Source organism: Plectropomus leopardus, chromosome 20 (genome assembly GCF_026936395.1).
Source record: "Plectropomus leopardus strain MGB_pleo_1.0 chromosome 20, ASM2693639v1, whole genome shotgun sequence".
NCBI lineage: Eukaryota > Metazoa > Chordata > Actinopteri > Perciformes > Serranidae > Plectropomus > Plectropomus leopardus.
This window is the reverse complement of record NC_142195.1, coordinates 3,062,178-3,205,273: the sequence shown is the minus strand read 5'-3', so window position 1 is coordinate 3,205,273 and position 143,096 is coordinate 3,062,178. Positions and strand designations below refer to the sequence as shown.

At 38.7% G+C, this 143,096-nt stretch overlaps 9 protein-coding genes across 16 annotated transcripts; 7 read left to right on the top strand and 2 right to left on the bottom strand.

Annotated features, from left to right (window-relative positions):
* The first annotated feature begins 10,745 nt into the window (after positions 1-10,745).
* On the top strand, positions 10,746-20,310 carry LOC121959723 (lysozyme C II-like). Of its 2 annotated transcripts, XM_088071002.1 has the most exons (6): positions 10,746-10,963; positions 17,172-17,201; positions 17,241-17,437; positions 19,222-19,383; positions 19,760-19,838; positions 19,925-20,310. In XM_088071002.1, the coding sequence occupies exons 3-6, from the start codon at positions 17,311-17,313 to the stop codon at positions 19,989-19,991; spliced, it is 435 nt and encodes a 144-aa protein (XP_087927128.1). In that variant the 5' UTR covers positions 10,746-10,963; positions 17,172-17,201; positions 17,241-17,310; the 3' UTR covers positions 19,992-20,310. The 2 variants fall into 2 exon arrangements, with proteins under 2 accessions (XP_087927128.1, XP_042365126.1); XM_042509192.2 differs by having other exon boundaries at positions 17,172-17,437.
* Positions 20,311-22,518: 2,208 nt separating this feature from the next.
* On the top strand, positions 22,519-25,519 carry LOC121959740 (lysozyme C-like). The gene is made up of 4 exons (XM_042509211.2): positions 22,519-22,687; positions 23,238-23,396; positions 24,968-25,046; positions 25,135-25,519. The coding sequence occupies exons 1-4, from the start codon at positions 22,561-22,563 to the stop codon at positions 25,199-25,201; spliced, it is 432 nt and encodes a 143-aa protein (XP_042365145.2). The 5' UTR covers positions 22,519-22,560; the 3' UTR covers positions 25,202-25,519.
* Positions 25,520-30,004: 4,485 nt separating this feature from the next.
* LOC148186132 (lysozyme C II-like) lies at positions 30,005-32,712 on the top strand. The gene is made up of 2 exons (XM_088071265.1): positions 30,005-30,162; positions 30,278-32,712. Exons 1-2 carry the CDS (start codon positions 30,036-30,038, stop codon positions 30,448-30,450), a joined length of 300 nt encoding a protein of 99 aa, XP_087927391.1. The 5' UTR covers positions 30,005-30,035; the 3' UTR covers positions 30,451-32,712.
* Positions 32,713-36,946: 4,234 nt separating this feature from the next.
* mbd2 (methyl-CpG binding domain protein 2) lies at positions 36,947-74,581 on the bottom strand. Its single transcript, XM_042509522.2, has 7 exons — positions 74,102-74,581; positions 68,802-68,961; positions 60,641-60,781; positions 59,613-59,703; positions 59,339-59,516; positions 50,264-50,391; positions 36,947-37,726 (listed from the first exon to the last, which is right to left on the bottom strand). The coding sequence occupies exons 1-6, from the start codon at positions 74,209-74,211 to the stop codon at positions 50,274-50,276; spliced, it is 798 nt and encodes a 265-aa protein (XP_042365456.1). The 5' UTR covers positions 74,212-74,581; the 3' UTR covers positions 36,947-37,726; positions 50,264-50,273.
* Positions 74,582-77,693: 3,112 nt separating this feature from the next.
* c20h18orf54 (chromosome 20 C18orf54 homolog) lies at positions 77,694-88,994 on the top strand. 6 transcript variants are annotated; one of them, XM_042509853.2, is made up of 15 exons: positions 77,695-78,030; positions 78,857-78,986; positions 79,904-80,060; positions 80,149-80,316; positions 80,883-81,030; positions 81,130-81,199; positions 81,642-81,843; positions 83,079-83,149; positions 83,965-84,073; positions 84,154-84,246; positions 84,458-84,563; positions 84,653-84,716; positions 86,445-86,615; positions 86,875-86,930; positions 87,584-88,994. In XM_042509853.2, exons 2-15 carry the CDS (start codon positions 78,858-78,860, stop codon positions 87,732-87,734), a joined length of 1,695 nt encoding a protein of 564 aa, XP_042365787.2. In that variant the 5' UTR covers positions 77,695-78,030; position 78,857; the 3' UTR covers positions 87,735-88,994. The 6 variants fall into 6 exon arrangements, with proteins under 6 accessions (XP_042365785.2, XP_042365784.2, XP_042365787.2 ...); XM_042509854.2 differs by having other exon boundaries at positions 81,639-81,843; positions 84,461-84,563; XM_042509852.2 differs by having other exon boundaries at positions 77,696-78,030; positions 81,639-81,843.
* A 1,184-nt stretch (positions 88,995-90,178) lies between these two features.
* On the bottom strand, positions 90,179-94,053 carry spag16 (sperm associated antigen 16). The gene is made up of 3 exons (XM_042508718.2): positions 93,079-94,053; positions 91,827-91,931; positions 90,179-91,717 (listed from the first exon to the last, which is right to left on the bottom strand). The coding sequence occupies exons 1-3, from the start codon at positions 94,039-94,041 to the stop codon at positions 91,070-91,072; spliced, it is 1,716 nt and encodes a 571-aa protein (XP_042364652.2). The 5' UTR covers positions 94,042-94,053; the 3' UTR covers positions 90,179-91,069.
* A 2,158-nt stretch (positions 94,054-96,211) lies between these two features.
* On the top strand, positions 96,212-117,060 carry wdr91 (WD repeat domain 91). The gene is made up of 18 exons (XM_042509567.2): positions 96,212-96,484; positions 100,769-100,905; positions 101,008-101,187; positions 101,284-101,491; positions 101,678-101,760; positions 103,550-103,659; positions 107,736-107,907; positions 108,807-109,007; positions 109,782-109,978; positions 110,079-110,133; positions 110,252-110,347; positions 111,417-111,511; positions 112,168-112,321; positions 113,298-113,406; positions 114,224-114,336; positions 114,491-114,598; positions 116,168-116,257; positions 116,734-117,060. Exons 2-18 carry the CDS (start codon positions 100,783-100,785, stop codon positions 116,896-116,898), a joined length of 2,259 nt encoding a protein of 752 aa, XP_042365501.2. The 5' UTR covers positions 96,212-96,484; positions 100,769-100,782; the 3' UTR covers positions 116,899-117,060.
* Positions 117,061-117,665: 605 nt separating this feature from the next.
* On the top strand, positions 117,666-125,355 carry LOC121959948 (uncharacterized). Its single transcript, XM_042509503.2, has 2 exons — positions 117,666-118,534; positions 120,269-125,355. The coding sequence occupies exons 1-2, from the start codon at positions 117,980-117,982 to the stop codon at positions 120,455-120,457; spliced, it is 744 nt and encodes a 247-aa protein (XP_042365437.1). The 5' UTR covers positions 117,666-117,979; the 3' UTR covers positions 120,458-125,355.
* Positions 125,356-126,784: 1,429 nt separating this feature from the next.
* Positions 126,785-133,233, top strand: thap1 (THAP domain containing, apoptosis associated protein 1). Of its 2 annotated transcripts, none has more exons than XM_042509580.2 (3): positions 126,785-126,956; positions 128,059-128,251; positions 131,168-133,233. In XM_042509580.2, the coding sequence occupies exons 1-3, from the start codon at positions 126,886-126,888 to the stop codon at positions 131,678-131,680; spliced, it is 777 nt and encodes a 258-aa protein (XP_042365514.1). In that variant the 5' UTR covers positions 126,785-126,885; the 3' UTR covers positions 131,681-133,233. The 2 variants fall into 2 exon arrangements, with proteins under 2 accessions (XP_042365514.1, XP_087927449.1); XM_088071323.1 differs by lacking the exon at positions 126,785-126,956 and adding an exon at positions 127,607-127,738.
* Positions 133,234-143,096: the final 9,863 nt, after the last annotated feature.

The following is a 143,096-nucleotide window of genomic DNA, read 5'->3' as shown; positions in this document are numbered from 1 at the left end:
AAATGTACTGGTTTTTTTTTTTTAAACTATTCTCCCTCACATGTTATTGCTGTGTGCTGTGGAACCTGTGCAAGCCGCATTGCACTGACCCCAGACCCTTAAGCTCCAGCCTGAACTTCGACCCCCATTTACTGTGGATTCCTGTGATATCAGCAAAGATTTACTCATGGGTAACCAGATCTCCACAGAGAAAGGTCTAAAATCACCGATTATCTTTCTGTACACCCCGTTCTCACTCCGAACTCATCAAATACGTCTGCTCTGTCATTGCTTTCAGTGTATAAGCTTAACGCCAAAAGCTGCCAAAAGCCACCTTCCGCCTCCGACCGGAATGCGGCTGGATGGCGTCAGATGAGAAAGTGCTCGGAGAGAACTGATGGTATTGTATTTGTACGCTGGTGGACGGATTAATGGCACCAGTCGCATAAACATGCAACTTGCACAGGCGGCATGAAACACAGAAGGACAGCGCCACCTAATAATGCTGCCAATAACAGCGTGATATAAGGTGCATAAGTGCACTCAGTTTACCATGTGCCTGTTTTACCCAAACCATCAGTGACTTTGCTGCCTAATCCTAACCATAATGATGGTCTGCTTGGTTGTGTGTGTACCGTTGTGTAAACATAAAGACCATGCTGCTTCATCCCAACATGTGCATTTGTTGACATTACGGTAACAGCGCCCAAAAGGATACCTTAAACGTTATGAGTGGACACAGAAGGTTACTGACAGAACGGCACATGTGACGAGTTGGGATGAAAACATGTTGTTCTGTTAAAGGAGCAAACCTTTCTGGCTTGTTTGAGTTTCTTTAAACCAATCACAATTGTCTTGGGCAGCACTAAACACAGGACGCAGTGACCAGGCTCTTGCAAAAATAGTGACAGGGTTTGGTTTCGCAAAACATTTGCACTTTGAGAAGCAAGCGATGTCATTAACATGGCTCTGCAAAAGAAAGAACACCACAAGAAAACATTTAAGGTCACATGTCACTTTTAGAGATTCAACTTTTAGTGAAAAAAAAAACATGATTTGATAATTGGCGCCGTAAAGGTAAAGCCTGACTTTACTCAAGTTCTGGAGCAGCTCACTGGACCCATCAAAACCAGACATTTTTTTATGGATTTGTGGAGTCAAGACTTGTGATTGGAAACTCACCCTTCATCTTTGAAACTCTATGCATGATAAAATAATCTCAATTTAAGATCCATGTGCTAGTTTTTTTTCTGGTTTTTCTGTAACATCTCATGGTCCTCATCTGTATATTAGGATGCTCAGCTTCTCCTTTCTCCTTTTGTTCAGGAGTTTCAGTGGGGAAAGAAATCTTTATAAAAAAACACTTTCCACATTTTTTCACGCATTAACAGCATTTCCAGATTAAGCCAGCTTAGTCTCAAACGAATGCAAGAAAATTGGCTTCTCCAGGTTTTAACTGAAGTGTTTAATTTTCTTGCCAATTTCAGTCATCTGAACACTTGATGCAGTTATCGTATAAAAATGTGACTTAGAATGGCTTTAAATTTGAAGAACACACTCCATTAAAGACTTTTAAAATTATTCTGTTAATGTCAGCACCATTTTACTCCCAGAATACACCCCGAATAACAGTAACCATAACAAAAAGTGTGTCAGAGATCAGCAGTTTGATCACAGTGGCACTAACAACATGATAATTATTTGTGAACGATGTTGATGTTATTATTAAATAGCTCTGCACCCTCCTGTTTCTCTCTTCTCTCTCGCTGTCATCTTTATTTATTGTTTGCTGTTTTGTGTGCTTCTGGTTTTTGATGTTGTTTTTCTCGTTATTTTCCTCTGGTTTGAGGCTGGGGGTGTTTTTAGAAAGATTCCTTCAGGCTTCGTCTATCGCCTGCAGGGTTTGTATTTATTCTCTCAGAGCTCTCATCTTCCTTTAACCTGAACCAAACGAAGGTTAATAATAACATGATGCTCACTGACTGTCTGATTCATATTTCAGCTTGTTTGTTTCTGTATGAAACTCCTGCATGGCGCACATCATTATTAACCCTTCAACACCTGGATCGATTTTTTTCGGTTTTGCTGCGCTGCATTCCTCTCACAAGTATTCAAACTTGAGAAAATTAGTTTGATTTCTTGTAAAAACATGAAGAAAAAAGGAATGAGTACCTTTGCAATAAATGTCCCAAAAAGTGCAAAAAAGTATGACTATACTATATAAAAATAAATTGGCATTGGATAGGGTTTGGGATTATTAGGGAAAATGACCATAAATATATAGGCCCTACATATGTCTTTCTTAACATAATTTTATTCTGTTTTATTTTAGCTTATTTTTAGGTAATTTTATTTTTCCTTTTTACTAATTTCTTGCTATATTTGGGCCATTTCTTGTTAAGCTGCTTGTTACCATTTTCCCATGTATATACTCAGATTTCAAGGGGTTAAATGTATTATATTTTGTAGAAGAAGCAGCATATTATCTTGTTATGTCACATTTTGGCATGTTGTTACCACTGTTCCATGTAATTTTTCAGTTAAGTTAAATGTTTGGTTACTCTTTTGTTACGTTACATTGTTTTGTCAAATTATGTCAGTCAGTTCCCGGCACTTTGCAATTTTTTACGAGACATCACATGACGTTACAAGTTACAAAAAGTAACTGTGGGTAAGTAATTGTTTTGTTAAGGCTCTGACACACCAAGTAGATGGTTGGTCATCAGTTAGTAGGCAGGATTCCATTACAGACTTGCGCAAAACTTGAGCCATGTTTTCAAAATGTTGATAAAACACAATTGCGATGCAACATTATTTGTGATAATTTTATGTTTTTATATATTGCATGACATCATCTAATTACATTAGTATGTGGTGTTTTGGACAAGACAGTGTTGTAATGCCATAGCACACATCATCATCTGGATAAAATGCAAAGATGCTGTAAAATTCTGGCAAAAGCTGAGAAAGCAGAGATTTAATTGGTTGAAGACAACAGCTTAAACAGCCACCACCCCCAGCCCTCCCTCCACCAGCCTGTGTCCCAGGGTCAGTCTGTCTATTTCAGTATGAAAGTCCTGCAGGCAGCCCTGTGACCCTGGAGGTTCTGCTGCCTCTGAGATACCAGCCCTGAAATTAACAACCTACCCTCCTCCTCTACTCCTCTCCTCCTCCTCCTCCTCCTCCCCTCCTTTCCCCTTGCCCTGCCCCCTTTTATCTTTTATCATGCCTTCTTTCTGTCTTCTGTTGATATTCCTCGTCATTTCTTCCACCCATCATTATTCATTCTCTTCCTCCCTCTCCTCCTCTTCCTCTTCCCCTCTTCATTTTGTTTTTAACTTAAACTTGCCTGGCCTTCTGCTCATTTTTTTCCTTCTCTTGTTTTCTTCTTCATCACTTTTTGTCATCAACCTTTTGGCCTTCCTGCTCTCCTCTCTCCTCCTCCCTCAGATGATTTATCTTCAACTATAAACAGGGAGTGTTCTCTCCTGCTGTAAACACCTTGTTTTGCTGGGAGCTCCACATTGTACGCACTGTAGGATAACTTTTATCACTATACATGAGAGCCAATGTTACAACAATCAGCTGAAATCTGACCTTTTTACTTGCGTTCCAGGGTTCCCATGGTCATGGAAAACCTGGAAAAGTCATTTAATTCCACAATCTCATTTCCCAAGACTAATAAGGAATTTGTTTTGCACTGGACCTACACAGAACAGTCAAAATTGGTAAAGTGAAATAATTTTTTTTTTCTTTTTTTAATTCTGAAAAATAAAATACTGAAAAATGTTGGGTGCATATCTATTCATGCCCTTTTGTTAAGACCTCAATAGTCACATAATTTGTTAAATAAAGTGCAATCTAAGTGTTACATGACCTTAGTGTGTGTATATGTACATATATATATATGTGTGTGTGTGTGTGTGTGTGTGTGTGTATATATATATATATATATATGCTGAGGTGCTGAAAATCAAAACCTATGGTGGCTTAGGACATCTGCACAGTACTGCACAGAAACAGTACTGTTTCTTTTCTTAAAACCCCCAAAAAGAACAGATAAGTGCACTGTTAAAGTACCAGATTGCTAAGCAGTAGTAAGAGTATTAGCATCCCTAGTTGTTGTGTGTCACATAGAGATGCTAAAGTGTGCCTTGTGCTTCCCCATGAGATGCAGAGGGGTACAGAAAATTTTTTAATGTCAAGTTGTTGTGTTTCTAGCCAGACTAATGGTTTATAGTTTTATTACCAGCAAAGGCGACTCAACAAAGTTTCTAATGAAGAACTGGTTTGGACTGAACACACACACACACACACAGATGAGCTGTGGGGGTTGAATTGCACTTCACTTTTCTCAGCTCAGCCCTCTGGAACAAAACTCATCATCCCAGACATCATTTGTGTCTCGCCTCGCTCTCTCCTTCTCTTCATCCTGCTACTCTAACCAATCAGTGACACGGAGAGGGAGGTCAGTGTGTGTCTCTGCTGAATACTGGAGTCATTATTTAAACGTTTCTATCTCAGTATAAGTCTGAGGCATCCTCACATATTGAAGTATAAATAAAAACCCCCAGGGTTTGTATTCACAGCAGTGACGTGTCTGTGAGTGATCAATTATATTTACAGCGTCAAACATTGTTCTTGCAAACCTGAGCGAATCAGTCACTCATTACATGAGTCAGACCGTATATAATTGGCTGTAATGTGTTTCCTGCTTATGTAATGCATGGATACATGTGGGTTGCCGTCTGATGATTGCCTCATTGTCTGTCTATTTAGTTAGATATTGATGTTAGGTTAACCCTTTTTAACCTGGAGTGACATCACTTTTCTAGTGTTGCTTTCAGAGGCCTATCACAAGTATTTAAACCTTTGAACTTTGAGCCAATTAGTGCAAGTTCTTTCCAAAATATGTGAAAAAAGGCCATGAGCAACTTGCTAAGAATGTTTCACAAATTGCAAGAAATTGAAAAAAAAAAAACAGCTAGGGAAAAATGTCCAGAGGAAAAGAGGAAAATGTTAGAGAAAACTATATTTATAATTATCATTTGAAATTAGGTCAAAAAATTATTGGATTTTCTAAGCCCTTTCCCCAGGTCATATCCTTTTTTAAAATTTCTTTATCTTATTATTTTTTTATTATTTTATTTTATTTATTCATTTTTAATTAATTTAGTCAATGTTAACACTTTTTTTGTTGGATTTTCTAAGTGGCATTATGATCCACAAGTTTTGAAGCCACTGTGAAATCGTGGACTATCACCTCCCAGAAATATGTCATACGTGGCTGCTCCCACGTATAAGGGGCTTGCCTTTCCATTATTGTTCCATAACACGCCTACGTGTCCTTGGATTGAAAATAATGATGGCTGCAATAGAAATAAAGATGCTAATGTTTTGAACGTCCATCAACATGCTTTTTGGTATATTATCAACAGAGGAAAGGTTGCACCAGAGGAAACATCACTTAATGGAAACACAGTTATCTAGCAATTTCTTTTATCAACATATAAAAAATATCCCTCAAGTTTCATGCAGATCTGTAATGGAAACCAGCCTTACGACAATCAAGTTACCACTCTAGTGTTAATTTAGCCATGTCTATTCCTGCTCATTACATGTTATGGTTTTGAAAAAAGTCCCATTTATATATTTTTAAGATAGTTTTTATACTCAAAAAAAGTGGTATTTCAGGCGATTCCAAAACAACCATATTTTGCAAAACTGCAATGGAAACCCTTTTTTTGTCATGATGCTATAGCTATGTGCTTGTCAGTAGGAACTGGCTCCCTCAGGCATTATGCAGCAGGCGCCATATGAGTTATTACTACATTGCATAACTCTTCAAAAGTTGAGCAGATCATTTGGAATTTTTGATTCCACAATTCCTCTGTGAACTCGTGGACTATCACCTCCCATAAATCCCTCATACATGGCCACTCCCAGGTATAACGGACTTACATTTCCGTTAACACTTGCATAACACACCTACATTACCTTGGATTGGTAATAACACAGTTATCTCGCAATTGTGTTTTATCAGCTTTTCAAAAATATCACTTAAGTTTTGTGCAAATCTGTGATGGAAACCCGCCTACTGACTTTATTGTTTCCAATTTAAATTTAGCGTTTTGTGTAGGAACTATTTTCTGTCAACTGAACTATGCCTGCCAACCGTATTACTCAGTACATTTACATGCAGCTGCAGCTGTAACTTACTGGACTACTGTCCTTGGCCCAGTAGACAAGTCGTGGGGAAGAATCATTTATTGACGGAAGTATTTCAGCCTCCGCCATGGTATATGCCCACTTTCTATTCATTAATATTGGACCTTAATCTTTATACCTTTTACATCATATATTAAACAAGTTAGCAAGCCACAAACAGGTTGCATGTGGAACAATGAAAACATAGATAACTTATTGGCGCTGTACATGTCATCAGTATTTCCCACCGCGCACCGGACGTTATTTAGATGTCTTTTTTTTTTTGGTCATAGCCTTGATTGAAACTGGTCTATGTTTAGACCATCTGACTTGGTCCTAATTTAGCCAAAAAAATCGTAACTGAAAATTGGTCCATGTTAAGCCTGTCTGACTTGGTCCTAATTTAGCCCAAATGTTGAAAATATGTTGACTATTTCTCTGTGTTTAGCCCATCAGCTCTGGTCCTAAATTAGCCCAACAATAGAAGTTGAAAAGTAAGGCTATGTTTGGCCTGTCTGATTTGATACCTACCGTTGTCTTTTTTTGTTTTCTTCCCAGCTTTTGTTTCTGGCTTTTATCTAAGAATTTATGCTGCTTGACTTCTGGGTCAAAGCTATGGAGCATGTGCAGAATGCATAGAACAGTTCAGGTCTGGTTGACGCATATACACGAAAGAGTTAATCAACTCACAACCGCATTACCAAGGTGTGGTACTCTGAATTTGACACATTTAGTTTAACACAAAAATGTGACTTTTTCTAAGATTATGTTAATGTACTGACTTTGCAGAAGCAAAGGTTTATTTAGCGGTAGCTCATCCACCTGCAGTAGAAAGAAAATAGTTCCTACATGAAACTTCTTACAACAAGGTCTGTGGATTATCTTGAGTAACCAGGTGATCATATCTGGAAAGAGACATTGCTGTTGAGTTCACCACAAGCTGAGTGCAATCTAGTTCCATGATATTGGTGAGAGGACGGACATCTCTACTACTGATATCTCCAACAGTCGGCAACTCACACCAAAACAATCTAGATTGATATAAAGCACTGCAAGTTAGAGGAAAAATGTTGTTTTTTGACTTGGGGTGAACAGTCCTTTGAAGGTTTGACAGCGTACACCTTTGTCAATTTTATTGGAGACACAGGTGGTCTGTGAGTCCAGCAACTCTCAGGTGTGCTGAAGCTAAAACACCATCTGACAGAACAATCAGTCTGTTTAAAGAATGACTCAGACGTTCAGCAGGGACTCTCACACATAAACAAAATCTCTCTCCACTGATCAAGAGTGAGAATAAACACATGGACAGAGATGGTGGTGTATTGTTTGTCTAAAAAAATATCAGTGTTTGCTTCATAATCTGTGATTAGCAGGACTGTTGGCTCAAAATTAACAAATTAGAAATTGAAGACTTTTTTCTTGCATGTCTTTCAGCTGCTGCAGTAAGAAACCTTAAAACAACCATTAGTTAGTTCAGCTTTCATCACATTTCTACATTCCTGGTCACCTGATTTTTTCTTTTGCATGACCAAACACCCAGCTCTCCTCCTGTGTCTGCTGTTTCAGGGATGCTGCTACCATTATGTCAACAAATGCACATGGTTTGGTTTAGGCAACCCAAGCACATGGCAGCCAATGCTGGAACATCAACCAGTGCACATGCTGGCACAGATGGTTAGGATTAGGGGAAAGGAGGCACATGGTAAGGGTTGCCTCAGAGGGCTTTACAGCATACATCCTTTATCCTTGGACCCTCACTGCACTCCTTCTATTACATTATCAGTAGCATTCACACTATTCTGTGACATATCATACAAACTGAGCAGGTTCCGTACAGACGGATTCTCAAGTCATATCACCTTTCCGCATATCTGGCCAACATGTACATGTATGGACAAAATTAGTCCTATTATTATATGCCAGAGGATGGCTGGACAGCACCTGCAGCACGCATGCATGAAACATGACAGAATGCTGCAGGTAATATAAGGAGTGTAAGGGTGCCTATAGGGTGGGTGGCAGAGGGCCCACAAACCCGGACTTTCACGCGGGAGTCGAGTGTTCACTTCCCATCTAAATGTGATGGGGTTTTTTTGTACACCTTACCATGTGCCCCTTCCCCTAATCCTAACCATGAATGGCAGCATGTGCCTTAGTTGATGTCCCGGTGTCATGTGCTGTCTCATCTCATCATGTGCTTGTGTTGTCACAGTATGGGCATCCTGGAATGTAAACAGCAGGTGCAGAAGAATACCTAATATGTAGATGCAGAAGTCCACTGCAAAGCGGCAACATATGAAGAGTTGGGTTGAGAATGTGTTGGTGGGTCCAGTATAGAGGGAGGTAATGTTAAGAATAGCTTAGTATAAAGACTGGAATTAAGGGAGACTTCTAGCCTAGCTTCATCAGAAGAGAAAATAGAGCCCAGCATGCAACTTGGGCAGGAAGCATGGCTATCGAATATTCAAAGAGTCAAATCCAAGGAAATTAATCCAAGATGCATTCTAGATAGACTGAAATATGATTGCTCAAACCACCCGAGACACTATTCTGCAAGATGTTGAAAAGGTGTAAATACATCCCTTTCTTTAAAACACATACATTATCTGTACTGCTCCCAAATGTAACCATGGCATTAAGCACTCATTGGAAATAACTACTTCCCTATTTTTCCCCTGTGAAAATGTCAGCTGAAGTGATGCTGAAATATGTTGTTCCCCCTGTCTCATTACAGCAACAAAAAAAGGGTTGTTCCAGTGATTTCAACAGATACAATCATATTGTAGGTGCACTGAGTTCATCTACTGAATGATCATTAAGTGGTTTCTATCTAAGATTTGGAGATATTTCAGTGACAATTCAGAGGATTATGAAGTTTATTTCTTCTTAATGAATAAACCACCTTAAAAATGGAGCAGACATTACACTTGTAATTGACCACAAAAATGATGTCTACTTCACAACTTATAGAATTCATAGAAAACCTCTGACCTCCAGGGCTGACAAACTGCAGTCACAGTGCAGTTACATGTCACAAATTTCCATCTCCTATTGAAGGAGGTAAAAAGAGAGGTATATGAACTTTTGGCTCTTACATCCTCTAGTCACCTCAGCTTGTTCCTAAAATTGCTTGTTGAATTTGTGTGAGAGAACAAAATCGATAAAGTCAGTATTTCGAAGTTTTATTTTTTCATATTTTACAATTTTTAATTTCATATTATCCTCATGTCCAAACATGCTCTCATCCCCAGTCATCACATTTTGCCACTTTGCAGTGGACTTCTGCGTCTACATATTACACCTTAGTTATCCTTCTGCATCTTGTCTTTACGTTCTGGGATGCTGCTACTGTGATGTCAACACAAGCACATGGTGGGATGATGCTGCACATGGTAATGTTTAGGCAAAAAAGGCACATGGCACCCAACAAATTGGTATGCTGCCACTGATGGTTAGGATTAGGGGAAGGAGGCCCATGGTACGGTGTAAGAAAAAAAAAATCACATTTAGACAGAAAGCGAACAATGCACTCCAAGGCTGAACACATCCACCACCACTCCCGCCCTTGTGATCCTCAAATCAAGTCATTACTTGTAGCGTTTCAACCTACACCCCTCCTGCCACCTATCATGGAAACACAAGTTCCATCCAGCCACATTCTCAGGTCATGCTGCTCATTAGCGTATCCAGCTGTCCAGTGGCATATGGTAATATAGCGACCAAGTCTTTCCCGGCATATTTGCATATCATGACACCGTCCCGTGCCATATTATGCAGTGGCAATAAAGGTGCCAAAAGCACTGTCTAAGCGGAGGTATTCAATGACTTTGCCTCGGTTTGTGCTCATATAAATATGATGCTCCCAAGCTGTGGGGGGCATCAGCTATGCTCTTAACCCAAGCTAAATCAAGTTTTAATTTGTTTCCTTCACTCTGTTTAGCACATCCTTTTGATTCATACATATAATCATTTTTGTTGCACTCATCCTCATGTATCGAATTTACATTGATTTACTCTGTCATACTGTACACAAAATGAATCCTTTTGCACCTCAACTTTGTATCTGTGCTGGAAAGTTAAGTGAAAAGTGAAGGGAGAAAAAGGGGAACTTGCAGCATAGGAAATGTGAAGGGAAGGTGCAAAAACAGGAAATGTACAACACAGACATGGTGACAGGGTGCGGTCTTGTAATTGTTCTGCTAGAATCTTGATTCTTATGTGAACTTAAATTGATGTACTATGCTGCTCACCTATAATCTCATGTAAACGTTCATTTTTACAGGTATACATTTAATCAAATCATTCCTTTTGTGGCCACACAAGTATTTTTCTTTATACTCCATATATAGTGTATAATCTCATGTACCCACTCTTAAATGCCCTTTTCTGTATCCTCTATAATCATCTTTTCTGCATTGTTTTTTGAAGTTGTCATAAATATTTGAAACCTATATTTCTGTTTCTGTCTGAGCAAGTGAGACTTTCACCAAGTGAAAATGAAACCACCTACTCATCAAATCGGGAAGTCCCAGTACAGAACAAATATAAGGGTGGACAGACTCAAAGCTCTGGACTTCTTTCAGGGGTTTTCACAGTTGTAGCCACTCTTCAGGGTGTTTTTTAATCTTTTTGGGCGTTTGCTGTACTGGGCTTCAGAATTTTTAGCTGACTTTGTTTTAAATGAAAAAGATCACAACTTGTTTAACGAGAAGAGTCATTTTTCTTTCTGGGTCTTTCTCACTGGCTGACCAGGCTTGGTCCTCCTCCGTATCTTAAGGTAAGACCCCCTTCCTGTGGTGGTTAGCGGTTAATCTCCTAAATAGGTCTAGATGTGGAATCCTAGGTGCTAGAGACCATTAAGCCTCCTACAGACTCTGAGATTTTAGCAATCTTATCAGTTTAGTGCAAGCTTCACTGTATGACATGGGTCTAAACTTGGGCACGACATGAAGTTTGATGAACGCATGGACTGAATTGCAGAATACCACAATCCATCAATATTAATAAACAATTTATTTTAGGTTGTCTTCACTTGCACAACAGTAACAATACCTGAGCCTCTTTTAATATGTGACATGGGAACGCACTTGGTGCCCTCCGACCGTCCACCAGCGTGTCATAACAATACCAACATTTCTGTCCAAACACATTCTCACCTGATGCCATCCAGTCACATTCTGGTTGGATGCTAAAGGTGGCATTTGGTGTTATGCTTGTACTCAAAAAGCACTGACAGAGCAGGGGTATGTCCTCTGTATAGTGAGGTAGAAAGTGAAGGTGTGGACAACAAAAGTTGTTGCCATAACCACGGTTTTAATAACCATAATTGTACTGTAGTTTCCATGTGCAATTACTGTAACGAAAAAATATTTAAAATACAATTTAAAATGTTTTATATATTCTATAACAGGTTAAACCACTGTCACAGATCCTGCCCATTCTGCCTCTCTGTCCCTTTATTCAGCCAAACTCTCACTTCCCCAGCCCCCTGCATCCATCCACTAGATCCGCTTAGACTTTTCAAACCATAAAAATATTGTTGTTTGTAACTTCCTTTTCGAAAGGCACACAGGCTTTTCCTGGTCTGAAGCTCCTATCAGCAGTACAAAAAAAGTGTCTGTACCTTTCAAAACTGTTACTGCTGGAAAATAAAACTAGTTTCTACTTTCACAGAGCTGCAGTACAGTTAATGTTGGTAAGGGTTAGGCACAAAAATAACTAAAAGAATTTAAGAAAAAATTGTGGTTTGAGTTAAATAACAATTTTGTTACTGCATCATCGTCCTGTTTGAAATAATGATTTGCTTAAGTTGTGAGGAAAGGGAAATGAACAGCTGTCATTTAGAATACAATTCAACATTTTGTTGTCTCAGCCTTACAGCGATATGTGTGCAACGCCAAAAGGCACCCTTCGTGAGAACGCCACCAGATAAAACCGGTCATGGATGGCTAGAAGACACCTGCTGTATCAGTCTGATTTGTGCATGGGTGGCATGACTTGAGAATGTGGACGAACAAAACCTTTCATGTTTACATGAACGGCGTCAGATTGTTGTGCTGCGGGTGATGACGTAATATAATATAAGGAGTGCAAGGGCACATATAAGGCTGGCAGGAGTGGAGGTGGATGGTTCCCACAAACCTGGACTTTGAGTCCAGTGTATGCTTCCTATTCGGAAGTTTGTTTTTTTCTACACCTTACCATGTGTCTCCTAGCCCTAAACCGAACTTTCCATGACTTTATTGCTTGTGCTTGTGTTGCCTAAACACAACCAGGTGCCACATCATTCCACCATGTGCATTGATGACATTGCGGTAGTGGCATATTGGAGCATAATGAACAGACAGAAGGATGTCTTACTCATAATATGTAGACATGGAAATCTACAGACAAAGCTGCAACATTTGACCAGTTGCAATGAGAATGTGTTGGTCAACATCCTCTTTGTGCATTTGAGGGGACTGTCTTAGAAATAGCATTATTATATTGTTATATATATTATATGACAACCATGAGCATAGCTATGTGCCAAACAGCTGAAACTCACTATAATACGTGTATTGTTGTAAAACAATAGCAGTCATGTTTAGGCAACAAAACTACTTACTTCGGTTTACCAAAAAAATCATACTTGTAATTAAATGTAACATCAGTGCACATGGACTGTACATAAATTACTTAACGTTATGTCAAAACAGTGGTGAATTATGGTTTTACACAACGCATAGGTACACAACTGACATAGCATTACAATAAAAAACAAAACTGACTATTGGTTTAACATGGGACAAAATTATCTAAGTTATGTCATAACAGTACATAAAAACAGCATTTGCATCTGCTCTTCATGTTCCAGGATGCAGCTACTGTGATGTCAACAAAATCACATGGTGGAATTACGCTGCATGTGGTTATGATTAGGCAACAAAAGCACATGGCAACCAACACTGCGACATCAACAAATGTACATGCTGGCACAGATGGTTAGGTGTAGAAAAAACATCACACTCCGACAGGAAGTAAACAAAGTAAACATCGGACTCATCATGAAAGTTCGGGATTTGTTGGATCCATCCATGGCCCCTTCCAACCACCCCATAGGGACCTTCATGCTCCTTATTTTACATCAATACCAGCAGTGTTTCAGCCAGACACAATGCAGTGGCATATTACGTGGACGTGACAGGTTCCGTCCGGCTGCATTCTCATCTGATGCCGCCTGTCCATGCATCATGTGCACACGAAAGGTGGCTTTTGGCATCCCAATCTAACATTGAAAGCACTGCAAAAGCTGCAGTATTGATGACTTCAGAATAAGAACAGGCCAGTGGCTCAGGATGTGGAGCTGGTCATCCACTAATTGGAAGATCAGGAGTTCAATCCCTTGTTCTTCTAGTCTGCCTATCAAAGTAAGCAAGAGCAAGATACTGAAACCAAAAATGAGTGCGTTTGAAAATAGTGTAGCAGATAACACCTTGCACGGTAGCCTTGGTCAGCAATGTATGAATGTGTGTGTGAATGGGTGAATGTGACAAGTAGTGTGAAAGCATGTTGAGTGGTCAAAAGACTAAAAAAGGGCTATACAAGTACAAATCCATCCATTTACCAAAGGGTTTTTACTTATCTGAACAAAGGATCTCAAACTGACCTGAGTTGCTATATTTATACAGGAAACTTAAGAAGATGAGATGAATTAAATAACAGAGGCAAGTAAAAAATCAACAACAGCTGTTTAGAAATGTACAGCTGTATCTCCAAGCTGCATCATTGTTTACACAGTTTTCAACATCTCCTCAGGCTCCCTCTCTTCCCTCAGATGGATCCATTCTAGTCTCCCCACTCAGTGTGCAGCTTAATTGATCCGACTGCCTTCGCTGATTAATTGCGCTCTGCGCCAGTGTTTCAGGTTTGAGATGAGACAGAGAGGGAGGAGAGACTGAAAACACAGCGCAGTGAGAAAATAGAGAAAGTTAGTGCAGTAAATGGAGTTCAGGAACTCCATTATGAGTGTGATTACAGCTCCCTATGATAAAATGTCTCAGAATGGAAGCGGCGGTGACAGACAGCTCCTCTGCTTTTCTAACTTTTGTATAAAGTGTTGGTGTCATTAGCAGTGCAAGTCCCAAATAACAAAATAATAAATTCAGTCTTCAGTCTAAGGTTGATTGGTAAAGACAAGTTTTTTGTTTTTTTTTTACTTTTTGGAGCAAACTTCTAAATCTAAATTCTGAAATGTCTATTCCTCCACATTATGCTCATCCAAAAAAATGTTTAAAAAAAATGACCTCACTTCCAACTTAGGCAGTCTTGGCCACTAGTGTATGTGTGTGTGAATACGGAAATGTGATTCATAGTGTGAAGGTGCTTTGAGTGGTCAAAAATGACTAGAAAAGCCATGTAAGGGTGAAGGTCAATTCTTCATTTTCTAAAAATTCATTTAATTTAAAAAATACTTTCATCAGCAAAAAACACGTCATCACATTTTATAAAATGCCATCACATCCTCATTTTAAAAAAAACTCCTTTTTTGAAAATGTACCAGTCTTCACTTACCAAAAAAATTTCAATTTCTAAAGATCACCTTGCTTTTAATAAAGGTCCTGCCTTTCAAAAACATGCTCATTTGTCAAAATGTCATTTTAAAAGAAGTCCTCACTCATTAAAAATTAAAAAAAATAAAATAATAATAATTGCTTTAGAGGGCTTTATGGCATACAACATCTCTCCATCCTTGGACCCTCACAGCGGATAAGAAAAACGCCCTAAAAAAGCTTTTAATAAGTGAGCGGGGGAAAAGGTAAAAAAAAAAAAAAACCACAAAGGTCAGATGTGCAGTAGATGTCCTCACATTCCAAAGACATTTTCTCAAATTCAAACATTTTTACAATTTCAAATTCTATACTCCTCTTTGTCAAAAAATGGCAACAATTTTTTACAAAATATTTTTAACTTTTGAGGTTCAAAACTGGTCCCCACAAATCTGCAGTTCCTCTAATGCCCACTGGATGCTGGCCTAATAAACTCTCTGTATTCAAAGGAATGGGAAACTCCCAACTTCTCTCCACAAATACAAATCAGTACAGTTACCATGACCATTTCAGCTCTCAGGAGATCAACTATATTTTTTCCAATGTGAGCCTGAGGGGAGATTTTCAGATTTTCAATGCCATAGTACTGATTGGCAACGTGAAGAGACATCTGAGAAGAGTTGAGGTCAAAACAGAATCAGTTTCCTGTTCTGCAGAGTTTACGAGAAATGTCTCTTTTTATCAGTATGTTGTTTGTTTTGACTGTCGGCCAGTCTGAACAAACATTATGAAACAGGGAAGCCTTCACTTTTGTCTCAGTCTCAATCACTGCGGTGATATGACTTACCCTAACAATCTGTCAAAACAAGTTTAAAGGATCATATTAGTGTTTTGTCCATGCTTTAACCCATGTACTGTAAATCCTGTAAACATCTGTTTTTGGCCCGGCAGCCATTGGTTTCTCATCATTTCTATGAAAATTAACCTGCAGTGCTGAGGCATGTTAGTAAGCATTGGCAAATACCCAGCTAGCAGGAAGAGTTCCCACATTTCCTAACGTTAATTACAAGTTGCAATAACGTTTTGAGGAAAACATTTCACCCTAATGTAATGTAATGTATTGTGATATATTAACAATAAAATGAAACATTAAAAAAAAATGTATAGAGAATGTGGCCTAAACTTTAAAGAGAAGATTCTAGGAACATAAAGTAAACCCGCCACTGAAAATGTTACGAAAACATTCAGTGGTTGCATTGTACCATTCTCAGAATGCTTATAGAACCAAAAGTTAACATAAAGTGCAGCTGAGGCTGTTGGGATCGTCATAAATTTTGTAGATATTTGGCCATAAACCAAAGTATTCGATACATGTAATGATGGCCCTATGAAAGATAAGGGATCACTCACTAGAATATATTAAAACTGTGAATGTCTGCACAGAGTTCCACCAATTTAACCCAATAATTAGATATTTCTGTCTGGACAAAAGTAATGGACCAAACCTCAAACAGACAGCACTGTCGGATTGCAGGATTTCTGAGGACGGTTGCTTTATTATTCCAAGAAAGAAGCTATAAACTCTGTGTGACTCTGTGTGTAACCAGTCCAGGAAATAAAAAGTACCAAAGGCAATTAGATTCTCAGATTCTCAAATAAATATAGCAAAGCAAAAAAGGCAAAACTCAACAGGTGTGTGCACCTTTGAAGAAACAGGACTTTGGGGCAAGGGGTGTTTGTTTGTGGTATAATGGGCTGTCTGAGAAACAGGCTTTCCGTCCAGTGGCTCATTTATTGGAGAGATGGAGCCATCGGAACAATGGCATGGCATTTATAATGTTAGCAGGCCAAATATGAACAGACAGCATTCAAACTTTGGAGTCACTGGTGTTTGCACTTCTTTTTTAGAGGCTAATCACCTCACTACATCATCAGTCCCTGCCAGAAGGGTACAGATCAATGTTTTTCTGTAGGTCGATGCTGAAATTAGCGTTCTGTCGTCACAAAGCCTATGGGATTTTTCCATTGGATTTCTGATCATTGCAGAAAATAAGCTCTGGGGTAAACAAACATTTATGATACTTACAGGTTTTGTTCAGCAAAATAATTGTCACAAATCAACACCAACCTGGTGTTTGAAGCCTAAATGCGATACCCAGAAGTAAAAAGCTAATGCTAGGCTCTAAACAAACTTTTGGGTCCAAACCTGGATTGGCCATGTACAGCTTTTTTTTTAAGTCAGTTTGGACACTGATTCACAGCCACACCATTGCTTAATTTTCATTTAGAGAGAAATTTGTGCAAATTGCCTGGACTTCACCTTGTCCTTGTCCTTCACATTGGTCTTTCTTATCACACTGATAACACACTGCCTGAAAACAAACACCTGCTCAAAGCTCAAACCTAAAAACATTGATTCAAACTGAGTAAAAAGTGACATTTCACTTCTTTTAACAGATTTGTTGAAGTTGGACAAAATTCAAACAAAACATCAAGGAAAACAAGAAGTTTGTGTTAAATTAAGCAGCCACAGTGGTTTCAGCTGATCTTCTCAACTATCAAAGGACATTTAGCAGCAGCTGTGGAAACGTTCATCATGAGGAGTCTAGCGTTTCTGCTCTTGGTGGCTTTGGCCAGCGCCAAAGAGTATGAGCGCTGTGAATTGGCCAGAGTGCTGAAGGCTCATGGAATGCATGGCTACTACGGCACCAGCCTGGCCGACTGTGAGTATGAGCCTGTCCGTCTGCAGATACTATGCACCACACCAGCCTATTCACTACCTTTTACTATTGTTGCATGTTAATATTAACTCCAGGGCCGTCAGTCGATTAAAATATTTACTCGTGATCAATCACACGATTGTCCATAGTTAACTCACGATTAATGCAAATTAACTGATTATTTTTTATCCGTTCTAAATGTTTTTAGTATTCTTATCAATATGGGAGTGTACAAATATGCTTGCTTTGTGCAAATGGATGTACGTATATTGCAACAATCCAGAACAATGACAGTTACTCCAGAATAACCTAAAAGGTACTGCATGCTCAAAAATATGCTGAAAGAGAAACATCAGCATATTTCTGTAGAGAAACTGTGATGGCTAGTTGGAGGCTGTGTGCGACGCAGGGCATATACATGAACAGGAGCTGCCTGGCTACTGCAGTCATGTTGCATCAGTGGTAAGTTTGCTGACTTTATGTTCAATGCCCTAAAGGACAGGTCAGCTGCAAACTATCCACTGTTGTCTGCCTGTGGCAAGGGGGAGGGCCTTGTGCATCAGCTGGCCGGGTTTTATAGCAGAACTTTCCATTCAGTAGACCATTTTCTTTATCCATTTCTGTGCCAGGAGGTATGTTTCTGCTGCCATCCACAACGTTGCTGCTGCATCGCTTTCTGATTTCCCAAACTACTTGGTGGGCTGAGGGTTATTATTACAGAACATGTGAGCATTAATTGCATGCCAAAAAAAATGGTGGCATTAAAATGAATTTCTGTCAACAAGTTATTTTATGCGTTAGCTTTGACATCCCTAATTATCTAATATAAATTTTCCATGAGGGAAAGAGCTCTTAACTCATTGAGTGCCAGCCCTATTATATAATGGAAAGTGGCTTGTGCCAGCTTTCTGGTCCTTATGAGTCATCTTTCAAGACCCACAGAATGTTTTGTACAAATTTGTACAAAATTGTAAAATGAATATGCAAAGTGACCGAAAGAACAAGATCGCGGGTGTAAGCGGCCGAAATGAGCCTCCTCCGTAGAGTGGCTGGGCTCTCCCTTAGAGATAGGGTGAGAAGCTCGGTCATCTGGGAGGAGCTCGGAGTAGAGCTGCTGCTCCTCTGCGTTGAGAAAAGCCAGATCAGTCAAGAGCATGGGGGGCATGAGAGTTTCTTCCAGTGTTTGCTGGTGGCCACTTGACCCTCTCTGTTTTTTGGGGGGCATTTTATACCGATATTGACTTGGTGTAGCTTTGTTGCTATAGTTTCAAATCACCTCTGTACAGATCACTCTGCTCTCTGATCCCGGCTACTCCACTTCATGTTTTGATCTACTGTCTTTTGTAGTACATCTACGAATCCCAGCAGCCCCAAAATTACACACAGGGAGTGTGAAAGTGTCCCCTTGTGCCAGCCGAAAACACACTTTGATATATATATACGTCAATGGCACTCAAGCGTTGGCTTTTGAATGACGTATATAAACGTCAATGGCACTCAGTGAGTTAAAGAAAAAGGTAATCATTTTGGGAAATATGTTTGGTGAGAGTAAGAGAAGATGATTGTTGCCTCACTCTTGGGCCCAGCATGAAACAGCTAGCCTTTCTTTGAACCATTTCCAGGCCCCCAGTTGAGACCGAAGGAAATTACCGTTTACAACCAAGGAAGATAACTCCCCATAAAACTGTGATTTAATGCATGATAGACCTTTCAGACAAGGGTCGCTTGTGGGTCTAAATGCTCAACGCTGATCTTTCAAGGGGTCTTAACTGTTGTTTCCACTGCAGGGGTTTGTCTGAGCTACTATGAGTCACGTTACAAAACCACAGCCATCAACCACAACCGCGGCGGATCCACTGACTATGGCATCTTCCAGATCAACAGCTATTGGTGGTGTGATGACGGCCAAACCCCCGGCTCAAAGAACGGATGCCACATCAGCTGCAGTGGTCAGTGATGAGCCACCACACCATAAACTTTAACAATGCAGGGAGGGGGGCGGCAGAGAAGAGACAACTGAGAGATCTCTTTTCTATGAGTCTTAATTTCTCTGCCACCCCCCACCCCCCCAAAAAAGCATTACTGTAGGAACAGTAAAGCACAGAGCTCTTTGTAGTGAAGATTCAAATATAATACTAGAATGTGGATGAGTGAATGAGAGGCAAATTTTAAAGTGCTTGGCATAAAAGTTATTTTTAAGTTATTATAATAGATGATTCATCACTTACTTATTATGTAGCACATTGTGTTGTACTTTCAGTTATATTAATGTCCATTTTTTAAATGATCATTCACATCCAGATTTTATTTTCTTTTTTTCCGCAGAGGTTCTGACAGATGATATCAGCGTGGCGATCACATGCGCCAAACGTGTCGTTAGGGATCCCCAGGGCATTGAAGCCTGGTAAGATCTGATCATGTGATTGTGATGTCTTAACTTCACGAATCTGCACATGAAGAGATGGGTGATGTCTTTCTGTCTGGTTTCAGGGTGGCCTGGAAAAATAACTGCAAAAACCATGACATTAGCTCCTTTGTGGAAGGATGTGGTGTTTAGTCAAAGCGTGGAACCAGGACGCTGTCATCGACATAATCTTTCATTTGTCAGTTGCAGGAAATTAAAGCATTTGCACTGTTTGTATGTTTGATCTAACAAAAGTAAGTCAGATGGCTATAGATGACTCCTGTTAAAACAGAGTTCAAATCTTTACTTTCAGTCTATTTAGTTTATATGTACATGATGTGATCTGATTGGTTAAGAGATATGTAGTGATTTCAGCTTGTATCAGTTGTGCTTGTTTTAAAACCAGATCAAAATGCTTGCGTTTTCAATATTGACTGTTGCTTCATTAACATGAATGGCAAATCAACAACAAGGTGTCTGGGGTCATTTCTTCATGTCATCTTTTTTGGAGGCGTAATGATTGAACAGATCCAATACACTGGACCTTTATAATGCAGAATATACATTCTGTTCACCAGATCATTAATTTTTGCCAATTTACAAAGGGGTTCAATGAAGGTATAACTTTTTTTTTTTTTTTTTTAAGTTTAGGATTTAATTTTCATATTTTGATATGGCAACGCTAGATTTTAGGACAAGTTTCACTCAAACAGATGCCTCAGGGTCTGCTGTCAGGAAGGAAACATTCTCCTTTATACCTGACAGTATAATATCCCCTCTGCTGTGTAATTTTCTCTCATCACTCCCCTGGCCGCAATAATGTACAGTCTGGTAGTCCCTATCAGTATCTAATGAGTAATGAATTGTCCCAAGCAATAACTTTATTTTAGCAGCTCTGGAAAGTTACATCACATGCAGTGCAATGACCTTGAGAGGGGTCATTCCAAGCCAAAGTCTGATCTTTGAGTAAAAATTACCAGAATATTTTCACTGTCTAATTCTGTTGACAACCACGCACGCAACACAGAAGAAATTGGCAAGCCGCAGTTTCCAGGATAAATTAGCCTCACTTAAGCATAGAAGGGGTAAGTGGGGGTGCGTCTTCCATCTTTATACACAGTCTATGGTCACATGATGCTCAACAAAGAGTCACATGACATTGTAAAAAACATGGCGCTGTATGTGCGGACAGAAGAAGAGACTGTTATATTCTGCTATGCGCTTGACGGTAGGAACTGGCTCCCTTGGGCATGACGCAGCAAGCACTGCAAGAAGTGTTATTACATCACATAACTCTTCAAAAGTTAAGCAGATCATCTGGAAGTTTTGAATCTACAATTCCTCTGTGAAATCATGGACTATCACCTCATACATGGCCACTCCCACATTTAAGGGGCTTCTCTTTCCGTTATTTTATTTCATTTTATTTTATTTTATTTTATTTTATTTAACCTTTTATTGAAAAAGTAAAAAAAAAAAAAAAAGTGTTTTGTCTGTTTTAAAAACATTGACAATGCTATCGAGTTCTTTGGTTCTAAGAAGTTCAACGAAGATGTCAAGTGGGATCAGACCTGACAATTTTAGTTCAGCTTGCAGGGAGTTCCATGCAAAGGGTGCAGCATAACGAAATGCCTCTTTTCCAAGCTCTGTGAGGGCACAAGGGACAGTCAGAAGAAGGCAGTCATTGGGTCATAAACTATAATGTCCTTGATTCCTAACGAGGTGAAATTCAAGATAGGATGGGACCAGACCAAGTAGAGCCTTATAAATAAAAATCAACCAATGAGTGGAGCTTCTGACAGACAGGGATGACCATTCAACTTTTTTGTATAAAGTGCAATGATGAGTCTGATACTTGCATTCAGTGACAAACCTCAAAGCATAATAATACACAGTATCCAGTGAACGTAAACATGTGACTGGTGCATGCATCTACAGTACATCACCATAATCAAGCAAAGGAAGAAAAGTTGCTGACACAAGGCTTATGGTTATGGCTCCATAACACGCCTAAGTCGCCTTCAATTGTCAAAAATGACAGGTAGTGCAGTAGCTGTATTAGATATAAAGCTGCTAATGTCTTGAACATCCATCGGCATGCTTCTTGGAATGTTATTACGAGAGGAGAAGTTGCAGAACATCACTTAATGGAAACGCAGTCATCTTGCAACTGTGCTTTATCGACATTTATCGACATTTTAGCAAAAATTATTGCTAAAGTTTTGCACAACGCTGTAATGGAAACCTGCTAATAGTCTTATGTGCTCTTCTCAAAGTTTTTCAAAAACCTGCCTGTACCGTGCCTTATCTTCAGAATCCTGCTTTCTTGCTAAACTTGCTAAAGTTTTGACACTTAGACCAACAATATTTTGCCATGGCTACCACTCCACTGTAATTTTCATTGGTAGATATATATGTGCCAGAGCTCCGCCTGGACTTCACCTTGTCCTTGTCCTTCATATCAGTCTTTTTTATCACACTGATAACACACTCCACCTGAAACAAGTCTCCTCAAAGATCAAACACCAAATCCCGCATTCAAATTCAGTAAAAATGTAAATTCAGCCTCTTTCATAAGCTTTGTCAAAGTTGGATGAAATTCAAAGAAAACAAGGTGTTCGTGTGAAATAAAGCAACCACAGCAGTTTCAGCTGAGCTTCTCGACTATAAAAGAACATTTGGCGGCAGCTGCGGAGACATTCGGTCCAGCGGAGAATCCATCATGAAGAGTCTCGTGTTCCTGCTCTTGGTGGCTTTGGCCAATGCTACAGTCTACGATCGCTGTGAATGGGCCCGAATTCTCCAGGCTTATGGGATGGATGGCTACTATGGCTACAGCTTGGCCAACTGTGAGTATTAGCCTGTCACTCTGCCGTTACTGTGTCCCGACCAAAAAGTGTTACTTATTTACATGCATTTTTATTATAACAGTGTAACATAACTTCAGTTTTAAGGGCCATGCTGAACATTGCATATATACTTTTCACCCCCCAAAAAATGCTACAAATTTGAAGAGCTTGATGTACCAAATAATGTTTCGTTACATTAGAAATTTCAGGGTATTTACTTTTTAGACCTTTATGGCTAGCCTAAAGACAAAGTTCACCATTTTGGGGAAAAAAATTCAAATAGTAAGATGAAATGATTGATGCCATTCCTTTCTGTATGTATGGTAACTTCGCATAGCACAAACACTGGATACAGGGGGAAACAGCTACCCTGGCTGGGAACCATTTCCTGGTGACCAGTGGAGACTCAAATAAAATTACTGGTCCCAATCAACTAACATCTCATAAAACAGTGACTTGATGCCTGATATTGACCTTCAAACAGGAATTTAATGCCCAATGATGATCTTTCAGGGTGTCTACATGTGAGTCTGTTCTGTTTCCACTGCAGGGGTTTGTCTGACCCAGTGGGAGTCGGATTTTAACACTGATGCCATCGACTATGACAGTGATGGATCCGCTGACTACGGCATCTTCCAGATCAACAGCCGCTGGTGGTGTTATGATGGCCGCACTCCCTCATCGAATGCATGCCACATCAGTTGCAGCGGTCAGTGCACCACCACAGCCAAAACTTTAACTACTTTAATCCTATTTTAATACACGCCATGTTGTAATGTTTTTTTAGGAATATTTCATAGGGGTGGATGGGGCCACACCTAAACCAAAAGTCATAACTGTATTTCAAGATGCTGAACCTCTCCTAAAACTCCCAACAGTAAGCCAGTGCCCTGCATGGCCACTATTTATGTTTGAGTGTATGCAAGGGCAAAATTTACACTGGGATTGGGAGGGACTTTAGGGTTTTTTTGTTTCTTATTTTCACGAAAATCTCTCTGGATGTTCTCTTAATGACCAGCCACCATTGTCTGACATCTGAGTCGATAAAAATGTTAATTATACAGCTCACTTGCCATAAGAAAATGTTGCCATTGTACATTTCTGCAAACCACAAATACATTATCTTTGTGTACTTCATATGGTATCATATCAACATTTCCAAAGTAACTCAACATATTCTCATACCAAGTCGTCACATATTGTAGCTTTGTTAGTGGACTCCTGTGACTAAATATTATGTTTTAGGTATCCTTTTCCATTTGCTCTTTACATTCTTTCAGATACAGATTTCAATACAAGCACTCAATGGGATGTGGCTGCACAAGGTCATATTTAGGCAACAACAGTACATGGCGCGGGGACCCTTCTGTGCAGAGTTTGCATGTTCTCCCCGTGTCTGCGTGGGTTCTCTCCGGGGTTTCTGGCTTCCTCCCACAGTCCAAAGACATGCAGCTCAGGTTGATTGGTGACTCTAAATTGCCCTTAGGTGTGACTGTAAGCGTGTATGGTTGTCTGTCTATGTGTGTCGGCAATGCAATAGTCTGGTGAAATGTCCGGGGTGTACCCCGCTTTCCGCCCGATGACAGCTGGGATTGGCTCCAGCCCCCCCGCGACCCTTACGAGGACAAGCGGTTACAGAAAATGACTGACTGACTGACTGACAGTACATGGCAACCAAGGCTGGGATGTCGACAAATACACATGCCGGTTAGGATTAAGCAACAAAGTCTAAAGGTTTGAGAAGGAGGCACATGGGTATGTGTAAAAACAGACAATGCCTACATTTTTTTCTGGCCATTTGATTAAATTATACTCATTTGACTCACCTTCAGTTATTACAATACTGAGATTTCTTTGGTATGACCCTATAGATTTTTTTCTTTTCCTTTTTTGGGAAAATCCTGCACAGTATACTTTGAAAGAGCATCAGCGAGGACTTTGTGCACTTCGATGCCCTAGTTTGACTTCTCAGGCTACACTGCTGCCTACTCATTTGGGTGGAGATTTTCTGGCAATTCTGTAGTCCAGAGGAAGATCTCCTAGGTCTTAGATGCTATAATTGCACAAATCAAGCATATGACAATAAAGGGTAGAGCTTTTTATAGTAAAGATGCAAAAGGTTCAGAAAGAAAAAAAGGACTTTTGAGGATGAATGAATGAGCAGATTTTAAAGTGCTTTGCATGAAAGCACTAAATAAACGTAGCACATATACTGAGTTACAGTTACATTACTGTCACTGTTTAAATTAACATTTAAATCTGGATTTTATTTTTTTGCAGAGCTTCTGACTGATGATGTTGGTGTGGCGATCAATTGTGCCAAACGTATCGTGCAGGATCCCAATGGCATCGCAGCCTGGTAAGACCTGATCATGTGACAATGATGAGCTATCTGCACAAACATTCACATGTGGAGAGATGGCTGATGTCTCTCTGTCTGGTTTCAGGGTGGCCTGGCGCGTTCACTGCCAGGGCCGTGACCTGAGTGGCTATGTGGCAGGATGTGGTGTTTAATCAACGAACCAGGACACTGTCATCGATGTAATGAAAGACACCAATCTGAAGCAGCAGTAGATTAAAGCTTCTCTACTGTTTGTATGTTTGATCTGACAGAAGTAAAACAGAGAGTTACTGGAGCTACAGACGACCCTTATCGAATCAAGACAATTCGAATCTTTACTTCCACAGTATTGAGTTCATATTTACATGATGTGACAGATCTGATCAGTGACGAAAAATATGGCAATTTCAATTTGTTCTCATTTGAAAACCAGATTAAAATGTTGATTTTCATCAATGACAGTGGCTGAATAAACAGCAATGGTAAATCAATGATGAGGTACTTGAGGTCATTTCTTCATGTCTTCTTCTTTGGAGGTGTACAGACATTAAAGATTAAACTGCTCTGGTCTTTGAAAAGTCATTGACATGTCTTAGTAAAATAAAAAGACATTGGGTCTCATGCAGACACTGCCCAGTGAACAGATTTCTTTTTTTTAAAAAAGAAGTTTCGGCATTTACTGGTTTTCTTTTAGGTACAAATGAAAAAAAAAAATCTTGATTGGATTAGACCTGTTATACGAGTGTTGAACTGTCTGTCTCTCTCTATGTGGAAAAAACACTTGTTTGTGCCTTAGGCTGACTGAATTTTGAGTTGAATTATGTTACCAAAATCAACTCATGAATAAATATATAGCAAAAATAAATGTAAAGGAATATTGTACCCACAAAATGACCATTTGTATAACAATAAGTCTTTCCGTGTTACCTTGAATTTGTGAAAAAAATACCTTTTACTTGCATACCTTCACAGAAAAGGCAAATGTGTTAATTTATTGATTGATTCCCAATCACATTTAACCTCAGCAAAATAAAAACTCTCACATGATCCAGAAGTGTGGAATCAAGTGACACGACTTGGACTTGAGTCAGACTCTGATGATTTCAGACTCACTTGACAAAATCAAGAAAGACAGAAAATGGACTTCAACACCAATGCATCCTGACTCCAATTGGACTTGAACTTTTAACTTGAAAATACTGTATTTGAGACCTTCCTCCAAGCTCACAGAATAAAAATACAGCTATTTTAAAAAGTCAACACTAATTCCCAAGATCCACTTTGTTTGGACCAATCCAAATGCATCCAATCAAGTTGCAGAGGAGAACCAAGAACTAACATTATTACTTTGTTACTGAGCAACAGTTTGAAAAATAATAGTAAATATAATTTTGTTTGTGTACAGAAACTACAAGAAGGCCAACAAAAAAAATGAACTGCAGAATGCAAAATGTGTGGGTCAAAAATTACAGATGGAGATGCAATAACTTTTGTTCAATGATTATTATTATATTACTCTGGTGGTTATAATGGTATTACTATTGGTGAAAAGAAAACTATGACTTTTCGAGAACTTGAAACTCAAAAGATGGACTTGATTGCCTCAGTATTGCAGCCGCACGTTTTTCCAGCATAGTTACTCACGTATACAATTGTGTCATTGTAACTCTTTTCTCTATGCGTTAACTGATTTGTAGTTTGTCATTGCAGCGTGCATTTTTGATGCCTAGTGTCATTTCTTATTTGTTGTAGAGTGCCTGCATGTGTAATGTTAGGCAAAGTTTTGTGCACACGTGTGTTGAATACAATTGATTTTGGTTGCGCTGTTTGTCTAAGTCACTGACCCTTTTTGGGGCTGTGTTTTAAATGACGCTGTAAAAGGCCTGTTTTTCTTTTTGTGGTCAGAATTTGTAAAATACTTCTCAATATATCTCCATAATTAAGTTTAATCTTGAACAGCCAATGAGCCATTTGAGCACATAATTGTGGACTGTGTTGGTCCTTGACCTTGTACACAAGCAGGCAACGAGTTACTCTTGACTATTATGTGCTCTGCAACTCAGTTTCAACACCATTTTGGTTGAACCATCAAAAGCTCAAATCCACAAGAGAGATATATAATAAGGTAGTTTTCCAATTGCACGATGACTGTGATTCCCATAAGAGATGTTCTGTGACTTCCTCTCTGGTGATAACATTCCAAGAAGCATGGTGATGGATGTTCAAAACATTAGCAGCTTCATTTCTATCGCAGCCACCACACTAGCCGTCATTATTTCCAATCATAGGCCACATAGGCATGTTATGGAGCCATAATGGAAAGGCAAGCCCCTTATACGTGAGCCGCCACATATGAGGGATTTCTGGGAGATGATAGTCTATGATTTTTACAGAGGAATTGTGGATTCAAAACTTGGTCCAGGTGCAGCTCAGCCAGCGCATAAGACCACTCCAGCAAGATGTGCAGACCCGCTTGAATAGCACGTATTACAGGGTGCAGTCTCTCATCGAGCAGAAATGGGCTCTGGGAATATATGGGTCCGAGTATGAGCTCCCCAACAATCTCACCGCTCACCAGTGGACACTTATGGAAAAGACTTTATCTGTTCTGGCAAGGAGTTAACCCAGAAAGTGAGCTCTTGTCATGCTTTGGCATCAGATGTGATTCCTGCTGTGACTGTGTTTCAGAGACTCTTGACCAAAGAAACAGAGGAGGACCAAGGTATAAAAACAATGAAGGGAATGTTGGCTGCAGCCATTAAGAGATGCTTCACAGACACGGAAAAAAAAACCCTTTCTACAGCACTGCAACTGTACTTGATCCAAGGTAAAGTATGTGTGCATATCTGTATGCATTTGTGTGTTTGCTAAGCATATGAGAAAGAGAGGTAGCCTATGATGAAAAAAAACAATGTTTACAATTTAAATATTTCAGGATTTATTTACTTTATGTGATATAAAGGCAATAAAATGGCATTCATTTTGACAATTTCAGATGAGCATGTCTGTTGCCAGATAAGATAATTTTTTTCCTGTTTTAGGTATAAAGATCACTTTTTCCTCAAACATCAACATTGCTACAGAGGCCAAGGAGATGGTGATGGTGGAGCTACAGAAGGTGTCTGAAGGAGAGGCTGACAAGCAGGAGGATTTGGGGTGTCCACCTGCCAGAAAGCTACAAAAGGTCCAGGCCAGAAGTAGTTTGGACAGTGTGTTTGATGAGATAGCAGAAGAGCAAGCATCAGCATCACTGAGCAGTAAACCAGTGGGTGCTACCATTCAGTTAGAGACGTTCCTTGGAGAGGCCAAAATTTCACGGGAAGACAAACTGCTGCAGTACTGGGGGGTTAACAAAGTGCAGTTTCCCACTCTGGCCCAAATGTCACACAGATACCTCTCAGCACCGTGCAGTAGTGTGGACTGTAAAAGGCTCTTTAGCTCAGTGTTACATTGTAGATGAAAACAGAAACAGGCTCCTGGCTGATAATGCAGAGAAGCTTCTCTTCATCAAAAAGAACCTGCCTCTTACTTTTCAGAAAAAGGCTTAGACCTCACAAACACTACATTACAACACAACATTTAAATTGGAAAGTGAAATGTGTGGCTGTGCCATGTTTGTTCAGGAAAACACAGTTTAATGTTAAAATGTTCCTGTAACTTTTTCATAAAAGGGCATAGCCCCCACACTAGCGTATAATAACATAATTAAGTTGTTTTGCTAAAGTTAGTGGTATCTTGTGTGGTGCTGATATCTACTGATGGTGTAACATTTTACACTGAAGTAAAATGTGTGCCACTGTCATGTTTGTTCATGAAAACACAATACTGAATGCTAAAATGTCAGCAACAGTATCATGCTGCATATTTAATGTGTTACATATCTGAAGAAAATAAATAATGTTTTCAAAGCTACTGTCAGACTATAATGGTATCATTAAGTACTCATGTCGGTACTCAGTATCGGCAAGTACACAAATGTGAGTACTGGTACTCGTACTCAGTCCCAAAAAAGTGGTATTGGTGCATCGCTACTGTTTTGTCAGCAAGACACTGGATCCTAAGGGAAGAGCCCAGTTTGAAAGTATTAAGATCATAAGTTCCTTAGGTCTGGTCTGCCTGGAATTTTTGTCTTCAGAGGGAGTGTGGATGTTATGGTGGCGACAGACCATTTCACTAAGATGGCTCATCCCCTCAAATGCTCTGACCAGTCAGCAAAACAAGTAGCACATCAGCTGTGGAGGAGATATTTTTGCATCTTCAGATGCAGATTGCTGGCATGTCAAAGTCAAGAACAACACCTTATCATCCCATGGGGAATGGCAACACCAAGAGGTTAAACAGAACCGTAGAGAACATGAGCAGGGCTTTAGTTTAATGCAGTTCGACTGATGGACAGTTAGTGAATGTAACTGATAAGAAACAGTAATTTGTCCACGAGATGATTTCAGACTTTCTTGCCAATCCTGATGTCCCCTCCAACCAACTCATATGTTCCCACTGTCCTCAACAGCCCTGCAGGTATATACCAGTATATTTTCACCTGTTCATGGCCAGATCGTCTTATGTACTCTTCACTAAGCTTTTCAGCCACTTTAATCATACCTGCTTGTACAGTGACATTACTTTGAACTCCTGCCTTCATGGACAAAAGATCTTGGATCAAAGAATTTGAAGAAGAAAAGTTCTCATGGCTGCCACTTGATTGTAATTTTCATTTGCAGATATATATGTGCCAGAGCTGCACCTAAGTTTTCACCTTGTCCTTATCCTTTACGTCAGTCTTTCTTATCACACTGATAATGCACTCCCCGAAAAATAAACAGTGTCTTTGAAGTTTCCATATGAGCGAAAGTGAAATTCCACCTTTGTAAGCTACTTTGTTAAAGTTGGATGAAATTCAAAGACAACAAGGACTTTGTTGTAAAGCAGCCACAGCATTTTCAGTGGAGCTTCTCAACTATAAAAGGACATTTACCAGCAGCTGCTGGGTCCAGCAGAGAGTCCATCATGAAAAGTCTAGTGTTCCTGCTCTTGGTGGCTTTGGCCAGTGCTAAAATCTACAGTCGCTGTGAATGGGCACGGGTGCTGAAGGCTTATGGGATGGACGGCTATTATGGCCACAGCCTGGCTAACTGTGAGTATGAGCCTGTCAGTCTGCAGCAATTTTTTCTTTATCTACATGCATTTTATTATTATTGTGCAACACCACGTATGGCGTAACACATGGGTCTGTTCTTTTTCCTCTGCAGGGGTTTGTCTGAGCAAGTGGGAGTCGGATTACAACACTAAAGCCACCTACCACAACTACGATGGATCCACTGACTACGGCATCTTCCAGATCAACAGTCGCTACTGGTGTAATGACGACCGCACCCCAAACGCAGTGAACGAATGCCACATCAGGTGGCAAAGGCAAATTTAAACATTGGGCCTCATACAAAAAACAACATTACCAACAAGTTTTCCTCTTAAGTGGCATGAACGCTCTAACCCTTTGGCTCCCTTTAATATTACATGCACTTATATCATTCTGCACACACAATGCACCTCTCAAAATCAAGCTTTAAAAAATATTGTACATTAATATGATTTTCTACTTTTATTGATTAATTTTTTTTACCAACATCAGTCCTAAATGTCAAATATTCATTTATTTTCAGAATTTTAACCCTTAAAGTGCCAGGTTTTTGTCATAATGTCACTATGTTTTTAGATTAAAAAAACACACAACGAACTTAACAATTTTCAATATACTGCACGCAAAGTAGATTTATTATTATTATTATTATTATTATTACTATCATCATCATCACAGCCTAGGATGTCACAATGACTGCCAGCAACATTTATTTTTAAATATTATTATTTTTTGTGTAGTGTCAAATACTCACACTCAGACCACTCTGCACAAAAAAAATTAAAAATATTATACATTAACATAATTTTCAACTTTCAATGAGTTTTTCTTAAACCAACATCAGTCGTAGTTATAAATATCGAATAGTGATACATCTCAGAATTTTTACCCTTTAAATGCCAGGGTTATTTTTTTTTTCATGATGCCACTATGTTTTTAGATGTGAAAAAACACAAAAAAATATTTTCAGTATACTACACGTAAAGGTTATTATTATCATAGCCAACATTATCAAAAAATGACAAATGAAAAGCACATATAATGTATCAAATAGTCCCTAACAGTTGTTTCTCTTAGGTACAAATGTGCCTTAATTTGAAAGAATTTAGAGTTGCACAATGTTTTCCCATATCAACTAATATTAAAAAACAAAAATAAACTTAATGCTTAATTTTTATGCTGTTGCCAATTTACTAAGAGGCTCAATAAGGGTTCAGCCATGTTTGTTGTTTTTATTTACTACTCTATTATTAATTATGTTCATATTTCACCATGGCAACTCTCACTCTTACAGATGCCTCAGATGTCTCATTCTCCTTTGCAACTGACACAACTTATAGTTTAACAGCATAGACTGTATAAAATAATGGATATAGATATAATGACATCAGCCAATGGTTAAGCTTTGAGTTTCACCCGTTGCCATCTTGGGGGTTTCTAGCCAGAAGGGACTGATGCTGTGGAGGAGCAAGGGGTGGATCTGACTCGCAGATGGCGGCACTGTTACAAGGGTACAAGACAAACTGGCACAGAGGGAAGAGAACAAAGACACTAAATACTCGGAGGGGAGACAACGGCACAGAGGTGCAATTCTTTAAGGGGAGGCAGGTCATCACTCAGGAGGGAAACACAGGAGGGCAGGAAGTGGAGGACCTGATATGAGACAAGAGGTGAGCATCAAAATTTTCACCATCTTTGAGTGCCTTTTAAAAGTACTTTATAAATAAATTGTATTATTATTATTATTAGTAGTAGTATTATTAGTAGTAGTATTATTAAAATTAAACAGGAAAACAAGACAATCAGTACATTTATATGCACAATTTAGGACTACTGTCCTTGTCCCGGTATACAAGCACTGGGGGAGAATACAATTATAAATGAGAAATTCGATTTCAGTCGGACTAACATGTTTACATGTTATTTAAAAGTCCAGTTTTAGCCACACTAAGACAATAACACTATTTGACTTTTTCTAACATCATGTGAAATGTAATGAGTGAGACAGTCCCTAAGGGTTACATTAATATTCTCTCCCTAAAACTTCAGAGTTTAACACTTTGTACACTTTTTTCTCTCAGTAGGGTTCCTCTTTCTGACCTAAAAATGACATATTCCTTGATTATATCTGTTAAATTCATGCAAAGCAGAGAGGGTCATGTGCATATGTGCACATGATTTATTTGTGCTGTTTTTTTAGTCTGGGCATTATGACAAATTTTCACTTTCAGTTGTCCTTGTCTTGTTCAGACTGATCACATGACACAGTTTCTCAGCTAAACTCAGGTAAGAGAGATCTAACATGTCAGTAAACATATGCAGCATTCATTTAAAAATGTCCATCTGTAAAGACTTGGAAGGAAAACAATATTGTAAGTCTGTCAGCTAACTGATAACAAATCAGATGTTTACACTGATTGAAGTCACATGATTTGTTGAGATGTTTGCTCTAAAAGAACAACAGGTGTTTCTGAGGATAAATGCCATGTTGGCTGTTTTTTTTTTTTTTATCCCTTTTTAAAAAAAAATAAAAAAAATACAGCAAAAGCCAGAACTCCATTTAGTTTAATGGCATGTCATTGTGTCACAGGCAGAAACAAACAGGAAGTGGTGTAAAGCAGCAGAGGGAACAAAAGCTGCTGCTTCTGCATATTTGTTTTCCCATAAAAGTACATTTCAGGCTGCTTGTTCTGATGGAACCAATCAGATGTGACATCCAAAATTAACCAAACTGTGATTATACAAACACACACACACACACACACACACACACACACACACACAGTGTGTTGATATAATCTAACCACTAGCCTTATCCTTAAAGCTGCTCTGATTAATATTTGTATACTGACAATGGATGAAATGGCATGTGAAAGGGGTTGCTCATAGTGAAATAATTACACTCTGCACTACCTCTCAGTTTGTATGTGTAGTGTATGTATTTCAGCACATTGCTTTGGCACATTGCTTTGGCTTTATGGCCCACAGTTTGAGTGTTTTGGCTCATTTTTACCTCTCTCATGACATAACTTGATATAAGGTGGTGATAAAGTGGCTGGACATTGAGCAGCAAAGATTAGACACAGTTAGAGACTAGCTGGTAAACACAGTGGTGCATTTAGCAGCTAAAGAAAGGATATTTTAAGTTAAGCAATCACTTTTTAAAAAAGAAAAAAAAAAGTATAGCTATGGGCCTAATAAATGAAATAACCGGAGGCCTTTACTGTCAGTATGAGGCTATGGTAGGCATATATTTATATATAAACGTCTCTCTCTCTCTCTCTCTCTCTCACACACACACACACACACACACACACACACATATATATATATATATATATATATATATCTTATTTTCATAGATCATATTTTGTAATGATCTAATCATGTTCAAGTAATCTTCTTGTCACCTTTAACTATTTTTGCAGTAGTGAGATATTGAAGAATGTATTTGGAGGATGGCAATGAGCACCTTAACATGAAATGGTTAAAAAATTAAAAAGAAATTAATTATGTAGAAGTGTCCTGCAAAAGTAATAAAAGAAATGTATTAGATTATTACATATATATATATATATATATATATATATATATATATATATATATATATATATATATATATATATATATATATATATATATATATATGTAGTTGAGACTTTTTACCCCTGACCACCCCAACACATCTGTATGTATTAAGCTTGCAGTAGTTTTGCAGAATCCTTGTTGCTGCTCGGACTGTGAGAGCACCCTCAGAGCGGAGCCTTTTAACTAAATCTAACTATGACCATTTGCTATAAATTGTCCGTTTCCTTAATGCAACTTTCTCCAGCTGAAGTGTATTGAATGGGAGCAAATCCCTGCAGCCAGGTTCCAAAATGTGGTGGAAAAGCCTGAAACCAGAGGAGTGAAGGCTGATATAGCAGCAGATTGTGCCCATGGTTTTGGAATACCATGTTCATCACTGTAATGTTTGGCTGTAAATATATAAGCTTTATCACGACCAGCAGCACCTTCGTGTCTCTGCTTTAACCTTAGCTAGTGTTTTCTGATGCAGAGCACGAACAGAGCTGCTGTTACAGGATGGAAACAGAAATCCCTGGACGAGAGAGAGAGAGAGAAAGAGAGAGAGAGAGAGACAGAGAGAGAGTGTGTAAGAGAAAGAGAGAGGGGAGCATCTGGCAGTGAAGCAGGAATTTAAATGTGTAGTTGCAGTGATCAGAAACTGGCATCATAGAGCCATTAGCAGATGCAAATGAGGGCAGAGCTGGCAGGCTGGTTTGTCTCACTCTGTCTTTAACACACACAAAGCGCCACACACAACACGTCGTCACACATACAGATAAAGTCCAACATCTGGACTGGGAACACTTTGTGCCAAGTAGCTGACAGAACAAACAACTCGCAGATGATTTAGCCATTCTTAGAGTCTAATCACCACTGGAGCTCAAAATGAAACATAAAGGTGGTGCTAAAGGACAGGCGGTGGGATCATTGAGTCTAAAGGGTTCATCCTCTGGGGAGAAGGAATGCGATCAGGAAATTTCAAGACAATCTAGACAGTAGATGGTGAGACTTCATGGCCAGAAGTACGCTCAATCATCCCAGCTATATATGACTGTTGAACATCATCTCAAAACCATGGGCATTAACCCTTTGAAACATGGGTCAATATGGATCGACGCCTTTCACAGCTATTCAAACTTTTGAACCCTAAACAAATTGGACTGATTTTCTATCCAAATGTCAGATTTTTTGGGGGAGGGGTGCCAATTTTCACAAAATTTTCTGGTCATTTCTTCTTAAATTGCTCATTGCCTTTTTCAGTGTTCTTGAAAGAAATTAAGCCAATTTGCTCAGGTTCCAAAGGGTTAATCTGATGCCATTAGCGAACAAGCAAACTCATACAGCACTTTTCAAAATACAAATGAAAAAGAAAAAAGAATAGGAGGTAGAAGAGAGAGAAAACAACATGAAGACATGGAAAAAAAAGTGCGTATAGAGTAGGCTTGGGCAGTATCATGGCATTACAATATACCAGGGTATTTTACAGTCCCGAAGGTATGTTTTTCAATACTTTTTATTAGACTCATTGTGCGTAGTGCACAGCACGCACCACCAGTCTGTGGTCTCTACTGGTGGAGCAGGCACCTGTGGTGAAAGACACAGTGACACCTAGTGTTAGAGGGAGAAACTACAGGACTGTAAACAGCCAGCAGCCAGCAGGTAGAGATCACAGGGTTAAAACAGTATATTTACACATCTATCTCAGGATAACCCTAACCCCAAAACTGGAGCTGGTGAGTGTTGAAACAGTAAACTTACAGATTAGATTAGGCTACCAGCAAGAGTAACCAAGATGGTTTGGGTCAGTTTTAATTTGTTTCTGTCAAGTTTGAATATAGTTTGATTTATGATGAGTTAACAAGACAATAAAAAAGCTGAAAAGCTCACTGGTACTGTCATAAACCATATGCCCCGGTGTTACTTTTATCAAGGTATAAAGATATGAAATATTACATACCCTTAAGCCCAAGCCTAGTATTAAGTTTCAACATCCAAACAATGGACAACCCCAAAGGTAAAACTCTGTTTTATTGCTATATTGTGTTGATCCATGGTCTCAGCCAGGTCAGTGTCTCCTTCATTCTCAGAAATAATGCCACACACTAGCCCTGAGCGTTCCAAGTGCTTATGTCCCCACCAGTGGCAGAGAGACTTCCAAGCTTGGATTCAAGGCAGTTCTTTGCTTGAACCCTACTTTTTCAGAATCTAAGGGAATGTCCTGATGGAGGAACTCAGCAACATGTTGCCACACAAAAAATAAACCTTTAGTTTGTAACACGACTGCTGAGGTTACCAAACGTATTTTCCACCTCACCCACAGTCATCTCTAATATTATTTGTCTTCTGCCTGGATGATGCTATTATTGTCTCTGAAGAATACAATCCATACTCTAGAACTGTGGTTCCCAAGTGCTGGGTCACGATCCAAAACAGGGTGACAGGTCCATTCTGACTGAACCACAAGTGACTCTTGATTTTGATAAGATTGTAAAAAAACAAACAAACAAAAAAAAAAACAACACACTTTTATGTTAAAAGTACAGACCTACATGTTGTTGAATAGGAGTAAAAAAGAAAAAAGGAAACAAGGAAATGGCCTTAAAAAATTGTCAAAAAGAAAATAAATTGTTTTAAATAGTAATAAAAAGTTTCCCAAAGCCTCCTTTATTTCTTGCAATTTGTGGAACAGATCTTGCCAAGTTGCTCATTACTTATTTTTCCCCATGTTTACAAAAGAAAGCAAGCCAGTTTGCCCATTTCAGAGCTTTAAATACTTGCGAAGGCGTCTGAATGCAGCACAATAAAAGCGATGACGATCTCGGTTTCAAAAGGTTAAACCCTGTACTTGATTAACAAAATAAAAGACAAAACAGGAGCAGCATTGGTGGACTCATCATTGCAGCTCAAAATCGTTTTGTCTTGATTCTCTTGTTTTGAAAATAAATAGAAACCAAAATTGTAGCTGAGAATAAAATCAGATTAATCCCCATCCCTAATGTAAAGAATATGGTCTAACGTCATCCTGACTCCAACACAAACATGAGGCTAATATTAATAATCTCATCTCACTGTCAGAAAGAAAGCTTTGATTGGTTGTACAGTATTTCCCTAAATGTTTTACTATTCATTAAAAGGCTGAGCTGTCTGCAGTGTATACAATTCTGATTGTAATCTATTGGCACATTTCCAAAAAAAAAAGCTCCAACAAAAGAAATTGTGAATATAATCATTTATTTACTCCAGTCCAAGAAATGTACACACATGTTCTCTGAAGGTATAAAATTTGTCTTAAATAAGCAATTGTTCTATGTCATATTCATGTAAATTCTTATCATTTCATTAAAACCCCTGAAGACTTCTTTAAAAACTGACGACGCTTCTGACACCACAAACAGCCAAAAATCATCAAAGAGCACAACGAGAGTTAGTAGAGTTAGCAAAAGCCGTCCAGCAGTTTGCAGTCTGACTTTGGATTCCATGAGGGCGTTGCTCTTCAGTATATATAGTTTTTTATTTTATATCTTTAGCGGCTTCATATCAAAAAGAAAGAAATATCTGGATTTGAAAAGTGTGAGAAGATAAGCGCTGGCTGTAAAGTGTGTGCAGATGATGAATCACTGAGAGGATTAAAGGCTTCGGTCGCTGCTTTGAGCTGGAGGATTCTCAACGTATTGCTGCTGCTGGTGTTCTTCTGTTGCAGTTTTTTGTTGTTGCAGTTGTTTGTTGCTGGTGTTTTTGTCATGGCTGATTTTTTTTTTTTTTTTGCTCCCATTATTGCTGCTGTTGCTCTGGAAAATCTCCAGATGCTGACAGAAGTCCGGTGTGATGTCATCCTGAAAACGGTTTCCTTAACGGGTGAAGGTTGAAGTAATCGCCCACTGAGACAAAAGGATCAGTGCGGGTGAGTGTCGGTCTGTGGGCGGTCGGTTTTTGGTTTGCTGTCTGGATTAAGAGGGAAAAACGATAGTAAACCTGAGGCTGGTGAAGGGAGGAACTGTGGAGAGAAACAGAGAAAGACAAACAGTTATTGTAGCTGCTAACAGTTTAATTTGCAGATTGTAGTTTGTTGCCGCAGAAAACACACGAGACACTTTTTCCAACCTGATGTTCACTCTCAGCTGTCTGAAGTGGTCTTCAACAGCTTTCTGTTTCAGTTCAACAAAACAAAAACCCTCAAGGTCCACTTACTAGCTTGTTCCAGAGCTTTCAGAACATCACATGTAGTTTTCTTAGTTGTGTTTCCATTAACCCTCAAATTGCACAAATTAAAATTGCGAATGTAAAATATGCTGAATGGATAAAATACGCCAACCGGAATACGGCTGGACGGCATTAGATGAGAACATGCTCGGACAGCATGGCGCACAGCTACTATATGTGGGTACAGCCATATGCGAACAGAGTTAATAGCTGATGCAGAATGATACCTATAACATTTTAAGCAGAGGCAGAAGGTCACTGACAGAACAGCACTGTGTGACGAGCTGGAAGACGTGTCAGGAGCGTTAAAGACATAAGAGAGGACAGATTTTTTTTTGTATTTATTTATTTGCACGGTAAAAAATAAACAGCAAAACATCAACAAAATAGAAGTAGATTGTGCAGGTGAGATACAGAAAACCCCTAAAGGTTTATAAGAGAATGTCAAATGTCCCCAAAATAAATTACAAAAGCAAATGAAGAATCCTACAATCTTAAGAAATAAGATCAAGCAGGCATAGGATGAATTAAGTACAATAAGAATATCTACATGATATAAATGGTTTATGCTATGATGGCAAGTCACCTTCTATTTGCTGAATCTGCACTAAAAAGTAATGGATGGAAACACCTGATGTGAGACAGTTGAAAGCTCCACATAAAGTGAGACAGTTGTCCTTGTAAGACTCAGTGTCAGGAAATATGTGATCACAGACTACTGAAAGAAATATGGAACATAAAGTTCTAACATTTGACAAAAAACATCTTTTGGCAAAGATGGGATAAAAAAAGGAAGGACATTTTTGATAAGTGCAGGACAATTTTGGAAGATGGGTACATTTTTGTAGGCAGAGGTTAGAGATTGAGATCTTTTGTATAAATGTGAGGACATTTTGGAAAATGAGGTAATGTTTGGAGTGTGGGAACATGTTTATAGTGTTGACTTTTTTTTTTGATTGAGCTGTGATCTCATCAAGAGAATCCAGCTAACCTGCCCCAAGTGCAGCTCTATTTTAGCTTCCAATATTTATGTTTTGTTGTATTTGGTATGTCTTAGTGTAATTCCCCTTTTAATTATGTAAAATTTTTACTTTCACCTCATGTAGCCGTCTTACCTTTTTTTGTCCAACCTTAAGCTGTATTGTGACATTCATAGAAAAAAGAGGACGTTTTTCAGGTTTAGAATAAGTAGAATAAGGTGAATAGATTATTTGAGAAAGGGCCCTCACTTGTAGTGTGTGTGTGTGTGTGTGTGTGTGTGTGTGTGTGTGTGTGCGTGCGTGTGCTAATGAGCACTCAGGTCTATAGTAATGTCTTCTCCTAACAGATAAAGTGTGAATATAATTGCGGGGCTTTCTGCAGACACCTCTGAACAAAACTCCGCCCCCCCGCCTCCGTCCTCTATTAAACCCAAATCGACTCGTTAAGCTTGTCTTAATAAAACCCACTTAATAAAAACAATCTACGGAACAAACCATCTCTGTGCCGCCTTTCTTCCACCTCCTGCTGAAATAACAAACATCAACCCCCTGCACACACAAAAAAAACATGTCCAATTAATGTGGAGAGCCTCCGTGCTAATCATTAGCTTCTCCATTAACCCCTCGACACCTCCTCCCTCCTGCCGCATTAACGAGGGGGGCGGGGCCACAGTAAGGGCCGCTGCTCGTCTGCCAAGGCCTTTTGCCTGCACAGAAAACATTTTAATTATACATAAAACACCAGAGTGAAGTGCTCACACAGCAGGGGGGCAGGAGTGATATCAAATATTACCATGTACTCCTCCTCCTGCTGCGCCTCCCCGTACAGCACATTCTGACTCCCATTTTTAGAGCAAATGCCACCATTAACAAAATGTCAAAATTTCCAGAGAAATAACAAGTGAGGTTTCCTCCAAACTAATACAGACCGACTCCTGGTTTTACAGCCGTCCACTGTGATTTTATGAACTTGTCTCACCATTTTCATTGTGCCATTTTGATTCCCTCCTTTTCATTTTGATTTTTACATTGGGCCATATATATTCCCCCTTTCCATTTTGATCCCCCAAAAAACAATTTTTGAATAAATTATTGCGCCATTTGAACCCCCCTTCTTCTAATTAGAATTTATGTGCCATTTTGAATCCTTCCTCTTTTCTTTTTTAAATCTGTATTATGTCATTGGAATTTTGAATCTCCGAATGTGCGATTTTGAATCCTTCATGGTGACATTTATAGTCTCTCCTTTCATTTTCTAATACAAAATTGTGACATTTTTAATCCATTATTGTGCCATTTGTATTTTGAATCATTTTGCATTTTTAATCGTCCTATTTATTTAGAATCCTCCATTGTGCAATATAGTCCCGCCTTTTTAATTTGAATACCTGATTCTGACATGATTAATCAAATATTGTGCCATTTGATTCCTTTGTTGCACCATTTTGAATCATTCCTCTTTTCCATTTTAAAACTTTATTTCATTTGAATTTTAAATCTTCCATTTTGCCATTTTAAATACATCATTGAGCTATTTTGAATCCCTCTCCTTCCCATTCTGATTATTTCATTGCACCACTTTTAGTCCTCCCTTTAGTCCTGCTCATTTGTTACCATTTTGAGTCCCTTATTTTGCCATTTTGAATGCCACCTTTCCATTAATACCCCTTTAATGTGCCATTTTGGTCCCACTCTTTCCATGTAAAGTGAAACATTGCTAATTATTAACCAGCTCTGTGTCATCAAGGATGCATAATAATGTGTTTTCACATGACCTGTTGGACCTTTATCAGCAGATGGGCGAGAAGCTAGGGCGCTGACGGCATAGGGGGGATGCCAGACCTGTTCATCTGCATATACTGGCCACATTCAGTGACACAGAGCTGGTTGTAAATCAGCAAAGTTTAGCTTTAAAATGGTTTCTTACTATTTTGAATATCTCACTAATTTGAATCCATCCTTTTTCCAGTCCCTCGTTGTGTTATTTTAAATTCTGGCATGTCTGGATGCCTTATTGTGCCATTGTGAATCCCTCTGTCTTCCAATCAAAGAGAATGCAGATTGCTAAAACCACCAAATAGACTTAATAATAAACTCTTTGTTTCACACTTTTAGTGTTTCTTTGTTTTACTGTTTCAGCGCATTAATGCGTCTGTATCTGGATGTTTTCTTCCTTCACTGCTTCAGTATTTTCATGTTTCAGTCTGATAATCCCTAGCTCAGTCTTAATTACTCCCTAATAATTAGAAAATCCTGATAATCTGCTGCTTAATCGAGGCAATTCAGCTGACTGACAGCGCACGCACACACACACTCAGCAGTTATCAGCCTTGTGAATGACTTTGAAGCAGATAATTCTCTGTGTCTCAACATCCACTAATTACCAGCAGCTGAAAAATGCTGCAGGAGTCTGAATCAGCTACTCTGGAAATTACAAGATACACAGCTAATAATCACACACACACACACACACACACACACACACACACACACACACACACACAGTCTTTTCTCAGTCAGCAGTGTGAATCTTTAGTCTCGATCAGATAAGAACACCAGTCTGCACATTTAAAGGAACAGTGCAGCATTTAGTGAAATCCATTTAGTAAATTCTTCTTTGTCATGCCCAGAGTCAGATGGGAACGTAGATATCAGTTTCATCTCCGCAAAAGACCTAACCTTATAAGACAGAGAGGAGGTGGAGGAAAGTGGAGGTTTTAGGACTGAACCTTTTATCTCTAATTTTGCACTCGTGTTCAGGTATCCAACCACAGAGTTAAAAGGGAGCACAATACATCAAAACCAATTATTGATAAGTACTTAATATTGTTATTGAGGTAAGTGCAGTTTATTCAAGTAACATTACTACTACCATATTGTAATAATTCTCTGCACAAAGTGCATTGAAAATGGAACTTGATTAAAAGTAAGTGTAATCAGGAACATGTACATGTTCAGTATTAAAAGTGGGGGTGCAAAAAACTCATTCAAAGTAAAGGAGAAAATTAATTAAATGTTTATCAAAAAATAGTTGCCAATTTGTGCTTTTTGTTTGTTTGTTTTTTGTTTTGGTCAATCAGCTAATTAATAAACTGACTAATTGTATCAGCTGTTTAATTTAAAACAAAACATAATTTTCTAAAATTTTATCATGCTTTTTATGCAAAAATATTTTGTAAAGTAACTAGTGACTAAAGCTGTCAGATAAATGCATGGAAGTAAACAGTACCATCTGTTCCTCGGGAATGTGCCGAAGCACTGTGCTTAACTAAATGTACTTAGTTACAATCAAATGCTGGTGAACATTTGCTAAAGTCTACATTAAGGGATATTTCTGACCTAGCTGTACATGTGTGCTAATAATTTAATAAATTCTACTTAAGATCAAAATAACTATTTAGAGACTTGGGTTGAGCTAAATGCTACACTGAACGTGCTAACATGCTGATGTTCAGCAGGTGTAATATTTACCATGTTCCCTATCTGTGCTCAGTATTTCAGCTGCTGACATTTGTTAATGGGAATATTAGTTTTGCAGGCAGGCATTTGATCATAAACCAAAGCATTGATCAAATTGAAGGAGTCGTCAGTAGGATTCATCCTCTGGGGACTAAGCTTTGGCCAAAGTGGTGGATTGACCAACTAATATTGTGATTGCTAGAGCAGCTCTGTCATCAGAAGAAAATTGGATTTTATTATTGGATTGTTTATTTTTCGCAAACCACAAATATATTACATTTGCATATTTTATATGTATCATAATAACATTTCTAAAATTACGCAGTATATAAGCTGACATCTGGAGTTTGATGAGATGGTGGTCGGTGCAACAACGATGCAAGACGCCTGCTGCTCAAGACCAACAAACAACAAAACCAGCTGTGATTTAATGAGACATCGCTGTGTTTACAGCAGCTTTTTAAGATTGTTTTTGAGGCTTTTCAGCTTCATTGGACAGGACAGTCTTTGAGGCATGAAATGTGGTTGAGACGTTGTAACTTTTTCAGTGGAGATTGTGCCACCACAAGCACGTAAAGCCATGACATGATCTTTTTCTAACCATAACCAAGTGGGTTACGTTCCTAAACCTAACCACACATACATAAACATAAACATAGACATAAATATAAAAGATACACAATATTGAAATGTAACTAGTTTATAGTTTGCAGAAACATACAATACCAGCATTTATTCTGATGAATGAGTTTCCTATAGACATGCCTAAAAAATGGCTATTGTTGGGCAATAAATCTTGCAACATTGACTAAGTGCATTTACTCAGGTACTGTACTGTTTAGTTGTACTTCAACTTGACTTATATTTTATGTTAAGAATAAGTGGTTTAACTAAATCGAACGCTCTTTTCCAACTCAATTACATAACACCTCTAATTACATTACTTATTATATTGGCATACGAGAGAAAATGCATTGACCATCCTGATATCTTCTCACATATTTATTACCATCAGCACGTGTTGTCCTGAAACATGGAAATGTGAGTTAAAGTATGTCTATGTTGGCCAGAGAGAACTAATACGTTTTTTTTTTTTTTATTTCAAATGTCCCCACACTACATATGTTGGTCACATTTTTTAAATTAACAAGGCACAAATTAAATCAATTGAATAGATCATTTAAAATAATGTTTATGCTATGTGTTTATGTTAAAAGTGAATACTGACTTTTAGAATTTATCTCATAGTAGTTCTATATTTTTACTTACATTTAAAGTAAACTTTTGAAAGCAGGACTTTCATGAGTATTTCAACAAGGGGTTGACGGATTATCGGGCTGGCCTCTTATCAGATCCAATATTTGGCTTTTTGCCGATTATCTGAATCAGCATTTTATTTTATTAATCAAATAAATTTTCACTTGACTTTACAAACAAAATTGCAGGGATTTTGCTGTATATGATGTTGAAAGTCTGATGAAAGTTATGATGAAACATTTGCTAAAGGCATTTAAACAAAGTTTTGTATTGGAGTTTGTCATGTTCCAAATTCATTCATCCATTCAAAATATTCACAGAAAGATTTAAATTTTTGTTGTCAATGCTTATCTAATTTTATTTATTTATTCCAAATATTGGTTATTGGTCTCATTATCTACTAAAAATCTTTATCAGTCCTTAAAAACCAATATCGGTTGACCCTAATTTCAACACATTTGTTCTGCAACTTTTCTATCAGTAAAGGATCTGAACACTTCTGCTTATACTAAAACTGAAAACTGATGGAAACAGAATGTAACAACAAAAGAAAAAAGTTTTGTTCTTGTTCCCCCTTCCTGTTGATTTGTGCAGCGTAGCAGCAGTGTTGGTGTGTGACTCCTGCCTGCTGTATCAGGATTCCAAGAAAGAGCAGAACATGAAGAGCCGCAGAGGAGAAAGAGAACGGAAGAAAGCGACTCAGCCATAAAACCAACATAAATAAATTAGCGAGAAGCAGCAAAAAGACTCACAGCAGCGGGAAACAAACCCAACAGTCTGAGGTTTCTGCAAAGATTTAAAATGGTTGTTTCAACAGCAGCCCAGGAGACAGACACCCACCCACACACACACACACACACACACACACAGGCTGGCCACTGCCCTCTCTCTCTGGTCCAGCTATAAAAACCCATTAGTAATCACTCCTCGACTCTCAGCGGCTCTTTTCGCCCAAACGACTTCCATCCAGCCAATCTGCATAAATCTGCATTAATGGATGATTTTCCCTCCACAGAAAACAAATGTGCTTTAAAAACGCTTCCTTATCTGTCAGCTTTTAGACGAAACACAGAGCGCAGATACACACACCATTCATCTGATGACGTGCACACACAAATGCAGCTTCTATTAACAACAGATATATCATGACAGATGTATGACCACAGTGACACTTAGAACCCAAGCAGAATGTGTTTTGGATTTGACAAACAAATGCTGCTGATATCGTAGATTCTGACTGGTAGTGGAGCTAAAAATATAAAGATTGTCCTGAGGGTGGCACTAGAGGAAATGTCTACACTGCTGAAATGTAAGGAAATATAGTAGTTTTATAAATCAACTTTTTCCGTTGTTTATCAAAAACAGACATCTGTAAAACATGAAATCAGTTCATTACAATAAATGACAACATGATTGCCACATATACTCATAAAAGCAAAAAATATTCATTGGGTAGTAAAATAATCTAAATAAATTATCTAAAAAAGGATAAACTGTCTTAAAAAGTGCCTTGTAAAGTGTATGAGAGGGGATTACAATAACTTTTAAAATTATTTTCAAATTCTATATATGAGTATTTGTCCTCATGTTCCCAGTCTCAGTCATAGCTTAACTTAGTTTATGTGATATCCCTCTTTAGTGCACAAACTATATTAGAAAGAAAATTGCAGATGAACATTTAATATCTTGGAATTCACATTATAGACGCAACTGACTTTCCATCAGGCTTGGCTGGTATCACGATATAACAGTATACCAGGGTATTTAGAAATTCCAAGGTTATGTTTTTCAGTACCATCATAAATACATATTTAATTAAACTCGCTGTATGCAGTGCACAGCATGCCCAACCAAAGCTTGGTCTCTGGTTTCTATTGGCGGAACAGGCAGCTGAGCTGAAAGACCGCATGACACCTAGTGGTGTAGGGAGAAGTTACAGGACTGTAATCAGCTGGCTACCAGCAAGCAGAAAGAGACCGTGGGGAATAACACGTTTTTTTTTTTGTTTTTTTTTTTACATCTGACCTGGTGAATTAAGAATTTATTTCTATCAAACCGGAGGTGGTGATTGTTGAAACATTAGACTTACTGACTAGATTACTAACAGTAACCAAGATGGTTGGATGAGTTTTATTTTGTTTGTGTTGAGGTTGAATGAAGTTTCTCTTGCAATTACTTAACGAGGCAATTAAGCTTTGTCACTCTTCTCTGACCCCAAAAAAGTTGAATTCAAAAGGTGTACAGTTGTATTTCTCTGTTTAATAATGAAAATAACTGTGCGAATATTACTTTTTTTTGACGTTTTGTAGGTTTATATTGTGTATTTATTAGTAGCACACTTGTTGTCAGGGGGTTTGGGGTATTACTCATAACATTTTATACACTGGTGAAATTTCAGGGAGGTACGAAATATTATATACCTTCCAGGCATACTATCCATGTAACAATTAATTAATAGTTGTTTATTGTTAATAAACGTGTTTGCACATGATCAGAAAGGTAACACCTCCTTATCATTTTAAGCCAGAAAAATCAGGCTAGCTTACTCAGTGTTGAAGGCATTTTTAGACATAAGTGAATCAACATTTTGCCTTTATTTTAAAATAAGAATTCTTTGTTATTTGGCAAAACAATGATAAACAAATCAGTCCTCCAAAATGTTTGAAGATGCGAGTGTAGCTGGATGAGAATCAAAAGGATCCTTTTCGCTGAATCAAATTATGCTGAATCAGTTAAAACATTTACATATGAAGATTGAAGATTGGGGCCCACAACAGATTTCAATGACGTATGATGATCAGACTCCTGTTCCCCAGAGGGTGAACCTGTGTTACTCAGTGGCCCCATGACCTTTCCTTTATTGCCACTCTCAAGACAACCTGCACTCTGCTGTTAAATTATATGACAACAAAAGCTGATCTTAACCGTTTGACATCACTTTTCATGTGCTACACTCAGACTCCTTTCCCAAGTTTTTAAAACCTTGAACTCTGAGAAAATTGGTGTGATTTCTTTCAAAAACATGGGAAAAAGCCAATGAGCAACAAAAGAAGAAATTACCCAAAAATTTGCAAGAAATTATTCAAAAGTGAAAGTACAAGTAGATAACCTGTAAATTAGTAAATAAATTAATTATTAAATAAAATAAAATAAAAACTGAAAAGTAAAAGTATTAAATACTTGTAAAAGGCATCTGAATGTAGCTCAAGCAATGCCAGTCCAGGTTTCAAAGGGTTCATTGATATGACCAGAAATCCAACTGATCCAGGCTGCAGTCATCAGATGAGACCTTTCCCCTTTCATTGAAAACCCTCTGAACTCAAACTCTGCAGCAAAACCTTTTCACACTGAAATCAGTCTCTGGTCTGCTGTGCTGCCCTGTTGCCACGGCGACCCTGACCTGGATAAGCAGTCAGGAAATAGAGGGATGATGGATGGATGTGTGAACTTCTAAAAGTAAATGTTTTTTAATTTGGTTTTGTTTACAGGCTCTGCAGAGTGAAATATAACCAATAACCAAACAAAGTGTGATATAACACACACACACACACAAACACACACACACACACACGCGCGTGTATTACATTAACCATTAACACACACTCCAACAACAAGCCCACAGCCCATCAATCACCCACATACGCACGCGGGCACACACATACACACACACAGAAAGTGTGCAAGCCTGCTGCATGGCTGAGTTTCAATCAGACGCCGAGAATCCCATCAGCATTCACAACAAGCCCCCCCCCCCACCAACACACACACACACACACACACACACACACACACACACACACAGACAGGGTTTCTGACGGATTGGTTCTCCTTCTGCATCGTTCACAACATCTAAAGCTGTGATCTGTAACTTTCCTCATGTTTAAACTGCAGCACAGACTCATTTATATCATGTCGGCTGTACTTTAACAGTAACACTAAAGTATTACAAAGAATAACTCAGTTACCAGTTCTGTAGTTCTGTCCTGAAGTAGCTCAGTACTTCATTTATTTTAGTAATGTATTTGTGTACCATTTAGTAGTTCATCAGTTTACTTGTTCACTCATTCTATGGTTTCATAGTTCAGTTATTTTGTAGTTAAGTGGTTCAGCAGTTCTGCGGTTAATTAGTTTAGTTTTATTAGTTTTTAGTACTCTACTTAAATAGTAGCTAAATACTTTAGTAGTTCAGTTGTCAGTCCATTTGTCAGGGTCCTTTTCTACAATAGAAAAGTACTTATTAACATTGGAAAAAGTTGAGAGGGGTTTGGACTGAATGCAGCAGGTCGTGAGAGGATCTCCCCCAACAGCATACACCGAGCAGCCAGTCAGACCAGAGGGGAGAAACCAAACTGAAAGCACCGGATAAAGAAAGGGAGGAGAGCCGGCATCAGGGCGAGGCTGACCCGACTTGGACCGAGAGCTATTCCTCTTCCAAGCCTTCTTCTGACTAATGTCCGGTCACAGGTGAATAAAGTGGATAAGATGTGATTGAGGCTCACTCAGCAATGGGAGATCAGAGACTGCTCTGCACACATCTTCACAGAGACATGGTTAACCCCTAACATCCCGGATTGGGCTGTTGCACTTGATGGGCGGACCTTGTTGGGAGGCGACAATGGTGATTTTACTGTTGGGAGCCTTCAATGGTGATTTTACTCAAGTCATCCTTCACCTCCAAAGATGTAGCTGGCTCAAGGACAAATGTAATTTTGTTTTTTAAACTTTGTTTAAAAAATGACTCATAAATCTACTGTCTACCATCTTCTACCTTATCATAGATTATACAACAGTTAGTTCTGACCAAGCAATTTGACTGGTCGAAAGGCATCAGTGACTGCTGATATACAGTGCAGCGCTGTATATGCACTGGAGTTTTTAACTCTGCATGTATCACTCTGCTTCACAGCTGTTTTAAACTGTTAGGCTCACACTAACAGTCTGTAGTTATCTAACGTTATCGTAGATTGTATCAATGTCTGAAGAGCAAGGAAAACCCTGACCGGTATCATTGCTCAAAAAATACCTGAGCAAAATCCTGCCTGTTGCAAAAGCCCTTGTCCTGCAGCCCAGGAGGGAAGCAGTTGTGACGGACCGGTTTTGGTAAGCTGCTGTTCACTCGGAGTAAACCAGCTGTTACAGATGTTACACGGATGTGCAGTGAGACAGGGACACAATCGTCTGACACTATCCACAGCCTGAGAGACACCGACGCACACAAAGGCGAGGCCCTTTGCTGTATGTCGTCTCCTCTCTCTCTCCCCCTTTCACGCTATCAGTCTGTCCTAATGAAGGCTAAAATGCCAAAAAATAATCTTAAAAAAAATAGATAATTAAAAAATAATTAAATTAACAAACAAATCATAGTCTGTTGTTGCTTATTACTGTTAATAAATGATGCTTGTAGAACTGTTGTATAAAAGCAATATTACACTCGAGGTCGTGATGTTGTACTGTATATCATCACAGCTGTGATTCGGTCGTAGGCCGCAGGCCGAGTGCCAAAGATAATCACCACTGCAATGATATACAGTATAACATCACAGCCTCTCATTTGATGTTGCTTAATTAGTAGTGACATACTTAAGTAGCTTTTCAATAGTTAGTTAGTTTACTAGTTCAGTGGTTACCTACTTAACTAGTTTGGTTATTCAGTAGTTACATATTTTAGTAGTTTAATTGATCAATAGTTCTGTAGTTTACAGGCTTAGTAATGACATTCTTTAATAGATGAGTTTTTTTAGTGTTTCAGATATGTACTAGTTCAGTGGTTACCTACTTAACAAGTCTGGTTGTTTAGTAACATACTTCAGTAGTTTAGGTGATCAATAGTTTCATAGTTTACTAGTTTAGTCGTTACATACCTTAGTAGTTTAGTTTTTAGCTCTGTAATAGTTTAGTTGTTTAGTATTTCGATAAAATGGCAGTAACAGTGACACTGTAGTGAAATAGTTTAAGTTAATATAGTAGTTTAGTAGAGATTGAAGTAGTTTAGAAGTTCACCTTGTACATCCACACACACACACAATACACAAATGTCCCCTGCTTCAAATATCCACACACTCAGTCTGACTAGTAAGTTTCTGTGTGTTGAGGTTGAAAAAAGTGTGTGGTTCCTTATCAGCTGTGTTATTGTGATGATGTAAATTAAAAAAATCTACTCTTGTGTTTTGTACCTTTTTTCAGCATGCAATGATGTTTGCAACTGTTTTAAAGCAACTCTTTACATCTCGCTGACTTTTCTTTCCCCTCTTTTCCCTGACAAGATACTTCATCTCTTTTTCTTATATTCTGTTTCTGACTGATGTGCACCTCATCTCATCTGCCTGAAAGCAGGTTGGGTTACCATGACAACTGGCTAATGTTAGCTATCATCTCTGCGATCCTATTTGCAGCTCGTCTGCACATTGGAGAAGGAGTCTTAAACGTGTTTGATGCTTAGTTCTCACGCTTCGACGTATTGGACAGTGTAATATTAAAAAAATGTTTGTTTTAAATGGGATGAAATGTTATTAAACTTGCTCAACAGAGAAATGCACTCATCTTGTGCAGCCTCTGTCTGAAAAAATAAACTGCAGTAGAACAGAAAGAAAGAAGGTAAAGAAAGGATTATTAATAACACACTTCATCTGCCTTACCTGTCTGTCTTCAGGCCGTCTTCCCCTCCAGCAGCTCTCGGGTGTTTTCGGCGGCCCGCGCCAAACCATCAGCCATCAGCGCCTCCTCCAGACTTCTCCTGGCCTGGTACACTTTCAGCTCCTGCTCCCTGCGCGCACACACACACACACACACACACACACACACACACACACACACACACACACACACAAGAGATGATGTCTTATTATGGGTCCTTTTAAAGCACCTTATTGCTTGTTTCATATCAACATTTACAGTGATGCAGTGTAGTGAGCACTGTTCGAGACCAAAAAACAAAAAAAAAAACAGCTGTTTCCACTGAATTTTTTAGTGCTGTTTTTCCAGCAGCTTTTTAGACATCTATTGTGGGTGGTTTTTAGGGATCCATGGTTCATTTCAAGCGGCTTTTTAGGCACCAATGTTGGTGATTCTTGGGGACCTCTGGCTATTTTTTAGTGGCTTTTTAGGCACCATAGTGGGTATTTTATAGGGAACTGTTGCCAGTTTTCCTGTAGCTTTTTATGCACCAATGTAGGTGATTTTTAGGGACCTGTTGCTATTTCCTATGGCTATTTAGCCCCCATATAGGACCCGGTGCCGTTTTTCCTGTGAACAAACATGAGCGTGTTTTATGGACCTGTTGGTATAGAACAGAACTAAATTGGTATAGTTTGACTGACGTCACCATCCTGAGGCTCCTCCTCTAACTGGCCAAAAATAAATATAAATTAAAGAAGCACGTTGACCTCAGTGATTAAAAACAGTGTTTACACATGCTGAGCCATGAAGAATGCTGGCAGGTCATGTTGAACTCAGACAGCCCCCCCCTCAGATTCCACATCAGCTCTTAAAAGTCGACATGTGTTTGTGTGTCTTTGCTGTCACAGACGCAGACACAGAGATTTCCCGCTGCCTTTTGTCAAAACCAACAAAAGACGTAAAGAAACACGGAGGAGAGACAGAATCAGCTCCATCGTCTCAGACTGAATCTGGATTAATAAACAGCCGGAGATACACGGCCATGGAATACAATGCTATTTGCTTCTGTTAAAGGAAAAAAAAATATTACAAAACAGAAAAATGCAAAGGATGAATAATGAAAAATGAATACAGTTAGAAAGTATAATTAAAAACTAAATTAAAGAAAAATGCAGGGATGCTATGAGATAGAACTGCATGTGACAAAAAGAAAATTTATAATACAGAAAAAAGAGATGAGAGGAGAAGGAGAGATGTGTGCGTTTGATGTAGAGGAGGACAGGAGATGAAGATGAGAAGGAGGAGGGAGAGGAGAGGAATGAGAGCGATTTAGGATGACAAGCACATTCAACTGAAGAGAGGGAGAGGAGGGAAGAGGGAGAGAATTGGAAATTAATGGAGGGGAGAGATAAGAAAAGAAGAAGGAGGAGGAGGAGGAGGAGAGGAGGGAGGAAAGCTGGAGGGAGAGAGGATATATAATAGGAGAGGAGATAGAGAGAGGAAGATGAGGAGGAGGAGGGGGTGAAATGTAAAAGGAGAGATAGATACAGGAAAACAAAGGAATAAGAAAGAGAGAAGAATGCATTTTTGGAAGGATGGAGCAATAAAAGAGAGATGGGAAAGATGAGGGTGAAGGAGGGATGGAAGGAAAAAATAAAGGATGGAATGAAGAAATTGAAAGAATGAATGAGGAAAAATGGAAGGAGGAATGGAAATAAGGGGAGTTAAGGAGAAAAGGAATAGGAGATAATGGGAGGGGCGGATATAGGAGATAAATTGGGAGAGAATGAAACAGCAGATAAAAAGGGAGAGTAAGAAATAGGAGATAAAATGTGAAAGGGTGATGAGAGGGATTGAAGGAACGGATGGAGGGAGTGAAAAAGGTAAAAGGTAAAAATGGAGAAGAGAAATCGTGGGAAGGATGGAGGATGGGAGAAAGAGTGATCGAGCAAAAAAGGAGAGAAGGATATATAAGGAGGGACTGGAGAGGATGTAGTGATGTATTCCAGTGATTCTGCTGTAATGGCTTCGGCCAGCTGTTCTCTGCTCCATTTTCGACTGGACAGACATACACACACAACACACACACACACACATGCACACACACTCATAAACACAGTCAGTCAGCGTGTGTCCCCACATTGCCCCCTCCTGTCAGGATGCATGAACTGTCTATATGGTTTACAGAGACTGATCTTTTTCTTCTTCTTTTTAAATGTGTTTAACCCTTGGAGCAACATTGCTTTGAACCTTCAGGAAATTGTTGCGATTTCTTCTAAAAACATGGGGGAAAAGGCAGTGAGCAACTTGAGCAAGAAATGTTCCACAAATTGTAATTGACATTAGTAGATTTAGAAATTATTATTATTATTATTATTATTTTAAAGCTAGGGGAAAATTCTAGAGAGACAAGCTAGGGAAAAAAATGTATTTCTATTGATTTATGACTAGTTAAAGTTATGTTGCAAAATTATTATAATTTCTAAGCACTTTTCCCAGATCATTTCCTTGTTTTGTTTTTTTTTTTTAATCTTTATTAAATTTAGTCATTTCACTAATTTTCTTGTACTTTTCTCTAATTTCTAGCTAATTTTTAAGTCTTTTTTTTTGGTTCTTGCCTTCTCGCCATGAATCAAGTGAAGTATAAGTATGAAGCATTTATTAATTTCTTTGAATATATACTTGTCAAAAAGGAGTGACGCTTTTTTTTTTTTTTTTTGCTTTGGGTTTTTTGTTCTTCTTCTCCACTTATCCAGGGTCGGGTCGCGGGGGCAGCAGCCTAAGCAGGGAAGCCCAGACTTCCCTCTCCCCGGCCACTTCGTCCAGCTCTTCCCGGGGGACCCCGAGGCGTTCCCAGGCCAGCTGAGAGACGTAGTCTCTCCAGCGTGTCCTGGGTCTTCCCCGGGGCCTCCTACCGATGGGATGTGCCCTGAACACCTCACCAGGGAGGCGTCCTGGAGGCATCCTAATTAGATGCCCGAGCCACCTCATCTGGCTCTTCTCAACGCGGAGGAGCAGCGGCTCTACTCCGAGCTCCTCCCGGATGACCGAGCTTCTCACCCTATCTCTAAGGGAGAGCCCAGCCACCCTACGGAGGAAGCTCATTTTGGCCGCTTGTACCCGCGATCTAGTTCTTTCGGTCACTACCCAAAGCTCGTGACCATAGGTGAGGGCAGGAACGAAGATCGACCGGTAAATCGAGAGCTTTGTCTTTCGGCTCAGCTCCCTCTTCACCACGACAGACCGGTGCAGAGTCCGCATTACTGCAGACGCTGCACCGATCCGCCTGTCGATCTCTCTAGCACCATCCTTCCCTCACTCGTGAACAAGACCCCGAGGTACTTAAACTCCTCCACTTGGGGCAGGATCTCATCCCTGATCTGGAGGGGGCACTCCACCCTTTTCCGGCTGAGAACCATGGCCTTGGGTTTGGAGGTGCTGATTTTCATCCCGGCCGCTTCACACTCGGCTGCGAACCGATCCAGTTAGAGCTGGAGGTCACGGCCTGATGAAGCCAACAGGACCACATCATCTGCAAAAAGCAGGGACCCAATCCTGAGGTCACCGAACCGGACCCCCTCAACACCCTGGCCTGGGTTTTTTTGTAATTTGCAAAATTATTATAATTTTTGAGCACTTTGTATTCAGGTCATTTCTTAGCTTTTTTTCTTTTTTTCTTTAAATTATTTTTTTATTTATTTTACTAATTTTCTTGTACTTTTCTCTAATTTCTAGCTAATTTTTGGGTTATTTCTTTTTTTGTTGGCCACTGCCTTCTTTCCATATTTTTTAAAAATTAGGCCAGTTTGCTCAGCTGCAAAGGGTTAAGCATTTATTATTTTCTTTGAATATACTTGCCAAAAAAGGCTAAGATTTTTTTAAATCATTTTTCATTTCCCTTCTGTAAATCTCATGGTTGCCAATGAAAATGAAATTGACAAAAGAAAGAGTAAAACTTGACAGTCAGTCATAATTGCAATAATTACATATATTTTACATATATTTCTGTTTGAGGTTTTTGCTAATATTCAGGTAATTTTCTTGTACTTTTTTTTAAAGCTAATTTCTTGTTAATTTTAGTACATTTTTTTGTGAAGTTTCTGTTTGCCTTTGTCCCATGTTTTTAAAGACACCAAGCCAATTTGCTCAAGTTCAAAAGCAACAGTGACAAGAGTGAAATCTGCATTCAGATTTATTGGAAAGACATCAGTTACTGGGTCACAAATTGTTGATAAACAGCCATATTTGATGAGCGTGTTGCTGGCTGGTGCGTTAGTGTGAAATGTGAGGAAAAGCAGAGGAGCAGCTCTTCCTCAGGGACAGACAGTCACTGCAGGAAGTGATCAGGCTGCGTCAGCAAGAACAGTGCGTCCACTATTACACAGAGAGGGATATTATAGTGGGGTTGCAGTGCATAAAGCCCTCATTACAAAAAGCAATTTTACACAGGGCAGTTTCACACAATACAGCTGAAATGTTACTCTTTTCATAGTGCTCGTTTGCACACAAATGCTCATTCAGAGTCAGACATATCACAGCCGTTCAGTTTAGAGGGTCATTGTCTTGCTTTAAGAGCACCTCAACAATGTCCTGGAGGCAGACTGCTGTCTCTCCTGCTGCCAGTCCACACTCTAAACCTTCTCTACACAGGGTCTTGAAGCAAGGACCCTCCGGTTCCCAAACCAAGTCAGCCTTCGCTACTACTGCCCAATGCACATTTAAGATTTAAGGTTTTCGCTAGTGCTAAAAACATGTGTACTGGTCTACAGAGATGTAGAAACGTGATATGGTCATTCTTCACCATATTCTCGACAACAAGATGAGTGCATAGTACTAGGGGTCAACAAAATGCAAAACAAAAGAATTTTATATCGATAGCTATAAAATCAAACCCTGAGTGACCCTGCTGACCAATTCTGGAGTTTCCTGACTGTGTCCCGGCTACACTTTGCTGCAGACGATCAGGTCGTCACTCACCCTGTATTATTATTATTAGTAGTAGTATTAGTAGTAGTAGTATTTTGATGGTAGTAGTAGTAATAGTAGAATATAGGCACACATGCATGCTTACACACACACACACACACACACACACACACAGACACTTTATTAGACCAACTTTAACTCACTAGCTGGAAATCTAAAAATCAAGTTTGTGGAAAGTTTCAACCAATTTCTTCCGAATTTCTGAACTAAAGAGAGCCCGGATGTCCCCCATGAACCAGCACCATGCTGATGTCCCAGGGTTTAGACTTTATCCATATGACTTGTACACAATTAAGTTTAAATTTTTGAGATTATAATGTGTTTTGCCTTCCTTCTACCAGTGAAATAAATGGCTGCCGTGAAAGGGGAAATCAATCTAACTGACTGGATGGTGGAGGTAAATAAAAGTGACCTGCTGTGGCTAATGTGCTGATGTGATTGTCCTTAAAACAGCGGATGTTAGGAGTCGGTTTAAGCAGGTGAATCGGTGATTGTTTTCAGCTGATCACTGCCTCAGCAGCTCTTTCAGCAGCTACCTGGGTGTTTGGTGTTAATTTCCCAGCCTTCACCCCCCCCTCTCCTCCCCCTCTTTCATGCTTCATTATTCCTCCTCTCTCATCACCCTCTCATTCTCCTCTCTCCCTACGACTTACAACTCTGTCTACCCAGCATGCATCAGTCATCCGGACTCATCTTATCTGGCTAAGGCTTGAGTGGAAACGCTGGAAACGCTCGTCAGGGTTCATCAGAGCATGAGAAAAAAAAAAAAAGAAATTATATTTTAACACGTCTAACATGTTTCTATGATATTTAAAACTTAACAATGCGAATGAAGATGAGATCTTAAAGTGAAACACAAGTATTTTTGAGCACACACCCTAAAACTCCATGTAATGACACTAAGTGATAAGATTTTGGGGCATCAGAGCTGTTACATTCCAGATATTTTAGTAAAAACGACAACTAAATAGCACATTAACTATTACTGCCAACCCTGCAAGCAACTTTCCAAAAACATTCTTAGAACGGTACAGTGCAATGTTTCAGTCATGTTTTCAGCGGCAAGTTTCCTTTAGTTCCAAGAGTGATCTTAAAGTTCGGGTAACGTTCTCTATGAACATCAAAAAAAAAAAAAAAAAGTAAATAATATATATATATTTGGTTATTGTTGTTAACATATCACATTACAGGAACGTTTCATAAAAAAAAAGTTCTGCTGATCTGTCACTAAAACGTTTCATCTTAGTCAGCATTTAACCTTAAAGGAACATAATTTGAAACAATAAACATCCTTCTTTCTTTGTTGTAGATTGAAACGTTTTCTTTAAAACATTATTATAACTTGTAGGTCACGTTAGCCAATGTTGTGGGAAATGTTCCCTGCTGACTGGGTTTACCGCTTTTCCACCAACATAGATCCATTCCAGTTCATGCACCTACATTTGACCAGTTGAGAGCATTTTTGCCAAAAATAAATTGGTTGAGAATCCAAAAACACTGGCTCGGCTGGAACCAAGAAATAGCAGGTTTTCCTCGACCTGGAGTGAGAGCCGTGATGACATCAGTGTGCATGTCATACTCTACAGGCTGGACAGAGAGGACGGAGAAGACAACAGAGTTTAAGGAAGAGCCTGCAGTGGTCACAGCAGCTGGTTTATATCCAGCTGCTGTTGTGCACTGCAACAGCTCTCTATCTATCTCTGTCTCTCTCTACATATCTATCTATCTACTGTATCTATATACATCTACATCTATCTATCTACGTACCTATCTATGTATATATATATATATATATATATATATATATATATATACATCTACATCTATATATCTATCTGTATACACACATATATACATGTATACATCCACATCTATATATCTGTATCTATATACATGCATATTTATACATCTACATCTATCTATAGATCGATAGATTTCCTCTTAGTATTATTTGCTCAGTCCATCTCTCTCTCTTCTTTTCTCAGGTGCAGACATGCATGCACCTAAACACATACACATGAGTGACCTCAATAACCACCCAAAGCATAATAAATAACCAGTTTGTATATCAACAACAGTAAGAATACCATCATGCCTGATCATTTTGTTTGTTTGTTTGTTGTTTTTTTGTTTGTTAGTCCTGTTTTGTCTAAAGTTCCGTCTCCATCTACCCCCATGTTTGCATTGCCTATCAGGGAAAGCAGTTTTCCCACATTTTAAAAAACCTGTATACATGGGCTAATTTGTTGGGGAATGCAACAGCTTATGCTAATAATGCAACAGTAGCACAGACCCAGTGCTCACTCAGTAATGTCAATTACAAAGCAAAATCTATGTAAAGTTTGCTAACATTAACTAACATTAGCCAACGTGCGCTAATGCTCATATCATCCAATTACGATTTGGGCGTGTGCTGCATAAAAAAAGATTACATTACTTCTAAATTGAGTTCACATTTTAATCAGCTATGAGCTCCAAAGCCATCTGATGCAACGAGACAGAATGAATCATGATGAATATTTCCCAATTCATAATACACACTGCAAAAGGTTGCAGAGTGAAGTGAGAATGTCAAGTAAGAAACATGCAGTTAATGCTGAATAAAAAACACAAATACAGACTCTTCTTCAGTGAAGAAAGAAAGTAAAGGCAGTATTTTCAGAAAAAGATGACTGGTGACACTGAAGATACTGCTCAAACCAGAGCTCGGCATGAATGGGAACTCTCTTGTGATTTTTAGCAGCACTGGTGGCAAAAAAAAACCAAAACTATTGAAATACAATAATAATGAACTTTTTTTTGGTTCAGAGGGTACAGGGTCAGCAGCTGCAGCCATGTTAACCAGCATGTGTGCACACACCAGAGAGTCATCATTATCATCAAATTGGTACCATTAAAAGTGCACAGAATTTGCTGTTGGTAGGAGTCTCTTTTTTTCCTCAAATTTCCACACTGATGTTTATCCACGACAGCCATCAGACATATTAACGGAAAGTTAAAGTCCCACTGACTCTAAAAGATGTGTATCACGTCTGTTTGTTTACATTTGACCTAGTTAGATTCTAAAGAAAGAGTGCAAATTTTGACTCAAATTGGGGCAATCAGACATTAAGGGCTTAAAGTACCTAAATTGGCTCGACGAGCTGTCTGTGTTTATTTGTGAGACTTCCTGTTGCTATTAGATAATCAGTATGAGTCTGTCCTTTTTTAACCTGCAGGGTTTATAGATATAGATTTCCATGACTTTGAGACAAATTAAAGACCATACATTCTCTGAAATGACCACTGATACTCCTTATCAGTTCTTTTTCATTCCTATTCAATAGCTTTTTAGAAAATATATCATTTAAAAAAATAATGAATTCAGAAGTATTTAAATATAACGTAGGGACTGTTGGTTATTTATGAGGGGGGAGAAGGAGGTGCAAAAAGGGGGAGTAATGTCCAATTACGGTGTATTTTGGTTTTGCTTCTTTAAAACATTTTGGCCTTTTTCTAATTTTAATTTTAGGTTTTCTTTTCTTGAAAATATTTTGGGCATTTTACAAAAAAACATTTTGGCAATTTTTCCTTTTTTTATTTCTAACAATTTTTTTAAGGATGCATTTTGGTGATTTTGATCTTTAAAAAAAGGTGATTTTTAAAGAAAATATTTAAGCAACATTTTTATTATCATTTTGTGGACATTTCTAAAGAAAACATTTACGCAGCAGTTTTTTAGGTGTTTTTAAAGAAAACAGTTTGGTGATTTTTCTTTTTACAAATTTCTGGCGATTTTTTTATAGGAAACATTTTGGCTTTTCTTTTTCTTTAAAAATGTTTGGTCATTTTTAAACACAATATTTGAGCAACTATTTTATTCTTATTTTTGCTGATTTTTGAAGAAAATATTTTTATCTTTGACAAATACTATAAAAACAGAAATTATGGTCTGGTTTTTCACATTTCCAATGGTCCTCTGACACATTGGTTGTTTTAATCGGTTTGTAAAATAGTTTTCCATGACTTTTTCAGAACTTTCATGGAATATTTAATTTTCCAAAACCTTTCCAGACAAACCCTGAACCTTGCTCAGTGCCTCTGCTCATGTGCAGTGCAGTGTGTCTCACCGGATGTGTTCGTCGGTGACGGTGAAGGCCTTGCACAGCGGCTGAGACGTGTTGAGCCAGATGGCCGGATTCTTCTCTGCAGCCACAGACGTCTGTCCCGTTATTGGAGCAGACGTCATGTGCAGAGCGCTGGCGATGGCCGACAGCAGAGTGTCATCGCTGGAGTCTGGACCCACACCTGCAGAGAGAGACAGAGAGAGAGAGAGAGAGAGGTCAGAGGTCAAAGGTCAAGACCGGAGCATGGTGTGTGTTGAGCTTCATGATGGAGACTCACTCTGCAGGCCTTTAGGTAGGTCCATAGTGCGCAGGACTTCCTCTGTGACGTCTGATGACCGCAGACCTTTCAATCTCCGCTCCCAGAACAGCTGCAGACAGACGGAGAGACAAAGAAGAGCTCACAGAGATGAATATCTGAAGGATCTCTGTACTTTCAGTTTAGTCTCCTTCATTTCAGTCTCACTGTTTTCTGATTCTTACCCGAGCTGGATGCTGCTGCTGTGTTTAAGATGCTGTTCACACCAACCAAACACTCATGAGCTCTCCAATAATAACACCCACACAACTGAAACTTTCAACATCATATATAGCAAGTTCCCAGCAACTTTTATATAAAGCTCAAGAAAATATAAATAACAAATAAATGAATGAAAATAGCTTCCCTGAGGCTTATCAAAGTAAAAGTTCCTCCCATGCTGACACTTTCTTTGCTCTTTTTAATGAATGGATTTCATCAGCAATCATTAAAATAACAAGCTGATACGGATAAAGGCCAAAATGACAAATATCGGCCCCAATAATTGTCCAGGCCACTGAGTCGACCCCCACTGTATACACAATACTCCTTTTTTTGTACACCATATCAATACATAGTCCACTGTAATGAACGAAAAACATACAAGAACAAATTAGATAATTAAACATTTCTCTCACGCATGTTTTCTATTTTGCTTCTTTCTCTCCTCTCTCAATTTGTTTCACTGTTTCCCACAGCATCCAGCTCCTCTTCCTCCCACCTTATTTCTCTTCCTCTCTTCTCATTCATCACTTTCCTCCTCCTTATCCTACACTTTCATCCCTCCTCCTCTGCCTGTCATCACACCATCTTTCATTCTCACTGCAGAGCACACAACCTGTGTGTCATGCTGCTTTTATACCATGATACCTCAGCACCCTCTAGTGGCCTCTGTCACCTTGACAACCTGGTTTCCTCCAGCGTCACTTGTGTACCAGCCAGGGCTCACCCTCAGGCATTACCATGGCGACACCACAATGTGTGTGTGCGTGTGTGTGTGACCCCCTCACCTGTCTGGGCTGCTCGCTCGCTCGCTGCAGGTCTGTCTTCACCTTGTTGCCGGGATGATTTGTAACCTTGGTAACAGGCTGTTTAAAGATGGACGCCGTCTGTCTGATTGGCAGTGCTGTGTTCAGGTCTGGTTTCCCTCCCTGGATAGACAGAGTGTATTAATGGACACATGTTCTTTTTCTTTCTTCTTTCCTCTCTTTTTTCCCACCTTCCCTCCCTCTCATCATTCTTCATCTCATTCTGGTTTATCTTCCTTAATGTGAGACAGAGTTATAATTAACCTGCAACCTGTGTGTTTGTTCACGTGTGTGTGCATATGTGTGTGTCAGCTGGGCTTAAAGGGTTAACCCTTAAAAACCTGGAGTGACATCATTTTTCATGCTGCTGTAAGATGCATTTAACAAGCATTTAAAGCTTTGACCTTGAAGCAAACTGGTGAGATTTCTTTCAGAAACAGGAAAAAAGGCTGTGAGCAACTTGGTAATTGCAAGAATTTAGCAGATTTAGCAAATTATTTTTAAAAAGCTAGGGAAAATGTCTAGGGAGAAAAGCTTAAAAATTGTATTTATAATGATTAATTAAAATTATGTTGCAAAATTATTAGATTTTTAAGCATTTTTTACAGCTCATTTCCTTGTTGTTTTTTAAACTAATTTTTTTCCCTAATTTTCAGGTATTTTCTTTTACTTTTCACTTACATTTTGCAAAAAATTTGGGTCATTTCTTTTGTCTTTGGTCACCACTTTCTCCCCATGTTTTTATAAGAATCATGCTAATTTGCTCAGAGGGTTTAGAATTATTCATTTCTTTAAATATATACTTGCCAAAAAGGGGGAGACTTTTTTTAAATGAAAAATGTCTCAGGAAAAAAGGAAAAAAAACTGTAACAAAAAAAAACAAAACAAAAAAAGCCAAACAAACAAAAAAAAAAAAACTATGGGATAAGAAAAAACTATATTTATATTTTTTATAAAAATGACATAATTGTAATTACAGTATTATCATTTTTTTAAAGGACTTCTTCCAGGTAATTTCCTTATTTTTCCACTTTCTTCTCATCTTTTTTTTAATTTATGGAAAATTTTCTTTTACTTTCTAACTTTTTTCAAATTTTTGAGTCATATCTTATTTTGATGGTCATTGCCTTCGGCCAGCGTTTCTGAACTAAATAAAGCAAATTTGCTCAGGTTGCAAAAGGGTTAATTCTAAGTTGAGGTTTCACAGACAACAACAGGAAGCGTGTGTGTGTGTGTGTGTGTGTGTGTGTGTGTGTGTGTGTGTGTGTGTGTGTGTACTCCCAAGTAATGATGTGTGAAGAGCTGCAGCAGAGAGTTACAAACCATGACAATGCAGCGCACATGAACGCATGCACACACACACACACACACACACACACACACACACACACATTATTACATGCTGAAGGATGTTGATGTTCGTTGACTGTACTGAAAAAAACACACCAGTAGCACGCAGCCACCGTGCCAAACAGTGATTTCATTAATTTACCTTACAATAAAGACTTGACGCAGCTGCACACAGACCTGGGACGAGCCTTTTTCACAGGGGGGACATTTTGACATGTGACAGCAGAAAAAGCGCGGGTGTCAACTGATGGTTGAACCAACCTGTCCAAAAAACACTGAGGAACTCCACCCTCTCTCAACCCCCTACTGAGCGGCAGGACGTTGGGTTTCAATGCCCCTCCGCCTCCTTTGTCCATCCACATGTGTGCCGCGCCGTGTTTATCTGTTTGCATAAACATTTGTTGGATGAATTCAAATTGCTGCAGCAGTTAGGGGGAAAACTTTGCAGATCTATCATCAATAAGGTAGGTTAGGTAACTACCTACTGAATCAAACAACAGCAATAACAGCGGCCTCCGTTTGGCAGTAAATTGCACAGGACCTGTCAGATACGAGCGGCTCTGTTAGTCAGTATACTATAAACAGGCATAATATCAAGTTTGTCACTTATTTCTTATTACTTATGAAATACAAGTTGGCTTTAGCAGCGTAACGCTGTCGGCACTGCTTGTTGATGAAGGCTATTTTTTAATTTGCCAGAACATGTCATGACAAATGCTGGTTCAGTTCCTACAATCAAACCAGTTTCAGCTCAGACAGGACCGGCAAAACCTGACCCAACACTCGAGTGCGTCGACCTGATCGGACTGTAGAAAGGTGCGTGGCCTAAAAAGCTTGGGAATCGCTGATTGAGGATATACATGCAAAAATATCATGCAAAAACAACAACCCGAAAACAAGCCTGGTTACTGTCAGCACTTAGATGCAGATGTTAGTAAAAAAGTAGCCACTATATTTTCACAGGATTTTTAGGGTGCTGGACCTGTATACATTTCAAACTCAGAATTTTAACACTAAGAAACAAAAGGGTGGAGGATGATTCAAGTGTACTATGACATGGTTGGGAATTAGCTCCAGTTACATGTTGGTAAAATATACAAGTGGCTGCTTGATTTGCTTCATTTACCAGACAAAAAAAAACAACTGAGAGGCTGATAGATTTTTGAGTCCAGCAGCCACAGTGGCAAGTGGACTAAAGAGTTCATTTCCAAACCTGACTATAGTGATTTAGGGAACAGTCTTTGAATTTCCCCTAATTTTTCCAAGATTCTCTTGAACCGTATTCTTTAAAGACATCATCACTGAGCAGCTTAACTTAAGTGGAATGTGATAACAAGAAAGTACCAACAAACAAGTTAAAAACTGTGATATGAGTAACAGATGGGCATAAAGTCAGAAAGTCAGTGAACAACACTTGAGCGTGGAAACTTAATCTGGACCTTCGAATCAGTAGGTGGGTTTCCATTAACCTCAAATTGCACAAATTGAAATTGCGAATATAAAATACACCTCATGGAAATGCGTCAATTTTGAAAAAAACATCCATTTATCGCAAAAACGTTTTTAGCTCGCACAAGGTGGTATTTCAGGTGATTTAAAAAAAGCCATATTTGGCAAAACTGCAATGAAAACACTTTTTTGTCTTTTCTAGGTCACATGATGCTATGGCTATGTGCTTGTCAATAGGAACTGGCTCCCTCATGATGCAGCAGGAGTTACAAGAGGTGGTATTGCATCGCATAACTCTTCAAAAGTTGAGCGGATCATCCAGAAGTTTTGAATTCACAATTCCTCTGTGAAATCGTGGACTATCACCTCCCAGAAATCCCTCATATGTGGATGATCCTACTTATAATGGTCTCGCTTTTCCATTACCACTTGCATAACAAGACTACGTCGCCTTGGATTTCAAATAATGACGGCTAGTGCGATGGCTGCAATAGTAATTAAGGTGCTGATGTTTTAAACATCCATCACCATGCTTCTTGGAATGTTATCAGAGGAGAAGTCACAGAACATCTCTCAGTGGAGACGCAGTCATCTTACAACTGTGTATTATTGACATACTGGAAATATCTCTGAGGTTTTGTGCGAATCTGTAATGGAAACTTGCCTTTTACTAACTTTTTAACCCCAGAGATTATGCTGGGACACAACAGGTCAAGTATGGCTGCAGCAGCCAAAGTGTGTGCTGAACTGAGCAAAGGATGCATTTTATTGCTCATGAATTCAAACTTAAAAGATCCTGGCAACCTGTCCACAGACAAAGAGGAATCCAACTTTTAACTTGTAGGAAGAATGTTTTCTTTTTGTCAAAAGATTCAAAGTTCACTTTATTGCCCCACATTGTGGAATATTTGGACTGGGCTTCCACCCATCTGCATCCATAAAATACATTCCACATATGTACAAGATGAGGGTAAGACAGCTCTGGAAAACACGAAGCACATCCAAGAACATAATAATAAAGCATACACTGATGCTTTACCATTTGTAAACTGAGCAAATTGGTTTTCTCTCAAAAACATGAGAACAAGGCAATGAGCAGCTTAAGAAGAAATGGACCAAAAAAAAGAGAGAAATTAGAAAAAATTTACAAGAAAACTGAAAATAAGTAAAAGTTCCTCCCATTCTGACACCTTTTAGCAGACTTGTGAAGAGGGGGTGCTGCTGCAGGAAGTGAACCGCAAACGAGTGGTGATATTTCGTCGTGTTAAGTCTGGATATAAAAACACACACAAAGAAAATGCACTCACACACTCTGTGAGTTCTGTATCTGGAGAGGGGCGCAGTACTGATGAGGTCAAAAAGACGTGGTTTGATTTGAAATCTGACACCAAAAGAATCATTGCAAATTTCAAACAAGAGATGCAGAGCGCTCGAGGGGGGACAGCAGGCAAAGACCTGTCTGACCTAGACCGTCGGGGCCATCATTGGAGAGACGGTATCAGGTGTGCCGTCAGCTGGACGTGTGGACACAGACCTGGGCCCTGAGTCAGCGCCTTCATTATTATAATTTAATTCAATATTATACAACTGAAGAACGGAAGAACATGCAATAACCACTTGCTGCTTTTTTGTTTAGTCCTTCTGTTGTAAATGCTGATATGTGAATCCTACTCCAGTCCAATTTTTGTTCAGCCTTGGAACCTGTAAATTGTTGCTCTTTGTGTATTTATCTCGCACGTCCTCCACCATTGTGACAGCGATAAGTGCATGGTTTTACCCAAAGCTGAACATTTTTCAACTCTCCCTGCTCTGAATAAAAGCCAACCAGGCAACATTCAGCATAAACGCCTCGCCACACTGCTGCCGTTTGTAGTGTAGCTTAAATTCGTGACGCTCCAATTGCAAAGAATTTGAAAAATGCGCTGGCTTCAGGAAAAGCACTTCGGTTAACATGGTCCCTCCTTTAATAAAGCGTTTGCAACAGCTGTAATAGAAAACATTAACATAACTGCATAGCTTTAGATAATGAGTCCATATATAAAGAGAGGCTCATTTCTTATAAAGCATTCCAAAAAAATCTCTCCTCCTACAAAAAGTCAGTCAATCAATCTCTGGAGCTAAATATCAGCACATGTAGGAACCATTTCGCTGGTTTCCAAAGTCTAAAAAATGTGCTTACTCTCAACAGCATCACTCTGAGACGTTTTGTCCTGATATCTCTCTCTGTGACACTTGGCACACACAAGCTCTGATCCTCTTCCTGCTCCCCAGAGGATGAACCGCTCCTCTAGCAGCAGCAACAGGAGGGACTGTACATCTTTAGCTCTTCTGCTGACATGAACATACTGTGGCTGTAATGAACACTGCAGCCTTTATGGGACACCAGCAGGACTTTCCACTGGTTCTCCAGGTTACTTTAGGTCATCAGGGTCACATGAGAATCTTTAAACAGAAAGCTATACCTCCGTTTTTTAACTGTGTGTGTGTGTGTGTGTGTGTGTGTGTGTGTGTGTGTGTGTGTGTGCTTACAAAAAGGAACCCCGAGAAGTTTCTGTTTTTCTACGCTCTGCTGTTTGGGAGGAGTCGGTGCTGCTGTTATCTGTGGTACAAACACTGCACCACACAAACACAGAACAACACAAACATGCATACGTGCACAGAGGCATGCCAGCACGCACGCTTGACCGCACACACACACGCACACACTGAACGGCATTACAATATCCCTAACGGGGGACTGTCCTGGAACCCTATCCAGGTGTGGACGTCCGTTTGTGGTCATTTTGCAAAAACATATATATATATAATGCTTTTGAAGCATTCTTTCATAATATTACTGAAAATGTGTTTTTTATTTATCTTTTAAAGAAATTGCCAAGAGGGGGCTTGCATCCTTGAACGACGTGTGTCTATCCGAGAGGGGACCTCCATATACCGCAGTGAAACTGTCTGTCCCTACTCTCTCAACTAATGAGTGTTTCTTTACCACAAAGACTTTCTTTGGCTGCAAAGAGACAAAAACAGTGTTTAATAAACTACATAACAATTTTCTTTTTTTTACTTCAGCTTAATTTGGCAAGGAAATCTGCATGCTTGTTTGATTTGTTGATCCCTTTGCTTCAATTCAAGCCACGTCTTCCATCTGGGCCGATTGGGAGTCATAAACAAACATATAGTGTACAGAGGCGCGCGCACACACACACACACACACACACACACACACACACACACACACACACACACACACACAACCACTTGACTTTGAAAGGATAAATCCAGGATTTTCCCCACTCTCTCTCTCTGTGTGTGTGTGTGTGTGTGTGTGTGTGTGTGTGTGAGTGTGCGTGCGTGCGTGCGTGCGTGCGTGCGTGTGTGTGTGTGTGTGAGCTGACCAAAGGTTGGATGATCATTCAAATTTAATTCAAAGGACTACGGAAAAAAATGAGTCTGCTCTGCTCATAGTAATGTTTGTTAGCAGAAGTTGTTTAAGTTCAGCAGAAAATTCTAAGTGTGACGCAGGAGACTGAAAATCTGCAGACAGATGTTCACGACTAAAACACCCAGGGCTGAAGGCGAGACCACTGAAGTCACATCCAAGACGAGACCAAGACACGTCTGAGTCAAGCAGCCAGGAGACAGAGGAAAGTCAGAGTCAAAACACCCACGAGACCGAGATAAGTTGGCGTCAAACCACCAACAAGACAAGTCTGAGGCCCAAAGTCTCTGAAAGCGATAATTGACAAGCCTCATTAGACGCGCATGCTTGATGCGCACTGCTGATATCAGAATTTAAATGCAAACACCACAGAACCAGCAGAATTTTAGGAAAAAGTAATAGGGTGACATGCAAGAAACAGTATACACACAAATTTTCTCTATTTTTTGCTCGTATCCATGAATTTAATTATTTTTTGTTAGTACAGATGTTTTCTTGTTTTTGCTTTTCTCTAGGTAAGAGAAAAGTTTACGAGTGGTCAGAGCACCAAGGTAAGAGCAAAACAGCTCGATTTTTACAGGCCACATGTTTTTGTCCAACTCAAGGAAAAATAAGTTTTATATCTGAGAAACATTTTTAAAAAATGCATGAATAGCATTGAATCAAATTTAGATAATGATTCAGAGTAATTATAATGACTGAATTATTACATTTCAGGGCTAAAGGTATACTACTATACTTGCAGAATAGGGCTGGGTAAAAAAAATCAATTCATTAGTGCATTGCAATATGTTTTTTCCAAATTCAATATCGATTCATAAAATCCGGAAAACGATTATTTGCATTGTAATGACGCCTCGCTCCTGTGGGGGCAGTGTGTGCCACCAGAGTGTGGTTGACATGTTCAGAGGCCCCACTTAACCCCCAAACAACGTCTGTTATTTATCCATTAAAATGTTGACATTGGTGCGAGGTAGCAGTGTGTTAAAGTCAGCACCAACAACATTGAAAGCCGATACACGAAGACGATAGTATTTACGTCTTGTGTGAGCCTTGTGAGTCAGTGTTAAAACACTGCAACAATACGACGAACCTACGCAACCATTTGAGTCGACACCACGCAGATGTTTTGCAACCTGTTGCTAACGCTGAGGCTGTGGATCACACACAAATGCAGGTAGATAAATCCTGCATAAATGTTTATTACTTTTGTTGAGTTCAGCTCAGGCAAAAATGTGCACTTTTCTGTACTTAAAATTTATTTTAGTTTTAATTTTTGTTTAATAAATAATAATGTAATGGTAAAATAAGTTTTGGTGTCCGTTTGTTCTAAATCAATACAGATAATGCACACTTTATTGAACACATATCAGAAGGTATTCGAATGAATTATCTGGGTACTTCTGACATCAACACACATAACTGAATCAATATCGAAGCAACTGGATCAATATCGAATCAAATCGAAATCGAATCAAATGGTGATTATGAATGTTTGGTGCGTCTGGAGTTGACTTCTCTTATTTTTTCTCTTACCAGAACATTAAAAGAAATTTGAGAGAATATTGCTGCATGAGGCCTCTAGTCTCATATCACAATATCGATATAATGTCAATATATTGCTAAACTCTATTCAAAACACCCATAAATCTGAGACAGTCAAAATGGCCAGAAAACAGTCTGAGACGAGTCTGAGTCAAAGCATCAGTAAGACAACGATGAGTGAAAACCCACAAGGACAGAAGTCAGGGTCAAAACACACACAAGACAGAGTCAATTGGACAAGTCCCTCACGGTGAATGATATGGTTTAGTGTTTGTCAACTGACCTGCTGAACTGTCGACCTGTTGCAGGAAGAGCTGCGTTAATCTGATAATCTGATAAGCGACAACACGACCGCCGCGTTACCTTAGCCAAGCTGAGCTGGTCATGTCGCAGTCTTTGTTTGCTCTTCTGCAGCTTTCCAGGCATCATCTTCCCTGTCCGGAAGTCGAAACATCCCAGATCCACTTTGTTTCCAAGGTAACGGGACAACTGAGGCTTACTCCTGAACTTCTTCCCTGAGGGACTGAAGGAGAGAAACGAGAGGAAGGAAGGAGAGGAGTCAGACAGATAAGGATAATATGGTTACAGATTTGAACCCTTAGGGGCCGCTATTAATATTACACACTCATATTGCCCTGCGCAGAAAATGAGCTTTTCAAAATCAAGCATGAAAAAATATTAGACAATAATATTATTTTCTAATTTAACAGAGTTCTTTTTTTAACCAGCATCAGTCCTTATCAAAAATATCACATATTCATTAGTTTTCAGAATTGTTAACCCTTTACATGTCAGGTTTTTGTCATGATGCCACTATGTTTTAGATGAAAAAAAAACTTTTAAAAAAATATATATATATTTTCAATATACAACATGCTCAGCAGATTTTTTTTTTTATTATTATTATCACAGCCTGGGATATGTCAATGATTTGCAGCAATATTGAGTTTTATACTTGTGAAGTGTCAAATACACACACTCATAGTGCTCTGCACACAAAATGCACTTTCAAAATCAGGCTATAAAAAATATTATACATTCATATTATATTCTCCTTTAATTGGGTTAAATTGTTAAATAAATATGAAATATATTGAATATTAAATATTCATTGATTTTTCAGAATTTTAACCCTTTAAATGTCAGGTTTTTGTTATGATGTTTTAAGATGAAAAAAAAGAATTATTTTCAATATACTACATGATAAGGGGGGGGGGGGTTGATCTCGAGGACGCTCCCAGGTATAAGGGGCTTGTCTTTCCATTATGGCTCCATAACACGCCTATGTGGCCTTGGATTGGAAATAATGACGGCTAGTGTGGTGGCTGCGATAGAAATAAAGCTGCTGATGTTCTGAACATCCATCACCATGCTTCTTGGAATGTTATCACAGACGAAGAGTCGCACAATATCGCTCAATGGAAACACAGTTATCTCGAAATTGTGTTTTATTCATGTTTTATTTAATTGTATTTCAAAAATTGCTGAAGTTTTGCACAAATCTTAAATGGAAACCAGCCTACTGTCAACTGATTAGCTTAGCTTAGCACAAAGATGAGATTCAAGAAGAGACAGCCAGCCTGGCGCTGTATGACCATCGCAAAATGTATCTACAAGCATCTCTAAAGCTTACTAATTAACATATTCTACTCTCTCTCGTTCGTTCCATGCAAAAACCAAAGTGCAACCACACCAGTTTTTGGCTCTGAGCAGATGTCAGGCGTCCAGGGGGACACTCCAGGAAGTTCTCGCTCTGCTTGCCAACTTTAAACTCCCATGGGCGCCAGTTCAAACTTGGCGTCCACTGCGTTGACAACGGCTGAGCTATGACATCACATCTGACACCAGCGGGAACACTTCCTCATTCATCTGCTCCGCACTAACACACCAAAACTCTCAAACTGAGCCCTAAGCCTCTGACAGCCCTGAGACAGAGCGAGGGACGGACCAAATACCCTCACAAAGACAGAAACACAAGAGCAGACACACAGTCGCTCAGCTGTGTCTGACATGTAGGTCAGCAGCCACAAAGCAAAGATCAGACGCTCTGAGTGTGTGTGTGTGTGTGTGTGTGTGTGTGTGTGTGTGTGTGTGTGTGTGTTTGTATAATCAGAATTTGGTTAATTTTGGATGTCTGATTGGTTCCATCAGAACAAGCAGCCTGAAATGTACTTTTATGGGAAAACAAATATGCAGAGTATCAAATACATTTTGAAGGCAATGAGCAACTTAATAAGAAAAAGCTCAAAAATTTGAAAACGTAATCAGTAAAAATTTACGAGAAAGTCACCTGAAAATTATTTTAAAAATCAAAAATTTTTAGAAAGAGCTTAAATTTAAAAAAATTAAATAAAATTTCATATGTATTTGTTTCTTAATATCTAATAAACTAGTAATTCTCTCGTCACCTTTAACTATTTTTGCAGGATATTCTTGCCGAGTTATGTTTTCAGGAGAAATCAAACCAGTTTTGTCAGCTCTCAGGAGTTTTAAAGCTTGCTAAAGGCGTCTGAACGCAACACAACACAACCGATGTCCACCCAGGTTGTAAAGGGTTAACCTCGCTGTAGCTCTTTCATGCAGCTATATGCTGCTGACACTGAGGGAAATATTCAGACTATGTTTTCATGGCTGCTGACATCGTGTGAGTGCCAGCTGAAAAATAAAATGTGGCTTTGAATGAAGAGCTGCTGACAAATAACATGAGTGTAAGGACGGAGCTGTCGGAGGGCCCAGCAGGGTGGTGCTGCTCTTCCAGTAAAGCAGAGTCGCTGACTGGTTTCCTTACTGGAACTGATGAGTCACATTACAGAGCAAACTGAAAGTAAAGGCCAGTCTCAGCTCTCCTCTCCTACATGTGGACGCTTCAGGATGTGACGGCTGTTTTCTGACTCGGAGCTGTTGATGTGATCAAGCCATGCCTCCGCCGTCGCCGCTGATCAACAGGAAGCGAGCAGCCGGCGGCTCTGCAGCGTCACGGCCTCACCACAAAGCTGCTCTGGCAGTGACGCGGTTTCCTCTGCGATCTAACGCAGCAGCTGTTAGCGCAGAGACGGAACCGGAAGAAATGTAAAGCTGAGACTTGAGAGCGAATTTTGATCTGCTTTAGAGAACTGAAATATGATGGTTACTGAGGCAGAAAAGCACAGACGCACAGACGGTGGTTAACCCTTTAAAACCTGAGCAAACAACACAGAGATGTCTCACATAACTTCAGCTCTGTGTCGCACTCTGTGAGGAATCTTTGGAAAATAATCTGATTCTGCACACGCCAAAGCAGGGGTCGACCGATACGGGGCCGATACCAATTATTGGTATTTATTGAGACCGATAACCAATATTTGGAGCCTATATGCATTTACGATAAAAATGAAAAATCTTTCTGTCAATATTTAGAAATTTGAATAGAACAAACTCCAACACAAAACTTTGTTTAAATGCCTTTAGCAAATCAAAAATGAGGCTTTCTACATCACATGCAGCAAGTTCTCACTTTTTTTATAAAGTCAGGCGAACATTTAAATAAAAAAATGAATTAATAAAAATAGCTAAGTGCAATTTTCCTGTAAATTATGTTGCATCTGCATTGTACAGTTTTATGATTGTAAGTGTGGCAAAAGACTGCATTTTTGAGATGTGGTTGCAAAATTCACAAATAAAAAAAAATAAAAAAATAAAGATTGAATGATATCAAATGCTAAAAACAATAAAAAAATTTAAAAAAATAAAAATGGCTTCCTGAGGTTTTGCAAACTAAAACTGCCTCCCATGCTTTCTCCTTGCACTTTTTAATGAAATTGTTTTATCGGCGATAATTAAAATAAAACAAAGCAAAACGGGCCACATGAGATTTCTGAGACCATGTTTTACCGCACGCTACTGATGAGAGTCAGAGGACAATGTACTCCTCTCAGGATACAGTCATTGTCAATATTTTCATTTATTTGTTTATTTTTGTTATTATTATTATTATTATTTATGTTACCTTTTTCTTCTTCTTTTTATTTTATAACATCATAATTATTACTTACTCTGACTGGTAATACTTTTTAACTCATGTATATACACAATGGATTTGTTTTGTAACACTGTGAGCCTAGTGTTCTGAAAATAATTTGTTTTAAAAAAATATATAAATAAAATGTCAATACAGGTAATCAGCAAATATTGGCTCCAATAATTGTCCGGGCCGATAATCTGTCGACCCCTGCGCCAAAGCTGTCTTTCATAAAGGCAATGTACAGTTTGCCTGCTGTTTAGAAAATAAAACTGGTAAAACAGCAGGACCGATCATTGTGTCCTAATTTGGGGGAGTGCATTCTTTAATTCGGCATTAATCACATGCACTAAATATAATACAATTTTAATTTTCTTTTCTGTTCCCCTCATTATGTTACCATAATATACCCATAATATACCATCAGGGGCAACAGCTAACAGTGACAGCAGGTTGACTCTGGTAAAGTTGAGCTCATTTTATTAAAGTTCCTCATAAATATTTTATTCTGCTGAAAAAGTCTCTTCATATTGGCACGTGACACTAACACTGCAGCAGCGTTTCATCACTATATACCAGTGAAAAGGTTTCTGTCATTAGATTTAAGTGATATACCATCAGTGAGTGGCATATGCTAACAGACTGGCAGCAGCATACCAGTGACCAGGGGCATTTTTGGGATTAGAGGAGACTCAGGGCTCAGCCTGTACTTCTTGGAACAAAAAAAAAAAAGAAATAGCTGGGTTTTTTTAAGGAAAATATGCCTTCCAAATCCATATGTTTTTTTTTCTTTTAAATTTTTTGCTATTTTTTTCTTTACATTTTTCTTTACTTTTTTACTTTATTTGTTTTTTATTTGTTTTTTGTAATTTTTTTATTTGTTTGTTTAAAAAATTATGATTTTTGTTTGTTTGTTTGTTTGGGGCACTTCTTTTCTTTTACATTTTTTTCAGATTTTTTTCTTTACTTTTTCAGGGTTTTTTTTATATTAATTTTATATTAACAGCCACTTAAGACTGCTCTTTAGATAAACAGAAATAGAGAGATAGATAGATAGCTAGATAGATAGATAGAGACTTTGATGTAAATATAGATATAGACGTACTGTAGATCTGGGGCTATTTATAAAGCATTCAGGGCTGAAGTCTCAGACGTGCAGGCCTAATGAGGCCACTGCCAGTGATAAACCACTCAAAATTGGAATATCACACTACGAAAATGCAAATCATGAGCCACTTCTCAATTACAATTTAATTCATTTTTCAACCAGAAATAAGTGATGTAGGGAACCAGGCCTGGCCCGGAATCAACTATTAGTGAACAGCTTGTTGACAACCACCAAGCCACTGTGCAAACATCTACAGATATATAATTTAAATATTCAAAATGTAGAGTTGTTATTAAATATTAGCTAACACTGTGTTTGGCACCACAGAGCCCCCCTACAAACTGCTACTGCAACATGACAGATTGGAAGCTACATTGTAACTTCTCTGACACAAACTGTCATTTTGCACTTTCACATCAACTTTTCTGAGCTGCGCTTTGCTCGGAACTGACGATGACAGCCACAGATAGCAACAGGAAACTTCGGCTGACTTATCGATCACCGTTTCAGTGTGGGCGCGGACTGATCGGGGAATGATCGATGAGTGTGACGGAATACCTGTAGTAGTAGACGTCGCTCTTCCCAGCGCTCAGTCCGGACTTCCTGATCACTTCTTCTTTCTTCCAGCCGGGCGGCAGTGCGGGACAGTCCGTCCTCTTCCTCTCCATCCTCACACACCGATGTATCCTGCGATCAGGCTCCGATCAGATCGATCGATCACTCCGTAAACAGCAATAAGGAGCCTCCAGACAAACGGCGTGGTAGTAAAGCCAGCGGAGCAGCAGCCCGGGCGGACCGACGTCACAGAGGTTACGTTAACGGCGGCTCTCCCTCCCTCCGCCCCGGCTGTTTGTGCGGGTTATTTTGGGTTAAGTCCAAATAAAAAGTGTCCCGGGTCAGAGTGAGCGCTGGGAGGTCCCGGGGCCAACTCTTCGGTTCCGGACTCAGTTTAGTTTACCCCTAAAGAGGACCAAAGGCTCATCAGATCTGAAGTGAACTGGACCAACGGCAGGCTGTGACGTCTGCGATATCACACAGACACCCTGCACGCACTCACACACGCGCTCACACGCTCCCAGAGATCGTCTACTATGACAGATGACTCACTCAGTGGTGGTCCGAGAAAAGCTAACCCAAATTCCAAGTTTAGGGGAGCGAAAGGTGTCGAGGATGATTATTTATTTATTTATTTATTTATTTATTTATTTATTTATTTATTTATTTATTTATTTATTTATTTATTTATTTATTTAATCTTGAGATTATAAGTTAAATAGTCTTGTCTTGTTCTTAAATTGATTCATACACAATTTGAACTATAAAAAGCAGAAAATTTAAACAAATTCAATTCAGGAAAAAATGTATTAACAATTGTATTATCGATATTGATTTGGGCTGATATTTAAATTATAAGACCATTAAATTGATCATTTATTTATAAAAAGAAGTAATAGATTCATTAATATCTTGAGATTATAATTTAAGCAGTCCTACCTTGTTTTAAATTGCTGTACATAAAATTTCAGATATAAAAACTAGATAATCAAAACACATTTAAGCCAGTCAAAATGGTTTTTTTTAATTAACCAATATTGAAAAGGTAAACTGTGAATTAATGTATATAGATAATAAATAAAATGCCCCACATAAACAGAGTACAACACTACAACATCTTGACTTAACAAAATTAATTCAGTCAAAATATTATTAAAATTGACCAGTTATGGGGGAAAAAGTAGGCCTCAAATTTACTTATAGAAGAGAAAATATTAAAAATGGCCCACATAAACAAAGTACAAAAATTACTTTTAAATTTGGGCTTCTTTTAACTTGATACTTAGCAATTTCATGTCTTAACTTAGTTGGGTTTTGAAAAATGAAAAATTATAAAAATAAACAAAACAAAAAAAAAATACTCAAATGTTATTTTCACTTGAGATCATAGGTTAAGTAGATCTATCTTGTTTTTATATTGCTTGGCCTAATTTTTTAAATATACAAATGGCCACATTAAGGCAAACTGTTATTCAGTCAAAATGTTATTGAAATGAACCAATGTTAAAAAAAAATCTAACAATTTTCTCATAGAAAATATAAGAAAGTGTCCCACATAAACAGAGTATAACTACTTTACAAGAGTAGTATATTTTCATTTTAAATATACTTAACACTTAGAGCTTGTATGTCTATAGGATTTTACAAACTGAAATATAAGATTGTGTCAATTGATAATTTGTTGATGTAAAAAGAAGAATATAAGTTATAAATTAATTAATTCAGTGGATAGCAGCAATTTTGACTTTTCAGACAGCTGCAAACCAGTTTTGTAATGTGGTCCCAAAATACATGTAAGGTACACGTGCATGTATATTGTTGCTTTTTATAGGGAGGCTGCTCTGATGGGTGTAATTCCAGTGATAGTGTCTCGTGTGTTCTTGATGCATGAATATAAGACAGAGTGATCACTCCTCCTTTTTTTCTCATACTGCTCTGTTTCAATCTACGAGTGACGTCACAGGCTCTCGGTTAGTTAAAGGGGCCTGCAGCACTCATCAACACTGGAGGGAGTGACCTTGGGTGGCGGAAGTGGTCATCATGGCGGATGGTTTGAATTGTTGTGTGAGGCTTAAATTGATTAAATGGCTTTGACTTTGGATTGGGACTTCATGGTGATAGGAGTGGGTGTTTTGAGGGAACGCTTGGTAGTGACATCAACAGATGTCTGTATAGGTCTGGGTACTCTTGCAGTTCCTCACAAACTGTGACAGGAGCAAGGAAGGAAACAGATGGTGACAGCATCACCATGGAGTTTAATGAGACAGAGGGAAACTGCAGGGATGAGAGGAGCGGGAGGGAGTGGGAGGAGGTGCTGAGACTAGCCATGGCCATTGATTGATTCTCCATTGCACTTTTTGTATGTTCTGTGTTCTGTATATTCTATTTTTCATTTTATATTTTTATATTGCTTTTATATTTTATTCTATTTAAAAATTACTTTTTTCCCCTCTGTGTAAACAGTTTGACACCAAGTCAAATTTCTTGTATATGTAAGTGTACATTAAAACCCGATTCTGATTCTAATACTGATAACAGTGATGCTGTGAAGTGTTGAGACGAGAGGTGGAGGTGTGAAAGATGAGAGTGAAGGTTTTATGATCCAGAGGCAGCCCAGACGCCTGGACAATAATAACAATAATAATAATAATAGTAATTATTATTATTATTATTATTATTATTATTATTATTATTATTATTATTATTATTATTATTATTATAAAGAGCAGCAGGAAGAAATTAACAAAGTACACACAGCAGCACAACAAAAAAATGTAGAAAGTGGTTACAATTATATCAAAGATGATAAATGCAACATTTTAGGTCAAATCTAATCCTGAAAGGAGTGGCAAGAGAAAGATGCTACTGTAATCATAATAATAATAATAATAATAATTATAATAATAAACAATAGTGCCAAATTATGGCCAGACAAAGGAGAGAAACAATTACAAAACAACAATTTCTCAAGTTGAAATGCAGCAACCCATTTGTCAGAGAATATATTGCAATTGTACCTTTCTGCAACCCATATATATGTTACATTTGTACATGGAGTGGATACTTTGAAACTTTACCTTTCAACAATGCTGTGAACAGGTGGTTCCGTTTAAGCACAAAGATCATGTTTTGGCTAAAACTCTACTCAAAATAAAAGTAACTTTTCAAAAGCAAAATGTATCAAACGATGGAACAAAAAAGTGTGGCTCTTCATTTAACATGGAAAAGTGGGATTTTTACTCAGTGTCACTTAAAAGTTCCTGGATGGCTTTCCAATTAACAAAATGATTCTCTCTTGGCTGACAGCAGTGTGTCACACCACAGCTCTGTGTCGTATTCTGTAAGGCATCTTTGGAAAATGATTTGATTCTGCACATGCCAAAGCTCTCTTTAAAAAATGAAAATCTAAAGTTTGCGTGCTGTTTGGAAAATAAAACTGGTTTGAGAACAAGACATATTATTGTTTTCTCATCCGGTAAATGTCATTCTTTAATTCGGCATGAGTCAGATACATGAAATATAATGCGTTTTAATGCAATTTCAATTTTATTTTCTGTTCCCCATATGATGTTTCCATACTATACCATGGGGGGCAATAGTTAACCTGTCACCTCTGTTGAAACTGAACATCCTTCGAAAGCTCTTGAAGATCGTAACGTTAAAAGTCCGTCATGTACGCTTGCTGTAAGAGCCGCGAGTGTCTCCGATGATAAATATTAACATACTTTATTGCCGGATATGTGGATGGTGTTTGGCCGTGACGTCTCTGGCGGAAGCCCTCTGTGATAAACTGATTCCAGACCAGCTAACTGAGTTAGCTTTGACGTTCCCCGGGAGTCTTGAATTTTCTACTTGAACTGTCAATGTAAACAAAGAGCTGGACACGAAATACAGATCACTGAAGGAAGAAGGAAACATTATGGAGTAAAAATGTAAGTGAATTATTATCATTTGATGTAGAATCTCGGGTCTGAGAGAAACATTCATATTCCTGTTTTAGCCTCGCAGCGCTGCTAAGTGAACTTTTGAGATTTTGTAAATAAAGTTAGCAAAGTTGTGGAGGTCTTATAAACATTTATATACACTAACGGTACATTTCCGTCACGTGAAACGATTAAAGTTATTGTTTCTATTTTCTGGTTTTAGTTTAGTCTTTTTCCGGTAACGTTATTGTTTGCTTTGCTTCTGTCTTGGTCCTTTTTGAGGAAGCTAGCGTTAGCTAACGTTAGTTACTGGCTAGGCTAAAGCTAAGTTAGCAAACGAACGTTAGTAAGTTTTTCTGACATAAAAACAACATGAACTCGACACTGATACACAAACAAACGGGCCCAAATCACTTGATAACACACCGTGACCTATTCTGAGTGGCTGTCAGTTTATGGTTAGCTAGCATACACCACTTTGTGTCTAAATTTCAATCCAAACATCCAAATAAATAATGCTAAAATCACAGAGATGCTTCTCGATGCTAATGCTAGCTGTATAGCTACACAGAAATCTGTTGCCCATCAGCCTGTCTGACCTGATCAGGAATGTCCCTTGTTGTAAGTTTTGATCACTCGGGGCTATAGATAAAGTCACCATATTGTGGCCCTATATATCTCCAATTTGCTTGTGTTTAGTTATGTTTATGTTATGCTTTATAAATGTTGCGTGTGGAAAAAACCCATGCATTTCGATTTTAAACACACCCCTTACAGGATTGCCTTTGTGATTTGTGTATAACATCAGAATGTCCTGATTGATGTTTTTTTTCAGCATGGAGTCCCTGGTTGGTGAATTTCTGTCTCCTGAGTCAACGGTGACCTCCCTGCTGTCGAGCTCAGGTCACCTGAGGAGCAGCCTGCTGACTCCGAAACACAACACCACCTTCAGATACAGACACAAGGTTCACTCTGCTTCTATTGACTACAGTCAAAGACTGCTTCCCCCGTCAATATGTGTTCCCCCTTTCTAAACCATACCCAAAGCCTTAGTATTTTATGGTTTGATACTTGTGGTTTTATTACAAACCCAAGTGTGTTTTAGTCCATTTTAATGATTTTATCACAATTTTTTTTACTTGAAGCACTCACATAATTCTGTTCTAAATTATTTATATTTTGTATTTATATATTCTGTATTTATATTTATATTTTTATTTGCTTATGTTTTTAATATTTCTTCCATTTCTCTCCACTCTTCCCTCTTTTTTATGAAATGTTAATATTATATATATTATATCATATGCTGTATTATAGGCTATATTATTTTAAATAGTCTTTTTAACACTATAACTTTGAGTAATACACTAAAACAATGGTGAGCCATAGGAGCTACATAACTGATCCTTCCCCTGCCCCTCCTCAGTATGTGGAAGAAACCTTTTTATTTTATTTTATAAGCATATATGTTTTTCTTTAAATCAGGAAATCTTTGAGCAATTTTTTTTCTGAATCCTTTCTGTGCTTCAAGTTAAAATGACTCCAACTGCTTCAGAATTAAAACTCTCTGCAGGGACTCCTCCAGGATTCAGGTGTTGCTTTCTGATATCTATAGTGGCCCCTTAGGGTCAAAACACCACAACATTTCAGAAACACCTCAACTTGTTTTGTTTTGGGAAATGTTTTAGTTTTTTGGGAAATGCCATTTTGTTTTCTGTATGTACTGGTTGGGTTAATGTTGTAGTGTTTTGAGAAATGTTTGAGAAAATGTAGTGTTTTGACCCTCATGGCCACCGTAAATGTCAGGTATAAATTTCAAGACAAGCTGCTGGCCAGGCTTACAAAAATAAATCACCCATGTTTGTTGATCGACTGATTGCAGGACTATGACTCCGCCTCGGCGGCGCTGGATGCCTACATTGCAGACTTTGAGAGGAGTCGTCCGAACAGCGAGTCGTTAACAGGAGGGCTGGTTCTGCCGCACGGTCTTCCTTCCACTCCAAGCAGACCCCGAGTGAGCACGCTCAGAAACAAAGATGGTAGGTCACCACATTCATTAAGTAGTTTCATGAAAATCTGTATCAGTTTCTATTTATATTATTGCCTTTATGTGCTTTTGGCTCCCAGTTCTCAGGGAGCGTTTGACGGACAGGGAGCTGGACTTCCTGAACCTCCCCGTCAGCTCCCTTCATCACCGCAGCAACCGAGACAGACTCTCCATGACAACAGACGAGCTGCTGTCTATCCCCTACGACGGCTCGATGCCTATCACTCACACATCCGCCTTCATCCAAGGTTCAGAAACACACTCACACCTATACCTTCATCTGAAGTTTTTAACCCTTTGAAACCTGGATCAACATCAGTTTTTTTGTGCTGCGTTCAGATGCCTTTCACAAGCTTTTTGAAGGCCTAGCAAATTGTTTTGATTTCTTGAAATGACCAACTTGGCAAGAAATGTTCCAAAAGTTGCAAGAAATTAGTAAAAGGTCACAAGAAAACTACATAAACATTTTTTTAAAAGGAAAGATAATTTTAAAAAAATCAAAAAATAATAATAATAAAAATGTCCCAAAAAATAATTCTGATTATGATAATATTATATTTCAAATTATGCTACAGAAAAGAACTTTTTTAATAATTATTTACTAACTTTTGGGCCATTTCTTGTCAAGTTGCTCCCCATGTTTTAGAACAAAATCAAACAACTTTGCTCAGGCTTCAAAGGGTTAAACATGTCACACCCGCCTCCGCCTTCATCAAATGTCTTTAAATACATCGGCCATATCTTCCCCTCAGTCCCCAGGCCTTATGTCAGTCTGTGTGTCTCAATTCTTGACTCGTCCCATCTGCTCATCCAGGCCTCCTGTCTCAGTCTGGAGCCTCCCAGCGCTGCACCTCCTCATCTAGACCAGCACCCAGAACCTGGGACAGACTCAGCAGCAGCCTTCCTGCCCCCCGACTGAACCACCACCACCCTCATCCAACCAGGACGCACAGGAGCTCCCGGTTCATGCTGTTTGCTCTTCTTTGTCTCATGATCTTTGCTCTATTCTTTCGAAAGTCTACGTCATATTTTACATTTTATGACTATCTCTTCTTCTCCAGGTGCAGAGAAAGACCCGAGGCAGCCGTGTTGAATCCAGATATTGACATCCCCTCAGTCAGCTGCTACAGGGTGACTATACATTTTTATCAGTCAGTACATGTTCATGACCAGTTTAGTGGAGCTGCAGTTACAGCTCGATTAGGCCATTTAATTCGACTACTGTCCCTGTCCCAGTATACAAGCAGCAGGGGAGAATCCATCTATTGTTGGAAGGAATGGAATCACAATCATAACTGTTTATTTACAATAACTTTGGGGTATTACGTGATTAGTTTAAGCCATGTTCAAATATCTATATCAGTTTAAAAGTAGCCTTTGTTATATTTAGGATATTTTTGCCGTTTTAGCTTGCTGTGAAACAGCCCTTACTGATCAGAACTTGACATCGTTACATCAAAAACACAATAATTCAACTTTTTCTAACATCATGGAAACAAACTGAGTGTTTTTGGATCTGACTCTGAGTCAGATGGTAGTGAAAGTCTCTGTTCCCTCTTTCTGTCCACAGCAGTCTGCACACAGAGCAGCAGGGTCAGAGTGGGCCGAGCCGTCTTCGTCCCTCCACCTCCCTCACTGGCTCACCAGTAACAAGACTGACATGGACTGTTCTGGAATCACCAGCGTGCCGGACCTGAAGTACCCAGCCTGGATACAACGCTGTGATCTCAGCCAGCTGCCGCTGCCAGCAGAGTCTGAGCTGTGGGATGACCACGGTATTAAACCTGCCTGCACAGCACAAACACTGCCAGATTCCACGGTTTAATTTCCTCCATGACACATATCACATGTATATTGCACCGAAAACACCCAGCAGCAGCCGAGATCAGCTCACTGCAATAATTAAATTTTTCTGTGGCAGGGAGGTGTGTTAATGTGTTTCAGGCAGGAGGAAGTTCATAGGTCAGCATGTTGCAGGTCAAGTCACAGGACTCAGCTGCTGGTGCTCTCTGGCTGCAATTTTCTGCTAAAAGTGAAACGATGCCCAATTTTTAATTTGGCTGCATTTTGCTGCAGAATCAAACAGACACAGCTTAGAGTAGCAGCTGCAGTTTTTTGCAGTTATTGCATGGCAGCTCACTGCAGGCTGGTCCTCACCGCTGCTTAGCGTGTTCTCTACAATGTTCCTTCTTTAGTCTCTCCAACACACTTCATTCAAAGTCCACAGAAACAAAACTTACCACCATCTTTCTACCCAGTTATTCAGATCCAGATGTTGACATGAGTCTGGATATTTTTGGGTTCTTTGAAGCTTGTTTGAAAAACATTTTGAACTGTTTAGGGCTGAAATGAAAAGCTGCTTTTGTCTCCTGATTGAAATTAAGAATGTATTTTTTTAATTACTGTGAATTGTGGGTAGTAAATTATCTTTTCTTTTTTTAGCTTTATTTTAGTTGAGTAAACAAAGTCAATAATGTTCAAAAAATGGTTAACAGACAAAGAAGAATAAATATATAGATATGCATAATAACAAACTATTTTGTTATATATATTTTATTCACATTTATGATTGATATGATGATATAATAAGTTGTCATTTTCAACCAGTTTTGCTACCCTTATCATTAAAAGTAAATTTGATTCTTTCCTTTCGATTTCTTCTGGTATTTTCCCTAAAAGTAAACACAGTGTGTTTTTGGTATGAAGGTGCCAAAGATTTTAGTGATTTCATTTATTGAATTTTCCCACAATCTGTTTATGACATTACATGTCTGTAAAGTAAATTCATCTTCTTAACTGCATATGAGCTGTGCTAGAATAGAAAGTCCTGACAGGTGTAACAAGAAATAAGGACAAAGGGCTCAACTAACAGTCTAATGCAAGTATAAAATCATCATTAAAAACAGTTTGTTTTCTCCACAAACCATAATATTACCTAGATAAATTGATAAAAGAGTCTGATGTTGAATATTACTCAGCTTCAACAAGTTATTCTGTGTTTCTCTGTCAGCTCCCAGACACAGAGCTCCGTCCTGGGTGGCAGAGCTGGAGGACGATGATCCTGACCAAACCCCTTCACAGGTGAGAGAAGCCAATCAAACTGCTTTGGAGCTTTGAGTGTGATCAGCCAGCAGCTCATGCTGTCTGATGAACTCTATCTGAGCGGCAAAAGGATGGCAGAATGGTCCTGAGGCCAGAAAATGGGTTTGACAGTTTTTTGATTCAGAAAAAGAGGAGCCAGTATTCAAATATAGTGTACACTTTAGCTGATATTGATTTTTTTAGGACTTTTTTATTTAAAATAAATCTAAAATGCTACCTTTTCACATTGTATGTCCCTCACCTGTGCTGAAATTAAAAACACAAGTCCCTCCTCAGCGCTTACATTTTTCTAAACTGCATGACCCCTTTTGCAGCAATCCTTCCTCCCTCATAAGTGATGAACCGTCCATATCCGTAAACACAGAGGGAGGCCAGCGCCTCCATGAGGAGCACACGCAAAACACCTAGTCTAGTTAAAGTTTGCCTAAGGTGTTTACATGAAGGAATAGCTCAACTTCCAATCAGATTATCTGGGTGTGTTAGTCAGATTTCAGTCAGACTAACATGTTAACAAGTCTAGTTTTAGTTGGACTCACACAGTATTTCGAAATTTTTCGAATGCATAAATGTACTGACTGAAATGACAAGGAAGTACGTTTGAGACAATTATTTTGCCACGCATACTTTTCCCAGGGTCAAGAATGATCTTTCAATGTTTGTCCAGATATTAAAGAGACTATCTGTGTGTGTGTGTGTGTGTGTGTGTGTGTGTGTGTGTGTGTGTGTGTGTGTGTGTGTGTGTGTGTGTGTGTGTGTGCGTGCGTACATGTGTGTATGTGTTTGTTTGTTATCAGGTTGACAGCTGGCAGACTGTCAGAGATCTGAGGCTTCAGTTTGCTGAACAGATTTCTCTCCTCGCTGCAGAGAGGAACAGCTCTGACGTCATGGAAACTCCGCTCAGAGGTAAAAAGACACACTGTTGTTAAACTACATGAAATGGGTTTTATAGACCCATAATTATGTTTATGTTTTCCTCCTGACAGACAACAGGATTGAGTCTCTGATCCAGAAGGCGGATCAGGTGTTGAACCGTCTGTCTCAAAGTTATGGAGGAGCAGACAGTGCTGCACCTTCAGGTGAGACCAGGACTCAACACAAAGATGAGAATTCTCAGTTTCTCCTCCTGTAGTTGTAAACAGCAAAGCTAATGTTCATGATACAAAGACACAGGTGGCACTAAATGAGCACACACTCAGCTCAGACAGCATAAATCACAAACAGGTTGCTAGAAAGGTTTGCTTGTAGTTTGTTCTCCATCCCATCTCCACCTAATGTGTCTGTTTGCAGCAGTAACATTTTCTGAAAAGCTGCTTGTTGCTGAAGAAGCTGTCAGTCCAGTGAGCACTGAGGAGCTGCTGCGCTGCTCTTCCTCTCACTGTTGTCCATTCTTTAGGTAAGACTTACTTACACCCCCTCCATTCTCAATTCTGATGTACTACGACTAAACACTCTGACTGATATGTGATGGAATTAAACCTGCAGGGACTCAGCAGCAGCGGCCACAGGTGGGGGGGCCACAGAGACCCTCACTGACAGAAGAGCTCAGGTAAAACACTTACCTAGTAACACACTCCTGCCGACATGCCCCAAAGACACACAAAGTCCCACTCTCTCCACTTCCTTGTGTCAAACTAGCTTGTTTTATTATTTACATCTAGTGCCACCTCCTTAGCAGTGCCCAAATTTGATGCCTGTTAAGCTTAGGGTGGTTTATTTTCTGCGGTTGAAAAGGTCCACACATCACCACCTCTAGGAGAGCTTGACATTTTTTCTCTTTTCCAGACTTTAAATAAAGCTGCAGGGCCATGGTTAGCCTGTGCAGTAGCATAATCCATGTTTTGTGTACAATTTTGTGTTCAGATATACAAACAGTGGATCATTAAATGGAGACCTCAGCTGGGTGTTAGATGTAGTCAGGCTGACCTGCAGGCATGAAGCTTTGATCATTGCCACGGTAATCAATGTCCAAATCATTATTCATGTCCTCCATTTTTCATACAACTATCCCAAAAATCTCGAGTAGCCCATAAATTAAGAAAAAGGAATCCAACTAGTTTATCAGGCATCAAAATTAATTATATCAAGAACCTTTAAAATTAGTAATGCCAAGTTTTATGACTCTTAGCAGTTTGACCACCTTTGACAGATACGGTGGCAAATTGTTGAAAAAGGCAAACTTCAAGTTTTACAAAGATGGCCCCAAAAACTTGAGAGTCAGATATGCCAACAGAAAACTACCAAATCACAAATCTACAAACAGTTTGGCACATCACATGGAAACTGGAATAGCTCAGCCGTGTTGTAAGTTTTTTCTAGATATTATGGTTAATGCTACTGCAACCTGCAAGCTAACAAAGCGGCGAATTGCCACATTACTTTTGGTGCAACCCATGGATGTATTAAGAACATCTGGATACAGCAGGGAGCTTCCGCCAATGGAGCAACTGACCTCTAGTTTAGCACTTCACTAGCTTGAATGGTGGTCTAAAAAATGCAATTTTGCGTCTCTTTTAGACTTTGCAAATGTTATCGAACTGGATGGCTTGAATCTAGATAGCGTTACAAGTCATTTCGTTGGAGTTTTGACGCTCACTGAAAATTATTAACTGATTTACAGACGCCTCTTTCTCAATGTAAGTCAATGGGAAAAGTTCTTTCTGGGCCCGTGGACATCACGTACTGACCCGGACGGTGTAATTCTACTTTTGGCCACTGTGTAAATTTTGCTTTAGAGCCTGGAGCACTTTGTGGTGGGCTTGGTGCAAACATTGCTAGATGCTGTTTCAAAGCCTGTCTTCTCATCTCTCAAGCCACCTGCTGTCCCTGCTGGTGCATGGAGCACAGAGGTTCTTGTGCCAGTGCTGATTGCAATCTCTTTTCTGGAATGAGGCCTCTGCAAAGAAAGAAACATGTCTCACACAAACTGTGTTGCTGATCTTTCTCCAAGATCCTGTGTAATACTTATACACGACCGTCATTTTCTTTAAATTTTATTTGAAAACAAACCACACATGAGAATAGCACCTGTTGCCCTCTTACATCATGCCAGAGTCGCATCTAGCAAGTGGCTTCTTCTCCGAGTCCACAGCTGGCGCAACATTGATGCAACACAAAAGACAAACATCGGCCACTGCCATCAGTGTCATCTTATTTTTAGATGGGTCAGTGGCAGTAAACAAGGTGAATATCGACTGATATCAAGGTTCAGCTGATAAAATGGTGCTCCACTACTCAGTAATCCCCTGACAGCGCCCCCTTCTGTCTGCTGTTACAGGCTTGGAGATCAGATGGAGACGGAGTCCTTAAGCAGCCTGGTCCAGTGGAGGCTCTGAAACAGATGCTGTTCAGACTGCAGGCGGTGGAGGCAGAGATACAGAGACGACAGCCGGCATCAGCAGCTCCAAAACTTGACGGGCTGCAGACAGAGGAGGCTGCAGTCGCACAGGTCTGAACCAGCACTGCTCACCAGCCTTAGTACAAGTGTGCTCACTAAGCGCTATTGGAAAAATATAGCTTGTGTTTGAGATTAAACACACTCTGAATATGGCTTATTTCATGCGTTCATCATTCACACAGAGTCGTTGAACACACATTGAAACTCTGCTGTCAACATTCACCTGTGCTGTGAGAAATGAACCTATCTCTGTGTTATGGCGGGAAGGTTTAAGAGCCTCAGGTCAAACAGAGTTGTGTTTGTGTTGCAGAGGCCTGAGGGTGAGGCAGAGCTGGAGAGTTTTCCTGCTGGACCGTCACTACAGAGGTAACTGACACTGAACACATCACACATTGGGATTAACATCAGAGAGAGTTTCTGTGATGTTGTCACTTCTAAATATATCTCGACATATTTCAAACGGATTAGCACCAAACTTCTGTATAGCCTCCGCTATATTTTGTTGTGTTCCAGCTGCACTGATAAACTAAGGCCACGCTTAGATAATTATGGCCTACTAAAAACAGAGAAATTGTTCCCTTGAGTTTTAAAAAAAAGTTTGCATTCAGATGATAACATTGTGAAAATGATCCTCATGTACATGGATCCGCATAAACAACTAAAAATGCTGTAGTATGCATGCCAGGCCAGTAGTTGGCGGTGTAACTTTGTAATGACACATCAAAGAAGAACATGCACCATGCACCTGCACATAAAGGCATTCTTCTACAGAGCAGCGAGTATAAAAGAACAAGATGATTGCAAACGCACGCACGAGAACTGAGAACGGCCCCTTAGATGGTGAACACGATAAAAATGATTCCAGCTAAACATCAGCCTTCTACCATCGTTGTGAGCATATTAGCATGCGGATGTTAAGCTTGACTTAACTGTTCTGCCTTTGTGCAACCTCACAAAGTCACTAGCATGGCTGTAGACTGGAGTTAAGAATTATATTCAATGAATGTTTCAATCCTCAGAGCTCTGCATCACCTGAGCCGTCTGAAGGTGCTGGTGGAAGAACCTAAAGAGAAACACAAAGAGGAAGAAGAGGAGAAGGACGAAGACGAAGGACGCTACTCCTCCTCTTCTACTGACGGACTTACCTGCGCTCAGCAGAAACCCTCTTGAAGCTAAAGGCCTGTTAACCAGAGCAAAGAGACATCCTGTCAGCGCTGCCATCGGTCAGTGTCCTCACTGTCCCCTTGTTTCTGTTTCCTGTCACATCCAGCAGAAACAGAAAACAGCTCGGGTTGAAGACTACTCTAGAGCTATATTTTAGATGAAAAGGTGCAATTCGTCTAAACACCAACAGAGAAGTGTGTGTTGAAGTCGTGAAGTGTTCCATTGAAGGAAGCTGTGAAACTGAACACAGTTTTTATCCACCAGATGAGAGACCGAAATCAGCTTTTTGAAACCTGAGCAAATTGGCTTGAATCATTTCAAAAACAAGGGTTAGAGCAGTAGAGCAGTATCCTAAGTTTCAAACGGTACCCAGCTCTCCTAAGTGCTGGCATGCAAATGAGCTATAATTAGCACAATACTATTTAGCATTAAGCCCAAAGCAGTGTTGGAAGCCAGTTCAGATAAATCTTACAAAGTCCAGTTTAGCCTGATGGATGTTGAACCCAGCGTTACAATGGAGTCTGAGAGCTGCTAAACGCTGACTGTGCAGAGGATTAGGCTGCGTTCACATTGTGGGGGACTTTCTAATTTGTAGTCAGATTTTTTTGAAAGCTTAGTTATGTATAATTTGGAGCTTAATAACACAAAAAAAGTGCCTGGAAAAAACTAACACGGGCGCCTCATGTCAGCCAAAATCTGTGGTTCAAAATTAGTACACCTAAAAAGAATAGGCTGAATTGAATATGGCAGTATTGTTAGTGCTCTTTTTTACTGTTGTATAATTTACAGTCAGTAAACATGTGAATCTTTTCCATCTCTACCATCCATCCAATATGATGCGAACGCAGCATAAACGCTCTTTTAGCTCCATCCTCTGGACAAACCTCAACATGACAACATCTCACATTTGTTTGCTTACAGACTTTCAGTTTTGTCCTTCTTCATAAATTTACTTCATATGCTTGGAGGGAAAACATAAAATCACATTTTTTGATCCAGCAGTATTTTTATTCACTCTTTGTCTTTCAGCTGATGAAGACAGACTGTCAATGTTTTCTCTCTTTCCTCATAGTGGGAACCATTCAAGTGCCAACTCAGCGTTCATGCAGACAGCTGAGCAGAACATGAACAGATATTTATTTTGTAACAGATCTGTGTTCAATTATTAACACAATGTGTTTGTTTCTATGTAGCAGTTTTGTGTCCAGCTGCTCTGAGATGATTTGTCCTCAAACAGTTCATATTAAAACAGCTCTTTAGTTTATACCTTCATGGAGTCAGCTCATTTTTAATTTTATTTTCCGATCTTTTAGACATTAACAGGAATTGGACCTCTTTAACAGATTCCCTTTAAACTAGTGTCTTTAAAAACATTCCAAAACAAAAGGATGAGTTTTTTCTTTTTGAAGTGAGGGGAAATATTTGTCATTTTAGGGAAGCGAAAGAGGACAGGCATCTCCTGTCAGTGTGGTTATGACTCGACATAGACTCGACTCAGATTCACCAACGACTCGTGACTTCACTTGGACGTGAGCGTTTTGACTTGATAATATTTGAAACCCCCAAAGTATAAAGTATGTTACTTTACTAAGTGCCACGAATCAATTAATTCCCCATTCATTTCCCAAATTAACCATACAGGGGCATCTCAAAAACATTTGTGAAGAAAGTTCATTTTTCTTCAAAATTTGATTCAAAAAGGTTAACTTTCATATGTTGTATATTTATTACACTTAAATTTAAATATTAGACCAAGATTATGGCTTATAGCTCATGATAATCAGAAATCTAGTGTCTCAAATTATTACAATATTGCCTAAGAGTATTCAAAAATGATTTACAGAAGAGAAATGTCCTACTTCTGAAAAGTGTTTTTTTTTTATTTACTCAATATTATACTTAATACTACTTGACCTTTAGCTCATCTGTATTTTTGGGTCGGATGTTTCTAATATTTTGAAATATGTTTTGATTTTTTTGGATTTTTTTTTTACATTTTTTAGCTAAAGGCTATGATTATCAATACTAAATAGGAAAAATGTCTAAAACATTTTAGTTTATGTATTGTGTCTAGAATATATTAAATTTTCACTTTCTTAAATAACTGATGGAAAATATTGAAATTTTTCCACAATATTCTAATTTTTTGAGATGCACCTATAATGTTTGTTTCCAGTAAGTCGAGTCCAATAAGACAGTATACGATAAAGTTTCAGAAAAGAACTGAGAAGTTAAGTTTCTGAGTGCCAGTTAGAGAAATTATGCCAGAGACAGTTTTCTTCACGTACAGAAACTATACGGTGACCAAAAAGCAAATTGCAATATGCAAAACGTGCAGTTTGAAAATTACAGAACACCCAAAAACTTCCAACAAAGTTGTTTAATGGATAAATACACCTTTTAAAAAGCATCCATTATATTTGTGAATGTAATATATATCATGACCCTGCTATAAAAGTGGTTTTCTGTTTGGTAAAGAGCACATCATCAATTGTTTCGGATTTGAAACTCAAAGTTTAGGACTTGACTTTGGACTCGTAAAACAATGACTTGGTCCCACCTCTGCCAACTTGTAATTTTGTTATGTAACAGTGGAATTGCTGCTCGGCCTTAAGTTTTTACTTTGCCTTGTGGGGTCAAAGAGGTCCTGATTTAAATCTACCATTTTTTATGTAGACAAAAGTCTTAAACATTGATCAGCAAAAACTTTTAAACCGCTAACAGACCACAAAAACTGCTTAGGAATGGCCTCATGAACATGACAAAGAGCTCAAGGTATCAACCTGGCCTCTAAAATCTCCAGATCCCCAATACCAAATACCACAGGACACCTGGAGGTCCTACGTCCATGCCTCGACAGGTCAGAGCCAATCCGATTATAATCTAGGGGGAATTCGGAGGCCAGTTTAAAACTTGAGCTCTTTGTTGCATCATGTGACTTAAAAAAGCCCCAAAAAAGTGTTTTTATTGCAGTTTTTTGAGTTTTTTCAAAATTGACATGTTTCCTTTAGACATACATTTTATATTCACAATTTCAATTTGTGCAATTGATGTTTAAGAGAAGCCCACATAGTGTTATTCAACTCATCATTGAACAAAAGAAGCCAAGATTCCTAAATATTAAATGTTTTTACATTTAGGAATCTTGGCTTCTTTTGTTCAATGAAAGGTGCTCAACATAGAGGTAAGCTATCAAAAGAAAGTTTTACGATAAAATCAAAACTCTGATCTTGTACCTGTGCTAGTATAAAAAAATATTTAAATTCTTTTAATTACCAAAAGAAAACATTTTAAAATGTGATAATCAGCTGGTGTCACTTCAGCCTCTCATTCACATTCAGTCACGCCCAGACATTAATCATCCCGTCACTCCCTGCTGACATCACCATCTCCCCCTCACGGTCGAATGTGACGCTCTGCACAACATCGCTGTGCCCCAGCAGGCTGCTCACCACACCAGAATCGATTTCCACCATTCTGACCAGACCGTCGGAGCAGGCAACAGCCAGCGTCTTCCCTGATGGGCTGAACGTCACCTGGTTGGCGGCCAGTGGTCCGGCATCTACCGTAGCCAGAGCCAGTGCAGGATTCCTGTAGTCCCACAGGCTGATGATGCCATGGGTGTCACAGGAGGCCAGGGCGGTGCCTGCCGGGCTGAAGGTGGCATGGTTACAGGGGTGCTGGTGTCCATGGAAGGTCGTGGTGCAGACTCCCAGTCTGGTGTCCCACATGGCAAGGGTTTTGTCAGCAGAGCAGGTGAGAAGGAAGTTGGAGAGGGGCAGGAAGCAGACGCTGTTGACGGAGGCGGTGTGGCGACGTAGTGTGTGCCTGCAGCGCTGGCTGTTCAGGTCCCACAGCTTGGCGGTTCTGTCAGCAGAGCAGGACGCCAGGAAATGACCGCACGAGTGAAAGGAGCAGCCCCAGGTGGGCTGGCTGTGACCGGACAGCACCAACACGCAGCAACCACGAGAGAAATCCCAGAGCCGCACCTGCAGGATGGCCAATCAGACAGTTAACCACAGAAGAAGATCAAGAGAACCGAAAAGCAACTGTACGCTACTGCTGTCGTGTATCGTAGTGTAACAAAGATGAACTCACCGTAGAGTCTCCACTGGTTGTTGCCAGTTTTGCTCCGTCAGGGTGAAAGCAGCAGCCAGACAGCCAATCAGAGTGACCCTCACCTGTCAGCACCATCTCACCTACCTGACAACGCACATTACATGACATTACATCTCAGTACATCAGCTAATCAGAGCAAACCTCACCCATCAGCAATATTACATGATTTAATTGACCCCTGTTTTATGCCTCCGTGCCTGTGGCCAGACGCAATATGTTTTTGGGTTGACCATTTGTCTCATTCTCCTGAACACAATGTCTTAAGAATGCCTCAAGACAAGCTCTTCAAATTTGGCACAAACATCCACTTGGACAATGATGAGCAATTTTTTGGTCATAGGTCAACGTCAGTGTGACCTTGCATCCACCTCATTCTTATCTGTGCAATATCTCAAGACGTCATTGAGGGACTTTCCTCAGATTTGGCACAAACGTCAACTTGGACTCAAAGCTGACGACGAGTAGAAAATGAAGACCTGACTGTAATGACTTTCAGAAGACTGTGTGAAGGTGGCAATTGTATGTGGCATTTTACATCCCTTGGTACTGTTTTTTGTATCCCACAGATTTTACAGAAATAGACATGGAAAAACACACATTCACTCTGCCAGAGTAAGATGAAAAGATGGATTTGAATGTCAACATAAACAGCATAAAGACAGCATATAGACCGAAAGTCAGCCAGGCAGTGAAACAAGACTAAAGCTGTTGCTCACACAGTGTATCTTGTCTGTTTAACCTGTGTACCAAGTGAAATGTCTGTCTCATCCACATGAATGCAATATCTAAAGCGAGCATTGAGGGAATTTCCCCGAATTTGGCACAAATGTCAACTCGGGACTCGAGAATGAACTGAATAGATTTTGGTTGTCAAAGGTCAAGGTTACTGTGACTTAACATCTGTCTTATTCTCATGAATGTAATATCTCAAGAACACCCAGATGACCTTCTTCAAATTTGGTACAAATGTCCATTTGGACTCAAAAATAAACTTATTAGAATTGTGTGGTTGAAGGTCAAAGGTAAATGCAAAACATGTTTTTTTTAACTCAAGAATTCATATATTAGTTAAGATGTCTATCTTATATGTCACCCAATTTACTTTCATCTCATTGTATGTCTCATCTCATACAATATGTCGTCATCCCATGTCACATGTCACATGTCACATGTCAACCCATTTTATCTCATTTATTGTCCGGCCTCATCCATCTCAGAAATTAACTCTCACCTTCTCTCCGTTGGCGTGCAGCATCCACAGCCTCCAGCTGCGGTCGTCACTGGCTGAAGCGAGGATCAGATTTTGTGGGTGGAGGTGGATGCAGCTGATGGGAAGTTTATGGGCTCTGATGGAGTAGGACAGGCTGAAGGAGCTGGGGCTTTTATATTTTTGACATTTCACCTGATCCGTTTGAGGGTTCACCAGCCTGCAGACAGGAAACTCTGTGTCCTTTGGGTGTCTGCTGCTGCTTTTTGCTGATGATGCATCAGTGCTCTCGCTCCTTTTGATGCTTGTCTCTCTCTTCATTTGGGAGTTTTCTTGAGTTAGTCTTGCATCTGTGGTGTTTTGAGCTCTTTCTTTCTCTAAACTGATAAGCATTTTGTGTCTCAGAGCTGCTTGATATTTGTCCTCCAGCTGTCTCAGTGCTGGCTCGTAGGACTCCAGATGTTTCTTGAGCTGTTTGAAGTCCTCGATCAGCCGGTTTTTGTCCTCAGCCACTCGTCTGTACTGCAGCCGATGGAAATCCCTCTCCCTCTGCATCCTCACCAGGCTCTCCCCTGCTACCAGCACCTCCTGCCCCAGCTGCTCTGTCTCTCTGCGGACTGTCTCCAGCTCACTATGGAGGAGCTGTCTGTGTGTGAGAGCATCAGGAATGAACAGGACGCCCGTCGCTGCCATCTTCAGAGTCTCAGTGAGGCGTTTCTGCGCTGAGCTGTACCACTCTGCCTCAAAGCTGCTCAGAGTCCGGCTCAGACCGACCCTACGCAGGAAGTTCCTCAGGAAGTCGTCCACTGCCTCAGGGATTCTGGGGATGATTTGTTGTTTGGATGGTCTAGGTGATCTCCAGGAGGCAGAAAAGGAGGCAGCCTCCCTCATCACCTCCTCAGAGTTGTCCTCAACACTCCTCCTCTCCTCCTCTGAGGAAACCTCCCTCATCACCTCCTCTGCTCTTTCTTTTCGTCTAGCTGACATGTTATCTCCCAGTCTCTGAGAGTCTTGTTTACCGTTACTATGGTAACTGTGTGCATGGCAGTTGAGTTCTTTCTTCACTGTGTTGTTTACCCTGTTACCATAGCGACTCTGCTTTGTTTTTATTTTTTCTCATCTGAAATCTGTTTTGTAGGGAATTTTTGTACTTTTACTTTCAATACTATACTTCAATACATTTAATATAATAAAATTGCAAATTGCTTTTGCTTTTGATTCTTATGTGTGTATTAATAATGTAATAAAAGCATATAACCCACACTATTCACAGAATCTGGAAATGAATAGTAAATTTTGCATGTTGCATACAACATTAAGATAAAGCTGGGACATTCTTCTAAACTTTTTGACTTCTTGACTTTCTGTCCAAACTGTGTGATCAAACTGCGCATTTTAAAGTGGCCTTTTATTGTGACCATTTTTGTTTTTTGTTATTTTGCCTTTATTTGACAGAACAAAATGCTTGGGTGAAAGGGGGAGAGAGAGGGGATATCCAAAGGCACACCTGTGTAGTAATGATGCTGTTTAGTGCACTAGAATAATCTCTTAAAGGGCTCTGATGCTGTTTAATCGAGGCCCCTGACTGCAGACCAGAGACCGCAATGTGGGCGAAGTCAAACGTTTGACTATATATATCTCTATTTAACTATGCTATATTGTGATTATACATGTGAGAATTAATTGCATGAGCTCACGTAATTTTAAAACTAATGTCTTAATACATACGCAAGGGTGTACAGTCAAACAGTGTTAGTTCACGTGCAATCTATTCTAACTAGCTATTCTAACATCGTAATTATACATGTTGGGCACGTGTTTGTGTGCGCTCGCTTGTTCACACCAAGGCACTAATAATGCAGTACATGTGGTGGTATATTCACTATAACGATACATAATACTAAGTTATTTAAAGAGTCTGAGTACAAGAATGAAATTGAATGCACATTCGTTATTGTATGGCTTTTTAATCATCATACCTATCATGTTTATGCTTTGTTATGTATAGAGACACATTACATTTTTGATTTGTGGTCTACATAGTTAGGATCATATCTCTCACGTAAACACATGGTCAGTATCCGGTAGAATCGTAGAATGTCATTTACTCATATCAGGTCTTGCCAAGTTATCACCTATAACACAGGCAACAGTCCACGCCCTTGCAGCTGTGTGCTCCATTTACCTTGAAAAAGCCAAGGAACTGTATAAATGTGGACCAGAGTACGGCTGGAGGTTAGTTGGAAACATGAGGAGAGTGTTAATATAATTGACATAAAAGTTTGCAACCCCTGATGCATGTGAATTTCTTAAATTACTTGTTAATCACTTCTTCTTACTATTTTGTCTCATCAGTGAAAAGGAACTGACTGCTCATTACCTGAGCAAGAATTTGGGAGAAGACGCACAACAAAGATTGAGGGACTACGAGGAAAAACTCAAGAGAGCCTTGGTTTCTAAGGAGTTTTTAAAAAGACTCTAATAAAATGAACCAAACGAGCAAATTTTGACTTGTCTTTATTTACAGGCATCATTGGTTTGACACAGTTGCTCACAGTCACTCCTGTGAAGGTGGAGATGGAGGTACTCATTTTACATTGGTTAGGTTGTCATGATAAAAATTTTATTAGTTGCTGTATATTTATATTTTTTCTATATATTTTTTTCAAATAATTTAGTTTTCCAATGCCATATTAATTGTGGAATAGTAATAGTTGCTGTATATATATATATATATATATATATATAGAGAGAGAGAGAGAGAGAGAGAGAGAGAGATAGATAGATAGATAGATAGATAGATAGATAGATAGATTATTTTTATTTTTAATTATTATTAAAAATAAGAGGGCGTATCTTGTAAATCGCAATGTGGGCGGAGTAAAACATTTGACCTCGCCCATACGGCGGTCTCCGGCCTGCAGTCAGTGGTACATGGTTTAATCAGCATGTTGATATATAGCTAAAAGGAGAAGTGCTCACTTACATGGAATTTTTTTTAATATGACAAAAATTAGAGAAATATATCTACTGAGTGCAAAATAGTTTGGGATCTTTAAGTTAAACCTGTGAGCGTTTCTCAGTGTTTTTCTCAGTGTAGTGTGAAATGTTGGCCGCGTGATGGCGCTGTGGGGCTCCCCCTCGCTGTCTGCGTCACATGAACTCGTCACATGACTGTCAGGAGCAAACACAACAGGAAGAGAGTTTTCTCTTTGTTGTTGTTGTAAATATTTCACTTTTAATTACGTTTAGAAGATGACATAAGAGCAGCCCTGAGCTCCAGGTGTCACTGAGATCTAATTAAAGTTGATTCCGTTTTCACGTGTCGACGGTTTTGTTTCCCGGCGGCTCGCGCTGCTGTCCTGCAACGAAGAAACAGAACGCCACTAAAAACCTGCCTAATTGAAGATAATCTCGATTACTAACCAAGGTATGTTAATATAAAGACACGACAGTGCCTTTTTTGTGTAAACACAACCCTGTACATTGTTTCGGCACATATTTAACCGTCCGAGCATGATTGAAATTCGTCAGAATATAAAGAATAATAACTAACTCGTCTGTTATGGCGGCACACGTCGCTGTGGTCGGTAGGAACTAACTAGAGCTTGTGGAACACTTCAAATGTACCAGTAATTTGAATTTATGTATTTTAGTTCCCTTACCAATGTTTGTTGTTTGCTGGGGTGTAAAATGAATGCGATAGTTGCCTTAACTATACATATGTTGAGTTAAATGAGATTTTTGAATGGAGTTTGGCTTGAGCAGAGCGGAAGGAATCAAAATTACGCATGACAGAAACCGTTACATTCAAACTGACAGTTTAATTTAGACTTCACGCCTTTAACGAAGTTAGACTAGTCTCATGCATCGTTAAAACGTAATTTAAGCTGTACTGCAGTATATGTAAGGCTAATGCTAATCTATCAGCAGGACGAGTGTGTTTGCACAGTGTGTGTTTAAGAGTCGCGCTGAAGTGTGTTGGGATATTCCATCACCAGACTTTACCACAAAATGCGTGTTTTAGCTGTGTATATATGACTAAAATATTACATCAAAAGATGATGTAATCCTTTGAAACATAAGCTTATTTGGTGGATTTCTTTTAAAAATATGGGAAAAGGCACTGAGCAACTTGAGAGGAAATTACCCCAAAAAATAAATTATTTAAAAGAGGAAGAATAGGAAGAATAAAGTTACCCGAAGGTACAAAAAAGTAACTGAAAAAGAGATTAAAAAAAAGGGTAAAGTAAAAAACAACAAGAAAATGAATAGGGAAAAATACCTGAAATAATATTTCCATAACATAATTACCCAAATTACCCCAAAAAGAAATGAATTTAAAAAAGAAGAGGAAGAATGAAGTTACCTGAAGATACAAAAAAGTAACTGAAAAAGAGAGAAAAAAAGGCGAAGTAAAAAACAAGGAAATTATTTTAGGCAAAAGTGCCTAAAAATAATAATTCCATAACATAATTACCAAATACCCCCATGAAAATGTAAAAATAAAGTTACACAAAGATACAAGGAAATCAACTGAAAAAGAGAGGGAAAGGGGGAAGTAATAAATATAAAAGAACTTGGAAATTATTAGGGAAAAAGTTCCTATTTTATGACCATTCTAAATTTAGTTTTCTGGACATTTTCCCCTCGCTCATTTAAATAATTTTCTAAATGTACTTTATTTTTGCAATTTACAGGACATTTCTTGCCAAGCTGCTCATTGGCTTTTTCACCTTTTTGAGAGAAATCAAAGCAGTTTGCTCTGGGTTCAAAGGTTCAGTTACTTGTGAAATGTTTGTATGCGCAAAAAAAATGATGTTGATCCAGGTTTCAAAGGATTTATAGACAAATTTAAGTATTTTTACATGGTTTATGTGGTTGATTATTTATGACATTTTCAATGTAATTTTTTGTAATTTTGACTAATTATCAGTGTTGGTATGATAAATTGATATATGATTTATTCTGTTAGTAATGTTTTAAATGAATTATTTTCTTTTGATAGTTAGAGCAATTGTTTACAACAAATATTTTACAAAAGAAAAGGCACCATCAACAGTACAGGTGAACCAAGTGGGCTACACATTTCTCACTAAGGGACTGTGTTATTTGTGCTTGGGTGTGGGGTGCTGCAAAATAGGGGGCTACATGTCAAATACACTTTTAAGCACTGGGGAGAGACTTGTGTTTTTGATTTTTGGCTTTAAGGGTGGGACTTACAACTTAAGATGGTAGAATTTGTTGGTAGTGGGTTTCAAAGGCCTTTTTTATTTAAGAATCAACCAAAGTAAATCAATCACAGCCAGAAACTGGAAAAACAGAAATTCTATTTGGATTATCAAATTGGACTGCCTTTCGATACCCAATAAGTATGTCAGTTTGAGATTATTGCGTGTCCCTTTGCAGTTGTTTTATGTCTCTTTGGGATAATTGTATGTAGTTGTTGTTTTGTCTCTGTAGTTTTTTGTGTCTCTTTGTAGTTGTTTTGCATCTCTTTTGGGATAATTGTGCATCTCTATGCAGTTGTTTTGTGTCTCTATGTATTTGTTGTTTTGTCTGTAGGTTTTTTATGTCTTGGTAGTTGTTTTTATGTCTCTGAGATAACTGTTAGTCCCTTCGTAGTTGTTTTGTGTCTCTTTAGGATAACTACATGTCCCTTTGTAGTTGTTTAGTGTCTCTTTGAGGTAATTTTGTGTCCCTTTGCTGTTGTTTTGCCCCTCTATGTAGTTCAGTGTTTCCTCTAGGATTTTTTTCAGCAGCGGGGGCAGGCTCTCCGGGGAGCCGTGGCGGCGTAAACAAATGACGCTTTTTAAAGGCTGAATGTAAAAATAAAAAATAATAACAAAAATTCAACAATAAAATAATAAAAACAATAAATAATAATTTCTTGATGGGGCTGTAATCAGTGGCAAAGTTTGCACCCAGGCTCAGAACAATGGATTTTTCTTGGTTTTTTGTAGAACAGCTCTAAGGCTCTGTTGTACGGAAATTCCCCAAGAGGTGGCCCGTTGATGCTCAGCAGCATACATGCTGCAAGGTGATCCCCCTGCAGCCTGTTTCTCAAGTCAGGCTTCACCTACAAATAGAAACAATAATTTTTTTTAAATTTATTTATTTTTTTCAACCCATTTAGGGTCCCAGCCTGATAGCCTGTGTTTCCCTTTATGTTTTTCTCCTCTACTCTCATCTCTCTCTCCTGCACCATCACTTTGCTCTCCTGCTCCTTCACTCGGCACTCCCCCTCCTGTACTCTGCTCTCCTTCACTTTGTTGCACTGCTCCTCCCTGTCTGTTACTTGTCTTATACGATTACATAAAACATTAACGTTAGATAATTTACACTCACGTCACATTTGATTACAAGTGTGAACATAATTTTTTACCTAACCATCATAATTTGAGTCAGTAAAAAGGCTAATGATACCTGACTAGCGCCATCCTCATCAGGTGTCTTTCTCTTCTTTGAAAAATATCTGAACAAGCTCATCTGAAAATGCAGTCAGCAGTTACATCATGGCGTGTATATCGCTTAATGCTATCAATTAGTTTACTCACGTTAGCGACACTGAGTTGAGTTGGCACCGGGCCCAATTAACTTAAGCTACGTAACCTTAGCTGGCCATCAATATTTTGCGAATGTTTATTTAACTAATAAAATCTATTATAAGTTTTCTTAAGCTAATAAGTCTACCTTTTCTCCGATAAGTTGCACGCTGTTTTCAAGCCGACACTCCTCTGACTCTCCGACCTGATGCCTGGATGCGAGTAGCTAATTAACGTGGGCACCAGTTAGTTGTGTTGGGGGGTGGGAGGGGGCGGTGGTATCTACCCCAAAGAGTAGATACGGAGCAAGATAGTTATCTGCCTCAGCACTCGCGACACCCAACGCAGTGCAGGACTGTGCTGTGATGCAGCGGTGGTGTATTTGCAATTAAAAAAAAAAACAACAAACAAACAAAAAAAAACGACATTTGAAGGAGCGGTGGGTACGATTTAGGAGTGGCGGGCCGCCACTCCTAAATGAGTGTAGAGGAAACACTGTAGTTATTTAATATCTTTTTGCAGTCTTTTGCAGTACCTTTGCATCTCCTTTTTTGTTCTCTTTGCTTTCACTCAGAATCATTTACTGAAGGTGAAGGCCTTGAGGCCCCCTGACACTTTGGGCCCCGGGGTCTGTGCATTGTAGATCCATTCAGTTATCCATACATTCATATAAGTGATAAAAAGAAACTGCATTGGGAAAAAATGTATATGTACAACCATTCTTATTGCTCTGTATTGCAGAAAACAAGGAATATAAAGGATCAATTGCAGAAAAAGATGGAAAGACTTGGTCAGAGAGACAAGTTTTGCGGTGCAAGTTTAATTCTGCTGTTTTGCTGCTCTTGATGTGACGTTATTTTAAAAGTGAAATAAATTCTAACCAATTTTCCAGATGAGACTTTATAATACAGTTCCTCTAAAATGTATCTTACTGCATGAATAAACTCTCCCAAAATAAAGAAACATTTAAATAGAATAGACATCTTTGTTGTCCAGTGGTTTATAAAACTTTACAGACATTTATCATCACCAACACTTGTTCCAAACAGTTTAACTGAACTGTTACAGAAGTCACAGAGTCACAAACAAAAAAAAAGAGTGTTTTTGTGTTGTAAAATAGCAGAAAAACAGCATTGTGTAACTGTAATGTTTTATACTGTACCTTTCAGGGTCAGAGGTCACCATGGGGTCGGCGGTTGAGAGGACGGACGAACACGTGAGAGAGTATCTGATCTACCGCGGTTTCACCAGCACTCTGAAACACTTGGACAGCGAGATCAAGGCCGATAAAGAGAAAGGCTTCAGGGTATGACTAATGGAAATGTAAAAACTTTTGTCTCGAGGGTTTGTTTAATGATGCAGACTCTTTTTCAGTTTGTCTTTAATCTGAGGCACCTTGTGTGTGCAGGTGGATAAGATTATTGATCAGCTGCAGCAGTTCGTCCAGAGCTTCGACCTGTTTGGTCTGAAGGAGTACTGGCTGTACCTGGACAGACGTCTGTTTTGCAGACTTGAGGACGTTTACAGATCCACAGTGAATAAACTGAGAACCAGCCTGTACAGATACTACGTCATCAACACTATCCAGGTAACAGCCCGCAGAGAAATCAAACACACCAGACTATACGTACAGTTAGAAATCTCTCTTCTAAAGCCACGCCTTGGTTGTTTCTTCTCTCCATAGAAAGGAAACCTGGAGAAGACTCAGGAGTTCTTCCAAAAGCAGGGGCTGGAGCTGCAGAGTCAGGTCGAGTGGCGGGATTGGTTCATTCTGCCATTTATCCCCACCCCCGAGCAGAACCCTGCCTTCGCTCCATACTTCTCCCGCCAGTGGGCCGACACCTTCCTGGTGTCACTGCACAACTTCCTGTCAGTCCTCTTCCAGTGCATGCATATCCTTCAGCTGAAAACACAGGCGTGATGTTTCAGGTTTGCACTGTAACGTCCCCTTTAGATCAACTGTACATTAGATTTCATAGAGATGTTGTTGCACATGTCCAAAGGGCCCCACACTGGTCCACTGTGTCTGTCATTTAAACTCTGGATTTGCTGGTTTCTAGTCCTTAACTGGTTTTCACCCCAGCCGGTCCTGTTGAGTTTTGATGCTGAAGTCCAAAAGATGACTAGCCTGACAGAAGAGAACGAACAGCTCCGCCAGCTGGTGAGCATAGAAACATAATTAAAGTCTTTCTAAAAAGTGTTTTAACACTTAACATTTTTGTAAAATTGAGTTAAAAAAATGTAATCATGCTTTATGTGTCTGGTTCAGGTTCAGGTTCAGGTTACTTTATTTGTACCTGTAGGTAGAAGATAAAAGATAAAACAATTAAAGTTCCCCAGTGCTAATCAGAATGTTAAATATGTAATAAAAACACTAGACTATGAAGCCAAACCTTAAATGAAAACAATCTAAAAACTACTAGTGTTGTGGTTTAAGTAGTTCCTTGAAGTGGTTCAAAAAGTTCCATTAGTTCTTTAAGTGAAAATATTTCTGTTATTAGTTTCATGGACATTGTCGTGAAATTCCGATAATCCCAACATTGGCCTTATGGGAATTTTCAAAGGTCCATAGTGTATGTTAAAACGTCACCTTATTCAGTTAATAAAGTCTCATCATTTGCTTTAAAAATATCTCATCATTTAGTTGAAACTCCAGTTCATTAGATTAAAGGCCGAGCATTAACTCTGCTATTTGGCTTCAAAAAAGTCCCATCATCCATTAAAAATGTCCCATCACTCAGTTTAAGAAGGTCCATCAGTTATTAACCCTAAGAGACTATTTGGCTCATTTTACATGCTTTTCATTCATATTTTTTTCATAATTTTGTTTGTGTTCATGCATATGGCATAACCTTTGCCAGGATTGTGTATTTTTGTTTAATCTGTGAGTTTCCAGCTCAACTCCTACAATAAATCTAAAATACTAATAAGTGCAAAAAATGCTCCAACCCATTCAAACTGACAATTTTAATCCCACAGCCATCAAAGCGTAAAAACATGCATTGTATTATTTCTGGGCGTCATTCTGGACTTTTGCTTTGGAATTTGTCATTTTTGCTATTTTCCACCTGATGACATCATTTTGACAACATTTGGCATATTGAGAAAATACGTGCTATTTCCACTAGGTGCACTGTCACAAGCAATGTTGCTGCTAATCACTGACATATCCCAGACTGTGACCAGCAAAAATAATCTGCTTAGCATGTAGTATACTAAAAATAATTAATTTTTTGTGTTTTTTTTCATCCAAAATCATATTAGCATGATGACAAAAACCTGGCATTTAAAGAGTTAAAATTCTGAAAGTTAATGAGTATTTGATATTTATGATTATGACATCTGCAAAGGCAAAGAACAAAAAAACAACAAAAAAAAACTGATATTACAACACCCAGAGAGAGCATTCATTCTCTGTTTAGGACGCTATTACTTTCTTGTATCGTTACATAGCAAATTGTTTTTTTGTTGCTGAATCAGCGCTCTGAATGTTGCATGCAGAACCTGTAAAACAATCCCATACTTTGCTTTATTTAAAAAAAAAAAAACATAAATCATTCATTCAAAAAATTTCATAATTTAGTTGGGGTAGGAATCAGACACCAAGATCCTATATCATCACGATACTTAGGTGACAACACATTTATTTCCATTTTAAAAATTTTGCAACATATTGAGTATAAAACATATTTGTAGATATATTCCAAGTTATTACCTTTTTCAATACAAATAAAGTCCCTAGTGAAAACATTTGTCAAATAAAATAAAGTTTCTCACTTTATTTTTTCCTCACAATATTTTTATTGCATCAAAATGTATCTTGTGGACTGAAAAAGCAGGTGGATTAATTGTTCTCGTGGAGTCAGCGTGCAGGTGTTTGTATTGTATGATGGTGTTGTTTATTCGTTTTTGTAATGATGTACCTGACCTGTCTGTCTCGTCTCGTCCAGCTGTTCGCCCTGCAGACTGAGAGTCGGGACCATAGAGACGGGGACGAGATGATCCACCACAAGCTGCCGGTGTACGTCCAGAACATGGACCGCCTGGGAGACACAGAGCTGTGAGACACTAACATCACTGTCTTTACTGATGACTGACCACAACTTAGATGGCTGCCACTCTGTCAGTTTTGTTAGTGTTCATCGTGTTGATGGAAAACACAGTCGACAGTATAATGCTTTTAACCAAAGTCATTTATCGGTCGATTTGTTTGCCGATTTGTTTTTTTAACACGGCTGACCCCGAGAGGGACTGTCCAAAGTATCCAAGATGGCTGCCATACTTTAAATAAAATTAAAGTATTATTTTTGTGACATTTCTCTGGGTATAAATTGCTTAAAATAACTAGACTAATAGGTATAAACTAAGTTCTGCTTTTGCACCAGTTTAAGCAGTTGAATGAAAAACAAAAAACTGTATGATGTGTTGTTGCAGGTGGCAGCCATCTTGAATTTTCTTTTTGTAATGTCCTTCCGTCATCGCACTTTTGTATTTTTCACTCTTTTCTTTTGTTTTATTTCAAACTTACAAACACAGGAAAGACACTTGAAATGTTTCTGATGTTAGCATGCTAGCTTGTTGTTAAGTTTTACCTCAGTGCGTTGAGTGAATGCATTTGTTTTACTGGTATTTTATTTCAAATTTTTACCAAGTCTGATATTTTAATTGTGAAGTTTTTTTTTTTAAACTTAAGAACATAACATGTCCGACCTCTTGCTAAATGAAGGGCGCTAAAGATTTTTGCCAGTGCTACTCAAAATTTAAAAGTATGATTTGAGGTTTTAGATTTATCTCCGAAATATGAGGATAAAAGATTTTTTTAGGATAAGTGTGAAATTCTGTGTAATGGTAGAGAAGTCACAATCAGAACTAAAATAGTGACAAAATAAATAATTAATTACTTAATTATCACAAGTTTTAAATTAACGTAATTGCTAATGTTTTGGGGATGAAATATCTTCCATACAACAGCGGTGTTATGATAATAAAATGTGATGAGGATGGAGGAATGTGAGAGGTTTTAATTTTCAGACAAGTAAAGTTGTAAGAGGCTGTTATTCATATATCGTAAGTCACTTTTATAAGGATTTTGAGGCACTTTAAAGCAGACAAAACTGCTGAAATATTTTCTTTTTATTCATATAAAATATATATTTAAAGAGTTTTAACTAACTTATTGTTAATGATACAGTATTTATGCTGTTTTACACTGTGTGCTGTGATGCAGTTGATGTTGCCAAATAAACAATTCACCTGATGAATTGTTGTTTCTTGTCAATACGATCCATTTTTAAAAATTCTTACTTAATGTTTTCATCGTTTCCTGGGCTGACAAATATAAACTCTAAAATGAATGCCTCTAGTGAGAAATTTGAACCCTTAGGGTCCACGTTAATATCACACGTATTTTGTTCTGCGCACAAAATACGCTTTTCAAAATCAAGCTTTAAAAAAATAGTACACATTAAAATTATTTTTTACTTTAACCAACATTAATCATAATCATAAATATCAAATATTCATTAATTTTCAGAATTTTAACCCATTAAATGCCAGCTTTTTGTCATGATGCCACCATGTTTCTAGATGAAAAAAACACAAAAAATGAAATGTTTTCAATATAATACGTTTTTATGCTTTGATGGCCGTGAGATGAATAATTGCAGTTTGAATGGGTTTTGCACTTATGAATGTCACAGTTTTGAATGAATCTTAAAATAAATAAATAAATAAATAAATAAAGGTTAGTTGTAAGAAGTGATTTAAAGGAACAGTGATAGAACTTTAGCTCCTGACAGCAGCGGCACGGTTGCCTACTCCTCATAGATCATGTTTTAATCTTGAATGTAGTCATGGGAACAGCCAGCACGTTCTTGTGTGAAGACCTCAGGCTGTGCACAAGTCATTGAGGGGAGAGCAACTTTGAGACCTGATATAAATGATAGTGTGGAACAGCAAAAAGCCAATAGCCAGTTAACTGACGTCATTAGAAATGGGATAACTGTTAGACTAAATGTCTAATTCAAAGTAATAAACCCTAAATAAATCAATAAATCCGAATCACTGAATATCAAACTCTTAGTGATAAAGAAATACATTTTAAAAATAAATAAAAAATCTGGAACTGAACATCAAACCAATCTTAAAAAAAATCTAGAGGGGGAGATTTTTAAAAAGTCAACCTCAGATTCTCACATGCACAATGACATTACCTTGACTTTATGTATATCCAAGCAAAACGATAATCAGAAATTCCATTAAACACAACCCTGCCTTCCTCAGCTCTAATGAGGAAATACAACTGTTCATCTTTTGAATTCAACTTTCTCTCAGTCACAGAAGACTGAAGAGGCTTAATTGCATCATTAATTCATCATAAAACACCACAGTCAAACTTGACAGAAACAAAATAAAACTCATCCAAACTGTCTTGTTTACTCTTGTTAGTAATCTAGTTAGTAAGTCCACTGTTTCAACAATCTACAGCTCCGGTTTGGTCGAAATAAATCGTGAATTCCACAAGTTAGATGTAAAAAAAACCCCAAAAAAACCCATTTTATTCCCCACAGTCTCTCTGCCACCAGCAGTTTACAGTCCTGTAACTTCTCCTTCCACCACTAGGTGTCATGGTGCCTTTCAGCTCAGCTGTCTGTTCCACCAGTAGAAAACAGACTGAGCTCTAGTGGTGCATGCTGTGCACCACATACATTGAGTTTAATAGAAAGAGGAGTGCCTGTATTTATTTATTATGTATGGCATTTCTAAATACCCTGGTATACTGTAATACTGTAATACCAACCAAGCATTTTATTGCATTCAGTGTTTGACCCGGGTACACTGAGGGGGCTTAGAGGTTATACTATGATTTGATGGGTTAACAGACTGATGAACAAAAGAGTTGCTCTACCTTTTCAGTCGAGCCTCTGGGAAGTGTGAGAAGGATCTGACCTAAAATAACAGAGACAACATTCTTCAAGCATAATACAGCTTGAAAACTTGACTCAAGTGAAAAAGGAAGACAACAGGAGCGTTTTTGGTGTCCCTGAATCCACTGATGCTCCTGGAAGGGAATACTTAAAAAAAAAAAGACAGGAACTTATAACCAAAAAACTGTGGCTTAAAAGATCCAGGTCCAGTTTTGTTAAAGCATGAAAGACCTTTAATTCATAGGACTACAAACATTGAATATACACCAACGCGTATTAGCTTGCACCTTGTGTTCAGGGTGTAGTGAACACTCTGAACGCATTTCAGGGTGTTCACGACATCATCTGAACTTCTCTTTGTGCTTCACACTTTCAGGTGTGAGCAGAACTTAACAGTAACAGTAATAGCATCAGTAGGTTAAATTCTATACACCTGTTTGCAAATCAAAAAGGTACATGGAGACAGGTGGATGGAAACACTGGATATTAAAAGGAAAAAAAAAATCAAAATATTGCAAAAACATTTTTAAGATTGGCTGAGGTGCAGTACAAGGGAGACAGATTTGTGAACAGATATTATGTGTACTGAAGTAAGGAAAAAATCTCCACAAATGCTTTTATAATTATCAGAATTTTATATTTCAAATTATTTTGCAGAGTTGTAATTCTTTTCAAGCACCCTTTTCCCATATCATTTTCTTTGTTTAATTTTAGTTATTTTTCTTTAAGTTCTTAATTATTTTTCTGCAAATTTTGGGCTAGTTTCTTCTTAGGTTGCCCATAGCCGTTTGAAAGAAATCAAGCCTATTTGCTCAGGTGTCAAAGGGTTAATGGCACTGTACTAGAGAATTACCTCACCAGCTGTTTATCTCAGCCAACTTACAATATTCACATAACAGTGAAGTCAGTGGAAATGCACAGTAATTCACATTTTCTCTCGTAGATTTTGTGAAAATTTGGTCAATGGCAAAACAAATCCATAACAGCTGGCATAGAATTTGGGCAATGGTCAAATATTGGCAAATGTACCGTACAAAGTCTTCATCAATGACATACACTGGAACATTATATTGAAAATGAAAATGAAAATGAAGATAAAAGTGCTAATAGGACATGGCTTTGCTTTATTACAGCTTTGATTCTCTTTGTACTCGTTTAGTTCTTTGCAGTTAAACTTTGTCACTTTTTTCCTCTCCCCTCACCCTATCAGGGACTTGGTGTCGAGCCAGCGCCCTATCAGCACCGCCACCACTCCCTCCAGAAACTTCTTCTCTACATTCCTGCCGCAGGGCAGACGCACTCCGGGGAAACCTCCTCAGCCCACCACGGGGTCCTCGCCAAGCCAGGTAGCTGTGGGCAGGAAGGAGCTACCAAACAATCAGGTAAGAGCGGAGCAGGATTTGAAAAGTTCAAAAGTTTGGTGGGATTTGAGAGCAGGTGACCACAGCAGCTGAATACCAAAAATTTCTAACTTTGACTCTACAGTTGGATAGATGTTTGAAAAAATACTGTTCAGGTGTTCTGCCGAGTTATTCTTTTCAGGATGTATACAGATTAAAACAGATATTTGGAACCCATGTGCATTTAAAATAAAAATGAAAATCTGTCAATATTTAGAATTTGGAACAAAACAAACTCCAACACAAAATTTAGTTTAAATGCCTTTAGCAAATGTTTAATCAAAACCCTTTTTTCTAAAGGGAAAATTTAAGTAAGAAAATAAATAAAAATAGCTCCCAAATTAAAAGTTCCTTCAATGCTGGCACTTGCTTTGTACTTTTTAATTAATTAATTTTATCTGCGATCATTAAAATACAACGCTGATACAGATAATCTGCAAAATGACAGATAATCTGTCCACCCTTACCATCAATGCCCACAGTGTTAAGGCTTGTCCAGGTGCAGTTCCTCTGATGTCCACTAGTAGCAGCTTCAAGAAAATACTAATTGTATTAAATTGTATGGGAAAACCACTAACTTTCAAACCAAAATATGAAGACTGTGCACAACTTCATCTTCCAAGAGATCATTTTGCTTGTTATTCTGCAAGTCTGGTCTTATTGGATAATTACCTTGTTTTGAATGTCTCACTTAATCACACTGCTATCACACCTCTTTCGCTTCAAAATATTTGAGGACTTTTAGGGTCCTACACAGATGTTCCAGTCATCATTTTCTACAAATTATGGCTGTAAACTCTGGAAGACATATTTGTAGGTCCTCAACATCGTGAATTCTGAACTGAGATCATCTTCTGTATCAAACAATTTGTCTTTTTTAGCCTTCAAAGTCCAAAGAGGCAGTCCAAGCTAAGGAGGTGAAGCCAGTTTCCAGCCAGGTATCGACCAATGAACCTGCGAGCTCCCAGTCCCAACAGTCAACAAACCAGTCAACAAACCAGCCGTCACACAACAGACACAAGAGAATCCAGGACCACGAGAAAGAGAGGAAGGAGCTTTTCTCTAAACCACCACCACAGCAGGTACCTGAGAGGGGTCACTGAGGGAGGTTTGGCAGTAGAACTCAGGTCACAGCCGTCTGATGCATTTTTTGACAAAATCTGCTTTCCTTGTTCAGTCAGTTTTTTGTGAAAGAACACTGTGACATGTTGGGAAAAGCATCTATTCATATTCTTGCTAATAAGATGATGAGAGGATGACAAAGCTCTCCTTTCCGTACATTATCAGTGTTGTAGTACTCGAGATTGGTCTTGGTTTCAAGACCACTTTCTGAAGGTCTCATCTTGAACTCTGCTATATTTTTATTCAGTCTAGCTGTGATTGGCAGTTCAGCTCAGTGCATGAGTACAGACACAGAAGTCAGGAAAGCAGTCAAGTCAAGAGCGAGTGAGATTGAAACAAACGTGTTATATTAGGTATGATTTTTTCTGTACTCCATTGAGCTCTTTAGAAGAGGCTAGATTTATTAGTCATTTAAAAAAGAAAAGTCAAAGCTGCTCAACCCATAACATGCAGCAATGGGCCGCTGGTCGGACTCAAACCAGGAGCCACTGCGATGAGGACACATAGCGTCTGAATTTGGTGCTGAATGGCATTCTGAATATTACCCGGCCTTGATGACACACAAATAAATGTCCTGGTCTCATCCGACACCTAAAATAATCTACTTAGTCTGGAGCAGCTGCTCCATTCAAATGAAGCGCATTATGTTTGAAGTTTAGCTGCTGGAAAAGCTTCCTAGGACATGACATTGAATCTGTTTACACTAACAGCATCCTTCCATGTGTTACCTTCAGACACCTGAGAAGAAAGCTGAAGTGGGAGAGGTAGAGCCTCCTGCTGAGACCTCCAGCGAACCTTCTGACTCCTCCTCAAACAGCCGGAGTGGAGGAGGAGCAGGAACAGAGGGAGGAGGACTGTCAGCCGAACAGCCGTTCATCAAACTCAGCCAGGAGGAGTACGGAGAACACCACTCCTCCATCATGCACTGCAGGTCGGCCTCCAACACACCACAGTTTGGTGTACCTGGTCAAATCTCACACGCTGAAACTTAAGTCTTCTCTCTTTCATCCATTTCTCCTTCTGTTTTCCAGAGTTGACTGTTCTGGTCGCCGGGTTGCCAGTTTGGACGTAGACGGAGTCATTAAGGTGAATATGTAACATTTTTTGGGGGGGGGGGCTGTACAAACATAGAAAAGAGGGGAAAAAAACATGCATATTACTACATAAAAACACACAATGTAGTTAAAATTCTCTTTTTCCTCAGGTGTGGTCATTCAACCCCATCATGCAGACGAAAGCCACCATCATGTCCAAGTCTCCTCTGCTGTCTTTGGAGTGGGCCACCAAACCAGACAGACTGGTACGAACACAGACTGCACATAAACTGAGTAACGTTACATTAAAAACATGGATCAGGTCTCTATTGATACTTACTGTATATATGATCATTGATGACATTCAGTCATTAATAAAGTGCTGAGCTCAATAAACAACATGCAAGGACAGAAAGATCAAATGAAGTAAGAGTATAAATACCATGTAACACACAAGATCCCACACATACAGTTGAAACGTTGGTAATGGAAAATTGGTACTGAATGTTACAGACACTAAGTTAGTGTAACAAGTGCAATTTTGGGGACAAAAGTCACATTATAAGGCCATTATGGGCTGGATTTGGTTAGTTTAGACATGTAGCAGATTATAGTGGAGGTTAGCATGAGGATCAGGAGAATGTATGCAAGTTAGTAGGCAAGTTTCCATCACAGATTTGCGCAAAATGTATGCGATATTTTTGAAATGTTGATAAAAAACAAGAGATGACTGCATTTCCATTGAGTGATATTCTGTGACTTCTTCTCTGGTAATAACATCCCAGTAACCATGGTGATTGATGTTCAAAACATTAGCAGCTTTATTTCTATTGCAGCCACCGCACTTAGACATAGGTGTGTCATGGCGCCATAATGGAAAGGCGAGCCCCTTATACGTGGGTGTGGCCACGTATGAGGGATTTCTGGGAGATGATAGTCCACAATTTCACAGAGGATTTGTGGATTCAAAATTTCCGGATGAACCGCTCAACTTCTGAAGAGTTATGCAATGCAATAACACCTCTTGTAGCTCCTGCTGCATCATGATGGAGCCAGTTTCTCCTGACAAACACATAGCCATAGCAACATGTGACCTAGAAAAGACAAAAAGTTTTTCCATTGTAGTTTTTCAACTTTTTTGCACTAAATGGGAGTTTTTCAAAATTGGCAAGTTTCCATTAGGTGTATTTTATATTCGTAATTCCAGTTTGCGCAGTTTTAGGGTTAATGGAAACCCAGCTAGTGAAAGATACCGTCTAAGTCCTCTAAGTGAGACAAACTTTGTGTTTGTGTGTGTGTGTGTGTGTGTGTGTGTGTGTGTGTGTGTGTGGTCAGTTGTTGCTAGGCAGCGGCGTTGGCACAGTGCGGCTGTACGATACGGACGCCAAGAAGAATCTTTATGAGATGAACATTGATGAAAGTCATCCACGGTAAACCTGCTTTCCTGTCCACTGTGTTGTATTACACGTATTGTATTAAAAGTATATTAAACGTTTTTTTAAATTTGTTTTTTTATTAATACTGTGAACACTCATTTTTCTATATTAAGTTCACTCTTTCAAATTGCACTGTTAAGTGCAAAAATGCTCCATTGAAACTCATCCAAACAATTTTTGATCCCACAGCCATCAAAGCATAAACTCATGCATTGTATTATTTTTGGGTGTCATTCTGGGCTTTTGTCTTGGAATTTGTCATTTTTTCTATTTTCCACCCGATGGTGGTTATTTTTTTATTTTTATTTTTTTTTTACCATATTTGGCATATGAAGAAAATACATGCTTTTACCACTAGGTGCACTGTCACAGACTGTGATAGTCCAAAAAAATCTACTTTGCATGTAGTATATTGAAGATAATTCATTTTTTGCTTGTTTTTTGGAGTACATTAAAAATAATGAATTTAAAAAAATTTTTTTTTTTTTTTTTTTACTCAATAACATACTGACATCGTGACAAAAACCTGGCATATAAAGGGTTACAATTCTGAAAATTTATAAATATTAATAATATTTTGTCACTTAGCAATGACTGTTTGATGCAGAGATACAGATTGTGATGCTGATTGACCGTCCTCTGTCTCCCAGTATCTTGTCTTTAGCCTGCAGTCCCAGCGGTTCCTCGTTCGTCTGTTCAGCTGCAGCTCTCAGTCGATCTGGAAGTGTCGAATCCACACCTCGACTTCCCATACCAGTGTCGGGACAGCTGCTGCTCTGGGACACGAAGACCGTCAAACAACAGGTAATTGAGCAGCACATTCAGTAACAGTTATTTTGCTAATAAGCTGATGCATCAGGCCAATGGCAGCAGCTAAGAGAGTACTCTGTAGTGGTTGAATAGTACTGTCAGATTCACAATGGACAGATTCAAAAATGATTGAAAACAGTTTTAAAAAGTCCCACACATGGTTCTTCTTTGTCAATGTCTGTCACCTGCAGAGGCTGAATGACATATTAAAATGTTTCAACAGGCCACCATCAGCCCAGCAACCAGCAACTGGTGATATAATCAGTTCAGTTCAGTTCAGTTCAGTTCAATTCAATTTTAATATTTGTCCCAGAGGGCAATTTGTGTTGCAGTAAGTGTGCAGACTATGAGCTGATTGAATGCCTACCTCAAAGATAAATGTTTTTGTTTTTAATATTTTCATTAAATAATTTATTGAAAGTGAAGTTACTTCTAAAGTGATTTTTTTGGGGGGGCGGGGGGGGACTGTTTTATATTGACTCATCCAGGTTAGGTAGCGATCAAAGTATACTCACAGACAGATGACACATTTTGTAATCTAAAACTTGTGTTTTCCTTTAATTTCTTATCCGTCTGCTAATACAGACACAATTTGGTTGTTTATAGCACAACAACATCTCTTTAAATGTGATAAAGTAGTAAAAAAAAAGTAATTTTAAGTATATATGCAATTGTATTAATGTGTCATTTATCACAGCTGTAGGATGCTGGAAAAGCTTGAAAACAGATCTTGAAAGTCCTTGAAATGTGCTTGAATTTGACCTTGGAAAAGACGTATGAACTCTGACATAAAGCACAAACAACATGATGCAGAAACATAGAACAGATGTCATTAATCTGTACACAGGGTGACTTGTACCTGTGCACATTTAAGCTCCACAGGAGCAGATTCACAAGTGTCCATCATAACTCCATAGGGCTTAAAATGTCTGTGTGGTGTCAGTTAGTCAGTATTCTGTCTGTCTCTCAGCTCCAGTTCTCTTTAGAGCCTGAACCAGTAGCCATTAACTGCACAGCCTTCAACCACAATGGAAACCTGCTGGTGACGGGAGCTGCTGACGGCGTCATCAGACTGTTCGGTCAGTGTTTCTCAGCGACACCACTAAAGACTATTTACGCTGCAGATTCCTCTGATGAGATTTTACATTCACTTTCAGTGTCAGACCTCAGAAATAAGGACAGATGATCTTAACCCTTTAACACCTGGATTGACATCAGTTCACTCGTGTTGCATTCTGCTGCCTCTGAAACCTGAGAAAATTGGATTGATTTATTTCATAAACATGGGAAAAGCATAATGAGCAACTTGGCAAGAAATGTCCGGCAAACTGCAAAAAAATTGTATAGTTGAGAAGGAATTAATTCAAAAACTAGCAGACAAATGTCGAGAGAAAAATGTCTAGAAAACTATTTTTTGTCATTCTTATATATTTAAAAATTCTTTTTTTGGATCACTTTCTTGTTTGTTTTTTATTTTACTTGTTAAGCTTTTTTATTTATCTTTTTTTCTTATTTTCCTGTAATTTTCTTGTAACTTTACTCATTGCTTGCTAATTTTTTGGCCATTTCTTTTGAAGTTGCTTGTCACCCTCTTCCCATGTTCTTGAAAGACTTCAAGCCAAGTTGCTCAAGTTTCAAAGGGTTAATGGCTTGACATCATTCAAGATATGTTTCTTTTTCTAAATAACAGTCAGAGATTGGATTCATTCTCCTTGTTAAAGACTTTTAAATCAGTCCTGAGCACTTATATATCTTAACTGAACCAGCTGAATACAGAAAACAGCACATGTTCAGTCCACTATTATGATGTGTAGTTACATTTAGTTGCTGTGTGTGAACATAATTCTACTTTTTGGGGTACTTTCTGTAACACTTCCATATGAATCTGTGCTGTAGATATGCAGCGGTATGAGAGCGCTATGAGCTGGAGAGCTCACGACGGAGAAGTTTACAGCGTGGAGTTCAGCTACGATGAAAACACCGTCTTCAGCATCGGAGAAGACGGAAAGGTGTTGATTCTGTGGAAAAGCCAAACTGTTGTTTTTTTGTTTAATCTAATCTTGGATGTTTTAAAACAAGTTTTAATGTTGCAGAGCATGTTGCATGTCAGGACAGACACTGCCAGAACAGTTTTCAGGTAACTGAATAAATGTGTGTGTTCAGTTCATCCAGTGGAACATCCATCGGTGTGGCGTGAAGCAGTCGGAGCAGGCTTTACCTCAGGATGCCACAGGGCCCTTCATCCTGTCAGGGTACAGTGGATACAAGCAGGTAAGCACTGTTACCATGGAAACAGGTGTACCTAGCAGACTACAGCACCTTTTGTCTATTTAGTTATTATGCCTCCGTGACACTGATAGCACAGGTTGCAGGCATTATTTTTCTGTCCATCCAACCAACCCTCTGCCTGTACGTCCAGTTTTCGTGAGTATGACATCTCGCAACCACCTTGTGGGAATTTCTTCAAATTTAGCACAAGCGTCCACTTGGACTCAAGAGTGTACTAATTATAATCTGGTGGTTGAAGGTCAAAGGCCAAGGTCACTGTGACCTCATATAATATGTTTTTGGCCATAACTCAAGAATTCATACGCTCAAATTTCACACAAATGCCTAAAGTCTGCTGCAGACTGTGAGACTTTTCTAATCTTACAAGTTTAATATACTTGGATATGACATCAGGTTTGATGTACGCAGACCAGGGTTGGAAATTAACTTTTTTGTCCACCTGCCATTGTGGCTTTTGGAGGCCAAAAAATCTAACCAGCCACTCAATAAATTTCCATTTTCTTTTTTTTATTTTTGGCTTGTGAGTGACGCAAATCCAGCAGCTACTTGCACATTTTACCAGCGTTCAACTGGTGGCTGGTGCTTATTTCCAATGCTGGTGTAGATTGTACAGTGACATCACCCACTTAATCACAGGCTACGACCTATGTCCATCACCGTCAGTATGCAAGAACAAAACCTTACTGGCGTGCGTAATCAATCTATGCTGATAGTGGTCAGAAAGAAATGTAAACAAACAAATCCAGCCCTCACCATAGTGGCATTTATGTGTGTCGGGAAAAGTCTGAAGAGGAGGAGGATGTGGACGCTGTCGTGGCTGGAAAAAAAGAGGCCAACTTGGAACGCCAGTTTTGCAACAAGAACTCAAAGTATTTACTAGTATCTGTTAGCATTTAGCAGTGTTGTGCTATCTTTGATCACATGACCGTGAGAACAGCCATCCTTGAACCTCTCTCACTGTGCAATGAGGGACCACTGTTTTAGAGCCGCAACCAAAGATATCACCATGTTTCTTTCATGTTAGTCAGCTTTCGTCTGAGACAGCCCAAAATCACACAGTGTTTACCGGGCATAATGAGATATAATGGTGAAGTGATGACGTTCTGCATTTCCAAGAGGTCCAATTTGCTGTGACATTATAATTTTCCGCAAAGAGAACAACACTTTTCTGACCATTTCCAACATTATAACTCAGGAACAGAAGGGAAGACATTTGTTCAGACATTCAGTGACACTAATCTCAGGTGTCCACCTTGAAACTGATTTGATAGATCATCTGTGCTGCCGGGAGGAAGATGTATCAGGTGTTTTCACAGAGATGGATGCAAACTCTAAGTGCAGCTTGACTTGTTTGAGGAGGCATACGACCCTGTGGACAGCCTCAGGGTCATATTCATCTGTTAACCAATCGTAGTTTTCATCATTTACTTCTCACTTACTAAAACACTAGAAAGTCAAGATGACATCACAGTTGTAAAATAAAAAATGAAATGATTAAAAATAAATAAATTTAATGATAAACTGATGTCTAAATGTGTGACTCTTTTTCAGGTTCAGGTTCCTCGAGGTCGACTCTTTACCTTTGACTCTGAAGGCCAACACATCCTGACCTGCTCCAGCACCGGAGGACTCATATACAGGGTATATACTTCATAGGATAACAGTAACTCCATCAGTCCTGATGGAAATTACTGTGCAGCAGATGAAATTCATTTTCACATTTATATCTCAGCTTCTTGAAATTTTCTTTAATTTTTTTATGTTTTGTTATTTTTAATAATTATGAATTTTGTCAAATTTGTATTTACTTTTAGTGTTGGTATTTGTGTGTAATATTTGATGTGTATCATTATTTTTATTATTTCACTTTTTGTAAGAATCTTTTTGTATGATTTTGATGTTTTTTTTTTACCAAACTTTTCTAAGATAAGAAGTTGATTGCATATCAGTGAAGTTTCTCTTTGTTAAACCATGAATATTTTCATTAAGACAATTTAATTGAAATGTTTTTGTTGTGTTTTGTTTCCCTGTACTTAATCAAAATAAGTATTTTTGTTCAAATTATGTTTTCTATTTTGAGTTTCTAACGTGTCTCTCTTTCTCCTCCCTTCTTTCAGCTGACCAATGGAGAGCCAGCTCTGGAGAGCGTGCTGTCACTGGGCGGGCACAAAGCGCCGGTGGTGACAGTCGATTGGTGCTCGGCGGTGGACTGCGGCACCTGTCTGACCGCCTCCATGGATGGGAAGATTAAACTGAGCACGCTCCTGGCACAGAAGTCCTGACTGATGAGGGGTCAGAGGTCACAATAAACTGATTCATTTTGCTCACTGATGGAGATTATTCCAGAATCTGATAATCACAATATGCCATCTGTTTCATTATGTCATGCAGTTAAAACTCACCAACTTGTTATAAAACCATATTAAAATCCCACTTTAAATTCAGTCGGAGAGCAAGTGTCTTTCTTAAAGCCGCATTAATTGATTTTTCTCCTAAAAATGTGCTAAAATCCTGCAGATGTCCTAAAGTCATAGAAACGCCCAAAAATCCTACAAATGTCCTGAAACATAGTAACATGCTAAAATCCTACATATGTACTAAAATCCTAGAAATGGCTTAAACCTTAGAAATGTCCTAAAATCATAGAATGTCCTGAAATCCTAGCAATGTCCTAAAATCCCGGAAACGTCCTAAAATCATAGAATGCTTAAAAGATGTCCTAAAATCCTAGAAACATGCTAAAATCCTAGAAACGTCCCAAAATCCTACAAATGTCCTGAAATCCTAGAAACATGCTAAAATCCTAGACATGTGCTATAATGCTAGAAATGTCCTGCAATCCTAGAAACATGCTAAAATTCTAGAGATCGTAGAAACGTCCTCAAATCCCAGAAATGCCCAAAAATTGTAGAAACGTGCTAAAACCCTTGTAATGTCCCCCTGCACCCATGCCTGGGACCGGCTTCCAATTTCGGTCTGCAGCAGCAGTAACTGCCGTCGACCACAGGGGGAGCTCTAACAGTCTGTGCTGTACTTTCTGTCAACGAAGAAGAAGCGGGAGCCACAACAATAACACACAGCTAGCACCACTGGCAAGAACATCTGCTGAATGTCCCGTTTTTAGCTCGTAAGTTCAATTTTAACACCAATACGCAGAACGTTTCCGTGAGTAATCAAAAATACATCTGCACGGAGGTGAATTGAGGCTCCACGTTGTGTTGTTAACAGAAATAACATGCTGTGGCTGTTGTGACGCGCAGGCTGCAGAAGCTAACTAGCTGCTCCGTTAGCTTGTTTCCAGCCAGCCCGCTCCTCTGCTCCTCTCTCCGTTAATGTCACTGGGATCCGACTCCGCGCGCAGACATGGAGAGCTTGTACAAGCGGAAAATGTTCGCGTCGATGCGGAAAACCAAAGTGGACGCGTCGAAGAAGCGGCAGATCGGCCTGCCCGCCTCAATCCTAGACGACAGTGACGAAGGCTCCTTCACCTCCTCCTCCTCCTCCTCCGGATCCCAGTCCGACTTCCAGAGCTCCCCGGAAGAGGACAGCGAGCAGGAGCAGGAGGACCGAGACCGGAGCGACTCCGGGGCGACTTCCAGCGACGACAGCCGCTCCGTGACACGCAGAAAGCGCTCGTTCCTGGGAGGCGACGACAGCTCCTCGTCCTCCAGTCCCGGGGAGGAGGACTCGACAAACGATGAGGAGGAGAAGGACAGGAGCCAGCCCAAGAGGACGGTGCAGCCGAGGAAGCGGAGCAGGCTGCAGCGGCCGGACGAGTCGGACTCGGAACACGCGGAGGAGAAGCGGACAGAGGAGGCGGAGAAGGCGAAGAGGAAGCAGAGACACAACAAGCTGCTGGCGCTGTCCCGGAGGATGAAGGCCCGGGTCCCCAACCGGAGGAGGAGCCGCCTCAAGCAGGTAGCTGCACCTCTGCAGGACCCCCATCACACACAGCCCTTTAACACTTAAGACCCCCGATGAGATCAAATGTGCATATATTAATCATAATAAAAAGGTATTCACAAAATATCGGCATGTCATCGGTATCGGATAGATATAGATTATAATGAAATATAGGAATCGGCCAACATGTTGACACCTGTCAATATGACAAACGTATGCTTTTATTATCACTGACAAAATGAACATGTACAAAACATCAAACACAAGATGAAATATTTTTCTTGCTTTGCACAATAAGTATTGATTTTAATATTGGAAAATAAAACATACACAGAAAAGCATTGTATTTCAAGTTTCCATCTGCTGGTGGGCCTTCACAATAATAAGAGCATATTATATCAGATATCACCAAAAAATCCAACATTGTGCATAATATGAGCAGAAATCATAATATTGGCTGATTCGATAGGTCATTTTAAAGACCAATATCTGCCAATAGTGATGATGCGCTGATATTATCCAGCAGGGTTTGAACTTTCTGAACAAAGGTTGGGCAAATAAATAATAATAGGTATTGATTTTTAATGATTGAAAGCAAAGCTTAGATGCCTTTTCCTGTTATTTTAACAGGAAATTTTAGCAGGAAAATTGGTTTGGTTTCTTTCAGTAACATGGGAACATAATAAGCAATTTGGAAAGAAATGGTATGCAAACTGAGAAAAATGTCTTAAACTGTATTTATAATTATTTTTAACGGTGTGTATGTGTGTGTGTGTGTGTGTGTATTAGCCCTTTCTTGAGGTCATTGTCTTTTTTTGTGTATGTGTTTTTGTTTTTAACTTTCTGTCTTTAAAAAAAAACAACTTGATGTCAGGTAATTTTCTTGTAACGTTTTACTAATTTCTTGCTACTTTTATGGGCATTTTTTGTAAAGTTGCTCGTTGCCCTCTTCCCCTGTTTTTGAAAGAAATCGCGCCAATTTGCTTTCTCTCAGCAAGAGGAAAATGTTCAGAAATCTGTATAATTCTGTTAATTGTGTCTTTAAAGTTGTGTTACAGAAAAGGAAAATATACATGTACATTTTTTAGCACTTTCATAAGGTCATTTTCATAAAAGGGTATTAAGACTTGTTTTTTGCTTTTTTAAAACTTTTACTTTAGTTTTATATTATTTTCTTGTAACTTTGCGCAAATGTTTTGCTCATTTTTATACTATTTTTTAAGTTGCCCGTTGACCTCCTCCCATTTTTTTGAAAGAAATCAAGCTAATTTGCGATCTCTCAATGAGAGAAAAATGTCCAGAAAACTGTAGTTATAATTATCCTATTTATGTCTTAAAAATTGTGGTGAAAAAAAAGAAGAAAAAAAATTTTTTTAGCACTTCCTCCAGATAATTTCCTTGTTTTTTTGCCTTTCTTTTTTAAGTTTTCTTTCTTTTTTTTATTTAACATATTTTCAGGTAACTCTCTTGTAACTTTTTGCTAATTTCTAGCTTTTTTTGCAGCAATTTTTTGTTAAGTTGCTTGTTGCCCTTTGCCCATGTTTTTGAAAGAAATTAAGCCAATTTGCTTAAGTTTCAAAGAGTTAAGCAACAGACACAACATACACCCCAAATCTCCAATGCTCTTTCTGAAGGTTTTCTCTGACCACCTCACCTGTTTATTTAACCTTCATCAGATAGTATTTATTCTGTGTCTGATTTTTCTGTTAGACTATCACGTCATTGTCTGAAATGTGTTTGTATGTTCAGGATGTGGTCGATGAGGAAGAGTCCAAAGACGGTGAGGACGAAGCCAGAGGTGGGAAAGAAGGAGGCGGAGGAGAAAACGGCGACAATAAACAGGCTGCAGAAGGTGATGAGGGAGGTCAGGAGGAGAAGAAAGACACAGAGGAGGAGAAAGAAGGCGAGGAGGAGGAGGAGGAGGAGGAGGAGAAGTAGATCCACTCAGTGATGGAGAACAGAGAACGAGTTTGAATGTGAAGGACTAAATCCTTAAACCATCTGAAACAGACTCATAACTGTTAGTTTGTACAGCTTTTCTTTCTCCCACGGCATTTAAAGTGGAAAACAAAGACACTAAGTCCTGGAGTTACAACATTTTCTCCAGGTTTTTTGTCGCAATAGAAACAGACATTTGTGAAATGACACAAAAAGATGTTCAGATGATTTAGACAACCTCACTGACCCGTTAGGAATTTGGTGAAGGAGGTGGAGCTTGAATTGGGGCACAGCTTTAGACGGATGCTGAGAAAAGTGGCTCATTGATATGTCACTCAGTGTCAAATGATCATTCTGATTGGTCCACGCCTGCTGATCTGCTGACGTACTGCATGTCATGTCAGTTTTATTTACATCCCAAAGTAAATCATCCCAGTTGGTGATCCCAGTTAGATGTCGTGACACCCATGTTGCACTGACAGGTGCGATCTATCTGCAGGTGTTAAACAGGTGATAATGTGAATTTGGTCGTTTTAATGTTTCATTCCCACACAGCTTGCATAGCAAGTGCAGCCTATTGGACATCATTTAAACCGCAAAACCCTGAAAGTGTTAACCTGTATTATTTAATAAAATTTAGCAGCAGTGTTAACCCTTTGAGACCTAGAGCAAGTTAAGTTTTCTTGTGCTGCATTCAAGATGCCTTTCACAAGATGTTTGTCCTTTTGAAACCTGAGCAGATTGATTTGATTTCTTTAAAAAAAAAAAGAAGGGATGGGAGGGCAACTTGGCAAGAAATGTCCCTGAAATTGCCTACCCATTAGTTTTATTAGAAATTATCCAAAAAGTGAAAAATGTCTAGAAAAATATATTTGTATAATTATTCTTCCAAAAAAAATTACATATTTACATATTGTTCAATTTTCTGAGCAATTTTTTTGTGGGGTTTTTGATTTCTTTTTTGTACTAATTTTCTGGTAATTTTCTTGCAACTTTTCAAAAATTGCAAAAATTTTCTTTTTTGTTTTTGTTTTCTTTTTTGGGGCAAGTTTCTTGTTGCTGTCTTGCCATCTTTTTGAAAGAAATCAGTTTGATTGGGTTTCAAAGGGTTAAAGGTAACTTACGTATTTTTTCCCCAAAGGGACCTTATTTTCCCATGTTTTTGCATCTAATTGACTAATGGGAACAACTATATTAGAAATTAGTCCAGTCCTGAAAGAGACAAAACAGGCTGCAGTGTAATTCCTGCTGGCAATTGAGCACCATCAACTTACGTCCTCTAACTGTGTTTTCGCCACTAACAGGCTCAAATTTTTTGAAGTGTCTGAAAACCTGATGGGAAGGATCCCTATAGAGATAGACTTAGTAGGGTCCTTTTTGTTCAACCAGAAACAGCTCAAAAATCGTGATCGTCAAACATGCCAGACTCCATTTAAATAAACTGTATTTTTATCACCTTAAAACACTTTTAATTCAAAGTCAACAGAAGCAAAATGATACCAAGAAAACAAAATAAAACTCACAAAAGCTGTCGTGGTTCGTCTCTCCAGTGGTCGAACACTAACCAACTTTGAAATGAACCTATAATTCACCCGGTTAAATGTGAAAATATGCTGACTCCACACATGTAAAATCACTATTTATATAATGAAGTCTGGTAATTTGGGAAATGGTGATTTCAGGGCTGTTTCTAGTTTAACAAAAAGAATCTCAGTCTTAATCAAAGAGGTTAACCTCTGTTGGGATCTTCCTGAGCCTGTCAGTGACAAAAACAATATTTTTTAATGGACGTGAATTCACAATGCTCTATTGAAAATAGGGTCCAGGTTAGGAAATACAGAAGTTACCCTTTACATGAGCAGAATGTCAGCATATTTTTGGTTTATGCTAGCCAGATGTCTGCATTGTGTCAAATATCCAGTATTTATTTCACTCTAACATCATGATTCTTCTAAAATTGTGCTAAGAGGTTTTATAACACAGTGGACATTCATCACTTGTGTGAATAAAATAATTTTAACTCAAGGTCCACTTACTGGCTCTTTCTGGACCTTTGTACCTCATCTCATGGTTTTGGAAACATTGAGAACTACAAAACATTTGTGGCTGAAAGCTCCACAGACAGCTCATATGTGGACCTTGAGTTAAGGAGGGACAAGTGGGTGTATGTGTCAGGAGATCAGCAGAACCTTCTAATACTCAACCGTGGTACTGAATTTTCAGACGATACTGAAATGCGAGTGGCATGCCAGCGCTCACTTTTTAATGTCAGGGCTGCTGCAGAGGGTTTGTGTGAAGTGTGTCTTATGTTTCTGCTTTATCAGTGTCAGTGGTGGGACGTGAAGGCTGACATATCAGTACAAAATCTGAGAACCCTGAGCTCAAGAGATTTCCTTTGATTGTTAAAAAGTCAAAAGGCAACAGACTGTGTCTGTGACACTTCTGGGAGAGAAGTCACTACAAGTCCCAGAGAGCATTGCTGTAAAAAAAACCCATCCAATTCAGGTTTTTGGTTATTTCCTGACTGCAGTGAAGTGTCCTGAAAATGCTAAAAGTGATTTCGCAGGTCTGGATGGACAGTGGCTGCTGAGGCTTCTGGGTACTGTAGTATTCAGAGACATTGACTATACCCAGCTGACAGCACACTTCTTCTTTGTTGCACTTTCCTTTACTTTAAATTTTAAACATGAGTTCAAATGCGACTCTTTTCCTGCAAAGCAGACAGTTAATTTGATTTTTTTAAAAAGGTGATGTTTGCAGAGATGTCTGTACTTTTTGGTAGTTTTGTCCCTTTCTTTTCTAAGTTAAAGGTACATCTGATATATTAGCCGCTCACAGCAATGAAAGGATTTGCTGCTTAGCTGTGTCTTATATTATTGTTCACTGAGTATCTTTGGGTTTTGGACTATTGGTTGGACAAAAGACAATATTTGAAGATGTCACCTTGGACATAGGATCATTGACATTTTCACTATTTTCTAACATTTAGTAGCAACAGTTTGTTAAAAGAATAATTTGTAGGTGAATTGATCAAGAGAATAATCATTTGTTGCAGGCTTATGTTATTACAAGAGATGATAATAATTAATCACAATCGATTTAACAGTCGTTAAGAGTTTAATCGAACATGTGAAATTTAATTGCTCAATCGATAGGCTGTTGAAATATATGCAATATCTTACTGTAAGCTTTGATTGAGGCAAAAATGTATTGGTATTGTTTGTAATAAGCAGTTTGCATAAGTTTTTATGTTTCTTTTCAAATAACGTTCATATTACCAATTAAGGATAATGCTAACGATTTGCAACCCTAGTTATTACAAAAACTGCCCTGAATAAACATCCAGGGTCTGTGTTTGACTTGAAGCTTTGATAGAAATAGATGGTAAAAAAAAGTGAAGCTTAAAGGTCCACTTATTTCTTTTATCCAGAGCTTTCTACTGCATCTCACAGTCTTGAATGAATGGAGCTGGTTTGGTTGTTATTGCGCGACCTACTGTAAGTATTTAAGTGTGGTCATTGTTGAGAGGAAGTCTCTTGTGAATGTCCACTGACTCTTGGTGGATTACTTTTGGCTCCTTCTCAGTTTGGTTAATAATGGAGCTGGCGGAGCTCTTCATGAGTCCTTTTTTTCCCGCAGCAGCAGCTTTAGGAGTCTGGGATCAGTCGATCTGATCAGATCAGATTGATGGATGAGAAGAGGAAAATGGAGGCGAGCGAATGCAAACTTTGAGACACAGCAGAATGAATGGTTAAGTTTCATTTTCACTTCTCCCAGCGTTCTGCTGCTCCATCTGTGCCCAGAGTGCGCGCTGCGCTCCAAGAGTGTGGTGCAATACACAACCAAATGGTTTTATATTTTCCGCCAATGAACGGTCCAGCTTTAACAAAACAAAAATCAATACCTTGAAGCAGATGTTTTAAACATTGATGGCTGCCAAAAACAAATGAATGTGTGGGAAACCATGAGCCAGTTCCATTTAGTGAATAAAGACAGTGAGATGCAGCTGACAGCTCTGAAAAATACCAAAGACCATGTTTTTATTAAAAAAACAAACTTGCAGTTTGATTTTGCAGCTGCCACTACCCAATTTCACAAACCCCAAGACTTTTGTCTGCATCAGTAAATTGAATATTTTCCAATGAAATATTAGCTGACAGGAAAGATGGACAGAACTATCAAAATAATATTAGATCTGAAAGAAAAGTAATTTTTCTTACTCGTCATCAGAGATTTTCGACATTTCTCTGGATTGCAGTTTGCTTTTTGCACTTGCTGAAAGCATTTATGTTAATGTTATTAACATATAAATACCAGGAGAAGTGTTTCCTGTATATAGATTTAATTTGGGCAGCCCTCCCAACACCTCATTTTGTACTTTTCTATTTATTTATTTCTCCCTAAAGTCTGTTACAGTGCTGCATTCATGTGCTACATTTATATATACATTTGTCACATAATGTCCCTTATCGAAAGTTTGCCCTTTTTAAATATTCTTCATTCCTTGTTGCCTTTCTTTATTTCCTACTTTTCTTCCCTTTTTCCTTCCTTCTTGTGTAGTGGTGCGTTTAAAGTGCAGACTGGAAAACAGAACTCCCTGATCATAAGCTCAGCATATAAGCTGGCAGCTGGTGAGAAACTGAACTGAAAAAGATGTTCTTTTATCCAGTTTTCAGTCTGCAGCTGTTCAAAATGAACCGAGAGAATTTAAGAGCCTTGTGGCCTTTTCTGCTTTTCAGTCATTTAGTGGTCGCAGTATATTATACAGAATAGTGATGCTAAATGCACATCTGTCGTAGTTGTCATGGTCTTTTATTGCTGTATAAAGCTCTGCAGACCGACCTACCCTGTTAACAACACCTCTTTTATTAATAAAGTTTCTTTTTTTGACCAAAAAATTTTGTTGGAAATCATCACATCTTTACTTTATTAGTATATTATTACATTTCCCATGAATCACTATGCCCTGGCTGTAATAAAACCAAGTGCTGAATCCTCATTTGACAAAAACATGATAAAGTTTGGTTCATAACTACATCTTCCATGATGCTTTGACAGCACCTTCATACAGCGATCTTAATCTTAAAATATTAGCATTTTTGCACATTTTAAAAATGGTGCCACATTTTTTTGCTTCCATAAGATTGTTGAAATTAGAGATATATTGGTATGCATGTGTATTTCTTCCAGTTTGAATACTGACACTTCTTTTAGGTTATGTTTGAACACACCGCTACATAATGCCATTCGCAATGTATAAATATCCTTCAGGGACTGTTTGGCGCATTTCACACGCTTTTCATTCTTCATTTTTTGATAATCATGTTCACAAGAATGAGACAGAGGTCACAGAGACCTTGACCTTTGACCACCAAAACCGGTTCATCACTGAGTGTTAGTGATTATTTGTGCCCAATTTAAAGGAATTTCCTCAAGGTGTTCTCGTGATATGGCATTCCTGAGAATGAGATGGACACAAGGTCACAGTGACCTTGACCTTTGAACTATGACCACAAATATGTAATCAGTTCATTGTTGCATCTAAATAGACATTTTTGCCAAATTTGAAGAAATTCCCTCAAGGTGTTCTTGAGATATTGTGTTTACGAGGATGAGACAATAATGAAGAGACATTATGAAACACAGTGCCTCATCACCCGCCTCCGGCCATGGCTATATCCATGAAAATATCTTATGAAAAGAAAAAGTGAAGTTAAAATCTTTTTTTTTTTTAAGCAGAGTAGCCATATAAATTTTATTATGTATATAAAATGTATATGTACAAAATAAAATGATTAATTAATATTAAATTCATATAGATAATCATCAAGGTTGTGTGGATTTTTTGTTTTTACAAAATGTTACACATTAATGTCTTCAGAAAGAATCTCAGTGTTAAAACACATTTTCCTGCTAAAATGCACTAGTAAAACAAGATGTTTTGTCCCTATATCAATTTGAAGAAATGTTTTAGTAATAATAATAATGAAAGCTATTATTACTATTATTATTATTATTATTATTATTATTATTATTATTATTATTATTTAGGCATGTTATTGTAGTGTTTTTGATACAAAATCCAATTAATTACAGCTTCTTGTTGTTCAGCCTAGTTACAGTAGGCCTAGTTTTCGGCCCATTATATGAATCCCTTTAATGATCAAAAAAATCAAATAAGCAGCCTTTGAATTTATCAACTGACAGCTGTGAGATAATGAACCCTTTACTCTCCCCTGCTGGACATTGTGAAACACTACAGAAAGAGAGTTCAGCCAATCAGATACAACATCTCAGCTCGCGTGACGCTATCCCCGCCGCCATGTTTGTTAGTGGCAGTGAAGCCTTTGTGGAGGTAAGGAGGAGCACCAGCGGAGCTTCGTGGAGTATCAGTCCGGGCCTCAGTGAGTGTCGTCCGGGCAGCAGCTATGGTTCAGACGTGCTCAGCGTACGGCTGTAAGAACCGCTACCACAAGGACAGAGCTATTTCTTTTCACAAGTAAGTTCAGTTGAAGGTTTTGTGTGAGCTAATTAGCATTAGTGTCCCGACATGACAGAAAAGCACTATGTTGTACCGGTTAGAAGTACCAAGAGAGAATTCGCCAGACTACATTTACTTATTTGCCTAATTTAAGCTTAATCGGTCGCTGTCAATAATACACGGGTGGTAGAATTTAAAGCGAGCGCTTTCTTGTGTCGTCAGGCTTTACTGGTAAATTCGGGTCACAAAGAATTCACAAAGCACAGCTTTAGACTGATACATTTAAAGTCTTGTGTGAAGTTTGTTGTCAATCGCACAGTCCTCCTCTTTGAAAGTAACAAGTTAACCCACAGCGTGGTTATGGTGGTGATACACAAACATTCCAGTTTCGATGTTAATAAAACTTAACAAAATGGTTGGTTCGCATATTCTGTTATGCCGAATTTAGCAGGACGTTGTATTTACTGGCAAAAACACTAACAATAAAAGTCTCCAACATGTCTTCCTCACGCACAAATGTGGGAATATTAAACTGCGTTAATTCTGATGGGAGTTCGGTCGCACTTCCTCACGTATCCGCGCTTGTTGGCTGTCAAGCTAAGGCTAAGGTTAGCCTGAAGTCTCCGTTTCTGGAACAGGGCAGACATGTGGAGACCTGTGGGTTTGGCCATGTGAGACGAACCAAACTTGAGTGTAACAACAACATAAGTTAACTTACAGAGCAATTAATATTTCGTTGAAGTTTACTTGTTTAGTTTAATTTAGCAGTCTGCAGCCTGTTGATTACTGAAACTGTTGAGGTGAGAGGTTCCCTTTTAATCCCAGCTGAGATCCAGGTGACAGTTTATAGGCCAATCTGCTGGTAAACTTGCTGTTGTGTTGGACTGAGTTCATTGTATAGGACAACATGTTCTCGAGTGTTTCACTTGGAAATGATTTCTGACAGGACCAGCCTTTAGCTAACTAGTTTGCAACCACATTTACTTCCTATAACCTATATGGATTACTGATAAACAAACTGGTAACTGATTATTACAACTCTGATGTTAATAAAATATTGATTACAAAATTAACAAATCCAGAGAAGGTCACTTTTACATTTATTTCTTACTTTTCTCAGGTTTCCTCTGGCACGCCCAGATGTTTGCGGCAAATGGGTGGCGGCAATGAGGAGGAACAACTTCAAACCGACAAAGTACAGCAACATCTGCTCACAGCACTTCACCAAAGACTGCTTCAAGAGAGAGTGCAACAACAGGGTGCTGAAGGAGAATGCCGTGCCGTCGCTCTTCACCTTCAACCTCAACATCAAGGTGCAGCAGCTCAGTGTTTTTTATTTGCAGAGTCCACACACATTGTGATCCAGACCAAGTCAAACGTTAGACATAAACACTGGTGCTGATTTGGTTCAACATTGAGGGGAGGCAAAACAAATGTGAGTAAAGATAGATAGATAGATACTTTATTAATCCCTCACAGAAAATTACATTTGTGATGGCAGTTCATTCACAGTTAACTGCACACAGCCACACATAAAATAGAAACCCATCTGTAATTATCCACAGGAAAGAAAAATAAAAATCTTAAAAATAAATACTAAATAATAAATATTAAAAAGTAATAACTTCTAAAAAATATCCAATAATAATAAATACTATGTAGTGTATGAAATTTCAGTGTGCAAAAGTGCACAATGGTTATTTATTCATAATGTTTGATCATGCTCATCATGCTATCATGATCATCTTGATCATGATCATCATGCTATTAGTATTAGACTTATGGTGTGTTATACCCTAAACAATCTTAAATAAACAAACTATATATACCAGAATCAGAATTGGGTTTTATTGCAAATTTCATTTACACATACAATAAATCTGACTCTTTTTGGTGTAAAACAAAACTATTTGTAAAGAGTTTTTTGATACAATAGCCACCTTATTTTATAAATTAATGTAAAAATGTCCTAGAAGCAGCAGTGGCTGCACCCTGATGTGCCTGTACCACCTTAATCTGAAGATGGAACACCCAGCCAAATCCTAAGAAATATGAATTAACAGCAAATCAAAAAAAAATCTTCATATCATATATCATTTCTCCTCAGACATTACTCTTCCAATAACACGCGTCACTGTTTTTTTTTCACTGTTAACTGGATTGAAACAAGCAACAGGGCGACTCTGCTCTCTGGCCCATTGAACAGTTTCTCCATTCTTTCATCTGAAAAGCTGCTGACTGAGAGTTTGGTTTATAATGAAAATATTTCATTATTGAAGACCGAACCCTGCCGCCTTGTGCTGTGATGCATTGGTATGTAGCCTATCTTAGAGACAAGCAGTTTAATAAAGTTCTATAGAGATCGCCATGTTAATACAGGTGCGTGTCTTTCCTGTGCGCAGCGAGCCAGAGAACAATAAACTCAGAGACTGCACTGAAAATGTCTTTTTTTTTTCAGGGAAACCACCAACAAATAGGGGTAGGAATAGTTATTTCTGCTTTAATGGGGTTGAAGCAGAAATTTTCATTAGATAAAGATATCTTGTGAATTTTAGAAATGTATTTCATCTTTGTCTTTTCAATACATTTTGACTTTCAACTCTCTGAAGTCATGGGACATGTTGGGATCACACCGAAACTGCTCACATACCTTGGGCACATGGTTATTAAGTCATTTTGAATTAATAGCCCCTAAATTTGTTCAGAAATTTTTTTTATTACTATGTTACTTAGGGGTGTGGGAAAAAATCGATTCGCAGGAGAATCTAAATTCTCGTTTTTAACGATTCAGAATCGATTCAGAAATCCCAAACATCGATATTAGACTATATGTACTAAATATAGTCTATTCTTAACACCCAGAATATTTAAGCATTTAGAAAAATCTTAATTATTTTCTTACTTTTTTCGCCAGTGAAAGCTGCCGACTGTGCCGTTCAGAGGGATGACTCTGGGAATTTAAATGGTTTTACGGGACCTTGTTCAATAAATCCACAATGATAGATCCTATATTGGGTGTCTTCCGTCTATATTTTATCCATTTTTGGATGATAAAAGTAGATTAGCATCGATGCTACACACCATATTGGATTCCCATGGTTCCTTTGGAGAGAGGTTAATTTCATCCGGTTGTTTGGGCATGTTGCTGCTGATGGCATCATTTAATTCCTGCAGTGCATCTTTTAAATATGCATCAGTCTTGTGTCCTTATGGCTCCCAACAAGGTCCGTTCATCCAGAGCAATGGCTTGATCCGGGATGTTAGGGGTTAACCATGTCTCTGTGAAGATGTGCTGGAACGCTCGAAAGAAACAAACAGACAGTGCCTTGTTGGCTGGTACCGCCAGCAAAGAAGAGGACGAGGAGGAGTTTGATCCGCAGAGGATACTGCAGATATAATCAACACATCAAACAGAAACAGTCTACGACGCACAGAAACGCGAGGGTTTTCCTCCACTTTTCAGTTGGGTGCAAAAAAATCTGTCAAAAGTACTTTAGAACACGAAATGTCTCACCTCTCTCCCTCAGTGTAATTCTACATTTATCTGCTGCCCTGGCACACATGAGGTCCGCTTTAAGAGGACTGAGTTTGGTTCTTATAAACAGGACAATATATGAAAACAGAAAACAAAAGTCCAAATAATAATGTTAGTTTTAATGTGTTTAAAATAAAAAAAGGAAATTTCTCTGACATTTCACAAACAGAATTGTGCCTTTTGATTTTACTTGTTTATAACTACAATACTACATTAAATATTTTATAAGGAGAGCTGTTTTTGTTTTTTTATGCTGCCAAGAAGACACTTGAGAAGAGGAGTTACTCAGGCATAGCTCCATCATTGCTTTAAGTCAAAAAAGATTATGCTTTATGATGTTTTAATGTGTCAATGAATAAAGAAATTAAAATAAAATTAAACAATTTAAAAATCAAGTAAAGATATCTACCATTTTTACTTTTCTGATGTATTGAAATTGAACTGAACTGAGGTATCTCTGTTCCACCCCTAACCAAATAGTGAGTTTTTTGAACAGTTAAACCAATAATGTCTGTAGGGAGCAGGTACCATGGATGTATTAAGAGACCCGCTTTCAGCATTGGAGGCAGGTCACGTTTATTTTTATTGAAAGTCTGTGGGAAAAGGGTTTTTTGGGTTCCAGATTTACATTGGTGTAATCCTGGATTAGTTCAAAAAGCAGCATCAGAACTGTTGTGTGTTTTCTGTCTGACAGTCGGAGTCCCTGGAGGATCACTTCCCCTCAGAGATCCACTTCCCTCTCTCTTTGCCTCTGACCTCTGACCCGGTGGAGGAGCAGCAGGAGGAAGAGGTGGAGGAAGAGGAGGAACCCGGGAGGAGCCTGCCCGACATCCAGTGCGACAATGCTGCGGTCTCCTGTGACCACAACTACACAGCGGAGGACTCTGCCCGGCAAAAGAAACGCATCGCTCAGCTGCTGGAGCAGCTGGGGAGCCTGAAGAAGAGGCTGAAGACGGCGCAGCAGAAGTGTCGGCGGCAGGAGAGACAACTCAAGAGGCTGAAGGCGGCATGTGAGACGCCAAGGAGCAGCCGCAAAACGCCAGCAGCGTTGGGAGAGGGATACGTCATCGTACCCAAACACATCTACAACCAGTGTTGGGGAAGCTGCTTTGAAAGCATTGCTCTGCAAACTACAAACTGCTTCACAGTGGAAGAAGTCGAACTCCAGCATAACTACCCGAGGGAGAAAGCTAGTTTGATTAACTAAAGCTACTGAGGAAAGTAGTTAAAAATGACTTTTCAAAAAAAAAAAGTCAAATGAACACTTTACATGTGATACGATAATACGAAAGTCACATGGAAGAAAAAATGCCACTAAATTGAGTTTATTGCAAAAGTGTCCACGTTTTCAGCGGTCATGCATAAACCAAAAATAATAAAATTACCCGTTATTCAAGGGAAAAGAGCACCTTTGGGTTTGTCCACAGTGTTCACTCTGTGTGTAACATTACAGCAGGCAGGTTTCCATTAAGCTTCAAAACGTGCGTACTGAAGCTGCGAATATAAAACACGGCTAATGGAAACATATCAATTTTGAAAAAACGTATTTATTTTAAAAAAATGTATACACTCACATGAGGTGGTCTTTCAGGCGATTTGAAAAAGCCATATTTTGCAGAACTGCAATGGAAAACCTTTTTTTTTGTCTTTTCTAGGTCACATGATGCCATGGCTGTGTGCTTGTCAGTAGGAACTGGCTCCCTCATGATGCAGCAGCTACAAGAGGTGTTATTGCATCACTTAGGTCTTCGAAAGTTGAGCAGATCATCGGTTGTTTTGAAATCTCAATTCCTCTGTGAAATCGTGGACTATCACCTCCCAGAAATCCCTCATAAGGGGCTCCCCTTTCCATTATGGTCTACGTGGCCTTGGATTGGAAATAATGACAGCTAGTGTGGTGGCTGCGATAGAAATAAAGCTGCTAATGTTTTAACATCCATCACCATGCTTCTTGGAATGTTATCACCAGAGAAGTCACAGAACATCACTCAGTGGAAACGCATTCATCTCACAACTGTGTTTTATCGATATTTTGAAAATAAAGCTTATGTTTTGCGCAAATCTGTAATGGAAACTTGCCTAATGTGGCTAACTTATCTAATTTTTGCTGTATCAGCTAGCAGAGTCAATGTCAAAGGGATACAATTTTTAACCAGCTCTATATCATAACAGTTTGGGTAATATGTGTAACTGAACTGTGGTAAAGCTACCTAGTCTCATCCACCTGTGGGAGCATTTATTGGTCTATTGCGGGGCAATGCATTGTGGTAGTTGTATGTTTTCTGCCTCTTTTAGTCATTTGTTTGTTTTTTTTCTTTAGTCATGTTTCACTAATTTTATGTCTGTACTGCAGAGGGGCCTCGTTTTATAAAAAGACCATCTTTCCAGTGGTGAAAATACTTCTTTTATCCATTCACTTTTATGTGTATTCTTAAATTTGTGTTTTATATCTCTGCAGTAGAGAAAGTATCAACTCTACGCTTGAATTAGTTAAAACATAGGTTTTCACCATGGTGCAATAGGTTAATTTATCGGCTTAAAGGGAGAGTGTTTTTCAGCCTGGACACTTATTTTTCCCCATGTTTTTGTGTCCTTTCAACAGATAAAAATCTTATTTTTGTCACAGTGGAGACAGAGAGCGAGCAGGTGAAGGAGAGGTGAACAGTGCACACGTTACACTACTTAAACTGTGCCTGGAAAGTGTCTGTGGGTGACAGAGAGCCATAAAGTATGCCAAATAAACTAATGTTAATGACGCTACTGTGGTGGAAAAAGTAAGCAACTAATTACATAAGTTAAAGTAAAGCCTCAAAATATAATTTAAATACCAAAATAAAAGTACTCATTATGTAGACTGGCCCGTTCCAGATTCATAGTAAGCTACAATTATCGATGCATTGATGTGTTCATCACTTAAATGTTGTAGGCGACACAAGTTGCTCATTAAATGACTTTAGGCAGTATAGTTAACCTATGATAATGCTTCATATTTAATTATTTGGTTATATTTTGCATTATTATTCTGAGTCTTTAAAGTAACTAAACCAGACAAATAAATGTAGTGAGTGTAAAAAGTGGAGTAAAACATGAGATTTAGAAAAAGCTTGTGAAAAATATAGCGGGGGCAAAAGCAAGTGAAAAGCTATAGAATTATCATAATTACATATTATATATAAATAATTATGTATTTTGCAAAATTATTGTAATTTTAAGCACTTTTAACAGGTTATTTCCATGGTGTTATTATTTTTTTTTAACTTTCTTTTATGCGTTTTTCATGTAATTTTCTTTTTTCTCAGTGCCTTCTTTTCTTGATTTTAAAAGAAATCAAACTAACTTGTTCAGGTTTCAAAGGGTTAATCTGGAAATAAAAAATAAAACATCTAATTTTAAATAAGGTAGAGTGCATAAAAAGCATCAAAATAGAGTTCATTCAAAAAAAAATCCAGGATTTAGAAAATGAAGTGTTTGATGCACTAAATTTTAGTTGATATTAAAGCTGGTCCATGTCAAATAGCTTTCTGGTCCGTTCTAATAAAACATGCAGGAATGTCAGGACGACTGAAGATTTAAATATACAGCTAAAATTCAGATTTCTTGATATGAATATATCCCTACCTTTGAAACTTAACTCTTTGTAACTCGAGCGGGTTTGATTTCCTATGAAAACACAGAGAGAAGGCAATGAGCAAGATATGGGCCAAAAATTAGCAAGAAATTCCTGAAAAGGTTTCAAGATTTCCTGAAAATAAGACCCCCCAAAAATAAAAAAACCAAAAATCCAAAATAGAACTGAAAATTAAATGATTTCAGAAGAAATGAATTTGTTCACGTTTCAAAGGGTTAAACAGCTTGTAAAAGATGTCTAAATTCAACACAAGAAAACTGGGGTTGATCCAGGTTTCAAAGAGTTAAAGTAGGACAAGTAGATTTATTTATTTTTTTTATATTGGGGGGTGGGGTTGGGGTTAGGGTTTTAGCTGAGGATGATAGGGTTCAGGATAAGGAGCAAAGAAATGCATTATGTCAATGAGTGTCCTCACAAATATAGAAGAACAGTTCTGCCAGTTTTACTGTGTGTGTGTGTGTGTGTGTGTGTGTGTGTGTGTGTGTGTGTGTGTGTGTGTGTGTGTGTGTTCCATGAATGCTGCCCTGTGTAATGTCAGGCAGAATAGAGTGGAATGTGTCAGGATGCAGTCAGTCAGTAGGTAGACCTTAGATTCTTACAAGGAAGATTTATTTTATTCATTTATTTTAAAAAAAAATCAAATTAGGTATCACACAGCAACAGGGCATCATCATCAGCATCAGGAAATGTTTAAATTAGAAAGGGCTCAATAGACAGAAAACAGATGGGGGGAGTGAAGTTTATAGGTCTTGAGGACATAGTGGACGTGTCTGAAAGAAGCCCAGAGGAGCAGGAAGACAACGAGTAAGTTAATCAAGGCAAAATATAAATTGTTTTTAAGTGTTGTTTGGTAATATGTGATGAAGACACGTCAATATGAAAACTTAACATTGTGGTGTGTCTGTAGGGAGAGAGAAGAGCTCTGGAAGACGCTGCAGAAGATGAAAATCAAGCACCGAGAGCAGAGGGAGCTCCATCAAAAGTATATAGAGCACGGATACAACCGCGAGGCAGAGCTGAACCAGACGGAGGCTCAGAACAAGTTCCTCTCCATCAAACTAAGGAGGTATGCCACCTTAATCACAACTGTTTTTCTGTCATATCAGGACAACTGAGTGAATACACGCTGTGAATAAGAGAATAACATTCATTCATACTTCTCTTAACCCTTTGAAATCTAGATCAACAAAATGTTTCTTGCCTCTCACAAGCATTTCAACCTTTGAAAAAAATTGTTTTGATTTCTTGAAATGACATGGCTAAAAAAGACAATGTGACAAGAGATGTCCAAGAAAATAAGGAAAAGCTGAAAGAACATCAACGAAAATATGTTTTTAAAAGATTAAAACAGAGTGCAAAACAGAGTATTATTAGAAAATTTTTGGCTTGTTGTCTTCTATGTTTTTCAAAGACATTAAACAAGTTTCAAGGGGTTAAGTGGACATGCTATGTTGGCCCATGTATTTCATGTGGTGGTTGATTTTGTGTTCAGGTTACAAGAGCAGGCCGAGGAGTTGAGGAAGAGGAGAGAAGAGGACGTGGCAGCCATGGACCAACAGCTTCGGTGTGAAAAGGAAAACAAGAAGCTCAAGAACCTCATATGGCAGATGGTACGTACATGCTTACATTTCTACTCTGCTTCAGTTTATCAAGAAGGATGAATAAGTTACGTCTTGCTAAGCCTGTCCCCTTCGCTCACTGGGACAAACCATAGACTGTATACAAAGATGGACGGCACGCCCTCACTGACCCCCGCTGTGCTGAAACAAGGTTAAAATATCCGAGATGCAGGCATGTACATCTTGTGAGGGTGATGTCATTGAGAGCCGTAGCGATATTTGCGGTGTGGGAACTTACGGCCAAAGCTCCTGTCCAACCAATCGCAAGCAGCTCCATTGAGTGGGAGCACACAGATTGGCTGTCACGGCTGTCAATCATAGTGGAAAAGCCCCCTTTGTATATGCTTTGCTATTTACAATAACATACTGTATGCACCATATACAAAATATTACTGTAAATACTGTTCAGATTACAAATCTGTAATGGAAATTTGCCTAATGTGGCTAACTTATCTAATTTTTGCTATATCGGCTAGCAGAGTCAATGTCAAAGGGATACAATTTTTAACCAGCTCTATATCATAACAGTTTGGGTAATATGTGTAACTGAACTGTGGTAAAGCTACCTAGTCTCATCCACCTGTGGGAGCATTTATTGGTCTATTGCGGGGCAATGCATTGTGGTAGTTGTATGTTTTCTGCCTCTTTTAGTCATTTGTTTTTTTTTTTCTTTAGTCATGTTTCACTAATTTTGTGTCTGTACTGCAGAGGGGCCTCGTTTTATAAAAAGACCATCTTTCCAGTGGTGAAAATACTTCTTTTATCCATTCACATTTATGTGTATTCTTAAATTTGTGTTTTATATCTCTGCAGTAGAGAAATTATCAACTCTATGCTTGAATTAGTTAAAACATAGGTTTTCACCATGGTGGAAGGTTAATAGGTTAATTTATCGGCTTAAAGGGAGAGTGTTTTTCAGCCTGGACACTTATTTTTCCCCATGTTTTTGTGTCCTTTCAACAGATAAAAATCTTATTTTTGTCACAGTGGAGACAGAGAGCGAGCAGGTGAAGGAGAGGTGAACAGTGCACACGTTACACTACTTAAACTGTGCCTGGAAAGTGTCTGTGGGTGACAGAGAGCCATAAAGTATGCCAAATAAACTAATGTTAATGACGCTACTGTGGTGGAAAAAGTAAGCAACTAATTACATAAGTTAAAGTAAAGCCTCAAAATATAATTTAAATACCAAAATAAAAGTACTCATAATGTAGACTGGCCCGTTCCAGATTCATAGTAACTACACTGTAACCAAGAAGTGGTTACAGTGTAGGTGTAGTTTGCCTACATCCTCTAACACCACTGAGCTAATGTCCTGTTTCCAGGATGATTGAAATACTCGCTGGTCCTTCAGGTCGTTCCTTTTTTTACACTCAGTTGCTATATTTACTAGCCCAACGTGGGATTTTGCTTGCCGCAGGTAGTCGAGCGATCCTTATTGCTGGAATATGCTGCTGAATTCTGACCATGATGTTAATCTCTGTTTTGTGCAGGAACGACAGATGAAGGAGCTGAGAGAAGAGAACGAGGAGCTGACAGTTCAGGTATGACATCTAACTCTGCTGTTACACTACAAACAAACTTTGCTCTCTGAAAGCAACAGGAAGTGTTTCATGTTTGGATCCATCCTAAAGTCACTGACAGAATATTATCAAAATAAAGTGTTTATTTCTGAACATGACCCTCACTTTGAACTGCTTATCTTTCAGCTGAGACAACCGTCTCTCGAAGAGAACAGGGACACAGAAGATCAGAGGACAGCCGAGCAGGAAGTAAAGGTACAAAACGATGTTCTTCAATTAACCCTTTGAAACCTAGATCAACATCAGTGTTCTTGTGCTGGATTCAGATGCACTTCACGAGCAAATAAATGCACATAGCAACTTGCCGAGAAATGTCCTGCAAATTGCTAGATATTAGTAGAATAGGAAGTTATTTATAATGAAAAATTAAGGGTAAAATATCCATTCGTACTTACATTATGATTATGTGTTTTAAAGTTATGTTACAGAATTTTTATTCTTGAGCTTTTCAGGTTTTTTTTAAAAAATGTAATTCTTTCAGAATGTTTAGGTAATTTTCTTGTCTTTTTAAACTTTAATTTTTCCACTAATTTTCATTTTTTTTTTATTTTTGTTTGTTTTTTCCCAACTTTGTGCTATTTTTGGGTCATTTCTTATTTTGTTTCTCACTGCCTTCTTTCCATGTTTTTGAAAGAAATCAAGCCAGTTTGATTTAACTATATATACACATATATATGTATGTGTGTGTATATATATATATATATATATATATATATATATATATATATATATATATATATATATATATATATATATATATATATATAATCATTATTTTTTTTCCCTAACCCATTTTTTTCTTCCAAACTGTTCACCTGTCCAATCAGCTCATTCACTCAGTCTTAAATTACAGTTGGTTGTTAACTCTTTGTGTGTTTTGTAGCACAAACTGGAGCAGCTTCAGGAGGTCCTTCGATCTAAAGACCAGGAAATAGAGACGGTATGAACATCTTTATAAAATCTTTAAGATATCATTTTTTTAAATGTCTCTCGGCTCCAATTGATCATTTGATGAAAATGTTTCTTAATCTGAGTGTTTTTGTGTTTGTGTTTTACAGAAATCCAACGCAATGATTCATTTGGGAAAAAAGATAGCAGAGGGTTACGACGCCATCAAGGTACGTGCTATTACTCAATCAATCAATTAGACTTTATTATAAAGCACTTTTCATGCAAGTTAAGACCTGAAAAATAGGAGCACTCATTTTAAATTTAGGAACTAAGAAAACACCAGCTGAAGGATAAACCGTATAAATAGAAAGATAAAATAGATAAATAACTAACTGAATAAAATGATGATAGTAATAATAAAAGATAAATAAGTAATATACTCAAACTGTAAATTAGAGGTCAGTGACAGGAGAACAGCACAAAGTAGAATAATGAATAATGATAAATATGTTAAAAATAATAAAATGATACAGGAAGTAGTAAAACACACAAAAATGTATAAATAAATAATCAATTGATAAATAAAGTTTGATTAGAAGCCAAACTAAAAAGGTGATAAGGGGCTACAAAGTGTATAAAAAGTAAAAAGTGTGTGTGTGTGTGTGTGTGTGTGTGTGTGTGTGTCTGTGTGTCTGTGTGGCTGTGTGCCTGCGTGTGTTTGTTTGTCTGTGTGTGCATGTGTGTGTTTTATTACATTATACCTTACCTTGTATGTGTCGTCTGCAGGAGCTCAGAAAGGATCAGTGGGAGCTTCGAGGGATGCTGAGCCAGAGATGGGAGGAGCAGATATTAAAGTAAGTTATATTTTTATTGCTTCTTCTGGTAGAACAGTCTCACTGAAGTACATAAGTGAGCAATATTTTAAATTAAGCCAGTCTGCATGTCACAGGTTTATGTCAGTGTTGTGAGTGGAGTTTCTTCACATCTGTCTGTTGTTTATTTTGTTAGAGCTGCACAGACACAGAGGACACAGAGGACACAGAGGACACAGACACAAAGGACACAGCCACTGGATTCTTCAGCTAAGGTAAGTATAATAATCAAACACCGTTATTGTGAATATTCACACAACCACACCAGGACTGACACCAAAAAGTTAACATAATGGCTAAAAACACAGGGGTGTTTCTAGGATTTTGGTTTAGCCATATCTCAGTCGGGGGTGGGGGGGATCCTTCTTTAGGATTTTTTTTTTCTTCTTTTTTTGATTAGATTAATTATGAATTGTGATCAGAACAACGTTAGTTTTTGTCAGTAATTGGTCTAGAGTTTGGGAAATGGTTAAATATATGTATACATATTAATTAGATTTGGGCGGTATGTAATATTTCATAACTGTATGCCTTCCTGAGATTTCACTTGCATATATGGCTGTTCAAGTGGACGGTGCTTTTTTGGATTTTGGATCATTGCAGAAAATAAGCTCTGTGGCAAACAAACATTTATGATATTTACTGGGTTTTTCCAGCAAGATTATCTCCATAAATTAACACAACTTTTAGGATTTTTGAAGCGCAAATGCAACTGCCAGAAGTAAAAAGCTAATGTTAAGATACAAATGAACTACACCATGGTCGTACAGCTTAACGTCACCACGACAACGACGCTGTAAAGCCGTGTTTTCTGCGGTTCGGTTTAATGACATTCTGTAGTCTCATTTAGCCACTTGTTAGCAACCACCTTTTTTATGACACAGCACGTAACTAAGATATTTCCCATATTGTCACAGTGCAAGTAGTGTTTGTCATTGATGAGGCAGACCTTCATCTAACATATGTACTGAAACCCTCTGTTATCTTTTTATAGGATGAGGCGCACAAATATGAAAGGTAAGAAATAATTTTCTGTCTCCCAACAACACTAAAAAATTCGTAACTAAACCAAAATGAAATGTTTAGTTTCCTTTGCTTGTTTGTGTATCACGTGTTTGTGTTCAGCAGGTGGAGTCGTGTGAAGGCTGCGCTGTGGAAAGGAGTGAAGACGGCAGGATGCGTCACCTTGGGTGCCCTCCTTTCTGTGGGTGTCATGGCCTCCATGGTGCCTGTCTGTATCAGCAATGATCCTGACTGCAGCTTGGGGAACGTTGCTTACAACTTGCTGAAGATCTACAGAGAAGTCCAGCATGTACCCCCCGCTATCTATTAGAACCTAGCCTGGGGTCCTTTCCAGAAAGCAGGTTTAACTAAATCTGAGTGTAACTCTGAACTGTGAGTTAATTCACTTTGAGACAGAGAACTGAGACTTTTTAAGTTTAGCTTGTGTGCACTAAATGATAAAAGCATCATCAGTGGAGCTGGATACTACGATTTCACCATGGCAACACGTAGATAAACAGCACAGCCTGCATTTTAATCCGGTGGACGTGGAGATATTAATAATTAGATTGTGAACTCCACTGCCACAGTTTGGCAGGATTATGATGAATTTTTTACATATTGTAGACTGCGCACATTCAGCCTATCTTTAAAAAAGAGCCTGAGACAGAGCGGGAAAAGTGTCAATAAGTACACAAAAAAAAGTTTTAGAGATTTTCAATAAAGCATATTTGTTTAGTCTGACAGGGACAAACACAGGCAGCAACTGCATATCCAAAAATAGCTGAAAATTAAAAAAAAACAAAACATACATACATACCCATTTTTAGGGGCTGTTTACATGGCAACGGTTCTGAAACATGAAGTGTTAAACTTAAGTTGCGGTTTGGCCTGTCTTTCACATGACAATGACGTTATAGGGGCCTGAGAACGCAAACTTTTGAAACCGGGTTCCAGATTGTAACTTTTTTTTAAAAATTGCAACCAGTCGTGAGAACGGTGACGTCACAGCCGCACTTTGCGCGTGCTCATCATGTTTCAGCGAAATAGCCATGCATTGGGAGGAGGACAACAATAACAAAAATGGCAGCCTAACAAGCTGTGTTTGTGCTGCTGACTCTACTGAGGTTATTGTTCATCATCTGTTAGTTCTCGTGCGTTCGTTCATCATCGTCTTGTTCTTTTATGCTCTCCGCTCTGTAGAGGAACACCTTAGTGCTTAGGTGCGTGGCGTTCCTCTCTGATGTGTCATAAACATCGCCAGCTACTTGCCTGACATGCATACTGCAGCGTTTTGGGTTGTTTTTGTTGATTTGTGTGCACAAATTTTTACAGTGTTACCATATGACTGATGCTAGGGAAAGACTTTAACGTTTTTAGTTGCGCCGTCCTGGTCTGAACGTGGCCTTACAATATAAACTGTGATGTCACATGTGTAACACATGAAAATGCGCTGACAAACTCACAGCTGTTGTCAGCAGGGGCATGTTTAGCAAGTGACCTGGGGTTGGCATGGCCCCCCCCTGAATTTTTATTCTAGGTGGTCATTATGATTGGCTGTCTGTCAGTTTGAAGAGTTTGATGAATTGACTGAATTTTCCTTTAAAGGTGCAATCCAGTCTGACCTGAGAGACATTATCACTGTTTGACTCAAGTGATTTGAATTTTACTTTTTTAAAAAAAAAAAAAAAAATTATTTTTTAAATTATTATTAATTATTATTATTATTCTTATTTTTAATTTTTGCATCATTCGTTGTTGCCTTTTACCTATTTTTTTTTTTTTTTTGATATTAGGTCTCAGAGGGTTAACATACGGTAAACTTCCGCTAATTAATGTGCTTCAATCCCTCTTTTGATCCGAACTAACTCAGTGAAATGAAGCAGCCTGTGTGTCTCTGTCAGAGGGAGGAGTCAGACTCAGAGTTTGTTAAAGAAAACCTGCCAGCGAGCAGGTTAGAATCACTCCTCTCTTTTTCTGAAACTGGAAACTCACAGTTCCCCTCACCTCAGGGTTCACTTATTTAGATTTTTCACAAAATCTGCTTTCTGGAGTACCCCCCTGGTTAGCTGAGACAGGGACCACATTATACAGCCTGACAAGACGAGACTGAGGGAACTAAAGTCGCCACTTAACACCTTGCACCTGTCAGCCCAGGAAGGGGGCTTTTCCTCATTTGCGGTCCTTCCCAAGGTTTCTTCCTTTTTTTCCTTGCCCTCTTGAGGAAGGTGCTATTTAAACATTTAGGTGTTTTATGCATTTATTAACAGATGACTTTTCTTTCTGCAGCATCCCCATTCAAAGGGAGAATAATGCAAGGGTTAATTCAACCTTTGGTATACATATATTAACAAAGGACAGATATTGGACCTTAAGCAAAAACAGTGCATTGAAAGAGTTAATTCAGCCCTTATCATGCAATTATTTACATTTAAGCAAAAACAGTGCAGTGCATTAATTCAGCCTTTATTATGCACACATTAAGTTAACCACACCTTTATAGGTGCAATAATTTCTTTATAATTCTGCACATATTAACAGTTAACTTTGCTTTTGCAGGTCCTCCACCTGGAATGAGTGCTTCACGTGGTCAATATACGGCGTGCTGCCCCACATCGATTGCACTTCATAACAGTTAATTTCTCTTTTTTTTTGCAGCATTCAGACATCAAGCAAGAATAGTGCCTTGCAAGGTTGAATTCAGCCTCTATTATGCATTTATTAACAAATGATTTTTATTTTTGCAGATTCTGGACCTGAAGTGCACAGAGTGCTTTGCAGGGGTTAATTCAGCCTTTGTTATGCACTTACTAACAGTTAACTTTGCTTTAACAGCTGCCGGAGTTAAAGCAAGAACTGTGCCTTGCAAGGGTTAATTTCATTTAACTGTGCTTTTGCAGCTCCTCCACCTGGAATGAGTGCTACATGTGGTCAAGGCTGATGAATATGCAGCACGATGCCCCACATTGATTGCACTTTTCAACAGTTAACTTCTTTTTTTTGCAGCCGGATCAAAGGCGAGAGCAGT

What these genes read in the sequence shown, in the direction of transcription:
- LOC121959723 (XM_088071002.1), top strand. Translation starts at nt 17,311, where the DNA reads ATGAGGAGTCTAGCGTTTCTGCTCTTGGTGGCTTTGGCCAGCGCCAAA. An exon ending in CGGCACCAGCCTGGCCGACT is followed by an intron (nt 17,438 to 19,221) that starts GTGAGTATGAGC and finishes TTTCCACTGCAG; the next exon opens with GGGTTTGTCTGAGCTACTAT. An exon ending in ATGCCACATCAGCTGCAGTG is followed by an intron (nt 19,384 to 19,759) that starts GTCAGTGATGAG and finishes TTTTTTCCGCAG; the next exon opens with AGGTTCTGACAGATGATATC.
- LOC121959740 (XM_042509211.2), top strand. Translation starts at nt 22,561, where the DNA reads ATGAAGAGTCTCGTGTTCCTGCTCTTGGTGGCTTTGGCCAATGCTACA. An exon ending in ATGCCACATCAGTTGCAGCG is followed by an intron (nt 23,397 to 24,967) that starts GTCAGTGCACCA and finishes ATTTTTTTGCAG; the next exon opens with AGCTTCTGACTGATGATGTT. An exon ending in CCCAATGGCATCGCAGCCTG is followed by an intron (nt 25,047 to 25,134) that starts GTAAGACCTGAT and finishes GTCTGGTTTCAG; the next exon opens with GGTGGCCTGGCGCGTTCACT.
- mbd2 (XM_042509522.2), bottom strand. Translation starts at nt 74,211, where the DNA reads ATGGAGAGGAAGAGGACGGACTGTCCCGCACTGCCGCCCGGCTGGAAG. An exon ending in ACCAGCTCAGCTTGGCTAAG is followed by an intron (nt 60,782 to 68,801) that starts GTAACGCGGCGG and finishes CTGTCTATCCAG; the next exon opens with GGAGGGAAACCAGACCTGAA. An exon ending in CGAGCGAGCAGCCCAGACAG is followed by an intron (nt 59,704 to 60,640) that starts GTGAGGGGGTCA and finishes GTCTGTCTGCAG; the next exon opens with CTGTTCTGGGAGCGGAGATT.
- thap1 (XM_042509580.2), top strand. Translation starts at nt 126,886, where the DNA reads ATGGTTCAGACGTGCTCAGCGTACGGCTGTAAGAACCGCTACCACAAG. An exon ending in AGAGCTATTTCTTTTCACAA is followed by an intron (nt 126,957 to 128,058) that starts GTAAGTTCAGTT and finishes TACTTTTCTCAG; the next exon opens with GTTTCCTCTGGCACGCCCAG. An exon ending in CCTTCAACCTCAACATCAAG is followed by an intron (nt 128,252 to 131,167) that starts GTGCAGCAGCTC and finishes TCTGTCTGACAG; the next exon opens with TCGGAGTCCCTGGAGGATCA.
- spag16 (XM_042508718.2), bottom strand. Translation starts at nt 94,041, where the DNA reads ATGTCAGCTAGACGAAAAGAAAGAGCAGAGGAGGTGATGAGGGAGGTT. An exon ending in TGCACGCCAACGGAGAGAAG is followed by an intron (nt 91,932 to 93,078) that starts GTGAGAGTTAAT and finishes GTGCGTTGTCAG; the next exon opens with GTAGGTGAGATGGTGCTGAC. An exon ending in CAACCAGTGGAGACTCTACG is followed by an intron (nt 91,718 to 91,826) that starts GTGAGTTCATCT and finishes GCCATCCTGCAG; the next exon opens with GTGCGGCTCTGGGATTTCTC.
- LOC121959948 (XM_042509503.2), top strand. Translation starts at nt 117,980, where the DNA reads ATGGAGAGCTTGTACAAGCGGAAAATGTTCGCGTCGATGCGGAAAACC. An exon ending in GGAGGAGCCGCCTCAAGCAG is followed by an intron (nt 118,535 to 120,268) that starts GTAGCTGCACCT and finishes TTGTATGTTCAG; the next exon opens with GATGTGGTCGATGAGGAAGA.
- LOC148186132 (XM_088071265.1), top strand. Translation starts at nt 30,036, where the DNA reads ATGAAAAGTCTAGTGTTCCTGCTCTTGGTGGCTTTGGCCAGTGCTAAA. An exon ending in TGGCCACAGCCTGGCTAACT is followed by an intron (nt 30,163 to 30,277) that starts GTGAGTATGAGC and finishes TTTCCTCTGCAG; the next exon opens with GGGTTTGTCTGAGCAAGTGG.
- wdr91 (XM_042509567.2), top strand. Translation starts at nt 100,783, where the DNA reads ATGGGGTCGGCGGTTGAGAGGACGGACGAACACGTGAGAGAGTATCTG. An exon ending in ATAAAGAGAAAGGCTTCAGG is followed by an intron (nt 100,906 to 101,007) that starts GTATGACTAATG and finishes TTGTGTGTGCAG; the next exon opens with GTGGATAAGATTATTGATCA. An exon ending in GGTACAGTGGATACAAGCAG is followed by an intron (nt 114,599 to 116,167) that starts GTAAGCACTGTT and finishes ACTCTTTTTCAG; the next exon opens with GTTCAGGTTCCTCGAGGTCG.
- c20h18orf54 (XM_042509848.2), top strand. Translation starts at nt 78,858, where the DNA reads ATGGAGTCCCTGGTTGGTGAATTTCTGTCTCCTGAGTCAACGGTGACC. An exon ending in CCTTCAGATACAGACACAAG is followed by an intron (nt 78,987 to 79,903) that starts GTTCACTCTGCT and finishes GACTGATTGCAG; the next exon opens with GACTATGACTCCGCCTCGGC. An exon ending in TGAGCTGTGGGATGACCACG is followed by an intron (nt 81,844 to 83,078) that starts GTATTAAACCTG and finishes TTTCTCTGTCAG; the next exon opens with CTCCCAGACACAGAGCTCCG.